The sequence below is a fragment of the Oncorhynchus mykiss genome, chromosome 14 (assembly GCF_013265735.2).
Source record: "Oncorhynchus mykiss isolate Arlee chromosome 14, USDA_OmykA_1.1, whole genome shotgun sequence".
Lineage (NCBI taxonomy): Eukaryota > Metazoa > Chordata > Actinopteri > Salmoniformes > Salmonidae > Oncorhynchus > Oncorhynchus mykiss.
In genome coordinates this window covers 41,717,792-41,861,970 of record NC_048578.1, presented here as the reverse complement: position 1 = coordinate 41,861,970, position 144,179 = coordinate 41,717,792, and the positions used below count along the sequence as shown (strand labels likewise).

The following is a 144,179-nucleotide window of genomic DNA, read 5'->3' as shown; positions in this document are numbered from 1 at the left end:
CCAGACTACAGTGAGGTTACACCACTAGACTACAGTGAGGTTAAACTACTAGACTACAGTGAGAATACACTACCAGGCTACAGTGAGGTTACACCACTAGACTACAGTGAGGTCACACTACAGTGAGCTTACATTACTAGACTACAGTGAGGTTACACTACCAGACTACAGTGAGGTTACACTACTAGACTACAGTAGGGTTACACTACCAGACTACAGTGAGGTTACACTACCAGACTACAGTGAGGTTACACTACTAGACTACAGTGAGGTTACACTACTAGACTACAGTGAAGTTACACTACTAGACTACAGTGAGGTTACACTACTAGACTACAGTGAGGTTACACTACCAGACTACAGTGAGGTTACACTACTAGACTACAGTGAGGTTACACTACCAGACTACAGTGAGGTTACACTACCAGACTACAGTGAGGTTACACTACCAGACTACAGTGAGAATACACTACCAGGCTACACCACTAGACTACAGTGAGGTTACACTACTAGACTACAGTGAGATTACACTACTAGACTACAGTGAGAATACACTACCAGGCTACAGTGAGGTTACACCACTAGACTACAGTGAGGATACACTACTAGACTACAGTGAGATTACACTACTAGACTACAGAGAGGTTACACTACTAGACTACAGTGAGGTTACACTACTAGACTACACTGAGGTTACACTACCAGACTACAGTGAGGTTACACTACTAGCCTACAGTGAGGTTACACTACCAGACTACAGTGAGGTTACACTACTAGACTACAGTGAGGTCACACTACAGTGAGGTTACATTACTAGACTACAGTGAGGATACAATACCAGACTACAGTGAGGTTACACTACTAGACTACAGTGAGTTCACACTACAGTGAGGTTACATTACTAGACTACATTAAGGTTACACTACCAGACTACAGTGAGGTTACACTACCAGACTACAGTGAGAATAAACTACCAGGCTACACCACTAGACTACAGTGAGGTTACACTACTAGACTATAGTGAGGTTACACTACTAGACTACAGTGAGGTTACATTACTAGACTACCGTGAGATTACACTACGAGACTACAGTGAGGTTACACTACGAGACTACAGTGAGGTTACACTACCAGACTACAGTGAGGTTACACTACTAGACTACAGTTAGCTTACACTACCAGACTACAGTTAGGTTATCCACTACTAGACTACAGTGAGGTCACACTACAGTAAGGTCACATCACTAGACTACAGTCAGGTTACACCACTAGACTACAGTTAGGTAACACTACTAGACACAGTGAGGTTACACTACCAGGCTACAGTGAGGTTACAACACTAGACTACAGTGAGGTTACACTGCCAGACTACAGTGAGGTTACACCACTAGACTACAGTGAGGTTACACCACTAGACTACAGTTAGGTAACACTACTAGACACAGTGAGGTTACACTACCAGGCTACAGTGAGGTTACAACACTAGACTACAGTGAGAATACACTACCAGGCTACACCACTAGACTACAGTGAGGTTACACTACTAGACTATAGTGAGGTTACACTACTAGACTACCGTGAGATTACACTACGAGACTACAGTGAGGTTACACTACGAGACTACAGTGAGGTTACACTACCAAACTACAGTGAGATTACACTACTAGACTACAGTTAGGTTACACTACCAGACTACATTGAGGTTATCCACTACTAGACTACAGTAAGGTCACACTACAGTAAGGTCACATCACTAGACTACAGTCAGGTTACACCACTAGACTACAGTTAGGTAACACTACTAGACACAGTGAGGTTACACTACCAGGCTACAGTGAGGTTACAACACTAGACTACAGTGAGGTTACACTGCCAGACAACAGTTAGTTTACACTACTTGACTACAGTGAGGTTACACTCCTAGACTACAGTGAGATTACATTACTAGACTACATTAAGGTTACACTACCAGACTACAGTGAGGTTACACTACCAGACTACAGTGAGAATACACTACCAGGCTACACCACTAGACTACAGTGAGGTTACACTACTAGACTATAGTGAGGTTATACTACTAGACTACCGTGAGATTACACTACGAGACTACAGTGAGGTTACACTACGAGACTACAGTGAGGTTACACTACCAAACTACAGTGAGATTACACTACTAGACTACAGTTGGGTTACACTACCAGACTACATTGAGGTTATCCACTACTAGACTACAGTAAGGTCACACTACAGTAAGGTCACATCACTAGACTACAGTCAGGTTACACCACTAGTCTACAGTTAGGTAACACTACTAGACTACAGTGAGGTTACACTACCATGCTACAGTGAGGTTACACCACTAGACTACAGTGAGGTTACACTACCAGACTACAGTGAGGTTACACCACTAGACTACAGTGAGGTTACACTATTAGACTACAGTGAGGGTACACTACAGTGAGTTTACACTACTAGACTACAGTGAGGTTACACTACTAGACTACAGTGAGGTTATACTACTAGACTACAGTGAGGTTACACTACCAGACTACAGTGAGGTTACACTACTAGACTACAGTGAGGTTACACTACTAGACTACAGTGAGGTCACACTACAGTGGGGTTACACTACTAGACTACAGTGAGATTACACTACCAGACTACAGTGAGGTTACACTACCAGACTACAGTGAGGTTACACTACTAGACTACAGTGAGAATACACTACCAGGCCAAACAACTAGACTACAATGAGGTTACACTACCAGACTACAGTGAGGTTACACTACTAGACTACAGTGAGGTTACACCACTAGACTACAGTGAGATTACATTATTAGACTACAGTGAGGTTACACTACTAGACTACAGTGAGGTTACACTACCAGACTACAGTGAGGTTACACTACCGGGCTACAGTGAAGTTACACTACCAGACTACAGTGAGGTTACACTACTAAACTACAGTGAGGTCACACTACAGTGAGGTTACATTACTAGACTACAGTGAGGTTACAATACCAGACTACAGTGACGTTACACCACTAGACTACAATGAGGTCACAGTACAGTGAGATTACACTACCAGACTACAGTGAGGTTACACTACTAGACTACAGTGAGGTCACACTACTGTGAGGTTACATTACTAGACTACATTAAGGTTACACTACCAGACTACAGTGAGGTTACACTACCAGACTACAGTGATAATACACTACCAGGCTACACCACTAGACTACAGTGAGGTTACACTACTAGACTATAGTGAGGTTACACTACTAGACTACAGTGAGGTTACATTACTAGACTGCCGTGAGATTACACTACGAGACTACATTGAGGTTACACTACGAGACTACAGTGAGGTTACACTACCAGACTACAGTGAGGTTACACCACTAGACTACAGTTAGGTTACACTACCAGACTACAGTGAGGTTATCCACTACTAGACTACAGTGAGGTCACACTACAGTAAGGTCACATCACTAGACTACAGTCAGGTTACACCACTAGACTACAGTTAGGTAACACTACTAGACTACAGTGAGGTTACACTACCAGGCTACAGTGAGGTTACACCACTAGACTACAGTGAGGTTACACTGCCAGACTACAGTGAGGTTACACCACTAGACTTCAGTGAGGTTACACTACTAGACTACAGTGAGGTCACACTACAGTGGGGTTACACTACTAGACTACAGTGCGATTACACTACCAGACTACAGTGAGGTTACACTACTAGACTACAGTGAGAATAAACTACCAGGATACACCACTAGACTACAGTGAGGTTACACTACTAGACTACAGTGAGGTTACACTACTAGACTAAAGTGAGGTGACATTACTAGACTACCGTGAGATTACACTACGAGACTACAGTGAGGTTACACTTCCAGACTACAGTGAGGTTACACTACTAGACTACAGTTAGGTTACACTACCAGACTACAGTGAGGTCACACTACAGTGAGGTTACATTACTAGACTACAGTGAGGATACAATACCAGACTACAGTGAGGTTACACTACTAGACTACAGTGAGTTCACACTACAGTGAGGTTACATTACTAGACTACATTAAGGTTACACTACCAGACTACAGTGAGGTTACACTACCAGACTACAGTGAGAATAAACTACCAGGCTACACCACTAGACTACAGTGAGGTTACACTACTAGACTATAGTGAGGTTACACTACTAGACTACAGTGAGGTTACATTACTAGACTACCGTGAGATTACACTACGAGACTACAGTGAGGTTACACTACGAGACTACAGTGAGGTTACACTACCAGACTACAGTGAGGTTACACTACTAGACTACAGTTAGCTTACACTACCAGACTACAGTTAGGTTATCCACTACTAGACTACAGTGAGATCACACTACAGTAAGGTCACATCACTAGACTACAGTCAGGTTACACCACTAGACTACAGTTAGGTAACACTACTAGACACAGTGAGGTTACACTACCAGGCTACAGTGAGGTTACAACACTAGACTACAGTGAGGTTACACTGCCAGACTACAGTGAGGTTACACCACTAGACTACAGTGAGGTTACACCACTAGACTACAGTTAGGTAACACTACTAGACACAGTGAGGTTACACTACCAGGCTACAGTGAGGTTACAACACTAGACTACAGTGAGAATACACTACCAGGCTACACCACTAGACTACAGTGAGGTTACACTACTAGACTATAGTGAGGTTACACTACTAGACTACCGTGAGATTACACTACGAGACTACAGTGAGGTTACACTACGAGACTACAGTGAGGTTACACTACCAAACTACAGTGAGATTACACTACTAGACTACAGTTAGGTTACACTACCAGACTACATTGAGGTTATCCACTACTAGACTACAGTAAGGTCACACTACAGTAAGGTCACATCACTAGACTACAGTCAGGTTACACCACTAGACTACAGTTAGGTAACACTACTAGACACAGTGAGGTTACACTACCAGGCTACAGTGAGGTTACAACACTAGACTACAGTGAGGTTACACTGCCAGACAACAGTTAGTTTACACTACTTGACTACAGTGAGGTTACACTCCTAGACTACAGTGAGATTACATTACTAGACTACATTAAGGTTACACTACCAGACTACAGTGAGGTTACACTACCAGACTACAGTGAGAATACACTACCAGGCTACACCACTAGACTACAGTGAGGTTACACTACTAGACTATAGTGAGGTTATACTACTAGACTACCGTGAGATTACACTACGAGACTACAGTGAGGTTACACTACGAGACTACAGTGAGGTTACACTACCAAACTACAGTGAGATTACACTACTAGACTACAGTTAGGTTACACTACCAGACTACATTGAGGTTATCCACTACTAGACTACAGTAAGGTCACACTACAGTAAGGTCACATCACTAGACTACAGTCAGGTTACACCACTAGTCTACAGTTAGGTAACACTACTAGACTACAGTGAGGTTACACTACCATGCTACAGTGAGGTTACACCACTAGACTACAGTGAGGTTACACTACTAGACTACAGTGAGGTTACACTACCATGCTACAGTGAGGTTACACCACTAGACTACAGTGAGGTTACACTACCAGACTACAGTGAGGTTACACCACTAGACTACAGTGAGGTTACACCATTAGACTACAGTGAGGGTACACTACAGTGAGTTTACACTACTAGACTACAGTGAGGTTACACTACTAGACTACAGTGAGGTTATACTACTAGACTACAGTGAGGTTACACTACCAGACTACAGTGAGGTTACACTACTAGACTACAGTGAGGTCACACTACAGTGGGGTTACCCTACTAGACTACAGTGAGGTTACACTACTAGACTACAGTGAGAATACACTACCAGGCCAAACATCTAGACTACAATGAGGTTACACTACCAGACTACAGTGAGGTTACACTACTAGACTACAGTGAGGTTACACCACTAGACTACAGTGAGATTACATTATTAGACTACAGTGAGGTTACACTACTAGACTACAGTGAGGTTACACTACCAGACTACAGTGAGGTTACACTACCGGGCTACAGTGAAGTTACACTACCAGACTACAGTGAGGTTACACTACTAAACTACAGTGAGGTCACACTACAGTGAGGTTACATTACTAGACTACAGTGAGGTTACAATACCAGACTACAGTGACGTTACACCACTAGACTACAATGACGTCACAGTACAGTGAGATTACACTACCAGACTACAGTGAGGTTACACTACTAGACTACAGTGAGGTCACACTACTGTGAGGTTACATTACTAGACTACATTAAGGTTACACTACCAGACTACAGTGAGGTTACACTACCAGACTACAGTGATAATACACTACCAGGCTACACCACTAGACTACAGTGAGGTTACACTACTAGACTATAGTGAGGTTACACTACTAGACTACAGTGAGGTTACATTACTAGACTACCGTGAGATTACACTACGAGACTACATTGAGGTTACACTACGAGACTACAGTGAGGTTACACTACCAGACTACAGTGAGGTTACACCACTAGACTACAGTTAGGTTACACTACCAGACTACAGTGAGGTTATCCACTACTAGACTACAGTGAGGTCACACTACAGTAAGGTCACATCACTAGACTACAGTCAGGTTACACCACTAGACTACAGTTAGGTAACACTACTAGACACAGTGAGGTTACACTACCAGGCTACAGTGAGGTTACAACACTAGACTACAGTGAGGTTACACTGCCAGACAACAGTTAGTTTACACTACTTGACTACAGTGAGGTTACACTCCTAGACTACAGTGAGATTACATTACTAGACTACATTAAGGTTACACTACCAGACTACAGTGAGGTTACACTACCAGACTACAGTGAGAATACACTACCAGGCTACACCACTAGACTACAGTGAGGTTACACTACTAGACTATAGTGAGGTTATACTACTAGACTACCGTGAGATTACACTACGAGACTACAGTGAGGTTACACTACGAGACTACAGTGAGGTTACACTACCAAACTACAGTGAGATTACACTACTAGACTACAGTTAGGTTACACTACCAGACTACATTGAGGTTATCCACTACTAGACTACAGTAAGGTCACACTACAGTAAGGTCACATCACTAGACTACAGTCAGGTTACACCACTAGTCTACAGTTAGGTAACACTACTAGACTACAGTGAGGTTACACTACCATGCTACAGTGAGGTTACACCACTAGACTACAGTGAGGTTACACTACTAGACTACAGTGAGGTTACACTACCATGCTACAGTGAGGTTACACCACTAGACTACAGTGAGGTTACACTACCAGACTACAGTGAGGTTACACCACTAGACTACAGTGAGGTTACACCATTAGACTACAGTGAGGGTACACTACAGTGAGTTTACACTACTAGACTACAGTGAGGTTACACTACTAGACTACAGTGAGGTTATACTACTAGACTACAGTGAGGTTACACTACCAGACTACAGTGAGGTTACACTACTAGACTACAGTGAGGTCACACTACAGTGGGGTTACCCTACTAGACTACAGTGAGGTTACACTACTAGACTACAGTGAGAATACACTACCAGGCCAAACATCTAGACTACAATGAGGTTACACTACCAGACTACAGTGAGGTTACACTACTAGACTACAGTGAGGTTACACCACTAGACTACAGTGAGATTACATTATTAGACTACAGTGAGGTTACACTACTAGACTACAGTGAGGTTACACTACCAGACTACAGTGAGGTTACACTACCGGGCTACAGTGAAGTTACACTACCAGACTACAGTGAGGTTACACTACTAAACTACAGTGAGGTCACACTACAGTGAGGTTACATTACTAGACTACAGTGAGGTTACAATACCAGACTACAGTGACGTTACACCACTAGACTACAATGACGTCACAGTACAGTGAGATTACACTACCAGACTACAGTGAGGTTACACTACTAGACTACAGTGAGGTCACACTACTGTGAGGTTACATTACTAGACTACATTAAGGTTACACTACCAGACTACAGTGAGGTTACACTACCAGACTACAGTGATAATACACTACCAGGCTACACCACTAGACTACAGTGAGGTTACACTACTAGACTATAGTGAGGTTACACTACTAGACTACAGTGAGGTTACATTACTAGACTACCGTGAGATTACACTACGAGACTACATTGAGGTTACACTACGAGACTACAGTGAGGTTACACTACCAGACTACAGTGAGGTTACACCACTAGACTACAGTTAGGTTACACTACCAGACTACAGTGAGGTTATCCACTACTAGACTACAGTGAGGTCACACTACAGTAAGGTCACATCACTAGACTACAGTCAGGTTACACCACTAGACTACAGTTAGGTAACACTACTAGACTACAGTGAGGTTACACTACTAGGGCTACAGTGAGGTTACACCACTAGACTACAGTGAGTTTACACTGCCAGACTACAGTGAGGTTACACCACTAGACTTCAGTGAGGTTACACTACTAGACTACAGTGAGGTCACACTACAGTGGGGTTACACTACTAGACTACAGTGCGATTACACTACCAGACTACAGTGAGGTTACACTACTAGACTACAGTGAGAATAAACTACCAGGATACACCACTAGACTACAGTGAGGTTACACTACTAGACTACAGTGAGGTTACACTACTAGACTAAAGTGAGGTGACATTACTAGACTACCGTGAGATTACACTACGAGACTACAGTGAGGTTACACTTCCAGACTACAGTGAGGTTACACTACTAGACTACAGTTAGGTTACACTACCAGACTACAGTGAGGTTACACTACTAGACTACAGTGAGGTCACACTACAGTAAGGTTACATCACTAGACTACAGTGAGGTTACACTACTAGACTACAGTGAGGTTACACCACTAGACTACAGTGAGGTTACACTACCAGACTACAATGAGGTTACACTACTAGACTACAGTGAGGTCACACTACAATGAGGTTACATTACCAGACTACAGTGAGGTTACACTACTAGACTACAGTGAGGTTACACTACCAGACTACAGTGAGGTTACACTACCACACTACAGTGAAGTTACATTACCAGACTACAGTGAGGTTACACTACTAGACTACAGTGAGGTCACACTACAGTGAGGTTACACTACTAGACTACAGTGAGGTTACACTACCAGACTACAGTGAGGTTACACTACCACACTACAGTGAAGTTACACTACCAGACTACAGTGAGAATAAACTACCAGACTACACCACTAGACTACAGTGAGGTTACACTACTAGACTACAGTGAGGTTACACTACTAGACTAAAGTGAGGTTACATTACTAGACTACCGTGAGATTACACTACGAGACTACAGTGAGGTTACACTTCCAGACTACAGTGAGGTTACATTACTAGACTACAGTGAGGTTACAATACCAGACTACAGTGACGTTACACCACTAGACTACAGTAAGGTTACACTACCAGACTACAATGAGGTCACACTACTAGACTACAGTGAGGTCACACTACAGTGAGGTTACATTACTAGACTACATTAAGGTTACACTACTAGACTACAGTGAGGTTACACTACCAGACTACAGTGAGAATACACTACCAGGCTACACCACTAGACTACAGTGAGGTTACACTACTAGACTATAGTGAGGTTACACTACTAGACTACAGTGAGGTTACATTACTAGACTACCGTGAGATTACACTACGAGACTACAGTGAGGTTAAACTACGAGAATACAGTGAGGTTACACTACCAGACTACAGTGAGGTTACACCACTAGACTACAGTGAGCTTACATTACTAGACTACAGTGAGGTTACACTACCAGACTACAGTGAGGTTACACCACTAGACTACAGTGAGGTTACACTACTAGACTACAGTGAGGTCACACTACAGTGAGGTTACACTACTAGACTACAGTGAGGTTACACTACCAGACTACAGTGAGGTTACACTACCACACTACAGTGAAGTTACACTACCAGACTACAGTGAGGTTACACTACTAGACTACAGTGAGGTCACACTACAGTGGGGTTACACTACTAGACTACAGTGCGATTACACTACCAGACTACAGTGAGGTTACACTACCAGACTACAGTGAGGTTACACTACTAGACTACAGTGAGAATAAACTACCAGGCTACACCACTAGACTACAGTGAGGTTACACTACTAGACTACAGTGAGGTTACACTACTAGACTAAAGTGAGGTTACATTACTAGACTACCGTGAGATTACACTACGAGACTACAGTGAGGTTACACTTCCAGACTACAGTGAGGTTACACTACTAGACTACAGTTATGTTACACTACCAGACTACAGTGAGGTTACACTACTAGACTACAGTGAGGTCACACTACAGTAAGGTTACATCACTAGACTACAGTGAGGTTACACTACTAGACTACAGTGAGGTTACACCACTAGACTACAGTGAGGTTACACTACCAGACTACAGTGAGGTTACACTACTAGACTACAGTGAGGTCACACTACAGTGAGGTTACACCACTAGACTACAGTGAGGTTACACTACCAGACTACAGTGAGGTTACACTACCAGACTACAGTGAGGTCACACTACAGTGAGGTTACATTACCAGACTACAGTGAGGTTACACTACTAGACTACAGTGAGATTACACTACCAGACTACAGTGAGGTTACACTACCACACTACAGTGAAGTTACACTACCAGACTACAGTGAGGTTACACTACTAGACTACAGTGAGGTCACACTACAGTGAGGTTACACTACTAGACTACAGTGAGGTTACACTACCAGACTACAGTGAGGTTACACTACCACACTACAGTGAAGTTACATTACCAGACTACAGTGAGGTTACACTACTAGACTACAGTGAGGTCACACTACAGTGAGGTTACATTACTAGACTACAGTGAGGTTACAATACCAGACTACAGTGACGTTACACCACTAGACTACAGTAAGGTTACACTACCAGACTACAATGAGGTCACACTACTAGACTACAGTGAGGTCACACTACAGTGAGGTTACATTACTAGACTACATTAAGGTTACACTACTAGACTACAGTGAGGTTACACTACCAGACTACAGTGAGAATACACTACCAGGCTACACCACTAGACTACAGTGAGGTTACACTACTAGACTATAGTGAGGTTACACTACTAGACTACAGTGAGGTTACATTACTAGACTACCGTGAGATTACACTACGAGACTACAGTGAGGTTAAACTACGAGAATACAGTGAGGTTACACTACCAGACTACAGTGAGGTTACACCACTAGACTACAGTGAGGTTACACCACTAGACTACAGTGAGGTTACACTACAGTGAGTTTACACTACTAGACTACAGTGAGGTTACACTACTAGACTACAGTGATGTTATACTACTAGACTACAGTGAGGTTATACTACCAGACTACAGTGAAGTTACACTACCAGACTACAGTGAGGTTACACTACAGTGGGGTTACACTACTAGACTACAGTGAGATTACACTACCAGACTACAGTGAGGTTTCACTACCAAACTACAGTGAGGTTACACTACTAGACTACAGTGAGAATACACTACCAGGCTACACCACTAGACTACAGTTAGGTTACACTACTAGACTACAGTGAGGTTACATTACTAGACTACCGTGAGATTACACTACTAGACTACAGTGAGGTTACACTACCAGACTACAGTGAGGTTCCACTACTAGACTGCAGTTAGGTTACACTACCAGACTACAGTGATGTTACACTACTAGACTACAGTGAGGTCACACTACAGTATGGTTACATCACTAGACTACAGTCAGGTTACACCACTAGACTACAGTGAGGTAACACTACTAGACTACAGTGAGGTTACACTACCAGGCTACAGTGAGGTTACACCACTAGACTACAGTGAGGTTACACTGCCAGACTACAGTGAGGTTACACCACTAGACTACAGTGAGGTTACACTACAGTGAGATTACACTACTAGACTACAGTGAGGTTACACTACCAGACTACAGTGAGGTTACACTACCACACTACAGTGAAGTTACACTACCAGACTACAGTGAGGTTACACTACTAGACTACAGTGAGGTCACACTACAGTGGGGTTACACTACTAGACTACAGTGCGATTACACTACCAGACTACAGTGAGGTTACACTACCAGACTACAGTGAGGTTACACTACTAGACTACAGTGAGAATAAACTACCAGGCTACACCACTAGACTACAGTGAGGTTACACTACTAGACTACAGTGAGGTTACACTACTAGACTAAAGTGAGGTTACATTACTAGACTACCGTGAGATTACACTACGAGACTACAGTGAGGTTACACTTCCAGACTACAGTGAGGTTACACTACTAGACTACAGTTAGGTTACACTACCAGACTACAGTGAGGTTACACTACTAGACTACAGTGAGGTCACACTACAGTAAGGTTACATCACTAGACTACAGTGAGGTTACACTACTAGACTACAGTGAGGTTACACCACTAGACTACAGTGAGGTTACACTACCAGACTACAGTGAGGTTACACTACTAGACTACAGTGAGGTCACACTACAGTGAGGTTACACCACTAGACTACAGTGAGGTTACACTACCAGACTACAGTGAGGTTACACTACTAGACTACAGTGAGGTCACACTACCGTGAGGTTACATTACCAGACTACAGTGAGGTTACACTACTAGACTACAGTGAGATTACACTACCAGACTACAGTGAGGTTACACTACCACACTACAGTGAAGTTACACTACCAGACTACAGTGAGGTTACACTACTAGACTACAGTGAGGTCACACTACAGTGAGGTTACACTACTAGACTACAGTGAGGTTACACTACCAGACTACAGTGAGGTTACACTACCACACTACAGTGAAGTTACATTACCAGACTACAGTGAGGTTACACTACTAGACTACAGTGAGGTCACACTACAGTGAGGTTACATTACTAGACTACAGTGAGGTTACAATACCAGACTACAGTGACGTTACACCACTAGACTACAGTAAGGTTACACTACCAGACTACAATGAGGTCACACTACTAGACTACAGTGAGGTCACACTACAGTGAGGTTACATTACTAGACTACATTAAGGTTACACTACTAGACTACAGTGAGGTTACACTACCAGACTACAGTGAGAATACACTACCAGGCTACACCACTAGACTACAGTGAGGTTACACTACTAGACTATAGTGAGGTTACACTACTAGACTACAGTGAGGTTACATTACTAGACTACCGTGAGATTACACTACGAGACTACAGTGAGGTTAAACTACGAGAATACAGTGAGGTTACACTACCAGACTACAGTGAGGTTACACCACTAGACTACAGTGAGGTTACACCACTAGACTACAGTGAGGTTACACTACAGTGAGTTTACACTACTAGACTACAGTGAGGTTACACTACTAGACTACAGTGATGTTATACTACTAGACTACAGTGAGGTTATACTACCAGACTACAGTGAAGTTACACTACCAGACTACAGTGAGGTTACACTACAGTGGGGTTACACTACTAGACTACAGTGAGATTACACTACCAGACTACAGTGAGGTTTCACTACCAAACTACAGTGAGGTTACACTACTAGACTACAGTGAGAATACACTACCAGGCTACACCACTAGACTACAGTTAGGTTACACTACTAGACTACAGTGAGGTTACATTACTAGACTACCGTGAGATTACACTACTAGACTACAGTGAGGTTACACTACCAGACTACAGTGAGGTTCCACTACTAGACTGCAGTTAGGTTACACTACCAGACTACAGTGATGTTACACTACTAGACTACAGTGAGGTCACACTACAGTATGGTTACATCACTAGACTACAGTCAGGTTACACCACTAGACTACAGTGAGGTAACACTACTAGACTACAGTGAGGTTACACTACCAGGCTACAGTGAGGTTACACCACTAGACTACAGTGAGGTTACACTGCCAGACTACAGTGAGGTTACACCACTAGACTACAGTGAGGTTACACTACAGTGAGATTACACTACCAGACTACAGTGAGGTTACACTACTAGAATACAGTGAGGTTACACTACCAGACTACAGTGAGGTTACACTACCAGACAACAGTGAGGTTACACTACTAGACTACAGTGAGGTCACACTACAGTGGGGTTACACTACTAGACTACAGTGAGATTACACTACCAGACTACAGTGAGGTTACACTACCAGACTACAGTGAGAATACACTACCAGGCTACACCACTAGACTACAGTGAGGTTACACTACTAGACTACCGTGAGGTTACACTACGAGACTACAGTGAGGTTACACTACCAGACTACAGTGAGGTTACACTACTAGACTACAGTGAGGTTACACTACCAGACTAAAGTGAGGTTACACTACTAGACTACAGTGAGGTCACACTACAGTGAGGTTACATCACTAGACTACAGTGAGGTTACACCACTAGACTACAGTGAGGTTACACTGCCAGACTACAGTGAGGTTACACCACTAGACTACAGTGAGGTTACACTACCAGACTACAGTGAGGTTACACCACTAGACTACAGTGAGGTTACACCACTAGACTACAGTGAGGTTACACTATTAGACTACAGTGAGGTTATACTACTAGACTACAGTGAGGTTACACTACCAGACTACAGTGAGGTTACACTACCAGACAACAGTGAGGTTACACTACTAGACTACAGTGAGGTCACACTACAGTGGGGTTACACTACTAGACTACAGTGAGATTACACTACCAGACTACAGTGAGGTTACACTACCAGACTACAGTGAGAATACACTACCAGGCTACACCACTAGACTACAGTGAGGTTACACTACTAGACTACCGTGAGGTTACACTACGAGACTACAGTGAGGTTACACTACCAGACTACAGTGAGGTTACACTACTAGACTACAGTGAGGTTACACTACCAGACTAAAGTGAGGTTACACTACTAGACTACAGTGAGGTCACACTACAGTGAGGTTACATTACTAGACTACATTAAGGTTACACTACTAGACTACAGTGAGGTTACACTACCAGACTACAGTGAGAATACACTACCAGGCTACACCACTAGACTACAGTGAGGTTACACTACTAGACTATAGTGAGGTTACACTACTAGACTACAGTGAGGTTACATTACTAGACTACCGTGAGATTACACTACGAGACTACAGTGAGGTTAAACTACGAGAATACAGTGAGGTTACACTACCAGACTACAGTGAGGTTACACCACTAGACTACAGTGAGCTTACAGTACTAGACTACAGTGAGGTTACACTACCAGACTACAGTGAGGTTACACCACTAGACTACAGTGAGGTTACACCACTAGACTACAGTGAGGTTACACTACAGTGAGTTTACACTACTAGACTACAGTGAGGTTACACTACTAGACTACAGTGAGGTTATACTACTAGACTACAGTGAGGTTATACTACCAGACTACAGTGAAGTTACACTACCAGACTACAGTGAGGTTACACTACTAGACTACAGTGAGGTCACACTACAGTGGGGTTACACTACTAGACTACAGTGAGATTACACTACCAGACTACAGTGAGGTTTCACTACCAAACTACAGTGAGGTTACACTACTAGACTACAGTGAGAATACACTACCAGGCTACACCACTAGACTACAGTGAGGTTACACTACTAGACTACAGTGAGGTTACATTACTAGACTACCGTGAGATTACACTACTAGACTACAGTGAGGTTACACTACCAGACTACAGTGAGGTTCCACTACTAGACTGCAGTTAGGTTACACTACCATACTACAGTGATGTTACACTACTAGACTGCAGTTAGGTTACACTACCATACTACAGTGAGGTTACACTACTAGACTACAGTGAGGTTACATTACTAGACTACCGTGAGATTACACTACTAGACTACAGTGAGGTTACACTACCAGACTACAGTGAGGTTCCACTACTAGACTGCAGTTAGGTTACACTACCATACTACAGTGATGTTACACCACTAGACTACAGTGAGGTAACACTACTAGACTACAGTGAGGTTACACCACTAGACTACAGTGAGGTTACACTGCCAGACTACAGTGAGGTTACACCACTAGACTACAGTGAGGTTACACTACCAGACTACAGTGAGGTTACACCACTAGACTACAGTGAGGTTACACCACTAGACTACAGTGAGGTTACACTATTAGACTACAGTGAGGTTATACTACTAGACTACAGTGAGGTTACACTACCAGACTACAGTGAGGTTACACTACTGTGGGGTTACACTACTAGACTACAGTGAGATTACACTACCAGACTACAGTGAGGTTACACTACCAGACTACAGTGAGGATACACTACCAGACTACAGTGAGGTTACACTACTAGACTACCGTGAGGTTACACTACGAGACTACAGTGAGGTAACACTACCAGACTACAGTGAGGTTACACTACTAGACTACAGTGAGGTTACACTACCAGACTAAAGTGAGGTTACACTACTAGACTACAGTGAGGTCACACTACAGTGAGGTTACATCACTAGACTACAGTGAGGTTACACCACTAGACTACAGTGAGGTTACACTACCAGGCTACAGTGAGGTTACACCACTAGACTACAGTGAGGTTACACTGCCAGACTACAGTGAGGTTACACCACTAGACTACAGTGAGGTTACACTCCTAGACTACAGTGAGGTTACACTACAGTGAGGTTACACTACTAGACTACAGTGAGGTTACACTACAGTGAGGTTACACTACCAGACTACAGTGAGGTTATACTACAGTGAGTTTACACTACTAGACTACAGTGAGTTTACACTACAGTGAGGTTACACTACCAGACTACAGTGAGGTTATACTACTAGACTACAGTGAGGTTACACTACCAGACTACAGTGAGGTTACACTACCAGACTACAGTGAGGTTACACTACTAGACTACAGTGAGGTTACACTACTAGACTACAGTGAGTTTACACTACTAGACTACAGTGAGGTTACACTACCAGACTACAGTGAGGTTACACTACTAGACTACAGTAAGGTTACACTACCAGACTACAGTGAGGATACACTACCAGACTACAGTGAGGTTACACTACTAGACTACAGTGAGGTTACACTACTAGACTACAGCGAGGTTACACTACCAGACTACAGTGGGGTTACACTACTAGACTACAGTGAGGTTACACTACCAGACTACAGTGAGGTTACACCACTAGTCTACAGTGAGGTTACACTACTAGACTACAGTGAGATTACACTACTAGACTACATCGAGGTTACACTACTAGGCTACAGTGAGGTTACAATACTAGGCCACAGTAACCTTGAAAATGAAAGCACTTCCCTGGCCAGAGTAAAGCTGTGGTGTGTGTCTGTAGGAGGGTTCTTTATGTGTCTGTGTTTTGACTTTTGAACAGAGGGAGAACTGTAGAACAGAGGGAGAACAGAGGGAGAACTGTAGAACAGAGGGAGAACAGAGGGAGAACTGTAGAACAGAGGGAGAACTGTAGAACAGAGGGAGAACAGAGGGAGAACTGTAAAACAGAGGGAGAACAGAGGGAGAACTGTAGAACAGAGGGAGAACTGTAGAACAGAGGGAGTACAGAGGGAGAACTGTAGAACAGAGGGAGAACTGTAGAACAGAGGGAGTACAGAGGGAGAACTGTAGAACAGAGGGAGAACAGAGGGAGAACTGTAAAACAGAGGGAGAACAGAGGGAGAACTGTAGAACAGAGGGAGAACTGTAGAACAGAGGGAGTACAGAGGGAGAACTGTAGAACAGAGGGAGAACTGTAGAACAGAGGGAGAACAGAGGGAGAACTGTAGAACAGAGGGAGAACAGAGGGAGAACTGTAGAACAGAGGGAGAACTGTAGAACAGAGGGAGAACAGAGGGAGAACTGTAGAACAGAGGGAGAACAGAGGGAGAACTGTAAAACAGAGGGAGAACAGAGGGAGAACTGTAGAACAGAGTGAGAACTGTAGAACAGAGGGAGAACAGAGGGAGAACTGTAGAACAGAGGGAGAACTGTAGAACAGAGGGAGAACAGAGGGAGAACTGTAGAACAGAGGGAGAATTGTAGAACAGAGGGAGAACAGAGGGAGAACTGTAGAACAGAGGTAGAACAGAGGGAGAACTGTAAAACAGAGGGAGAACAGAGGGAGAACTGTAGAACAGAGGGAGAACAGAGGGAGAACTGTAGAACAGAGGGAGAACTGTAGAACAGAGGGAGAACTGTAGAACAGAGGGAGAACAGAGGGAGAACTGTAGAACAGAGGGAGAACTGTAGAACAGAGGGAGAACAGAGGGAGAACTGTAGAACAGAGGGAGAACAGAGGGAGAACTGTAGAACAGAGGGAGAACTGTAGAACAGAGGGAGAACTGTAGAGCAGAGGGAGAACTGTAGAACAGAGTGAGAACAGAGGGAGAACTGTAGAACAGAGGGAGAACTGTAGAACAGAGGGAGAACTGTAGAACAGAGGGAGAACTGTAGAACAGAGGGAGAACTGTAGAACAGAGGGAGAACAGAGGGAGAACTGTAGAACAGAGGGATAACTGTAGAACAGAGGGAGAACAGAGGGAGAACTGTAGAACAGAGGGAGAACAGAGGGAGAACTGTAGAACAGAGGGAGAACTGTAGAACAGAGGGAGAACTGTAGAGCAGAGGGAGAACTGTAGAACAGAGTGAGAACAGAGGGAGAACTGTAGAACAGAGGGAGAACTGTAGAACAGAGGGAGAACAGAGGGAGAACTGTAGAACAGAGGGAGAACAGAGGGAGAGCTGTCGAACAGAGGGAGAACTGTAGAACAGAGGGAGAACAGAGGGAGAACTGTAGAACAGAGGGAGAACTGTAGAACAGAGGGAGAACAGAGGGAGAACTGTAGAACAGAGGGAGAACAGAGGGAGAGCTGTCGAACAGAGGGAGAGCTGTAGAACAGACAGACGGGAGAGAGAAAGGGACTTGTAATGTTCAGCCTGTACAGAGGAACATTATTAAAATACAACCAGCTGAGGTGTACATAGGAATGATCCTATTTATGAGATGTACTATATATTTATTTTATTACATATAAAGTATAAGTATAAATCTATATTATATTTATTTATTGCAAAGGCTCTATTTTGTAATGAACTTGAAGTTATCACAACTGTAAATTCTACTGAAATTATAGACAAAAATGCTGACACGTAAAATGAAATACCTGAAAATAAATAAATTTGGCAATAAAATTGTCTTGCTGTTGAGTGTTCACTGTGAGAACTTGGATTAGGATCTAGTGTACTGATTCAAATCAGATATGTATAATCCATTAGTGTCTGTATGTCTCAGAGTCTGTATGTATCAGTCTGTATGTCTGTATGTATCAGTCTGTATGTCTCAGTCTGTATGTCTCAGAGTCTGTATGTATCAGTCTGTATGTCTGTATGTATCAGTCTGTATGTCTCAGTCTGTATGCCTCAGAGTCTGTATGTATCAGTCTGTATGTCTGTATGTATCAGTCTGTATGTCTCAGTCTGTATGTCTCAGAGTCTGTATGTATCAGTCTGTATGTCTGTATGTATCAGTCTGTATGTCTCAGAGTCTGTATGTATCAGTCTGTATGTCTGTATGTATCAGTCTGTATGTCTCAGTCTGTATGTCTCAGAGTCTGTATGTATCTGTCTGTATGTCTGTATGTATCAGTCTGTATGTCTCAGTCTGTATGTCTCAGAGTCTGTATGTATCAGTCTGTATGTCTGTATGTATCAGTCTGTATGTCTCAGAGTCTGTATGTCTCAGTCTGTATGTCTCAGTCTGTATGTCTCAGAGCCTGCATGTCTCAGAGTCTGTATGTCTCAGAGTCTGTATGTCTCAGAGTCTGTATGTCTGTATGTATTAGAATCTATATGTATCAGTCTGTATGTCTCAGAGTCTGTATGTCTCAGAGTCTGTACGTCTCAGAGTCTGTATGTATCAGTCTGTATGTCTCAGAGTCTGTATGTCTCAGAGTCTGTATGTCTCAGAGTCTGTATGTCTCAGAGTCTGTAATGTATCAGTCTGTATGTCTCAGAGTCTGTATGTCTCAGAGTCTGTATGTCTCAGTCTGTATGTCTCAGTCTGTATGTCTCAGTCTGTATGTCTCAGAGCCTGTATGTATCAGAGTCTGCATGTCTCAGAGTCTGTATGTCTCAGTCTGAATGTCTCAGTCTGTATGTCTCAGTCTGTATGTCTCAGAGTCTGTATGTCTCAGAGTCTGTATGTCTCAGAGTCTGTAATGTATCAGTCTGTATGTCTCAGAGTCTGTATCTCTCAGAGTCTGTATGTCTCAGTCTATATGTCTCAGAGTCTGTATGTATCAGAGTCTGTATGTATCAGAGTCTGTATGTCTCAGTCTGAATGTCTCAGTCTGTATGTCTCAGTCTGTATGTATCAGAGTCTGTATCTCTCAGAGTCTGTATCTCTCAGAGTCTGTATGTCTCAGTCTATATGTCTCAGAGTCTGTATGTATCAGAGTCTGTATGTATCAGAGTCTGTATGTCTCAGTCTGTATGTCTCCGTCTGTATGTCTCAGAGTCTGTATGTCTCAGAGTCTGTATGTCTCAGTCTGTATGTCTCAGTCTGTATGTCTCAGTCTGTATGTATCAGAGTCTGTATCTCTTAGAGTCTGTATCTCTCAGAGTCTGTATGTCTCAGTCTGTATGTCTAAGTCTGTATGTCTCAGTCTGTATGTCTCAGAGTCTGTATGTATCAGAGTCTGTATGTATCAGAGTCTGTATGTCTCAGTCTGTATGTCTCAGTCTGTATGTCTCAGAGTCTGTATGTCTCAGTCTGTATGTCTCATAGTCTGTATGTATCAGTCTGTATGTCTGTATGAATCAGTCTGTATGTCTCAGAGTCTGTATGTCTGTATGTCTCAGTCTGTATGTCTCAGAGTCGGTATGTATCAGTCTGTATGTCTGTATGTATCAGTCTGTATGTCTCAGAGTCTGTATGTATCAGTCTGTATGTCTGTATGTATCAGTCTGTATGTCTCAGAGTCTGTATGTATTAGAGTCTGTATGTCTCAGAGTCTGTATGTCTCAGAGTCTGTATGTATCAGTCTGTATGTATCAGTCTGTATGTCTCAGAGTCTGTATGTATTAGTCTGTATGTCTGTATGTATCAGTCTGTATGTATCAGTCTGTATGTATTATAGTCTGTATGTCTCAGAGTCTGTATGTCTCAGAGTCTGTATGTATCAATCCGTATGTCTGTATGTATTAGTCCGTATGTCTGTATGTATCAGTCTGTATGTCTGTAGGTATCAGTCTGTATGTATCAGTCTGTATGTATTATAGTCTGTATGTCTCAGAGTCTGTATGTCTCAGAGTCTGTATGTATCAGTCTGTATGTCTCAGAGTCTGTATGTATCAATCTGTATGTATCAGTCTGTATGTATCAGTCTGTATGTATCAGTATGCATGTCTCAGAGTCTGTATGTCTCTACTCCTGTGGGTTGTGTCTCTACTCCTGTGAGGTGCGTCTCTTCTCCTGTGAGGTGTGTCTACTCCGATGTTTGATTTGAGATTCCAGAGGACCACAACAGCCCTTCCCAGTTCAGTCCCCTGGACGTTTGGTCTACTTCTCAAGGGACGTTTGGTCTACTTCTCAAAGAAGGTTTGGTCTACTTCTCAAGGGACGTTTGGTCTACTTCTCAAGGGACGTTTGGTCTACTTCTCAAAGAAGGATTGGTCTACTTCTCAAGGGATGTTTGGTCTACTTCTCAAAGAAGGATTGGTCTACTTCTCAAGGGATGTTTGGTCTACTTCTCAAGGGACCTTGGGTCTATTTCTCAAAGGCAACCATTAGAACCAGGGAAAACAACTCAGGGAGGGAATATTTTCTCACTAGAATCTCCTGGTACTTAGCCCTCCTAAACCCTATATAGTGGATGTAGGCCTTCCCTTTTGACCAAAATTAGTGCACTATAAAGGGGTGCCTCTTGGGACGCCTGCCTCCATAGGATCTAAGTCAGGCCTCCCTCCATTCTCCATAGGGTCTAAGTCAGGCCTCCCTCCATTCTCCATAGGGTCTAAGTCAGGCCTCCCACCATTCTCCATAGGGTCTAAGTCAGGCCTCCCACCATTCTCCATAGGGTCTAAATCAGGCCTCCCTCCATTCTCCATAGGGTCTAAGTCAGGCCTCCCTCCATTCTCCATAGGGTCTAATTCAGGCCTCCCTCCATTCTCCATAGGGTCTAAGTCAGGCCTCCCTCCATTCTCCATAGGATCTAAGTCAGGCCTCCCGCCATTCTCCATAGGGTCTAAGTCAGGCCTCCCTCCATTCTCCATAGGATCTAAGTCAGGCCTCCCTCCATTCTCCATAGGGTCTAAGTCAGGCCTCCCTCCATTCTCCATAGGGTCTAAGTCAGGCCTCCCTCCATTCTCCATAGGGTCTAAGTCAGGCCTCCCTCCATTCTCCATAGGGTCTAAGTCAGGCCTCCCTCCATTCTCCATAGGGTCTAAGTCAGGCCTCCCTCCATTCTCCATCGGGTCTAAGTCAGGCCTCTCTCCATTCTCCATAGGGTCTAAGTCAGGCCTCCCTCCATTCTCCATAGGATCTAAGTCAGGCCTCCCTCCCTTCAGTATTCTATCCCTTCTTCCCTCCCATCCGACGCAGTAAATCAGATTCTTACTGCAACTGGATCCCAACTCCTAATTGGCTTAAGACGTCAGCGAGAATTAAGTGTCTGTGATGGGCTGTTCTGTTGGCCTGGCAGCCTAATCATATACACAGCTGGGTTCAAACACTATTAGAAATCATTTGACATACGTTATCTGGGAATGATTGAGCTTTCTTCGCTTAATGAACCAACCGAAGAGTCACAAAACTGTAAACCCCACCCATCTGGCAGTCCAGCCTCTTTGTATTTACTCTGGATGAAGATCAGGGTCTCATTTCCAATGGTGCAAAAACTACACCATACAACATACAATAATAGCAAGATACAACAACAAAATACAATAAGATACAATAGCAAGATACAATAACAAGATACAATAAGATGATACAATAACAAAATACAATAAGATACACTAACAAAATACAATAACAAGATACAATAGCAAGATACAATAACAAAATACAATAAGATGATACAATAACAAAATACAATAACAAGATACGGCAGGCGGCGGGGTAAAATAGCAAAATACAATAACAAGATACGGCAGGCGGCGGGGTAAAATAGCAAAATACAATAACAAGATACGGCAGGCGGCGGGGTAAAATAGCAAAATACAATAACAAGATACGGCAGGCGGCGGGGTAAAATAGCAAAATACAATAACAAGATACAACAACAAGTACATTACATAGAACTTCACAGCCATAATCAACAAATTATTAAAGTTATTCAATCAAAACAATTTCACACCTCAGTTTGTCATCAGGGGTTCAAACTGATGTGAGCCATGACCAGCCTTTCAAAGCACTTCATGGCTACCGATGTGAGTGCTACGGGGCTGTCGTCATTTAGGCAGGTTACCTTCGCTTCCTTGGGCACAGGACCTATGGTGGTCTGCTTGAAACATGTAGATATTAAAGACTCAGTCAGGGAGAGGATGAAAATGTCAGTGACGACACTTGACAGTTGGTCAGAGCATGCTCAGAGTACACATCCTGGTAATTCGTCTGGCCCTGCGGCCTTGTGAATGTTGACTTGTTTAAAGGTCTTGCTCACATCGGCTACTCAGAGCGTTATCACACAGTCATCCAGAACAGCTGGTGCTCTCGTGCATGCTTCAGTGTTGCTTGCCTCGACACGTGCATAAAAGGCATTTACCTAGTCTGGTAGGCTCGCGTCACTGGGCAGCTCACGTCTGGGTTTCCCTTTGTAGTCCGTAATAGTTTTCAAGCCCTGCCACATCCGACGAGCGTCAGAGCCAATGTAGTAGGATCCAATCTTAATCCTGACGCTTTGCCTGTTTGATGGTTCGTCTGAGGGCAGTGCTGGATTTCTTATAAGCGTATGGTTTAGTGTCCCGCTCCTTGAAAGCGACATCTCTAGCCTTTAGCTCAGTGCGGATGTTGCCTGTAATCCATGGCTTCTGGTTGGGATATGTACGTACGGTCACTGTGGGGACGACGTCGTCGATGCACTTATTGATGAAGACGGTGACTGAGGAGGTGTACTCCTCAATGCCATTGGATGAATCCCGGAACATGTTCCAGTCTGTGCTAGTAAAACAGTCCTGTAGCCTAGCAACAATACACAGTCATCCACAAAAAAACAGGGTCTTTCATGCACAGTGTTATATTCCTCGAAGCATTTTACTAGTTTGTGAGTTCTGCATCACTGGGCATCTCACGGCTGGGGTTCCCTTAATGGCCCGTTATAGTCTGCGAGCCCGACGAGCATCAGACCAATAGGATTCCTCCTTCATCTGATATTTTGCATGTTTGATGTCTCGTCGGTGTCACGATCGTCGTAAGGAGAGGACCAAAATGCAGCGTGGTATGTGTTCATGATGATTTTTTAATTAAAGAAAGCACTGAACACTGAATACAAACTATACAAAGCAATAAACGAATAACGACCGTGAAGCTATAATGAGAACTGTGCTGACACAAGCAACTAACATAGACAATCTAATAGACAACTAATGACACCTGCCTCTGATTGAGAACCATACTAGGCCGAAACATAGAAATCCCAAAATCATAGAAAAACACACATAGACTGCCCACCCCAACTCACGCCCTGACCATACTAAATAAATACAAAACAAAGGAAATAAAGGTCAGAACGTGACAGCACCCCCCCCAAAGGTGTGGACCCCGGTCGGAGGTCGTAGCTTTCTTGCATGTGTCCATGTCCACGTCCCGTTCCTTGTAAGCGGTAGCTCTAGACTTTTTATCCCAGCACAGATATTGCCTGTAATCCATGATTTTTTGGTTTGGATACATTCTTATAGTCACTGTGGGGAAGACATTGTCTATACACTTATTGATGAAGCCCATGACTGTTGTGGTTAAACTCTTCACTGTTATCGGATGAATTCCAGAATCCCATCTGTACTAGCAGAACAGCTGTCTAGCTTCATGTCTGCTTCATCCGACCAATTCCGTATTGAGCACATCACTGGTACTTCCTGTTTGAGCTGTTGTTTGTAAACAGCCCATCTGCCTTCCTCATCACCATACTGTATTTATTTATTTATCTTGCTCCTTTGCACCCCAGTATCTCTACTTGCACATTCATCTTCTGCATATCTCCATTTCAGTGTTAATTGCTATATTGTAATTACTTCGCCACCATGGCCTATTTATTGCCTTAACTCCCTTATTTGACCTCATTTGCACTCACTGTATATAGATTTTTTTGTTTTGTTTAGTTCTACTGTGTTATTGACTGTATGTTTTGTTTATTCCATGTGTTGTTGTATGTGTGGAATTGCTATGCTTTATCTTGGCCAGGTCGCAGTTGTAAATGAGAACTTGTTGTCAATAAAGGTGAAATTTAAAAAATAAAAAATAGTGTAGTTTTTTAAACATCAAATTATTGTCAATCCAAAAGCCCAGATATTTATAGGTGGGAACCTGCTCAATAAAATAACCATCCAATGCATAAATGTGTAACAGCTTCCGTCCCTCTCCTCGCCCTCCCTGGACTCAAACCAGGGACCCTCTGCACACATTGACAACTGACACCCACGAAGCATCGTTACTCATCGAGCCATAAAAGCCGTGGCCTTTGCAAAGCAAGGGGAACTACTACTTCAAGGTCTCAGAGCAAGGGGAACAACTACTTCAAGGTCTCAGAGCAAGGGGAACTACTACTTCAAGGTCTCAGAGCAAGGGGAACTACTACTTCAAGGTCTCAGAGCAAGGGGAACTACTACTTCAAGGTCTCAGAGCAAGGGGAACAACTACTTCAAGGTCTCAGAGCAAGGGGAACTACTACTTCAAGGTCTCAGAGCAATTGACGTCCAAGATTGAAACACCATTAGCATTGGCTAGCCATTTCACACCGGTTACATAAACCATCTGAAATATTTACAGGAGAATTAGAAAACACCATTCATTTATTTTTTCCCGCATTAAGTACCAAATTTGAAATCAACAAGGGCTTTCCGCAAGGCAACAAAATCAGACTGAAGCTCTGGTATAGCCTGGTCAGCGATAGGGTCAAGAATGTACATAACAGGGGCCTCTGGATACAGATGACTGTTACAGGTTTTTACAGATAGACCAATATCATTTACATAAATAGCAGGGTTGTGGACTCGAGTCACCTGACTTAGACGAGTCTGTTTCCTGTCCCAAATTTGATGACTTGAGACTCGACTTGATAGAATATAAAATAACTTGAAGGAGGACATTTCCTGATTTGCTGTACAGCCAATCGGATCGAGTGCAGCGTAAACGGCAGTTTGTAGGGAGAGACGATTGCCATAATAAATAAATATGCAGCTCCAAAGTGTGTTGATCAAGACCATGAACTGTTTACTTTGCTCACCAGCATTGGGGCAAAACGTACTAGCTTACCGGTCTTTTGGTATGAAGCCTAACAATGGCTTCAAATTGATCATTTAGAATTTGTTGTTAAAATAAATGATCACTGTGTCGAAAGATGCACCATAACAGTGGAGAGTGCTTTCTTAAAAAAAAATCTTGTTGAAATGTTTGTTGTTGCTTTCACACGTTTGAAATGCATAGGCCCGGTGTGGTAAATCTGCAGTATATTCCATCTAATACAATAATACTTACGTTTCATCATATTGCAGCACGTAGACATTTCTGTTTCATGTGTGATCGGCCCATGCTGCAGTCCAACCATTTCTTACCCTGCTCTGAGGGGGGCGCGATGCTTATAGTGCACATTTCTGTTTCATGTGTGATCGGCCCATGCTGCAGTCCAACCATTTCTTACCCTGCTCTGAGGGGGGCGCGATGCTTATAGTGCACATTTCTGTTTCATGTGTGATCGGCCCATGCTGCAGTCCAACCATTTCCTACCCTGCTCTGAGGGGGGCGCGATGCTTATAGTGCACATTTCTGTTTCATGTGTGATCGGCCCATGCTGCAGTCCAACCATTTCCTACCCTGCTCTGAGGGGGGCGCGATGCTTATAGTGCACATTTCTGTTTCATGTGTGATCGGCCCATGCTGCAGTCCAACCATTTCCTACCCTGCTCTGAGGGGGGCGCGATGCTTATAGTGCACATTTCTGTTTCATGTGTGATCGGCCCATGCTGCAGTCCAACCATTTCTTACCCTGCTCTGAGGGGGGCGCGATGCTTATAGTGCACATTTCTGTTTCATGTGTGATCGGCCCATGCTGCAGTCCAACCATTTCCTACCCTGCTCTGAGGGGGGCGCGATGCTTATAGTGCACATTTCTGTTTCATGTGTGATCGGCCCATGCTGCAGTCCAACCATTTCTTACCCTGCTCTGAGGGGGGCGCGATGCTTATAGTGCACATTTCTGTTTCATGTGTGATCGGCCCATGCTGCAGTCCAACCATTTCTTACCCTGCTCTGAGGGGGGCGCGATGCTTATAGTGCACATTTCTGTTTCATGTGTGATCGGCCCATGCTGCAGTCCAACCATTTCCTACCCTGCTCTGAGGGGGGCGCGATGCTTATAGTGCACATGAACCTTCGCAAGACTCATGAGGTAGAAGTTCTGATCGTTTTAATTCAATTTATGGTTTCATTTGTTCATATTTCCCTTTCTTGGGTTATGTCGGCGTCCAGTGTGTCTGTTGCAGAACAACGGGGAACTCGGAAATAAAAGAGCTCCGCGACTGAGAAAAATGGATTTGAATGGTCATCCAACCTGGAAACTCTGGCCTTTTCCAAGAGCTCCGCGACTGAGAAAAATGGATTTGAATGGTCATCCAACCTGGAAACTCTGGCCTTTTCCAAGAGCTCCTCGACGGGGAAAAATGGATTTGAATGGTCATCCAACCTGGAAACTCTGGCCTTTTCCAAGAGCTCCTCGACTGGGAAAAATGGATTTGAATGGTCATCCAACCTGGAAACTCTGGCCTTTTCCAAGAGCTCCTCGACGGGGAAAAATGGATTTGAACGGTCATCCAACCTGGAAACTCTGGCCTTTTCCAAGAGCTCCTCGACGGGGAAAAATGGATTTGAACGGTCATCCAACCTGGAAACTCTGGCCTTTTCCAAGAGCTCCTCGACGGGGAAAAATGGATTTGAACGGTCATCCAACCTGGAAACTCTGGCCTTTTCCAAGAGCTCCGACTTTCCCACCTGATCAGAGTTTCCAGTTGTTTTGAACGTGGCAGAAATCCCATGTAATTTTTTATGCCCTGTGGTGTAGTCAGTATTCCCCGTGGTGTAGTCAGTATGCCCCGTGATGTAGTCAGCATGCCCCGTGGTGTAGTCAGTATGCCCCGTGGTGTAGTCAGTATTCCCCGTGATGTAGTCAGCATGCCCCGTGGTGTAGTCAGTATTCCCCGTGATGTAGTCAGCATGCCCCGTGGTGTAGTCAGCATGCCCCGTGGTGTAGTCAGTATTCCCCGTGATGTAGTCAGCATGCCCCGTGGTGTAGTCAGCATGCCCCGTGGTGTAGTCAGTATTCCCTGTGATGTAGTCAGTATTCCCCGTGGTGTAGTCAGTATGCCCTGTGGTGTAGTCAGTACGCCCTGTGGTGTAGTCAGTACTCCCTGTGGTGTAGTCAGTATGCCCCGTGGTGTAGTCAGTATGCCCCGTGGTGTAGTCAGTATGCCCTGTGGTGTAGTCAGTATTTCCCGTGGTGTAGTCAGTATTCCCCGTGATGTAGTCAGCATGCCCCGTGGTGTAGTCAGCATGCCCCGTGGTGTAGTCAGTATTCCCTGTGATGTAGTCAGTATTCCCCGTGGTGTAGTCAGTATGCCCTGTGGTGTAGTCAGTACGCCCTGTGGTGTAGTCAGTACTCCCTGTGGTGTAGTCAGTATGCCCTGTGGTGTAGTCAGTATGCCCCGTGGTGTAGTCAGTATGCCCCGTGGTGTAGTCAGTATGCCCTGTGGTGTAGTCAGTATTTCCCGTGGTGTAGTCAGTATTTCCCGTGGTGTAGTCAGTATGCCCCGTGGTGTAGTCAGTATGCCCCGTGGTGTAGTCAGTATGCCCTGTGGTGTAGTCAGTATTCCCTGTGGTGTAGTCAGTATGCCCCGTGGTGTAGTCAGTATTCCCTGTGGTGTAGTCAGTATGCCCCGTGGTGTAGTCAGTATTCCCTGTGGTGTAGTCAGTATGCCCTGTGGTGTAGTCAGTATTCCCTGTGGTGTAGTCAGTGAAAGAAACTCCACAAAAACTTAAAGGTGGTCACCCTTTTGGTCACTTTATTAAATGTTATATTAAATACTTATCAAGATAGTAGCAGTTCAGATCAATCAATGAATGGCAACAAAAAACCTAGTTGGTGTATTTGCTAAACATGAGAAGGACATTCTTGGGAGGGCGACAGGCAACATCTCAGAAATACACCTTATTGTGCAAACGGAGGAACCCTGCCTCCTGTCGACCAGGTCAGACAACCTCCTGTCGACCTGTCCACCCCGTCCTGTACCAGGGCGGGATTAGGATGCAACAAGTGGAACAGAAAGAGAAGGATGAACAGCACCCTGGGATATGGAGCTACGCTAGGCAACAACTTGACAACAAGAGCATGAGCTTTACAAAGAGAGAGAGTCCCGGGGAAGTGAGTGAGGGGCGAGGGAGGGGGACAGTTTGTTTAAAACGTCACGAGAGCATTCCATATTACCATTATAATAACCATGAGACAAATAGTGGAAATATTAAGGGCTACAAGCTAGAAAAATCATTCTCAAATGTAATTTACACAAAACTTTAGGAAATGGAATTAATGCCCTCATTTTGTTTTGTCATGGCTATGCATCAGAATCTCCCAAAGAGTTTTACAACACCAGCACATCTTTCTGCCTGCCTGCCTGCGTGTCTGTCTTTCTGCCTGCCTGCGTGTCGGTCTTTCTGCCTGCCTGCGTGTCTGTCTTTCTGCCTGCCTGCGTGTCTGTCTTTCTGCCTGCCTGCGTGTCTGTCTTTCTGCCTGCCTGCGTGTCTGTCTTTCTGCCTGCATGCGTGTCTGTCTTTCTGCGTGCCTGCGTGTCTGTCTTTCTGCCTGCCTGCGTGTCTGTCTTTCTGCCTGCCTGCGTGTCCGTCTTTCTGTCTTTCTGCCTGTCTGCGTGTCCGTCTTTGTCTTTCTGCCTGCGTGTCCGTCTTTCTGTCTGCCTGCGTGTCCGTCTTTCTGTCTTTCTGCCTGCCTGCGTGTCCGTCTTTCTGCCTGCCTGTGTGTCCGTCTTTCTGGATGCCTGCCTGGATGCCTGCCTGTGTCTTGGTCTGTCTGTCTGTCTGTCTGCGTGTGTCTTGGTCTGTCTGTCTGTCTGTCTGTCTGTCTGCCTGCGTGTGTCTTGGTCTGTCTGTCTGTCTGTCTGCGTGTGTCTTGTCTGTCTGTCTGTCTGTCTGCGTGTGTCTTGGTGTGTCTGCTTGCGTGTGTCTTGGTCTGTCTGTCTGTCTGCATGTGTCTTGGTCTGTCAGCGTGTCTGCGTGCGTGTGTGTCTTGGTCGGTCTGTCTGTCTGCGTGTGTCTTGGTCTGCGTGTGTCTTGGTCTGCGTGTGTCTTGGTCTGTCAGCGTGTCTGCGTGCGTGTGTGTCTTGGTCGGTCTGTCTGTCTGTCTGCGTGTGTCTTGGTCTGCGTGTGTCTTGGTCTGCGTGTGTCTTGGTCGGTCTGTCTGTCTGCGTGTGTCTTGGTCTGCGTGTGTCTTGGTCTGCGTGTGTCTTGGTCTGCGTGTGTCTTGGTCTGCGTGTGTCTTGGTCTGCGTGTGTCTTGGTCTGCGTGTGTCTTGGTCTGCGTGTGTCTTGGTCTGCGTGTGTCTTGGTCTGCGTGTGTCTTGGTCTGCGTGTGTCTTGGTCTGCGTGTGTCTTGGTCTGCGTGTGTCTTGGTCTGCGTGTGTCGGTCTGCGTGTGTCTTGGTCTGCGTGTGTCTTGGTCTGCGTGTGTCTTGGTCTGCGTGTGTCTTGGTCTGCGTGTGTCTGTCTGCGTGTGTCTGTCTGCGTGTGTCTGTCTGCGTGTGTCTGTCTGCGTGTGTCGGTCTGCGTGTGTCGGTCTGCGTGTGTCTGTCTGCGTGTGTCTTGGTCTGCGTGTGTCTTGGTCTGCGTGTGTCTCTGTCTGCGTGTGTCTGTCTGCGTGTGTCTGTCTGCGTGTGTCTGTCTGCGTGTGTCTGTCTGCGTGTGTCTGTCTGCGTGTGTCGGTCTGCGTGTGTCGGTCTGCGTGTGTCTTGGTCTGCGTGTGTCTTGGTCTGCGTGTGTCTCTGTCTGCGTGTGTCTGTCTGCGTGTGTCTGTCTGCGCGTGTCTGTCTGCGTGTGTCTGTCTGCGTGTGTCTGTCTGCGTGTGTCTGTCTGCGTGTGTCTGTCTGCGTGTGTCTTGGTCTGCGTGTGTCTTGGTCTGCGTGTGTCTGTCTGCGTGTGTCTGTCTGCGTGTGTCTGTCTGCGTGTGTCTGTCTGCGTGTGTCTGTCTGCGTGTGTCTGTCTGCGTGTGTCTGTCTGCGTGTGTCTGTCTGCGTGTGTCTGTCTGCGTGTGTCTGTCTGCGTGTGTCTGTCTGCGTGTGTCTGTCTGCGTGTGTCTTGGTCTGCGTGTGTCTTGGTCTGCGTGTGTCTTGGTCTGCGTGTGTCTGTCTGCGTGTGTCTTGGTCTGCGTGTGTCTTGGTCTGCGTGTGTCTTGGTCTGCGTGTGTCTGTCTGCGTGTGTCTGTCTGCGTGTGTCTGTCTGCGTGTGTCTGTCTGCGTGTGTCTGTCTTGGTGGAGGGAGGGTTCTACAGGGGATCTAATAATCTAGATGTTTAATATCCTAAAACAGTCCTGTCAGCACTATGGTCTCCCTCTGGGGGTTCTTTAGATAGACAGGCATTCATTAAAACTGTATCAAAACACAACTTACAGAATAATCAATTCATTAAACAACCCCTCCTTTCAGGGGAAAGAATAACGTAATGCTTAAAAGCATTGGGACAAAAACATTTCCCTTTCCTTACGTTATTTTAAATACATGAAAACTGCAGACAGAAGAGAAGTTGAATAACATTAAGGCGGTATATACAGAATTTCAAATGACATTTCTAAAACGCCTTCATATAGTCCCTATACAAGTCATGTCATTCCCTGCTTCAGGAGACGGGAGAGCTGGAGGGAGTGGTGAGGGGCTCCGAGACCCTTCTCTCTGTGTCATCTCACCTCCCCAGTGAAGGAGGGTTGTAAGACAGCGGGCAACGTCCCAGATCCCACCCCTATCCCCTACATAGTGCACTACTTCTAACCAAAACCCTAGGGATCTGCGCTCCATCTAGTGCACTACATAGGAGACGGGGCAGCATTAAGGAGCAACCTACTGAGTGAGACAGTGAGGGGGCAGTGAGTGGGTCTGAGTCCCAAATGATACCCTATTGCCTAAATAGTGCACTACTTTTGACCAGAGCCAATATGAAGTGGATAGTGCACTATGTAGAGAATAGATAGGGGACTATGTGGAGCAAGCCCTGGGTCCCCCTCCCCTTACAGGTTGCCCTTGGAGGGGCCGGGGTTCTTGCCGCCCATGGAGGGGTGGGTGGGATGACCCTGTAGCGCCCCCAGCTGTTGGTACAACCCCAAGAGTTCCATCTGGCTCATCCCTCCAGCTCCCAGCATGCCGTTCATCTGGCTCATCAGCTGGGCCTGGTTGGCCATGGCCATCTGCTGCTCTCTCACCTTCCTGTTGGTGATCACCTTCTGAACGTACATCATTAGCTGTGGAGGGGAGGCAGGGAGAGGTTAGGACTTCTCAGGTTCCATCAGAGAGAGACAGATGGAGAGAGAGGTTAGGACTTCTCAGGTTCCATCAGAGAGATAGAGGAAGAGGTTAGGACTTCTCAGGTTCCATCAGAGAGAGACAGATGGAGAGAGAGGTTAGGACTTCTCAGGTTCCATCAGAGAGAGACAGATGGAGAGAGAGGTTAGGACTTCTCAGGTTCCATCAGAGAGATGGAGGGAGAGGTTAGGACTTCTCAGGTTCCATCAGAGAGAGACAGATGGAGAGAGAGGTTAGGACTTCTCAGGTTCCATCAGAGAGAGACAGATGGAGAGAGAGGTTAGGACTTCTCAGGTTCCATCAGAGAGAGACAGATGGAGAGAGAGGTTAGGACTTCTCAGGTTCCATCAGAGAGAGACAGATGGAGAGAGAGGTTAGGACTTCTCAGGTTCCATCAGAGAGAGACAGATGGAGGTTAGAGAGACTAGGTGGTCATCAGCCTGAACACTAGAAAGAGAAACAGGAGAGGTTTAGATAGCAGGTGGAAAGGAAACGTTTAAGGTAGTGGTGTCGTGTCAGGTCTTGTCGTGCTAGCTTGTTTCATATCGTGTTAGGATGTGCTAGCGGATGTCGGGCTAGGTTCTGTTGTGCTAGCTTGTATCATGTGTTAGGTCGTGTCGTGCTAGCTTGTATTATGTCATGCTAGGTCGTGCTAGCTTGTATTATGTCATGCTAGGTCGTGCTAGCTTGTATTATGTCATGCTAGGTCGTGTCGTGCTAGCTTGTATCGTGTCGTGCTAGGTCGTGCTAGGTCGTGCTAGCTTGTATCATGTCATGTTAGGTCGTGCTAGGTTGTGTCATGTTAGGTTGTTCTAGGTCGTGCTAGCTTGTATCATGTCGTGCTAGGTTGTGTCGTGCTAGCTTGTATCATGTTGTGCTAGGTCGTGTCGTGCTAGCTTGTATTATGTCATGCTAGGTCGTGCTAGCTTGTGTCATGTTAGGTCGTGCTAGCTTGTATCATGTCATGTTAGGTCGTGCTAGGTTGTATCATGTCGTGCTAGATCGTGTCGTGCTAGCTTGTATCATGTCGTGCTAGGTCGGGTCATGCTAGCTTGTATCATGTCGTGTTAGGTCGTGCTAGGTTGTGCTAGCTTGTATCATGTTGTGCTAGCTTGTAACATGTCGTGCTAGGTTGTGTCGTGCTAGCTTGTATCATGTCGTGCTAGGTCGTGTCGTGCAAGCTTGTATCATGTCGTGCTAGGTCGGGTCATGCTAGCTTGTATCATGTTGTGCTAGGTTGGGTCATGCTAGCTTGTATCATGTCGTGCTAGCTTGTATCATGTCGTGCTAGGTTGTGTCGTGCTAGCTTGTATCATGTCGTGCTAGGTCGTGTCGTGCAAGCTTGTATCATGTCGTGCTAGGTCGGGTCATGCTAGCTTGTATCATGTTGTGTTAGGTCCTGCTAGCTTGTATCATGTCGTGTTAGGTCCTGCTAGGTCGTGCTAGCTTGTATCATGTCGTGTTAGGTCCTGCTAGGTCGTGCTAGCTTGTATCATGTCGTGTTAGGTCCTGCTAGCTTGTATCATGTCGTGTTAGGTCCTGCTAGCTTGTATCATGTCGTGTTAGGTCCTGCTAGGTCGTGCTAGCTTGTATCATGTTGTGTTAGGTCCTGCTAGGTCGTGCTAGCTTGTATCATGTCGTGTTAGGTCCTGCTAGGTCGTGCTAGCTTGTATCATGTCGTGTTAGGTCCTGCTAGGTCGTGCTAGCTTGTATCATGTCGTGTTAGGTCCTGCTAGGTCGTGCTAGCTTGTATCATGTCGTGTTAGGTCCTGCTAGGTCGTGCTAGCTTGTATCATGTTGTGTTAGGTCCTGCTAGGTCGTGCTAGCTTGTGTCGTGTTAGGTCCTGCTAGGTCGTGCTAGCTTGTATCATGTCGTGTTAGGTCGTGCTAGCTTGTATCATGTCGTGTTAGGTCCTGCTAGCTTGTATCATGTCGTGTTAGGTCCTGCTAGGTCGTGCTAGCTTGTATCATGTCGTGTTAGGTCCTGCTAGCTTGTATCATGTCGTGTTAGGTCCTGCTAGGTCGTGCTAGCTTGTATCATGTCGTGTTAGGTCCTGCTAGGTCGTGCTAGCTTGTATCATGTCGTGTTAGGTCCTGCTAGGTCGTGCTAGCTTGTATCATGTCGTGTTAGGTCCTGCTAGGTCGTGCTAGCTTGTATCATGTCGTGTTAGGTCGTGCTAGCTTGTATCATGTCGTGTTAGGTCCTGCTAGCTTGTATCATGTCGTGTTAGGTCCTGCTAGGTCGTGCTAGCTTGTATCATGTCGTGTTAGGTCCTGCTAGGTCGTGCTAGCTTGTATCATGTCGTGTTAGGTCCTGCTAGGTCGTGCTAGCTTTTATCATGTCGTGTTAGGTCCTGCTAGGTCGTGCTAGCTTGTATCATGTCGTGTTAGGTCCTGCTAGGTCGTGCTAGCTTGTATCATGTCGTGTTAGGTCCTGCTAGGTCGTGCTAGCTTGTATCATGTTGTGTTAGGTCGTGTCAGGCTAGAGGTTGTGATCTTACAGTCTGTTGCTTATTGAGGACGTCTCTGTAGACAGCTTCTCTTCGTTTGAGTTCCATCTCTACACTGGCCTGTCTCCCCAGAGCCATGGCCTGGACCTGGGACTCCGTTAGTGCTGGGTTCTCCTTCCACTGGGGGGGAGAGGAGGAGACTGGTCACACACTGTTCTGACAGACCATATAACCAAAACTTCCTCACACCTCAAGTCTTCAACACAGGTTCTTAGGAGGATAGACTCCAGCACCCATTCAGTCCATCCCTCCCCCTCCAGATGGGGTCTTCTAGAGATGATCTAGTTAGTTTTTTAGGTTGTCCCTCCACCCCTCCTGATGGTGTCTTCTAGAGATTATATTAGGTTGTCCCTCCACCCCTCCTGATGGTGTCTCCTAGAGATGATCTAGTTAGATTATATTAGGTTGTCCCTCCACCCCTCCACTCACCACTCTCCCGATGGTGTCCTCTAGAGATTCTCTGGGGAGGAACTTGAGAGCGTTGGTGGCCTCCATCACCTTCTGACGGCCCTGGTTGATCAACTCCTACAATCGTAGAAAAAAAGATGCAAAAGTAAAAAAATAAATCTAGAACCCAAATTTAGAGTACTGGGTTAAATCTAGAACCCCAACTTAACGTACTGGGTCATGGGAGGGCCACCAACCGGTGTGTGTGAGTAACATATAATTTGGTCAATTCGCAGCAGGGTCTGAAATGCAGGACACGGGGCTGGGCGAGTGCGTCTGTGACAGGGCAGTATGTGTGTGTGTGTGCGCGTGTGTGTGTGTGACAGGCAGTGTGTGTGACCGGTACCTCCAGCTGAGGGTTGGACATAGAGGCCAGTGCGGCAACGTTGAAGGGGAAGTAGCTGTTAGCTCCTCCCATGTCCATCTGTCCTCCGTACGCTCCATGGTTCACACGCAGAGACAGACCCTGGGACAGAGACAGAGAGGGTTACAGAGACAGACAGAGACAGACCCTGGGACAGAGACAGAGAGGGTTACAGAGACAGACCCTGGGACAGAGACAGAGAGGGTTATAGAGACAGACAGAGACAGACCCTGGGACAGAGAGGGTTATAGAGACACACAGAGACAGAGGGTTATAGAGACACACAGAAACAGACCCTGGGACAGAGACAGACCCTGGGACAGAGAGGGTTATAAAGACAGAGAGGGTTATAGAGACAGAGAGGGTTATAGAGACAGAGAGGGTTATAGAGACAAATAAATTCATTAAAAATCCTACAATGTGATTTTCTGGATGTTTTTTCTCGTTTTGTCTGTCATAGTTGAAGTCTACCTATGATAAAAATTACAGGCCTCTCTCATCTTTTTAAGTGGGAGAACTTGCACAATTGGTCCTGTATCGACATAACCTGAAAGGCCGCTCAGCAAAGATGAAGCTACTGCTCCAAACCCGCCATTAAAAAGCCAGACTACGGTTTGCAACTGCACATGGGGGACAAAGATCGTACTTTTTGGAGAAATGTCCTCTGGTCTGATGAAACAAAAATAAAAGAGTTTGGCCATAATGACCATCATTATTTTTGGAGGAAAAAGGGGGAGGCTTGCAAGCCGAAGAACACCATCCCAACTGTGAAGCACAGGGGTGGCAGCATCATGTTGTGGGGGTGCTTTGCTGCAGGAGGGACTGGTGCACTTCACAAAATAGATGGCATCATGAGGTAGGAAAATTATGTGGATATATTGAAGCAACATCTCAAGACATCAGTCAGGAAGTTAAAACTTGGTCGCAAATGGGTCTTCCAAATGGACAATGACCCCAAGTATACTTCCAAAGTTGTGGCAAAATGGCTTAAGGACAACAAAGTCGAGGTATTGGAGTGGCCATCACAAACCCTGACCTCAATCCGATATAAAGTTTGTTGGCAGAACTGAAAAAGCGTGTGCGAGCAAGGAGGCCTACAAACCTGACTCAGTTACACCAGCTCTGTCAGGAGGAATGGGCCAAAATTCACCCAATTTATTGTGGGAAGCTTGTGGAAGGCTACCCGAAACGTTTGACCCAAGTTAAACAAGTTAAAGGCAATGCTACCAAATACTAATTGATTGTATGTAAACTTCTGACCCACTGGGAATGTGATGAAAGAAATAAAAGCTGAAATAAATAATTCTCTCTACTATTATTCTGACATTTCACATTCTTAAAATAAAGTGGTGATACTAACTGACCTAAGACAGGGAGTTTTTACTAGGATTAAATGTCAGGAATTGTGAAAAACTGAGTTTAATGTATTTGGCTGAGGTGTATGTAAACTTCTGACTTCAACTGTATATACAATGAGATCATGTTTGAGAACTAACAATCACCAAAATAAAAGCTAGACTGTCAGGGAGAATTTAAATTCCAAAAACAAATAATTTAGCAGTATTGATTTTGTGTTTGAGCAAAATAAATTCGCTTTAAAAGGGCAACATTCTCTCAGCTCCATTTGTAGAATTGCAGGAAATTGCCTTAAATGTTAAACAATTCAAGATGGCAGCCTCTAAAATGGGCTCTACACGGCCACGGTGGGGGCCTCTAAAATGGCCTATACACGGCCAAGATGGCGGCCTCTAAAATGGCCTCTACACGGCCAAGATGGCGGCCTCTAAAATGGCCTCTACACGGCCAAGATGGCGGCCTCTAAAATGGGCTCTACACGGCCAAGATGGCAGGCTCTAAAATGGGCTCCACACGGCTAAGGTGGGGGCCTCTAAAATGGGCTCTACACGGCCAAGTTGGGGGGGCTCTACACAGCCAAGATGGGGGCCTCTAAAATGGGTTCTACACGGCCAAGTTGGGGGGCTCTACACGACCAAGATGGCAGCCTCTAAAATGGGCTCTACATGGCCAATATGGCAGCCTCTAAAATGGACTCTATACGGCCAAGATGGGGGCCTCTAAAATGGGCTCTACACGGCCAAGATGGCATTCTCTAAAATTGGCTCTACACGGCCAAGATGGCAGTCTCTAAAATCCAGCCGCGCCGAAGGGCCAAGCTTAAAGGGCCAATGCAGACAGTTACATAGTTAACCAAATCTCTACCCGGACTAACTGTTTAGCAGTTTCATGGCTTGGGGGTAGAAGCTTTTCAGAGTCTGTCTGACTGACTGTACCTTCTTCTCCGCCTCGTACTCGGCCCAGGCTGCTTTGCGGTCCTCCTCGCTGAGAGCCTCCTCTTCCTTGTGATCCAGCAGGGAGTCATGTTCATGATAGCCCACAATCTGCTCCTTATTGCTGTGGAGCAGCTCAGCTAGGAAGGGGTCCTACAGGAGAGAAGTTACAGCACGGTTAGGTTAAGGTCAGGTTTAGGTCAGGTTAAGGTTAGGTTAAGGTCAGGGAGTCAAGTTCATGATAGCCCACAATCTGTCCCTTATTGCTGTGGTCCTACAGGAGAGATGGAGCAGTCAGCTAGGACACACACCATGAAACCACAAACCGACAGCACCAGTTCTTTTTTAACTAATCAAAACCCTAAAAGTGGAAAAAAAATACATTCTGTTAATCTGATCAGAGATGACAAAGTCCAACAGCTGGTTTGAGTGTTCTACTACAGAGTGGAACACCAGGCAGCTGGAGGAGGGAGGAGAGAGAGACAGGAGGAGAGAGAAACGGGAGGAGAGAGAAACGGGAGGAGAGAGAAACAGGAGGAGAGGAGAGAGAAACGGGAGGAGAGGAGAGAGAAACGGGTGGAGAGGAGAGAGAGACGGGGGGGAGATTGAGGGACAGGGGGAGGAGAGAGAAACGGGGGGAGAGAGAAACAGGAGGAGAGGAGAGAGAGACAGGGGGGGGATTGAGGGACAGGGGGAGGAGAGAGAAACGGGAGGAGAGAGGGAGGGAGGGGGTGACAAGATGGCCTACAGAGAGGAGGTAGGTACTCTGAAGGCGTGGTGCTGGGTAAACCACCTCTCCCTGAACGTTAGCTAAACAAAGGAGCAGATTGTGGACTTCAGGAGGAACCAGGCGCCATTCCTCCGTGGAGATGGTCAACTTCACATTCCTCAGCGTACACATCTCGGAAAAGCTGAAATAGTGTAACCACACCGACACCGAAGTGAAGGCATGACAGCAACTATTCAACCTCAGGGTGCTGAAGAAATGTGGCCTGTCCACGATGGGCCCTCAGTGTTCTACAGGAGCACCATCGAGAGCATCCTGTCGGGCTGAATCACAGTGTTCTACAGGAGCACCATCGAGAGCATCCTGTCGGGTTGCATCACAGTGTTCTACAGGAGCACCATCGAGAGCATCCTGTCGGGCTGAATCACAGTGTTCTACAGGAGCACCATCGAGAGCATCCTGTCGGGTTGCATCACAGTGTTCTACAGGAGCACCATCGAGAGCATCCTGTCGGGCTGCATCACAGTGTTCTACAGGAGCACCATCGAGAGCATCCTGTTGGGCTGCATCCCAGTGTTCTACAGGAGCACCCTCGAGAGCATCCTGCGCGGACCGTGGGGCTCTTCAGAGGGTGATACGTGCAGCTGAACGCACCATTGAGTGCACATTGCCTGCCGTCCAGGACATCTACACCACCAGGTCTTGCAGGAAGGCCTAGAAGATCACCAGGGACCTCAACCACACATCATGGCAAAGTGGAACCCTGGCCAATAGTTTCCACTGAATAGTTATGATGTATATTGTATATTTACTCATCACTACTACAGTTATGATGTATATAGTATATTTATTCATCACTACTACAGTTATGATGTATATAGTATATTTATTCATCACTACTACAGTTATGATGTATATAGTATATTTATTCATCACTACTGAGTATGTGGACCTGTGGAAGCCCTGAGCTGAGGACGTGGATCTGTGGAAGCCCCACAGCTGAGGACGTGGATCTGTGGAAGCCCTGAGCTGAGGACGTGGATCTGTGGAAGCCCCACAGCTGAGGACGTGGACCTGTGGAAGCCCCACAGCTGAGGACGTGGACCTGTGGAAGCCCCACAGCTGAGGACGTGGACCTGTGGAAGCCCCACAGCTGAGTATGTGGACCTGTGGAAGCCCCACATCTGAGTACGTGGACTTGTGGAAGCCCCACAGCTGAGGACGTGGACCTGTGGAAGCCCCACAGCTGAGGACGTGGACCTGTGGAAGCCCCACAGCTGAGGACGTGGACTTGTGGAAGCCCCACAGCTGAGGACGTGGATCTGTGGAAGCCCCACAGCTGAGTAAGTGGACTTGTGGAAGCCCCACAGCTGAGTAAGTGGACATGTGGAAGCCCCACAGCTGAGGACGTGGACCTGTGGAAGCCCCACAGCTGAGGACGTGGACTTGTGGAAGCCCCACAGCTGAGGACGTGGATCTGTGGAAGCCCCACAGCTGAGTAAGTGGACTTGTGGAAGCCCCACAGCTGAGTAAGTGGACTTGTGGAAGCCCCACAGCTGAGGACGTGGACCTGTGGAAGCCCCACAGCTGAGGACGTGGACCTGTGGAAGCCCCACAGCTGAGGACGTGGACCTGTGGAAGCCCCACAGCTGAGGACGTGGACCTGTGGAAGCCGACAGAATACTACAGGCTTACGGAGAGTTCGGCAGAAACATCTGAAACAGTAGACTACTGGGAGCCATTTCACCACTACAGACAGTAGACTACTGGGAGCCATTTCACCACTACAGACAGTAGACTACTGGGAGCCATTTCACCACTACAGACAGACTACTGGGAGCCATTTCACCACTACAGACAGTAGACTACTGGGAGCCATTTCACCACTACAGACAGTAGACTACTGGGAGCCATTTCACCACTACAGACAGTAGACTACTGGGAGCCATTTCACCACTACAGACAGTAGACTACTGGGAGCCATTTCACCACTACAGACAGTAGACTACTGGGAGCCATTTCACCACTACAGACAGTAGACTACTGGGAGCCTGTCAGTCCTATACAGCAGCTAAATACTATTATATCACCTGCTGAGAGCTGGGAACACACCTGCAGGGCCCCTTATGTATCTGTGTGTGTGTGTGTGTGTGGACTTCTCCAGTGTCTGGGGTTAGTGGGGCCCCTGGTTGCTCCCTTCTCTGTCATTAGGAGGAAACAAGCTACTTCCTTGGTCTGCAATTAGTGTTCACTATTCTAGAGCAGGAAGACAGGAAGGCTGTGTCCCAAATGGCTCCCTATTTAATGCACTACTTTAACCCTTTAGGGCACTCTTTAGGGCATAGGGAGCCATTTGGAGTTGGGATGCACACAGGAAGTGTCTTAAAGAGAGGGATGGACTAATGACACACCATCAGGTAGACTGATGGAGAGAGAGAAGAAAAACTACCCGGGTGAGGAGAAGAGAGGGTGAGAGGTAGCTCAGTTGTAATCCAGGATCAAAGATACTGACAAAACCACAGAGATACTTAAAGGATCGCTGTGGACTGAAGGATCGCTCTCCTTCCAACTGATTCACCTACACTCTCCTTCCAACTGATTCACCTACCCTCTCCTTCCAACTGATTCACCTACCCTCTCCTTCCAACTGATTCATCCACCTCTTCTTCCAACTGATTCACCTACCCTCTCCTTCCAACTGATTCACCTACCCTCTCCTTCCAACTGATTCACCTACCCTCTCCTTCCAACTGATTCACCTACCCTCTCCTTCCAACTGATTCACCTACCCTCTTCTTCCAACTGATTCATCTACCTCTTCTTCCAACTGATTCATCCACCTCTTCTTCCAACTGATTCATCCACCTCTTCTTCCAACTGATTCATCCACCTCTTCTTCCAACTGATTCATCCACCTCTTCTTCCAACTGATTCATCCACCTCTTCTTCCAACTGATTCATCCACCTCTTATTCCAACTGATTCATCCACCTCTTATTCCAACTGATTCATCCACCTCTTCTTCCAACTGATTTATCCACCTCTTCTTCCAACTGATTCATCCACCTCTTCTTCCAACTGATTCATCCACCTCTTCTTCCACCTCTTCTTCCAACTGATTCATCCACCTCTTCTTCCAACTGATTCATCCACCTCTTCTTCCAACTGATTCATCCACCTCTTATTCCAACTGATTCATCCACCTCTTATTCCAACTGATTCATCCACCTCTTATTCCAACTGATTCATCCACCTCTTATTCCAACTGATTCATCCACCTCTTCTTCCAACTGATTTATCCACCTCTTCTTCCAACTGATTCATCCACCTCTTCTTCCAACTCTTCTTCCAACTGATTCATCCACCTCTTCTTCCAACTGATTCATCCATCTCTCCAACTGATTCATCCATCTCTCTTCTCTCCAACGGATTCATCCATCTCTCTTCTCTCCAACTGATTCATCCATCTCTCTTCTCTCCAACTGATTCATCCATCTCTCTTCTCTCCAACTGATTCATCCATCTCTCTTCTCTCCAACTGATTCATCCATCTCTCTTCTCTCCAACTGATTCATCCATCTCTCTTCTCTCCAACGGATTCATCCATCTCTCTTCTCTCCAACTGATTCATCCATCTCTCTTCTCTCCAACGGATTCATCCATCTCTCTTCTCTCCAACGGATTCATCCATCTCTCTTCTCTCCAACTGATTCATCCATCTCTCTTCTCTCCAACGGATTCATCCATGTATTTGGTAAAAGGCAGTAAACAGATTAATGTCGGAGCAGCTGTGTTGTGCTGTTAGACAGCCTCTCTAAAGGCTGTGCTGAGATCATTAAACGGCATGGTGGGGCCCTCGGGGGCCAAACCAGCCTGTCACACAGCACCTGCACCCATGAAGAGAGGAAACAATGGAACGAGACAGAGAGAGCTGGAGGGTGGACGCAGGCCGGACAGACCGAGGGAGGGATAAACAACAGGGTTTATGACATCTCTAAAGATCAAAGGCAGCTGGCTGCACACTAACCTGTTATACACACACACACACACATTCCAGGGTACATATGCACAGAGGGAGCAGGTTAACAGAGAGCATCTTGGCATTTAAAGGTTATTTGGTTCATCGTTGTTCCAGTGAAGGATATTGCGGTGTGTCTATAATGAGAGGGTTTAAACACAGTAACGAGGGTTGGACCTGTTCCTCAGCAGGGTCTCGGTGAGCAGGGGGCCAGATGGGCCGCAAGTTCCCTCCACTACACAGATTTATGAGAACGTGCACACACACACAAAACCGTGATTTCTCCAAACAACCAGTGACATAATTGTTCCTCGTTATTAGTCACATCCCATAGTCCTGGGACAGAAGTTACATAGATCTATGTTACCGACGCCTGTCCTAGAGAGATTATTAAACCCCCCCCTCCCTCCCCCCCAGCCATCCCATCCAGCCCCGGTACCTTTGGCAGCATAGGCGTGGTCCTCTTGCTCTTCTTGCCAGTGGGATCATCCAGAAGGTCAGGTTCAAAGGCGTAGAGCTCCGTCAGCTCATTCATGGTGAAATGTCTCTCTATCTGCTGTTGATCCACCACTCGGAAGGACAGAGACTGTTTAGCCACCTGGCGGTCATAGATCTTCTCTTCCATAGTACCCTGAGAGGAGAATAGGACAGGTCAGAGGACAGGTTTACATCCATAGTACCCTGAGAAGGGAAGAGGACAGGTTTACATCTATAGTACCCTGAGAGGGGAAGAGGACAGGTCAGAGGACAGGTTTACATCTATAGTACCCTGAGAGAGGAAGAGGACAGGTTTACAACCATAGTACCCTGAGAGGGGAAGAGGACAGGTTTACATCTATAGTACCCTGAGAGGGGAAGAGGACAGGTCAGAGGACAGGTTTACATCTATAGTACCCTGAGAGGGGAAGAGGACAGGTTTACATCCATAGTACCCTGAGAGGGGAAGAGGACAGGTTTACATCCATAGTACCCTGAGAGGGGAAGAGGACAGGTTTACATCCATAGTACCCTGAGAGGGGAAGAGGACAGGTTTACATCTATAGTACCCTGAGAGGGGAAGAGGACAGGTCAGAGGACAGGTTTACATCTATAGTACCCTGAGAGGGGAAGAGGACAGGTTTACATCCATAGTACCCTGAGAGGGGAAGAGGACAGGTTTACATCTATAGTACCCTGAGAGGGGAAGAGGACAGGTTTACATCTATAGTACCCTGAGAAGAGGACAGGAGGACAGGTTCTTCCCCTGAACAGGCAATTAACCCACCGTTCCTAGGCAGTCATTGTAAATAAGAATTTGTTCTTAACTGACTTGCCTAGTTAAATAAATTTGAAAAGAATACTGGGTAAACGAAAGTGTTTCCTGTGCCTCAAAACCAAACATTTTCCTGGTCCACCACTCCACCCTGGACTTGAACTTAACAACCAGGTCCACCTCTACAGGTAGCAGGACCCACGACCCCACCCCAACTAACCATGCCCACATATAGGACCCCTCAGATCAGACCTATGCCATTACTGCCCACCCCATGTCCCCCACCCCCGCAAAGAGGGTCTCAACATGAAATTCACACATCCGCCCAGGCCGTGAGCAGGCAAACGGGCCCAACCCCCACTCTTACACTAGCACAAGCCAATGGCAAGTACCAGATGCTCAGCAGGCTCTGCTCACACTTACTGGCCTGAGGCCAAACCACGACTAACAACATTGGACACTTTATGGAACAAAAAGCCTTCACTATATCATCCTGGAATATCCCAGGCCTGAGGTCATCTGCCTTTGGCCTGAAGAGCAGGAATCTGGACTTCACCAAATTAATCAGAAATCCAGACATTGTCATCCTACAAGAAACATGGTATAGAGGAGATGGCCCTCTAGGTTAAAGAGAGCTGGTAGTCCCATCCACCACACTACCAGGTGGGTGGTATAGAGGAGATGGACCCACTGGTTGTCCTCTAGGTTACAGAGAGCTGGTAGTCCCATCCACCACACTACCAGGTGGGTGGTATAGAGGAGATGGACCCACTGGTTGCCCTCTAGGTTACAGAGAGCTGGTAGTCCCATCCACCACACCACACGCTAATTTGGTATAGAACAGACCTAACACACTCTATTAAATTAATCTAAACAGGAACATTTTACATTTGGCTAGAAATTCAAAATGAAATTATCCTAACAGAGAAAAATGTCCTCCTGTGTGCTACCTATATCCCCCCCACTAGATTCCCCATACTTAAATAAAGACACCTCTCCGTCCTGGAGGGGGAAATCAATAATTTCCAGGCCCAGGGACATGTACTAGTCTGTGGCGACCTAAATGCCAGAACTGGACAAGAACCTGACACCCTCAGCACACAGGGGGACAAACACCTACCTGGAGGTGACAGCATTCCCTCCCCCATATGCCCCCCTAGACACAACTACGACAACATAACCAACAAAAATGGGTCACAACTCCTGCAGCTCTGTCGCACGCTGGGTATGTACATAGTCAATGATAGGCTTCGAGGGGACTCCTACGATGGATACACCTATAGCTCATCTCTTGGCAGTAGTACTGTAGACTACTTTATCACAGGCCTCAACCCAGAGTCTCAGTCTCTCAGAGTTCACAGTGAGCCCATTGCCTATCAGATCACAGCAAAATCACAGTCTACTTGAACAGAGCAATACTGAATCATGAGGCATCAACGCCAAAGGAACTGAATAATATTAAGAAATACTATAGATGGAAGGAAAGTAGTGCGGAAAACTACCCAAAAACTATTATACTATAACTATTATTATTGGAAACCTATAAAAAAACAATTAGGCAACAACACATTCAATCCCTTTTAACTTCCTGGACAAAACGTTCCACTGTAATTGTGAAGGTGTAAACTTGGCAATAACCTAACCTAACCTAAAACAGTATATTTGACCTCTAACCCTTTCAAATTTAAAAATGTCAACCAAAAAAGCGAAGAAAATTAACAATTACCAAATGGGTTGATGAAGAATGCAAAAACCTAAGAAAGAAATAGAGAAATCTATCCAGCCAAAAACAGAGCCTCAGAAAACCTGGGTTTTCTCAGAAAACCTTCACTAAAACACTACAGAAAAAGAGGGAACAGCACGTCAGATATCAGCTCAATGTTATTGAGGAATCCAAAGACTCGAACGACTTCTGGGAAAATTGGAAAACGCTTGGATGAATAAGGTGAGTAAACTGCCTGCTACTCATAAAAGCTAGAATATGAAAATTAGTATATTTGGATAGAAAACACTGAAGTTTCTAAAAATGTTTGAATAATGACTATAACAGAACTCATATGGCAGGCGAAAACCTGAGAAAAATCCAACCAGGAAGTGGGAAATCTGAGGTTTGTAGTTTTTCAACTCTTTGTCATTCCAATATACAGTGTCTATGGGGTCATATTGCACTTCCTAAGGCTTCCACTAGATGTCAACAGTCTTTAGAACCGTGTTTGATGCTTCTACTGTGATGTGTGACTGAATGAGAGGGGAATGAGCCAGGTATCTGGCAGAGTGCCACGAGCTCGTGACACGTGGTCACGTGAGAGTTAGTTTGCATTCCATTGCTTTTCTACAGACAAAGGAATTCTCCGGTTGGAACATTATTGAAGATTTATGATAAAAACATCCTAAAGATTGATTCCATACTTCGTTTGACATGCTTCTACGAACTGTAATATAATTTTTTGGACTTTTCGTCCGACCTTTCGGCTGGACTTGCATGTGCGTTTGGATTTGTTTACCAAACACCCTAACAAAAAGGAGGTATTTGGACATGAATGATGAACTTTATCAAACATTTATTGTGGATTCCTGGGAGTGCATTCTGAAGGTAAGTGAATATTTATAATGCTATTTCTGACTAATGTTGACTGCGCAACATGGCGGATATCTCTTTGGCTGGTTTGGTCTCAGAGCGCCATACTCAGATTATTGCATGGTGTGCTTTTTCCATATATATATGCTTCACGGTTGAGATGGTGTTCTTTGGCTTGCAAGCCTCCCCCTTTTTCCTCGAAACATAACGATGGTCATTATGGCCAAACAGTTCTATTTTTGTTTCATCAGACCAGAGGACATTTCTCCTAAAAGTACGATCTTTGTCCCCATGTTCAGTTGCAAACCATAGTCTGGCTTTTTTATGGCGGTTTTGGAGCAGTGGCTTCTTCCTTGCTGAAAGGCCTTTCAGGTTATGTTGATATAGGACTCGTTTTACTGTGGAAATAGATACTTTTGTACCTGTTTCCTCCAGCATCTTCACAGGGTCCTTTGCTGTTGTTCTGGGATTGATTTGCACTTTTCACACCATAGTACGTTCATCTCTAGGAGACAGAACCCGTCTCCTTCCTGAGCTGTATGCCGGCTGCGTGGTTCCATGGTGTTTATACTTGTTCATCTGTACAAACAATAGTACACGTGGTGCGTTTGGAAATTGCTCCCGAGGATGAACCAGACTTGGAGGTCTACAATTGGCTTGGCTGATTTCTTTTGGTTTTCCCATGATGTCAAGCAAAGAGGCACTGAGTTTGAAGGTATGCCTTGCAATACATCCACAGGTACACCTCCATTGACTCAGATGAGGTCAATTAGCTTATCAGAAGTTTTTAAAGCCATGAATTCATTTTCTGGAATTTTCCAAGCTGTTTAAAGGCACAGTCAACTTAGTGTATGTAAACATCTGACCCACTGGAATTGTGATAGTGAATTATAAGTGAAATAATATGTCTGTAAACATGACTTGTGTCATGCACAAAGTAGATGGCCTAACCGACTTGCCAAAACTATATAGTTTGTTAACAAGATATTTGTGGAGTGGTTGAAAAACGAGTTAATGACACCAAGTGTAAGTAAACTAAGTGTATGTAAACTTTCGACTAGACCCAACCAAATCATGAGAAAACAAAAAGATAATTACTTGACACATTGGAAAGTATTACAAAAAAACTGAGCAAACTAGAATGCTATTTGGCCCTACACAGAGAGTACACAGCGGCAGAATACCTGACCACGGTGACTGACCCAAACTTAAGGAAAGCTTCGACTCAGTGAGCATAGCCTTGCTATTGAGAAAGGCCGCCGTAGGCAGACATGGCTCTCAAGAGAAGACAGGCTATGTGCTCACTGTCCACAAAATGAGGTGGAAACTGAGCTGCACTTCCTAACCTGCTGTCCAATGTATGACCATATTAGACACACATTCCCCTCAGATCACTCAAACACGTCAGCTTCTGTTTTGCTAAATATGCCACTACAATACACCTTCGTTGTCCTGATTTTAGTCTGAACTCTGCTGAGTATTATGTGATCGACTGACTGGCTGGTTGGCTGGCTGACTTGACTGGCTGGTTGACTGGCTAACTGACTGGTTGGTTGGCTGGTTGGTTGGCTGACTGGTTGGTTGACTGGTTGGTTGACTGGCTGACTTGACTGGCTGATTGGCTGGCTGGCTGGTTGGCTGGCTGACTTGACTGGCTGGTTGACTGGCTAACTGACTGGTTGGTTGGCTGGCTGGCTGGTTGACTGGCTGGCTGACTGACTGACTGGTTGACTGGCTGGCTGGTTGACTGGCTAACTGACTGGTTGGTTGGCTGGCTGGCTGGCTGACTGACTGGCTGGCTGGCTGACTGGCTGGCTGGTTGACTGGCTAACTGACTGGTTGGCTGGCTGGCTGGCTGGTTGACTGGCTGGCTGGCTGGTTGACTGGCTGGCTGGCTGACTGACTGACTGACTGACTGGCTGACTGGTTGACTGACTGGCTAACTGACTGGCTGGCTGACTGACTGGCTAACTGACTGGCTGGCTGGCTGACTGACTGGCTGGCTGGCTGGCTGGCTGGCTGACTGGCTGGCTGGCTGGCTGACTGGCTGGCTGGTTGACTTGACTAGCTGGTTGACTGGCTGACTGGCTGGCTGGCTGACTGACTGACTGACTGGCTGGCTGACTGACTGACTGACTGGCTGGCTGGCTGGCTGGCTGACTGGCTGGTTACCTGAGCCAGGAATCGGTAAACGTAGCAGGTCTTGAGCTGTCCGAAGCGGTAGAGCCTGAAGATACTCTGGATGTCGTACGACGGGTTCCAGGACGCGTCGAAGATGATGACCCTGTTAGCTCCTATCAGGTTGATGCCCAGAGAACCAGCCCTGGTCGAGATCAGGAACAACCGACCTCTACAGAGGGAGAGATGGGGGAGAGGAGAGGTAGAGAGGAGAGATGGGGGAGAGGAGAGGTAGAGAGGAGAGATGGGGGAGAAAGTAAGAAGGGAGCAATGATAGAACCAACTTCCTCTTATTGAAGATGCCTACATTACAATATCAACTATGAAGGGACAGGACTATCAAAAACATGTTTGTACTAGAGGGGGTACCGGGTGTCGTTTGTAGAGAGTATAGAGATATTGGGGCGGCAGGGTATCCTAGTGGTTAGAGTGTTGGACTAGTAACCGAAGGTTGGGCTTCAGGTTTAGGCTTCAAACATAAAGATAATAATTAATTAATTAATAATAATAATAATAATAAATTAATAATAATAATTTTGCACGCCCAATTTTTCAGTTTTTGATTTGTTAAAAAAGTTTGAAATATCCAATAAATGTCGTTCCACTTCATGATTGTGTCCCACTTGTTGATTCTTCACAAAAAAATACAGTTTTATATCTTTATGTTTGAAACCTGAAATGTGGCAAAAGGTCGCAAAGTTCAAGGGGGCCGAATACTTTCGCAAGGCACTGTATGATATAATATGCATATGACTGGTCAATTTGGATAGAAAACACAAAAGTTTCCAAAACTGTTACAATAGTGTCTGAGTATAACAGAACTGATTTGGCAGGTGAAAACCTGAGAGAAATCCATTCAGGAAGTAGTTTATTTTTTGGTTTTGTAGTTTTCTATTCAATGCCATTACAGAATCCATTGACTTAGGACTCAAATTGCAGTTCCAATGCCTTCCACTAGATGTAGAAATTTTAGAAATGGTTTCAGGCTCGTATTCTGATAAGACCAGTCTGAGTGAGTGGACCCTTACGTGTCAGAGCTTTGTCATGCGCGCGACCGAGAGAGTGCCTTTGTTTACCCTTTATATTGACGACGTTATTGTCCGGTTGAAATATTATAGATAATTTAGGCTAAAAACAACCTGATGATTGAATATAAACATCATTTTTCGTCTGCCTACATTTGAGCCTGTGGATTACTGAAGAAAACACAAACAAAACTGAGGTTTTTGGCTAGAAAGAGACTAACTATCGAACAAAAGGAACAGTTATTGAGTAAATTAATGTCTTCTGAGTGCAACCATATGAAGATCATCAAAGGGATTCATTTTCTCTCTATTTCTGAGTTCTGTAACTCTTCTACTTGGCTGGTTACTGTTTGTAATGATTTGTCTGCTGGGCTGTGTTCTCAAATAATTGTAAGGTATGCTTTTGCCGTAAAGCATTTTTATAAATCTGACACCGTGGTTGGAGTCACAAGAAGTTCATCTTTAAACCTATGTTAAATATGTTTTGTTTTCTGAATTTTTATAATGAGTATTTCTGTATTTGAATTTGGTGTTCTGCAATCTGGATGTTGGCCAGGTGGGAGGGTAAGTATTCTCCCTGTCTCTGTCCCTCCCCTCTCGGAGGACCTGAGCCCTAGGACCATGCCTCAGGACTACCTGGCATGATGACTCCTTGCTGTCCCCAGTCCACCTGGACATGCTGCTGCTCCAGTTTCAACTGTTCTGCCTGCGGCTATGGAACCCTGACCTGTTCACCGGATGTGCTACCTGTCCCAGACCTGCTGTTTTCAACTCTCTAGAGACAGCAGGAGCGGTAGAGATACTCTGAATGCTCGGCTATGAAAAGCCAACAGACATTTACTCCTGAGGTGCTGACTTATATCTGACACCACTCTTATATAGTAGATGTGTTGGGAATACATCTGACATCACTCTGATATAGTAGATGTGTTGGGAATACATCTGACATCACTCTGATATAGTAGATGTGTTGGGAATACATCTGACATCACTCTGATATAGTAGATGTGTTGGGAATACATCTGACATCACTCTGATATAGTAGATGTGTTGGGAATACATCTGACATCACTCTGATATAGTAGATGTGTTGGGAATACATCTGACACCACTCTGATATAGTAGATGTGTTGGGAATACATCTGCTGACTTGCTGCACCCTCGACAACTACTGTGATAATTATTATTTGACCCTGCTGGTCACCTATGAACATTTGAACATCTTGGCCATGTTCTGTTATAATCACCACCCGGCACAGCCAGAAGAGGACTGGCCACCCCACATAGCCTGGTTCCTCCCTAGGTTTTGGCCTTTCTAGGGAGTTTTTCCTAGCCACCATGCTTCTACACCTGCATTGCTTGCTGTTTGGGGTTTTAGGCTGGGTTTCTGTACAGCACTTTGTGACATCAGCTGATGTACGAAGGGCTTTATAAATACATTTGATTTGATGTTTAGTTGCGAGCCGGGTGCCGTTTGGTGGCGAGCCGGGTGCCGTTTGGTGGCGAGCCGGGTGCCGTTTAGTGGCGAGCCGAGTGTAGTTTACCGGACGTTGCTGGTGTCATTGAACTCTTCTGCCCACTTCTTCCGGTTCAGGGCGTTGGTGGAGCCGTCCAAGCGGTAGTAGTCTATGTTCCGGAACCACTTCCCCTCACCTGCACAGGTAAACACAGTGTCATCAGACAACAGTTTTCAGAGACTACAGTCATCATACAGTTTGACCTTTCCTGTCAGCTTCAGTTTAGGTAGTCAATAGGCAAGCCTTCTCCCAAACCAATCCTTCAACAGGCCTAGTTTCAAAACACATCACTAGACTCTGGGCCAGGAGTGAAGCCCCTCGTTGAAGCCATTAAGTGTAAGGATGACCACAGTGCTGCAGGTACTACTGTTAGCAGAAAACAGGATCCTGCACTATAACGAAATGAATTTATATCAAACAATAAGTTACAAGCATAATTTAGTAGCTAATGGCAACCTGCAGTACCAAGTCAGTCTTCAATACTCAATGAGAAGGAGGCAGAACCAAGTCTGCAACATCACAATACAGAGAGAGAGGTAATAGAGGTTAGGGTGGTAGAGGTCAGAGGTCAGGCGGTAGAGGTCAGGGCAGTATAGTACCTTTGTAGGGAGACTGTTTCTCCTCCTCTTTGGCTCGGCCAGACAGCTCCAGGAAGTCTTCAATCAGGTCCAGAGAGATCAGAGACTGACTGAACACCAGACTGATGAGGGGACAGAAGACGCGTCAACATCACTGGACTGTCATGTTAACAGGACATTTAAAACAGGGAAACAGTCCCACCGAGCAATTTTCAAGCATTTCATTCAAGCACTTAGCATTGATCAATTCAGCACAATGTGTTCCATGTCTCCAGAGCTCGGCTCCTTACACTTTGTCCTCCACCTCCTCGGCCATACGGAGGATCTCAAACAGCAGCACCATCTTCCCAGAATGCTCCAGGATCTCAGAGTCGGCCTCCGTAACAAACTCCTTGTGCCAGTCAGGACTCCTGGTGCCAGGGCTGGAAGCTGGCCGCACTTGGGGAGAGCAGAGGGCGAGGGTTAGAGGTCAGAGCTGGAGCAGTGAGCTCAGATGGTTCATGTTATGTACAGTGCCTTTCAAAAGTATTCAGACCCCTTAGATTTATTCACATTGTATTGTGTTACAAAGTGGGATTAAAATGGATTTAATTGTCTGTTTTTTGTTGTTGTCAACAATCTACACAAAATACTTTGTCAAAGTGGAATAATAATTATTTCATACTCTTTGTTCTAACAGAGCAAACCTTACTTCAACACTCCCTTCCTGACACCATAACATCACATTTCTAGTGAGGTAACCATCTACAGGCTCTATATAATTGTATTTCTATACCTTCCTCCTCTGGCTCCGCCCGGTTGCGGCTGGAAGGGTCTCCCCCTCGGGAGCTGGTGTTCCACTCCTTTATCACCTCGAGAGCATCACTGTCTGAGTCACTGTCCTTCTTCCTGGCCTTCCCTCGCTTCTTCTTCCTACAGGGGGGAGAGCAGAGCAAGGTTGTATACTACAGTATGATAAGACAGTCAGGTTGTACATTACAGTATGATAAGACAGTCAGGTTGTACACTACAGTACGATAAGACAGTCAGGTTGTATATTACAGTATGATAAGACAGTCCGGTTGTATACTACAGTACGATAAGACAGTCAGGCTGTACATTACAGTATGATAAGACAGTCAGGTTGTACATTACAGTATGATAAGACAGTCAGGTTGTACATTACAGTATGATAAGACAGTCAGGTTGTACATTACAGTATGATAAGACAGTCAGCAGTACAAGGTTGTATATTACAGTATGATAAGACAGTCCGGTTGTATACTACAGTACGATAAGACAGTCAGGTTGTACATTACAGTATGATAAGACAGTCAGCAGTACAAGGTTGTATATTACAGTATGATAAGACAGTCAGGTTGTACATTACAGTACGATAAGACAGTCAGGTTGTACATTACAGTATGATAAGACAGTCAGCAGTACAAGGTTGTATATTACAGTATGATAAGACAGTCAGCAGTACAAGGTTGTATACTACAGTATGATAAGACAGTCAGGTTGTACATTACAGTATGATAAGACAGTCAGGTTGTACATTACAGTATGATAAGACAGTCAGCAGTACAAGGTTGTATACTACAGTATGATAAGACAGTCAGGTTGTACATTACAGTATAATAAGACAGTCAGGTTGTACATTACAGTATGATAAGACAGTCAGGTTGTATATTACAGTATGATAAGACAGTCAGGTTGTACATTACAGTATGATAAGACAGTCAGCAGTACAAGGTTGTATACTACAGTATGATAAGACAGTCAGGTTGTACATTACAGTATGATAAGACAGTCAGGTTGTACATTACAGTATGATAAGACAGTCAGGTTGTATATTACAGTATGATAAGACAGTCAGGTTGTACATTACAGTACGATAAGACAGTCAGGTTGTATATTACAGTACGATAAGACAGTCAGGTTGTACATTACAGTATGATAATACAGTCAGCAGTACAAGGTTGTATATTACAGTATGATAAGACAGTCAGGTTGTACATTACAGTACGATAAGACAGTCACCGGACCAATGACTGGTTAGAGGAAGCAGCCGACCGGACCAATGACTGGTTAGAGGAAGCAGCCGACCGGACCAATGACTGGTTAGAGGAAGCAGCCGACCGGACCAATGACTGGTTAGAGGAAGCAGCCGACCGGACCAATGACTGGTTAGAGGAAGCAGCCGACCGGACCAATGACTGGTTAGAGGAAGCAGCCGACCGGACCAATGACTGCAGTCAAACAGCTGTCACACCTGATACTGGATGAATATATCTGACACCACTCTTATATAGTAGATGTGTTGGGAATACATCTGACATCACTCTGATATAGTAGATGTGTTGGGAATACATCTGACATCACTCTGATATAGTAGATGTGTTGGGAATACATCTGACATCACTCTGATATAGTAGATGTGTTGGGAATACATCTGACATCACTCTGATATAGTAGATGTGTTGGGAATACATCTGACATCACTCTGATATAGTAGATGTGTTGGGAATACATCTGACACCACTCTGATATAGTAGATGTGTTGGGAATACATCTGACATCACTCTGATATAGTAGATGTGTTGGGATTATATCTGACATCACTCTGATATAGTAGATGTGTTGGGAATACATCTGACACCACTCTGATATAGTAGATGTGTTGGGAATACATCTGACATCTCTCTGATATAGTAGATGTGTTGGGATTATATCTGACACCACTCTGATATAGTACACGTGTTGGGAATACATCTGACATCACTCTGACATAGTAGATGTGTTGGGAATACATCTGACATCACTGATATAGTAGATGTGTTGGGATTATATCTGACACCACTCTGATATAGTACACGTGTTGGGATTATATCTGACACCACTCTGATATAGTACACGTGTTGGGAATACATCTGACATCACTCTGATATAGTAGATGTGTTGGGAATACATCTGACACCACTCTGATATAGTACACGTGTTGGGAATACATCTGACATCACTCTGATATAGTAGATGTGTTGGGATTATATCTGACACCACTCTGATATAGTAGATGTGTTGGGAATACATCTGACATCACTCTGATATAGTAGATGTGTTGGGAATACATCTGACATCTCTCTGATATAGTAGATGTGTTGGGATTATATCTGACACCACTCTGATATAGTAGATGTGTTGGGATTATATCTGACACCACTCTGATATAGTAGATGTGTTGGGATTATATCTGACACCACTCTGATATAGTACACGTGTTGGGAATACATCTGACATCACTCTGATATAGTAGATGTGTTGGGAATACATCTGACACCACTCTGATATAGTAGATGTGTTGGGAATACATCTGACATCACTGATATAGTAGATGTGTTGGGATTATATCTGACACCACTCTGATATAGTAGATGTGTTGGGAATATATCTGACATCACTCTGATATAGTAGATGTGTTGGGAATACATCTGACATCTCTCTGATATAGTAGATGTGTTGGGAATACATCTGACATCACTCTGATATAGTAGATGTGTTGGGAATATATCTGACATCTCTCTGATATAGTAGATGTGTTGGGAATACATCTGACATCACTCTTATATAGTAGATGTGTTGGGATTATATCTGACACCACTCTGATATAGTAGATGTGTTGGGAATACATTGACACCACTCTGATATAGTAGATGTGTTGGGATTATATCTGACACCACTCTGATATAGTAGATGTGTTGGGAATACATCTGACACCACTCTGATATAGTAGATGTGTTGGGAATATATCTGACATCACTCTGATATAGTAGATGTGTTGGGATTATATCTGACACCACTCTGATATAGTAGATGTGTTGGGAATACATCTGACACCACTCTTATATAGTAGATGTGTTGGGAATACATTGACACCACTCTGATATAGTAGATGTGTTGGGAATACATCTGACACCACTCTGATATAGTAGATGTGTTGGGAATACATCTGACACCACTCTGATATAGTAGATGTGTTGGGAATATATCTGACATCACTCTGATATAGTAGATGTGTTGGGATTATATCTGACACCACTCTGATATAGTAGATGTGTTGGGAATACATCTGACACCACTCTTATATAGTAGATGTGTTGGGAATACATCTGACACCACTCTGATATAGTAGATGTGTTGGGATTATATCTGACACCACTCTGATATAGTAGATGTGTTGGGAATACATCTGACACCACTCTGATATAGTAGATGTGTTGGGAATACATCTGACACCACTCTGATATAGTAGATGTGTTGGGAATACATCTGACATCACTCTGATATAGTAGATGTGTTGGGAATACATCTGACACCACTCTGATATAGTAGATGTGTTGGGAATACATCTGACATCTCTCTGATATAGTAGATGTGTTGGGAATACATCTGACACCACTCTGATATAGTAGATGTGTTGGGAATACATCTGACACCACTCTGATATAGTAGATGTGTTGGGAATATATCTGACATCACTCTGATATAGTAGATGTGTTGGGATTATATCTGACACCACTCTGATATAGTAGATGTGTTGGGAATACATCTGACACCACTCTTATATAGTAGATGTGTTGGGAATACATCTGACACCACTCTGATATAGTAGATGTGTTGGGATTATATCTGACACCACTCTGATATAGTAGATGTGTTGGGAATACATCTGACACCACTCTGATATAGTAGATGTGTTGGGAATACATCTGACACCACTCTGATATAGTAGATGTGTTGGGAATACATCTGACATCACTCTGATATAGTAGATGTGTTGGGAATACATCTGACACCACTCTGATATAGTAGATGTGTTGGGAATACATCTGACATCTCTCTGATATAGTAGATGTGTTGGGATGTTTTTTTTCTTTCGTGGATCTACAGGATGGTGAATTACAGGATGGTGAATTACAGGATGGTGAATTACAGGATGGTGAATTACAGGATGGTGAATTACAGGATGGTGAAATACAGGATGGTGAAATACAGGATGGTGAATTACAGGATGGTGAATTACAGGATGGTGAATTACAGGATGGTGAATTACGCAGAAAAGTGACGAGTTCACATCCCTGTAAATAATATGTGGTTACTTTTTCTGTTTCTCGTCTTCAGAGGTCATGCTCATGGAAGACTCCTCGGTCTCCGAGGCGATGAACTCGTCCATGCTGTCCTCGTCAAAGTACCCCTAAAACACAAGACACAGTCAGAAGCCCTGAGACACCGTCAGAACCCCTGAGACACCGTTAGAAGCCCTGAGACACCGTCAGATGCCCTGAGACACCGTCAGATGCCCTGAGACACAGTCAGAAGCCCTGAGACACCGTCAGAAGCCCTGATGTCAGACCCCTGAGACAGAGTCAACTAAGAGCGGGAACATGAGATAATAAAGAGTTTCTCTTAGATTATTTTCCAAGACAAGTACAAAGACCTCAAAGCTACAAGCAGGCCCAAAATGTTCAAACAGACAGCCGGGCAAGGAGAGAGAGAGACAGACAGACAGCCGGGCAAGGAGAGAGAGAGACAGACAGGCAGCCGGGCGAGGGGAGAGAGAGACAGACAGGCAGCCGGGCGAGGGGAGAGAGAGACAGACAGGCAGCCGGGCGAGGGGAGAGAGAGACAGACAGGCAGCCGGGCGAGGGGAGAGAGAGACAGACAGGCAGCCGGGCGAGGGGAGAGAGAGACAGACAGGCAGCCGGGCGAGGGGAGAGAGAGACAGACAGGCAGCCGGGCGAGGGGAGAGAGAGACAGACAGGCAGCCGGGCGAGGGGAGAGAGAGACAGACAGGCAGCCGGGCGAGGGGAGAGAGAGACAGACAGGCAGCCGGGCTAGGGGAGAGAGAGACAGACAGGCAGCCGGGCGAGGGGGGAGGGAGACAGGCAGGCAGCCGGGCGAGGGGGAAGAGACAGGCAGGCAGCAGGGCGAGGGGGGAGAGACAGGCAGGCAGCCGGGCGAGGGGGGAGAGAGACAGACAGGCAGCCGGGCGAGGGGGGAGAGAGACAGACAGGCAGCCGGGCGAGAGAGAGAGACAGACAGGCAGCCGGGCGAGGGGAGAGAGAGAGACAGACAGGCAGCCGGGCGAGGGGAGAGAGAGAGACAGACAGGCAGCCGGGCGAGGGGAGAGAGAGAGACAGACAGGCAGCCGGGCGAGGGGAGAGAGAGAGACAGACAGGCAGCCGGGCGAGGGGAGAGAGAGACAGACAGGCAGCCGGGCGAGGGGGGAGAGAGACAGACAGGCAGCCGGGCGAGGGGGGAGAGAGACAGGCAGGCAGCCGGGCGAGGGGGGATAGACAGGCAGGCAGCCGGGCGAGGGGAGAGAGACACAGACAGACAGCCGGGCGAGGGGGTAGAGACAGACAGACAGCCGGGCGAGGGGGGAGAGACAGACAGACAGCCGGGCGAGGGGGGAGAGACAGACAGCCGGGCGAGGGGGGGAGGCAGACAGACAGCCGGGCGAGGGGGGGAGGCAGACAGACAGCCGGGCGAGGGGGGAGACAGACAGACAGCCGGGCGAGGGGGGAGAGACAGACAGACAGCCGGGCGAGGGGGGAGAGACAGACAGACAGCCGGGCGAGGGGGGGAGGCAGACAGACAGCCGGGCGAGGGGGGAGACAGACAGACAGCCGGGCGAGGGGGGAGACAGACAGAGGGCCGGGCGAGGAGGGAGACAGACAGAGAGCCGGGCGAGGGGAGAGACAGACAGCCGGGCGAGGGGAGAGACAGACAGCCGGGCGAGGGGAAATACAGGAAAAGTGTGTGTACCTTGTTTTCCTTGCTGATGTAGTCCAGCTGCAGGCACCAGGGATGGGTCCAGATTCTGCTGAGCATCTGGAAGTCCTGGAACAGTTTGGTCCCGGCTCGGCCCCGACCCCCCTCCACCACGTTCCCCGCACCTGCCCACAGAGACAGAGCGAGACAGAGAGGTGCGTGAGAGAGGGAGAATTATGTCTTTCATACCCACCACAGATGTAGCTGAATAAGGTACCACTCCCTCACACTCATAACACCAGAACAATCAGAGAGACGGAACAAATATAGTGCTATAATCACGGTTGTTTTGAGATTTTCTGTTCCTTTTCTATTCGGTTTTTAGATTTTTACTTGAAATTCAGTTCAGTTGCTAGTTTTTATGAATAAATATTAATATTTATTTTGTATATAATTTAGGGACAGAAAGTAGCATTATGCATGAGAGGCTCAGAGCCATTTATGTAGTCCAGCCTCCCCCTCCTATAGCAGGGCTACCCCAGTCCCTCCCCCCCTATAGCAGGGCTACCCCTCCCCCCCTATAGCAGGGCTATCCCTCCCCCCTAATAGCAGGGCTATCCCACCCCCCCCTAATAGCAGGGCTACCCCAGGCCCCCACCCCCCTGATAGCAGGGCTACCCCGGGCCCCCACCCCCCCTAATAGCAGGGCTACCCCGGGCCCCCACCCCCAATAGCAGGGCTACCCCGGGCCCCCACCCCCAATAGCAGGGCTACCCCGGGCCCTAATGTGTACCTGTTAAGTGCTCCAGGTAGTGTCGGTATAGAGTACACTAGATGGGATAGGGGTTAGTGTGTACCTGTTAAGTGCTCCAGGTAGTGTCGGTATAGAGTACACTAGATGGGATAGGGGTTAGTGTGTACCTGTTAAGTGCTCCAGGTAGTGTCGGTATAGAGTACACTAGATGGGATAGGGGTTAGTGTGTATCTGTTAAGTGCTCCAGGTAGTGTCGGTATAGAGTACACTAGATGGGATAGGGGTTAGTGTGTACCTGTTAAGTGCTCCAGGTAGTGTCGGTATAGAGTACACTAGATGGGATAGGGGTTAGTGTGTACCTGTTAAGTGCTCCAGGTAGTGTCGGTATAGAGTACACTAGATGGGATAGGGGTTAGTGTGTACCTGTTAAGTGCTCCAGGTAGTGTCGGTATAGAGTACACTAGATGGGATAGGGGTTAGTGTGTACCTGTTAAGTGCTCCAGGTAGTGTCGGTATAGAGTACACTGGATGGGCGTGACTCTGACGGACACAACGTACTCATGTTTAGGAGGCAGGAACTTGGTCAGGGCAGAGTAGTCTCTTCTCTGGAGAGAGAGCAGAGAGACCAGTAAACACACAGTAGTCTCTTCTCTGGAGAGAGAGCAGAGACCAGTAAACACACAGTAGTCTCTTCTCTGGAGAGAGAGCAGAGACCAGTAAACACACGGTAGTCTCTTCTCTGAGAAGGGAGGGACACAGTCAAAGAGAGACAATAAAAAAACAGTCTGTCATTGGAAACAGTCTGTCATTGGAAACAGCCTGAGGTTGTCGATATCAGTCAGAAATACTTATTCTAGTGTCAAAACAGTCTACAAAGTGGAGGACAATTAAGTCATAAAGTCTGTCTCATCCAAAACGGAGATTTACGTGGTACTGTGGTATCCACAAGTTCATCTGACTCTGGGCAAGTAGATTAAGGGACTGATTTCCAAAATCCCAAGGTATCACTTTAAAGGACATTTCCTGCAATTCTCCACCTTTTGGCATCAGGGGGGAAAAATGGGCAGTTTTACAGCAAATTTCCTGTAATTCCATAAATGTTGTAATCTTAATAATATGATATCTGAGTGAGAGTGACTCACAAAATGAATGGGGGCCCCCCTCGAGGTCAGCAGGGCCCCCTGGGGGTCAGGGCCCCCTGGGCACATGTCCTGTGTGCCCAGTCTATATTCGGCAAATATTACTACAAGTTTAGACAACCGGCTGACTAATTTACCAATCTAAAACATTGCTAGCTGACATGACTAATTGAGTGATTGACAGTGACTGACATAAGACAGAAACTGCTGATGATCAACCGCAATTAGAAATGTCACCTTGTGAATTCCTCTATTCTGCCTAGCAACAGTAAATTGAAAACCTGACTGAGTTCCTCAACTGGGGGGGGGGGGGGGGGGGGGGGGGGGAGTTTTTGGAAATGGATCCGCGGGCCTACAAAAGGGAGGCTGTGGGCCACCCGTTACCCACAGTGTTACCTGAACACATCCATTGAGCATCTCGTAGAGGATGTGAGCCACCCGTTACCCACAGTGTTACCTGAACACATCCATTGAGCATCTCGTAGAGGATGTGAGCCGCCCGTTACCCACAGTGTTACCTGAACACATCCATTGAGCATCTCGTAGAGGATGTGAGCCGCCCGTTACCCACAGTGTTACCTGAACACATCCATTGAGCATCTCGTAGAGGATGTGAGCCGCCCGTTACCCACAGTGTTACCTGAACACATCCATTGAGCATCTCGTAGAGGATGTGAGCCGCCCGTTACCCACAGTGTTACCTGAACACATCCATTGAGCATCTCGTAGAGGATGTGAGCCGCCCGTTACCCACAGTGTTACCTGAACACATCCATTGAGCATCTCGTAGAGGATGTGAGCCGCCCGTTACCCACAGTGTTACCTGAACACATCCATTGAGCATCTCGTAGAGGATGTGAGCCGCCCGTTACCCACAGTGTTACCTGAACACATCCATTGAGCATCTCGTAGAGGATGTGAGCCCTCTTCTTCATGATCCGTACATCCTGGTCTGTGGAGTCTGCTGCCTGCCCGTTCTGGATGGGATTGACGAAGCGGTTCCTGAACTCCTTCACTGACCCCAGCAGGTTCTCCTTGATGAAGTTCACCATGCAGTGGTCTGGACAGGGCACACACACATTGGTACACTTTCAAATACACAGTGGTATCATAAATATTCAGCCCTCACGGATTTCGTCACATTTTGTGGTGTTATAACGCGAGATTTAAAAAGGATTTCATTGTCATTTTGTTGTCGTCCATCTAAACAAAATCCTGAAATGTAAAAAATTTAATCAAAAAAGAGAAATAAACTAATATAGCTTGATTAGGTAAGTATTCACCCCGTGTGTCAATACATGTTTGAAACACCTTTGGCAGTGATAACAGCTGTCAGTCTTCTGAGGTGAGTCTCATAAGAGCTTTGCACACCTGTATTGTGCAATATTTTCGCGTTAACTAGTTTCAAAATTATTCAAGCTCAGTCAAGATTTAAAGAAGCAATATGCAGAAATCGCTCTGCCATTTCCTGGTAGCTAAAATTCGAATAGTTCGCCTAATTTCATTTGCAGAATTTGCTTCTCTCTTTGAAATTATGAAGTATTGTGTAGATAGAAGACCCTCTGTGAATCCCTCTCTGAAAAGGAACAAAATGTGAAAAATATTCTCGGGTATGAATACTTAAGATACCCACTAAAAACCCTGAATATAGACAGGACGCTAGTATGTCATGGAGCGTCCTGAACATCAAGCTGTCTCACTACAGAAACAGGAGATGGACTCCTGCCCCACGGGCCTTTCTGGTTCACTCTACAGAAACAGGAGATGGACTCCTGCCCCACGGGCCGTTCTGGTTCACTCTACAGAAACAGGAGATGGACTCCTGCCCCACGGGCCGTTCTGGTTCACTCTACAGAAACAGGAGATGGACTCCTGCCCCACGGGCCGTTCTGGTTCACTCTACAGAAACAGGAGATGGACTCCTGCCCCACGGGCCGTTCTGGTTCACTCTACAGAAACAGGAGATGGACTCCTGCCCCACGGGCCGTTCTGGCTCACTCTACAGAAACAGGAGATGGACTCCTGCCCCACGGGCCGTTCTGGTTCACTCTACAGAAACAGGAGATGGACTCCTGCCCCACGGGCCGTTCTGGTTCACTCTACAGAAACAGGAGATGGACTCCTGCCCCACGGGCCGTTCTGGTTCACTCTACAGAAACAGGAGATGGACTCCTGCCCTACGGGCCGTTCTGGTTCACTCTACAGAAACAGGAGATGGACTCCTGCCCCACGGGCCGTTCTGGTTCACTCTACAGAAACAGGAGATGGACTCCTGCACTACGGGCCGTTCTGGTTCACTCTACAGAAACAGGAGATGGACTCCTGCCCCACGGGCCGTTCTGGTTCACTCTACAGAAACAGGAGATGGACTCCTGCCCTACGGGCCGTTCTGGCTCACTCTACAGAAACAGGAGATGGACTCCTGCCCTATGGGCCGTTCTGGTTCACTCTACAGAAACAGGAGATGGACTCCTGCCCTATGGGCCGTTCTGGCTCACTCTACAGAAACAGGAGATGGACTCCTGCCCTATGGGCCGTTCTGGCTCACTCTACAGAAACAGGAGATGGACTCCTGCCCCACGGGCCGTTCCACGGGCCGTTCTGGTTCACTCTACAGAAACAGGAGATGGACTCCTGCCCTACGGGCCGTTCTGGCTCACTCTACAGAAACAGGAGATGGACTCCTGCCCTACGGGCCGTTCTGGCTCACTCTACAGAAACAGGAGATGGACTCCTGCCCTACGGGCCGTTCTGGCTCACTCTACAGAAACAGGAGATGGACTCCTGCCCTATGGGCCGTTCTGGCTCACTCTACAGAAACAGGAGATGGACTCCTGCCCTACGGGCCGTTCTGGTTCACTCTACAGAAACAGGAGATGGACTCCTGCCCCACGGGCCTTTCTGGTTCACTCTACAGAAACAGGAGATGGACTCCTGCCCCACGGACCTTTCTGGTTCACTCTACAGAAACAGGAGATGGACTCCTGCCCTACGGGCCGTTCTGGTTCACTCTACAGAAACAGGAGATGGACTCCTGCCCCACGGGCCGTTCTGGCTCACTCTACAGAAACAGGAGATGGACTCCTGCCCCACGGGCCGTTCTGGCTCACTCTACAGAAACAGGAGATGGACTCCTGCCCCACGGGCCGTTCTGGTTCACTCTACAGAAACAGGAGATGGACTCCTGCCCCACGGGCCGTTCTGGTTCACTCTACAGAAACAGGAGATGGACTCCTGCCCCACGGGCCGTTCTGGTTCACTCTACAGAAACAGGAGATGGACTCCTGCCCTACGGGCCGTTCTGGCTCACTCTACAGAAACAGGAGATGGACTCCTGCCCTATGGGCCGTTCTGGCTCACTCTACAGAAACAGGAGATGGACTCCTGCCCTATGGGCCGTTCTGGCTCACTCTACAGAAACAGGAGATGGACTCCTGCCCCACGGGCATTTCTGGTTCACTCTACAGAAACAGGAGATGGACTCCTGCCCCACGGACCTTTCTGGTTCACTCTACAGAAACAGGAGATGGACTCCTGCCCTACGGGCCGTTCTGGTTCACTCTACAGAAACAGGAGATGGACTCCTGCCCCACGGGCCGTTCTGGTTCACTCTACAGAAACAGGAGATGGACTCCTGCACTACGGGCCGTTCTGGTTCACTCTACAGAAACAGGAGATGGACTCCTGCCCCACGGGCCGTTCTGGTTCACTCTACAGAAACAGGAGATGGACTCCTGCCCTACGGGCCGTTCTGGCTCACTCTACAGAAACAGGAGATGGACTCCTGCCCTATGGGCCGTTCTGGTTCACTCTACAGAAACAGGAGATGGACTCCTGCCCTATGGGACGTTCTGGCTCACTCTACAGAAACAGGAGATGGACTCCTGCCCTATGGGCCGTTCTGGCTCACTCTACAGAAACAGGAGATGGACTCCTGCCCCACGGGCCGTTCCACGGGCCGTTCTGGTTCACTCTACAGAAACAGGAGATGGACTCCTGCCCCACGGGCCGTTCTGGTTCACTCTACAGAAACAGGAGATGGACTCCTGCCCCACGGGCCGTTCTGGTTCACTCTACAGAAACAGGAGATGGACTCCTGCCCTATGGGCCGTTCTGGTTCACTCTACAGAAACAGGAGATGGACTCCTGCCCTATGGGCCGTTCTGGCTCACTCTACAGAAACAGGAGATGGACTCCTGCCCTATGGGCCGTTCTGGCTCACTCTACAGAAACAGGAGATGGACTCCTGCCCCACGGGCCGTTCCACGGGCCGTTCTGGTTCACTCTACAGAAACAGGAGATGGACTCCTGCCCTACGGGCCGTTCTGGCTCACTCTACAGAAACAGGAGATGGACTCCTGCCCTACGGGCCGTTCTGGCTCACTCTACAGAAACAGGAGATGGACTCCTGCCCTATGGGCCGTTCTGGCTCACTCTACAGAAACAGGAGATGGACTCCTGCCCTACGGGCCGTTCTGGTTCACTCTACAGAAACAGGAGATGGACTCCTGCCCCACGGGCCTTTCTGGTTCACTCTACAGAAACAGGAGATGGACTCCTGCCCCACGGACCTTTCTGGTTCACTCTACAGAAACAGGAGATGGACTCCTGCCCTACGGGCCGTTCTGGTTCACTCTACAGAAACAGGAGATGGACTCCTGCCCCACGGGCCGTTCTGGTTCACTCTACAGAAACAGGAGATGGACTCCTGCCCTACGGGCCGTTCTGGCTCACTCTACAGAAACAGGAGATGGACTCCTGCACTACGGGCCGTTCTGGTTCACTCTACAGAAACAGGAGATGGACTCCTGCCCCACGGGCCGTTCTGGTTCACTCTACAGAAACAGGAGATGGACTCCTGCCCTACGGGCCGTTCTGGCTCACTCTACAGAAACAGGAGATGGACTCCTGCCCTATGGGCCGTTCTGGTTCACTCTACAGAAACAGGAGATGGACTCCTGCCCTATGGGCCGTTCTGGCTCACTCTACAGAAACAGGAGATGGACTCCTGCCCTATGGGCCGTTCTGGCTCACTCTACAGAAACAGGAGATGGACTCCTGCCCCACGGGCCGTTCTGGCTCACTCTACAGAAACAGGAGATGGACTCCTGCCCCACGGGCCGTTCTGGTTCACTCTACAGAAACAGGAGATGGACTCCTGCCCCACGGGCCGTTCTGGTTCACTCTACAGAAACAGGAGATGGACTCCTGCCCTACGGGCCGTTCTGGCTCACTCTACAGAAACAGGAGATGGACTCCTGCCCCACGGGCCGTTCTGGTTCACTCTACAGAAACAGGAGATGGACTCCTGCCCCACGGGCCGTTCTGGTTCACTCTACAGAAACAGGAGATGGACTCCTGCCCCACGGGCCGTTCTGGTTCACTCTACAGAAACAGGAGATGGACTCCTGCCCTACGGGCCGTTCTGGCTCACTCTACAGAAACAGGAGATGGACTCCTGCCCTATGGGCCGTTCTGGCTCACTCTACAGAAACAGGAGATGGACTCCTGCCCTATGGGCCGTTCTGGCTCACTCTACAGAAACAGGAGATGGACTCCTGCCCTACGGGCCGTTCTGGTTCACTCTACAGAAACAGGAGATGGACTCCTGCCCCACGGGCCTTTCTGGTTCACTCTACAGAAACAGGAGATGGACTCCTGCCCCACGGACCTTTCTGGTTCACTCTACAGAAACAGGAGATGGACTCCTGCCCTACGGGCCGTTCTGGTTCACTCTACAGAAACAGGAGATGGACTCCTGCCCCACGGGCCGTTCTGGTTCACTCTACAGAAACAGGAGATGGACTCCTGCACTACGGGCCGTTCTGGTTCACTCTACAGAAACAGGAGATGGACTCCTGCCCCACGGGCCGTTCTGGTTCACTCTACAGAAACAGGAGATGGACTCCTGCCCTACGGGCCGTTCTGGCTCACTCTACAGAAACAGGAGATGGACTCCTGCCCCACGGGCCTTTCTGGTTCACTCTACAGAAACAGGAGATGGACTCCTGCCCCACGGACCTTTCTGGTTCACTCTACAGAAACAGGAGATGGACTCCTGCCCTACGGGCCGTTCTGGCTCACTCTACAGAAACAGGAGATGGACTCCTGCCCTACGGGCCGTTCTGGTTCACTCTACAGAAACAGGAGATGTACACCTGCCCTACGGGCTGTTCTGGTTCAATCTACAGAAACAGGAGATGGACTCCTGCCCCACGGGCCGTTCTGGTTCACTCTACAGAAACAGGAGATGGACTCCTGCCCTACGGGCCGTTCTGGTTCACTCTACAGAAACAGGAGATGGACTCCTGCCCCACGGGCCGTTCTGGTTCACTCTACAGAAACAGGAGATGGACTCCTGCCCCACGGGCCTTTCTGGTTCACTCTACAGAAACAGGAGAGGGACTCCTGCCCTATGGGCCGTTCTGGTTCACTCTACAGAAACAGGAGATGGACTCCTGCCCCACGGGCCGTTCTGGTTCACTCTACAGAAACAGGAGATGGACTCCTGCCCCACGGGCCGTTCTGGTTCACTCTACAGAAACAGGAGATGGACTCCTGCCCCACGGGCCGTTCTGGTTCACTCTACAGAAACAGGAGATGGACTCCTGCCCCACGGGGCGTTCTGGTTCACTCTACAGAAACAGGAGAGGGACTCCTGCCCCACGGGCCGTTCTGGTTCACTCTACAGAAACAGGAGAGGGACTCCTGCCCTATGGGAAGTTCTGTTTGATTTTGGCTAACTGTATATAACAGGAAGTAACGGACATACACTCTATGAGGTTGTTCTGCAGCGGTGTGGATATAACAGGAAGTAACGGACATACACTCTATGAGGTTGTTCTGCAGCGGTGTGGATATAACAGGAAGTAACGGACATACACTCTATGAGGTTGTTCTGCAGCAGTGTGGATATAACAGGAAGTAACGGACATACACTCTATGAGGTTGTTCTGCAGCGGTGTGGATATAACAGGAAGTAACGGACATACACTCTATGAGGTTGTTCTGCAGCGGTGTGGATATAACAGGAAGTAACGGACATACACTCTATGAGGTTGTTCTGCAGCGGTGTGGATATAACAGGAAGTAACGGACATACACTCTATGAGGTTGTTCTGCAGCAGTGTAGATATAACAGGAAGTAACGGACATACACTCTATGAGGTTGTTCTGCAGCGGTGTGCCAGTGAGCACCACTCTCCGTCGGGTCTTGATGGAGTTCATGGCTTTAGAGATGGCCGACGCCTCGTTCTTCAAGATGTGGCCCTCATCACAGATCACAAAGTCTGGGCCTGGGGAGGGAGACAACACAGAGCAGAGAGAGTTGAGAAGAAACTGGATACAAGAAATAACCATGTGTGTGTGTGTGTGTGTCCTCTACCTACCTGGGTCAACCAGGGTCTTCTGGAAGGTCTCTTTGAGTTTCTTGCTCTTGATGTTTCTACCCTGTGTGAGGTTACGGTACATCTCATAGCCAATGATCATGATTCCTCCATCCTCCTGCCACTGCTGCAGAGCAGAAGCTCTCTCCTGAGGACGCTTCACCGTGGCCAGCTCCGTCACCTAGTGACAGACACAGAGCGGCAACACCGACACACAGCGTAAACACACACACAGCTCTGGAAAAAACTAGAGACCACTGCATAATGATCTCTTTCTGTGGTTTTACTATTTATAGGTATGTGTTTGGGTCAAATTAAAATGTTTGTTTTTATTCTATAAACTACTGACAACATTTCTCCCAAATAAACACAGTGCCATTTAGAGCATTTCTTTACAGAAAACGACAACTGGAATTGTGATCCAATGAATTATAAGTGGAATAATCTGTCTGTAAACAATTGATGGTGAAATGACTTGTGTCATGCACAAAGTAGATGTCCTAACTGACTTGCCAAAACTATAGTTTGTTAACAAGACATTTGTGGAGTGGTTGAAAAACGAGTTTTAATGACTCCAACCTAAGTGTATGTAAACTTCTGACTTCAACTGTGTGAATATGTGTGTGTGTGTGTGTGTGTGTGTGTGTGTACCTCTAAACTCTCCTCGTCCTTGAAGCCGTACTGCCACTTCTCAAACTCATTGAGCCAGTTGAGAACCGTGTTGAGAGGACAGACGATCAGAGCCGTGGAGAAGTCTAACTTTTCACACAGCAGTAGTGTGTGGAGTAGGGTTACCACCTAGTGATATAAACAGGGTTAGATACAGTATAGATATATACACATAGAGAGAGTAGTCTAACTTGTCACACAGCAGTAGTGTTGAGTAGGGTTACCACCTAGTGATTTAAACAGGGTTAGATACAGTATAGATATATACACATAGAGAGAGTAGTCTAACTTGTCACACAGCAGTAGTGTGTGGAGTAGGGTTACCACCTAGTGATATAAACAGGGTTAGATACAGTATAGATATATACACATAGAGAGAGAAGTCTAACTTGTCACACAGCAGTAGTGTGGAGTAGGGTTACCACCTAGTGATATAAACAGGGTTAGATACAGTATAGATATATACACATAGAGAGAGTAGTCTAACTTGTCACACAGCAGTAGTGTTGAGTAGGGTTACCACCTAGTGATATAAACAGGGTTAGATACAGTATAGATATATACACATAGAGAGAGAAGTCTAACTTGTCACACAGCAGTAGTGTGGAGTAGGGTTACCACCTAGTGATATAAACAGGGTTAGATACAGTATAGATATATACACATAGAGAGAGAAGTCTAACTTGTCACACAGCAGTAGTGTTGAGTAGGGTTACCACCTAGTGATTTAAACAGGGTTAGATACAGTATAGATATATACACATAGAGAGAGTAGTCTAACTTGTCACACAGCAGTAGTGTGTGGAGTAGGGTTACCACCTAGTGATATAAACAGGGTTAGATACAGTATAGATATATACACATAGAGAGAGTAGTCTAACTTGTCACACAGCAGTAGTGTGGAGTAGGGTTACCACCTAGTGATATAAACAGGGTTAGATACAGTATAGATATATACACATAGAGAGAGTAGTCTAACTTGTCACACAGCAGTAGTGTGTGGAGTAGGGTTACCACCTAGTGATATAAACAGGGTTAGATACAGTATAGATATATACACATAGAGAGAGAAGTCTAACTTGTCACACAGCAGTAGTGTTGAGTAGGGTTACCACCTAGTGATTTAAACAGGGTTAGATACAGTATAGATATATACACATAGAGAGAGTAGTCTAACTTGTCACACAGCAGTAGTGTGTGGAGTAGGGTTACCACCTAGTGATATAAACAGGGTTAGATACAGTATAGATATATACACATAGAGAGAGAAGTCTAACTTGTCACACAGCAGTAGTGTGTGGAGTAGGGTTACCACCTAGTGATATAAACAGGGTTAGATACATTTTGTTCCGTTACAACCTTATTATACAATGGATACAATTATTTTTTCCCCCTCATAAATCTACGCACAATACCCACATAATGGCACACTACCCCATAATGGCACACTACCCAATAATGACACACTACCCCATAATGACACAATACCTCATGACTCAATACCCCAAGACGACACACTACCAGATAAAGACAATACCCCAAGACACAATACCCCCATAAATGACACACTACTGACAATACCCCATAACGACTCAATCCCCTCCCATAACGTCTCAAAACCTCATGACTCAATACCCCATAGACACACTGTCCCATAACGACACGACACACTGTCCCATAACGACGCGACACACTGTCCCATAACGACGCGACACACTGTCCCATAACGACGCGACACACTGTCCCATAACGATAAATCAATAGGGTCGTTGTCCTGTTGGAAGGTGAACCTTCGCCCCAGTCGGAGGTCCTGAGCGCTCTGGAGCAGGTTTTCATCAAGGATCTCTGTCCTTTGCTCCGTTCATCTATTCTGACAAGTTTTCCAAGTCCCTGCCGCTGGAAAATATCCCCACAGCATGATGCTGCCACCACCATGCTTCACCGTAGGGATGCTGCCACCACCATGCTTCACCGTAGGGGTGGATGCCACCACCATGCTTCACCGTAGGGGTGGTGCCACCACCATGCTTCACCGTAGGGGTGGTGCCACCACCATGCTTCACCGTAGGGGTGCTGCCACCACCATGCTTCACCGTAGGGGTGCTGCCACCACCATGCTTCACCGTAGGGGTGCTGCCACCACCATGCTTCACCGTAGGGGTGCTGCCACCACCACGCTTCACCGTAGGGATGCTGCCACCACCACGCTTCACCGTAGGGATGCTGCCACCACCACGCTTCACCGTAGGGATGCTGCCACCACCACGCTTCACCGTAGGGATGGTGCCAGGTTTTATCCAGATGTGAAGCTTGGCATTCAGGCCAACGAGTTCAATCTTGGTTTCATCAGACCAGAGAATCCTGTTTCTCACAGTCAGAATCCTCTAGGTGCCTTTTGGCAAACTCCAAGCGGGCTGTCATGTGCCTTTACTGAGGAGTGGCTTCTGTCTGGCCATTCTACCATAAAGACCTGATTGGTGGAGTGCTGCAGAGATGGTTGTCCTTCTGGAAGTTTCTCCCATCTACAAAGAGGAACTCTGGAGCTCTGTCAGAGAGACTATTGGATTCTTGGTCGCCTCCCTGACCAAGGCCCTTCTACCCTGATTGCTCAGTTTGGCCGGGCAGCCAGCTCTAGGAAGAGTCTTGGTGTTACCAAACTTCTTCTATTTAGGAATGGAGGCCAAACTGGGGACCTTCAATGCTGCAGAAACGTTTTGGTGCCCTTCCCCAGATCTGTTCCTCAACACAATCATGTCTCGGAGCCATACGGACAATTCCTTTGACCTCATGGTTTGGTTTTTGCTCTGACATACACTGTCAACTGTGGGACCTTATATAGACAGGTGTATTTCTTTCCAAATCATGTCCAATCAATTGAATTTACCACAGGTGGACTCCAATCAAGTTGTAGAAACATCTCAAGGATGATCAATGGAAACAGGATGCACCTGAGCTCAATTTCAAGTCACATAGCAAAGGGTCTGAATACAGAGATAAGATATGTTTTTCATTTAAGACATTTGAAAACAGATCTAAATAAACGTTTTTGCTTTGTCATTATGGGGTATTGTGATGTCATACTGGGGTAGTGTGATGTCATTGTGGGGTATTGTGATGTCATTGTGCGGTATTGTGATGTCATTGTGGGGTATTGTGATGTCATTGTGGGGTAGTGTGTGTAGATTGATGAGGGGGGGGGGGGGGGGGGTCTATTTAATCCATTTTAGAATAAGGCTGTAACGTAACAAAATGTGGAAAAAGTCAAGGGGTCTGAATACTTTCTGAATGCACTGTACAGAGACAAAGGGTGAAGTAGACCGTGTGCAGGGTTACCCCCTAGTGGTAAAAGCAGGGACTGCAACAGAGTACAGTGCAGGGTTACCCCTAGTGGTAAAAGCAGGTAATTACAGGGTCAGATGAGATAAATGGTGGAAGTAGATATTATGCTCCTCCCACAACCAGAGAAGCACCCCCCTTTCTATAGGAAGACAGAAATGAAAGTCTAACAAACAGAAACAACAGGTGGCTGGGTGGTACAGACCTGCAGTGTTTTTCCCAGACCCATACAGTGAGCCAGGATACATCCAGAACCAGAGTTCTTGTTGGTTTTCTTCACCGACTCACAACAGCAGTCCCACATGAACTGGACCCCTAGAGAGACAGACACAGAGACCTCACTCAACACCCAAAGCATTTCTGAAGACGTGTCTGTTCGGCGTTGACGCAGACTGCTGTGAAGCATGGTAATGACTTGATGAGGTAATGACTTGATGAGGTAATGACTTGATGAGTAAACAAGTAATAGCAGCGCTCCATTCACTATACCATCAACATTATGATGAAAGACGTTCTCTACCTGTTGGTTTGGTAGTTACAACTACTGCTGGTTCTACTACCGCTGGTTCTACTACCGCTGGTTCTACTACCGCTGCCACTGGTTCTACTACCGCTGGTTCTACTACCGCTGCCACTGGTTCTACTACCGGTACCGCTGGTTCTACTACCGCTGGTTCTACTACCGCTGGTTCTACTACCGCTGGTTCTACTACCACTGGTTCTACTACCACTGCCACTGGTTCTACTACCACTGGTTCTACTACCGCTGCCACTGGTTCTACTACCGCTACCGCTGGTTCTACTACCGCTACCGCTGGTTCTACTACCGCTGCCACTGGTTCTACTACCGCTGCCACTGGTTCTACTACCACTGGTTCTACTACCGGTACCACTGGTTCTACTAGAGCTGGTTCTACTACTGCTGGTTCTACTACCGCCGGTTCTACCACTACCGCTACTACTACTACTGCTGCTGCTACTGCTACTACACTACTGCTACTACTACTACTACTACTAATGCTGCTACTACTACTACTAATGCTGCTACTACTACTAATGCTGCTACTACTACTACTACTACTAATGCTGCTACTACTACTACTACTAATGCTGCTACTACTACTAATGCTGCTACTACTACTAATGCTGCTACTACTACTACTACTACTACTAATGCTGCTACTACTAATGCTGCTACTACTACTAATGCTGCTACTACTACTACTACTACTACTAATGCTGCTACTACTACTAATGCTGCTACTACTACTACTACTAATGCTGCTACTACTACTAATGCTGCTACTACTACTACTACTAATGCTGCTACTACTACTACTACTAATGCTGCTACTACTACTAATGCTGCTACTACTACTACTACTAATGCTGCTACTACTACTAATGCTGCTACTACTACTACTACTAATGCAGCTACTACTACTACTAATGCTGCTACTACTACTAATGCTGCTACTACTACTAATGCTGCTACTACTACTACTACTAATGCTGCTACTACTACTACTACTAATGCTGCTACTACTACTACTAATGCTGCTACTACTACTAATGCTACTACTACTACTAATGCTGCTACTACTACTAATGCTGCTACTACTACTAATGCTGCTACTACTACTACTAATGCTGCTACTAATGCTACTGCTACTACTAATGCTGCTACTACTACTAATGCTGCTACTACTACTACTACTACTACTACTAATGCTGCTACTAATGCTACTACTACTACTACTAATGCTGCTACTAATGCTGCTACTACTACTACTACTACTACTAATGCTGCTACTAATGCTAATGCTGCTACTACTACTAATGCTGCTACTACTACTAATGCTGCTACTACTACTAATGCTGCTACTACTACTACTACTACTACTACTACTACTACTACTACTACTACTACTACTACTACTACTACTAATGCTGCTACTACTACTACTAATGCTGCTACTACTACTACTACTAATGCTGCTACTAATGCTGCTACTACTACTACTACTACTACTACTACTGCTGCTACTACTACTAATGCTGCTACTACTACTACTGCTACTACTACTACTGCTACTACTACTACTAATGCTACTACTACTAATGCTGCTACTACTACTAATGCTGCTACTACTACTACTACTAATGCTGCTACTACTACTACTAATGCTGCTACTACTACTACTAATGCTGCTACTACTACTACTAATGCTGCTGCTACTACTACTACTACTAATGCTGCTGCTACTACTACTACTACTAATGCTGCTACTACTACTACTACTACTAATGCTGCTACTACTACTACTGCTACTACTACTACTAATGCTGCTACTACTACTACTACTACTACTGTTACTACTACTACTCCTACTATTCCACCTTCACCATGGGCTCCACTACTACTACATGTCTCTCACCGTCGACCTGGTGTGGTTTGAGCTTAGTGACCAGATTGCGGTGAACCTGCACCATGGGCTCCTTGGTCTCCTCGTCTTCATCCAGCACCAGCTTGGTTGTGATTGGACAAGCCACGGCGGACGCCTCCTCCACCACGAGTACCTGGTCGGGAGGGACATGTAGAGTCTAGTCTAAAAGCATTACAGTCTGCACATACAAATACATACATTTATTCTGCTGGTTGGGACAGGTTATGTTCCTAGGAGTATAGGTCAGCTGGTTGGGACAGGTTTTATGTTCCTAGGAGTATAGGTCAGCTGGTTGGGACAGGTTTTATGTTCCTAGGAGTATAGGTCAGCTGGTTGGGACAGGTTTTATGTTCCTAGGAGTATAGGTCAGCTGGTTGGGACAGGTTTTATGTTCCTAGGAGTATAGGTCAGCTGGTTGGGACAGGTTTTATGTTCCTAGGAGTATAGGTCAGCTGGTTGGGACAGGTTTTATGTTCCTAGGAGTATAGGTCAGCTGGTTGGGACAGGTTTTATGTTCCTAGGAGTATAGGTCAGCTGGTTGGGACAGGTTTTATGTTCCTAGGAGTATAGGTCAGCTGGTTGGGACAGGTTTTATGTTCCTAGGAGTATAGGTCAGCTGGTTGGGACAGGTTTTATGTTCCTAGGAGTATAGGGCAGCTGGTTGGGACAGGTTTTATGTTCCTAGGAGTATAGGTCAGCTGGTTGGGACAGGTTATGTTCCTAGGAGTATAGGTCAGCTGGTTGGGACAGGTTTTATGTTCCTAGGAGTATAGGTCAGCTGGTTGGGACAGGTTTTATGTTCCTAGGAGTATAGGTCAGCTGGTTGGGACAGGTTTTATGTTCCTAGGAGTATAGGGCAGCTGGTTGGGACAGGTTTTATGTTCCTAGGAGTATAGGTCAGCTGGTTGGGACAGGTTGTGTTCCTAGGAGTTTAGGGCAGCTGGGAGACTGTTCTGCTGGTTGGGACAGGTTATGTTCTTAGGAGTATAGGTCAGCTGGTTGGGACAGGTTGTGTTCCTAGGAGTATAGGGCAGCTGGGAGACTGTTCTGCCGGTTGGGACAGGTTGTGTTCCTAGGAGTATAGGGCAGCTGAGAGACTGTTCTGCTGTTTGGGACAGGTTATGTTCTTAGGCGTATAGGGCAGCTGAGAGACTGTTCTGCTGGTTGGGACAGGTTATGTTCCTAGGAATTTAGGGCAGCTGGGAGACTGTTCTGCTGGTTGGGACAGGTTATGTTCCTAGGAGTATAGGTCAGCTGGTTGGGACAGGTTATGTTCCTAGGAGTATAGGGCAGCTGGTTGGGACAGGTTTTATGTTCCTAGGAGTATAGGTCAGCTGGTTGGGACAGGTTATGTTCTTAGGAGTATAGGGCAGCTGGGAGACTGTTCTGCTGGTTGGGACAGGTTATGTTCCTAGGAGTATAGGGCAGCTGGTTGGGACAGGTTATGTTCCTAGGAGTATAGGGCAGCTGGTTGGGACAGGTTATGTTCCTAGGAGTATAGGGCAGCTGATCTTCTCGTCTACAAGCATTTAAACCTTTACAGACAGACAAATTCACACTAAGCGACTTCAACTCTATTCAAAAAGTGTTTAAAGTACATTTATACTCTGTGTGATCCCTGTGATAACTGATCATAGCCGGCACCATGCGCTTATCTGAGCCCAAGGCCCATACATCCATCTGACTCCTCCGTTTGGAGTCCACTCATTGATTGACTCAGTCAATCATTATCTTCATTTCCATCCCATTAGCAGATGCCATGACAACAGCTAGTCTTCCTGGGGTCCACACACACAGTTGACTTTTTACCTCTCTGAGTTTCTCCCTGAGCTGCTCCCTCTCAGCGATGCGTCTCCTCCTCTCCTCCTCTTCCTTCAGGGCATCCCTCGTTTCCGTCCTCAGCTTGTCGTCCTTGAGGATTTTTCTGATCTTCTTCCTCTGTCCTTTAGGAGTGTCTCCATCCTCCTTCCCCGAGCCGTCCTCTCCTGACCCGCTCTGGAGGAGAGGGAATGACGGTTAACCTCTGACCTTTCAACATCAACCCCCAGGGGTCAACTAACCAATCACACATCGTGAACGTGGTAACCAATCAATTTGAATTCCAGACCAAATTCTATATTTGTAAGGTGAATATCTTCTCCCTTCCTTTCCCCCCTCCCCCATACCTTCTCCATTTCTTTCCCCCATACCTTCTCCTTTCCCCCTCCCCCATACCTTCTCCATTCCTTTCCCCCATACCTTCTCCTTTCCCCCTCCCCCATACCTTCTCCATTCCTTTCCCCCATACCTTCTCCATTCCTTTCCCCCATACCTTCTCCTTTCCCCCTCCCCCATACCTTCTCCTTTCCCCCTCCCCCATACCTTCTCCTTTCCCCCTCCCCTATACCTTCTCCTTTCCCCCTCCCCTATACCTTCTCCTTTCCCCCTCCCTCATACCTTCTCCTTTCCCCCTCCCCTTCTCCTTTCCCCCTCCCCTATACCTTCTCCTTTCCCCCTCCCCCATACCTTCTCCCTTCCTTTCCCCCCTCCCTTCTCCATTCCTTTCCCCCCTCCCCCATACCTTCTCCATTCCTTTCCCCCCTCCCCCATACCTTCTCCATTCCTTTCCCCCCTCCCCCATACCTTCTCCATTCCTTTCCCCCATACCTTCTCCTTTCCCCCTCCCCCATACCTTCTCCCTTCCTTTCCCCCCTCCCCCATACCTTCTCCCTTCCTTTCCCCCCTCCCCCATACCTTCTCCATTCCTTTCCCCCCTCCCCCATACCTTCTCCATTCCTTTCCCCCATACCTTCTCCTTTCCCCCTCCCCCATACCTTCTCCCTTCCTTTCCCCCCTCCCCCATACCTTCTCCCTTCCTTTCCCCCCTCCCCCATACCTTCTCCATTCCTTTCCCCCATACCTTCTCCCTTCCTTTCCCCCCTCCCCCATACCTTCTCCATTCCTTTCCCCCATACCTTCTCCCTTCCCCCTCCCCCATACCTTCTCCCTTCCTTTCCCCCCTCCCCCATACCTTCTCCATTCCTTTCCCCCATACCTTCTCCTTTCCCCCTCCCCCATACCTTCTCCCTTCCTTTCCCCCCTCCCCAAACCTTCTCCCTTCCTTTCCCCCCTCCCCCATACCTTCTCCATTCCTTTCCCCCATACCTTCTCCTTTCCCCCTCCCCCATACCTTCTCCCTTCCTTTCCCCCCTCCCCCATACCTTCTCCATTCCTTTCCCCCATACCTTCTCCATTCCCCCTCCCCCATACCTTCTCCCTTCCTTTCCCCCCTCCCCCATACCTTCTCCATTCCTTTCCCCCATACCTTCTCCCTCCCTTTCCGCCCTCCCCCATACCTTCTCCATTCCTTTCCCCCATACCTTCTCCATTCCTTTCCCCCATACCTTCTCCATTCCTTTCCCCCATACCTTCTCCATTCCTTTCCCCCATACCTTCTCCCTTCCTTTCCCCCATACCTTCTCCCTTCCTTTCCCCCCTCCCCCATACCTTCTCCCTTCCTTTCCCCCCTCCCCCATACCTTCTCCTTTCCCCCCTCCCCCATACCTTCTCCCTTCCTTTCCCCCCTCCCCCATACCTTCTCCTTTCCCCCCTCCCCCATACCTTCTCCCTTCCTTTCCCCCCTCCCCCATACCTTCTCTCTTCCTTTCCCCCCTCCCCCATACCTTCTCCCTTCCTTTCCCCCCTCCCCCATACCTTTCCCCATACCTTCTCCATTCCCCCTCCCCCATACCTTCTCCATTCCTTCCCCCCTCCCCCCCTCCCCCATACCTTCTCCCTTCCTTTCCCCCCTCCCCCATACCTTCTCCCTTCCTTTCCCCCCTCCCCTCTCCATTCCTTTCCCCCATACCTTCTCCCTTCCTTTCCGCCCTCCCCCATACCTTCTCCATTCCTTTCCCCCATACCTTCTCCATTCCTTTCCCCCATACCTTCTCCATTCCTTTCCCCCATACCTTCTCCATTCCTTTCCCCCATACCTTCTCCATTCCTTTCCCCCATACCTTCTCCCTTCCTTTCCCCCATACCTTCTCCCTTCCTTTCCCCCCTCCCCCATACCTTCTCCTTTCCCCCCTCCCCCATACCTTCTCCCTTCCTTTCCCCCTCCCCCATACCTTCTCCCTTCCTTTCCCCCCTCCCCCATACCTTCTCCATTCCTTTCCCCCATACCTTCTCCATTCCTTTCCCCCATACCTTCTCCATTCCTTTCCCCCATACCTTCTCCATTCCTTTCCCCCATACCTTCTCCCTTCCTTTCCCCCATACCTTCTCCCTTCCTTTCCCCCCTCCCCCATACCTTCTCCTTTCCCCCCTCCCCCATACCTTCTCCCTTCCTTTCCCCCTCCCCCATACCTTCTCCCTTCCTTTCCCCCCTCCCCCATACCTTCTCCCTTCCTTTCCCCCCTCCCCCATACCTTCTCCATTCCTTTCCCCCATACCTTCTCCATTCCTTTCCCCCATACCTTCTCCATTCCTTTCCCCCATACCTTCTCCCTTCCTTTCCCCCCTCCCCCATACCTTCTCCATTCCTTTCCCCATACCTTCTCCTTTCCCCCCTCCCCCATACCTTCTCCCTTCCTTTCCCCCTCCCCCATACCTTCTCCCTTCCTTTCCCCCCTCCCCCATACCTTCTCCCTTCCTTTCCCCCCTCCCCCATACCTTCTCCATTCCTTTCCCCCATACCTTCTCCATTCCTTTCCCCCATACCTTCTCCATTCCTTTCCCCCATACCTTCTCCCTTCCTTTCCCCCCTCCCCCATACCTTCTCCATTCCTTTCCCCCCTCCCTTCTCCTTTCCTTTCCCCCCTCCCTTCTCCTTTCCCCCCTCCCTTCTCCTTTCCTTTCCCCCCTCCCTTCTCCTTTCCCCCCTCCCTTCTCCTTTCCTTTCCCCCCCTCCCCCATACCTTCTCCCTTCCTTTCCCCCCTCCCCCATACCTTCTCGTCAGATGAAGAGTCCTGAACCTTGATGCGACGGCGTTTCTTCTTCTGGGCGTAGCTCCTCTCCTCCTTCTTCTTCTTCTTCTTCTTGGAGGAGCGCGTGGTCCTCCTGCGACTGCTGCCCTCCTCTGACTCCTCCTCTGACTCCTCCTCCTCCTCCTCACTGATCTCCTCACTAACTCCTGACTCACTGCTGCTAGCCGACTCCTCAGAGTCTAAGTCTGCTGAGTCATCACTGCCCACTGGGGAGGGAGAGGGGCGAGAGAGAGAGAGAGGGGGGCGAGAGAGAGAGAGGGGGGCGAGAGAGAGAGAGAGAGAGAGAGAGAGGGGCGAGAGAGAGGGGCGAGCGAGAGAGAAAATGGCGAGAGAGACGGGGTGGGAGGGAGGTAAAGCTGAGTGAAAACAGTCATAGCAGTTTGCAGAGTACGACATTCATTCTGTTCCATAGGTGTTGACACAAGCTTAGACAGTCGGCCAGACAGAGCGCCAGACAGAGCGCCAGACAGCCACACTGCCAACCCCCATACCTTTCCGTCTGGTCCTCTTGGTCTCCTTCTTCCCCTTGCTGGCTGGTTTCTCTTTCTCCTCTCCTGACTCTCCCTCGCTCAGCGTCAGTTTGTGGCGGAGCAGCCGGTGGCGACGCCCCCCACTCTTCTTCACATCCATGTCAGAGCCAGAGTCCCCTTCCTCCTCCTCCTCCTCTTCCTCACCATCATCTGCTTATGGAACACAAGCAGTTATTTATGGTTTCTACATCTGGTGATGTAAAACACTAGTGGTGGAATGAAGCACTGCAGAATCACTAACGTATCAACAACTTGAACGTAACCCACCCTCCTCCTCCTCCTCCTCCTCCTCTCCTCCCTTCCTCTGTTCCTTCTCTTCTCCATCCTCGTCAGAGCTCTCCTCTGCTCCTGAAGAGTAGTTGGCCTTGATCTGGGCCAGCAGCATCTTCTTGGCAATCCTATTGAGGAAGGAAAGGACACAAGGAAAGGACACAAGGAAAGGAAATAAGAAAAGGAATGTCACAGTCAGCTGGTTGAGAGCATGCGGTTTGAGGACATATTCGGTTTGTGTTTATGAAAATATTTTTTAGACCTGTTTTCTGGATCATCATCGTCATCATCAACAGCCATCTGAGAAGCGTCATGGTTACCTTCCTCTCCTACAGACACAGAGAAAACCAGGGGTTAGAGGCTGTGTTTTCCACAGAGACCAGGGTTAGAGGCTGTGTTTTCCACAAAGCCCAGGGGTTAGAGGCTGTGTTTTCCACAAAGACCAGGGTTAGAGGCTGTGTTTTCCACAAAGACCAGGGTTAGAGGCTGTGTTTTCCACAGAGACCAGGGTTAGAGGCTGTGTTTTCCACAAAGACCAGGGTTAGAGGCTGTGTTTTCCACAGAGACCAGGGTTAGAGGCTGTGTTTTCCACAGAGACCAGGGTTAGAGGCTGTGTTTTCCACAGAGACCAGGGGTTAGAGGCTGTGTTTTCCACAAAGACCAGGGTTAGAGGCTGTGTTTTCCACAGAGACCAGGGTTAGAGGCTGTGTTTTCCACAGAGACCAGGGTTAGAGGCTGTGTTTTCCACAAAGACCAGGGTTAGAGGCTGTGTTTTCCACAGAGACCAGGGTTAGAGGCTGTGTTTTCCACAGAGACCAGGGTTAGAGGCTGTGTTTTCCACAGAGACCAGGGTTAGAGGCTGTGTTTTCCACAAAGACCAGGGTTAGAGGCTGTGTTTTCCACAGAGACCAGGGTTAGAGGCTGTGTTTTCCACAGAGACCAGGGTTAGAGGCTGTGTTTTCCACAGAGACCAGGGTTAGAGGCTGTGTTTTCCACAGAGACCAGGGTTAGAGGCTGTGTTTTCCACAAAGACCAGGGTTAGAGGCTGTGTTTTCCACAGAGACCAGGGTTAGAGGCTGTGTTTTCCACAGAGACCAGGGTTAGAGGCTGTGTTTTCCACAAGGCCGTCAGCTAATCAGCCCGTTAGACTCCATTTCTGCTGGATACTTTATTTAAACACTTCAGTTGGCTAGTCCCTCTCCCGCGAGAATGAACGATACGCATCTTCCAAGCCATCTGTTGATAGGAAAGGCTCCTGTCAGGCATAAAGCGAGCGGGAAACGCAGTCTGACATCTATCCTGCCTCCCGGTACAATTTATGTGGGCTGTGGTTGGTTGCAGTTGAATTTCTTGACACAGAGCAGGGAGAGAGCGTGCGGGAGCAAGCATGCTGGTGAATTCACACCCCATGCAATATAATGGTAACAATGTAATATAAATGGTAACAATGTGATATAAATATGTAATGTAAATATGTCATATAAATATAATGTAATATAAATATAATGTAATATAAATATAATGTAAATATAATGTAATATAAATATAATGTAAATATAATGTAAATATAATGTAATATAAATATAATGTAATATAAATATAATGTAATATAAATATAATGTAATATAAATATAATGTAAATATAATGTAATATAAATATAATGTAAATATAATGTAATATAAATATAATGTAAATATAATGTAATATAAATATAATGTAAATATAATGTAATATAAATATAATGTAATATAAATATAATGTAAATATAATGTAAATATAATGTAATATAAATATAATGTAAATATAATGTAATATAAATATAATGTAATATAAATATAATGTAATATAAATATAATGTAATATAAATATAATGTAAATATAATGTAATATAAATATAATGTAATATAAATATAATGTAAATATAATGTAATATAAATATAATGTAAATATAATGTAATATAAATATAATGTAATATAAATATAATGTAAATATAATGTAATATAAATATAATGTAATATAAATATAATGTAAATATAATGTAATATAAATATAATGTAAATATAATGTAATATAAATATAATGTAATATAAATATAATGTAATATAAATATAATGTAATATAAATATAATGTAATATAAATATAATGTAAATATAATGTAATATAAATATAATGTAAATATAATGTAATATAAATATAATGTAATATAAATATAATGTAATATAAATATAATGTAAATATAATGTAATATAAATATAATGTAATATAAATATAATGTAAATATAATGTAATATAAATATAATGTAATATAAATATAATGTAAATATAATGTAATGTAAATATAATGTAATATAAATATAATGTAATATAAATATAATGTAATATAAATATAATGTAATATAAATATAATGTAATATAAATATAATGTAAATATAATGTAATATAAATATAATGTAAATATAATGTAATATAAATATAATGTAAATATAATGTAATATAAATATAATGTAATATAAATATAATGTAAATATAATGTAATGTAAATATAATGTAATATAAATATAATGTAAATATAATGTAATATAAATATAATGTAATATAAATATAATGTAAATATAATGTAATATAAATATAATGTAAATATAATGTAATATAAATATAATGTAATATAAATATAATGTAAATATAATGTAATGTAAATATAATGTAATATAAATATAATGTAAATATAATGTAATGTAAATATAATGTAATATAAATATAATGTAATATAAATATAATGTAATATAAATATAATGTAATATAAATATAATGTAATGTAAATATAATGTAAATATAATGTAATATAAATATAATGTAATATAAATATAATGTAAATATAATGTAATGTAAATATAATGTAATATAAATATAATGTAATATAAATATAATGTAAATATAATGTAATATAAATATGTCATATAAATATAATGTAATATAAATGGTAACGTAATATATATGGTAATGTAATATAAATATAATGTAAATATAATGTAAAAAATAATGTAATATAAATATAATGTAATATAAAAGGTAACAATGTAATATAAATGGTAACGTAATATATATGGTAATGTAATATAAATATAATGAAATATAAATGGTAACAAATGAGTCCAAATCCTCTTAGCCCAACTGTTGTTCTGGCATACTCCTTTATGTATTATGTTTCCCATAGCCAACCATGGAGCCTGGTAGGCTATTAATTAACCATGGAGCCTGGTAGGCTATTAATTAACCATGGAGCCTGGTAGGCTATTAATGGAGCCTGGTAGGCTATTAATTAACCATGGAGCCTGGTAGGCTATTAATGGAGCCTGGTAGGCTATTAATTAACCATGGAGCCTGGTAGGCTATTAATTAACCATGGAGCCTGGTAGGCTATTAATTAACCATGGAGCCTGGTAGGCTATTAATTAACCATGGAGCCTGGGATATTAATTACCCATGGAGCCTGGTAGGCTATTAATTAACCATGGAGCCTGGTAGGCTATTAATTAGCCATGGAGCCTGGTAGGCTATTAATTAGCCATGGAGCCTGGTAGGCTATTAATTAGCCATGGAGCCTGGTAGGCTATTAATTAACCATGGAGCCTGGTAGGCTATTAATTAATGTATTATGTTTCCCATAGCCAACCATGGCGCCTGGTAGGCTATTAATTTACTGTGCTTTTACAACAAGTGTTGACTAGAACTAACTGAAGTTGATCTCCTAAAGCCCTTCGTAACTCATGTCCATGGTATCACATCAGGACGGACAACCAAAGGACTGTGACACTAAAGAGAGTGACTCTGGTCTCGTCAGTCAGCGTAGCCGGCCGCTAGACAGCAGCCTCTCGCCGGCCGCTAGACAGCAGCCTCTCGCCGGCCGCTAGACAGCAGCCTCTCGCCGGCCGCTAGACAGCAGCCTCTCGCCGGCCGCTAGACAGCAGCCTCTCGCCGGCCGCTAGACAGCAGCCTCTCGCCGGCCGCTAGACAGTAGCCTCTCGACGGCCACTAGACAGCAGCCTCTCGCCGGCCACTAGACAGCAGCCTCTCGCCGGCCGCTAGACGACAGCCTCTCAGCCTCTCGCCGGCCGCTAGACGACAGCCTCTCAGCCTCTCGCCGGCCGCTAGACGACAGCCTCTCAGCCTCTCGCCGGCCGCTAGACGACAGCCTCTCAGCCTCTCGCCGGCCGCTAGACGACAGCCTCTCAGCCTCTCGCCGGCCGCTAGACGACAGCCTCTCAGCCTCTCGCCGGCCGCTAGACGACAGCCTCTCAGCCTCTCGCCGGCCGCTAGACGACAGCCTCTCAGCCTCTCGCCGGCCGCTAGACGACAGCCTCTCAGCCTCTCGCCGGCCGCTAGACGACAGCCTCTCAGCCTCTCGCCGGCCGCTAGACGACAGCCTCTCAGCCTCTCGCCGGCCGCTAGACGACAGCCTCTCAGCCTCTCGCCGGCCGCTAGACGACAGCCTCTCAGCCTCTCGCCGGCCGCTAGACGACAGCCTCTCAGCCTCTCGCCGGCCGCTAGACGACAGCCTCTCAGCCTCTCGCCGGCCGCTAGACGGCAGCCTCTCAGCCTCTTGCTGGCCGCTAGACAGCAGCCTCTCAGCCTCTCGCTGGCCGCTAGACAACAGCCTCTCAGCTTCTCGCTGGCCGCTAGACAACAGCCTCTCAGCCTCTCGCTGGCCGCTAGACAACAGCCTCTCAGCCTCTCGCTGGCCGCTAGACAGCAGCCTCTCAGCCTCTCGCCGGCCGCTAGACGGCAGCATCTCAGCCTCTCGCCGGCCGCTAGACGGCAGCATCTCGCTAGGTGGAATTAAAAGGGTAACTACACTTAAACATCAGATGTTTCCCAGATCTCAACTGTGGTCTCCAGAAGTGGTGTAAAGCTGTGGACTTAAACACCTGTTCTATTAACAACGTGATTTTCAGAGCAAAAAACTGAAACCTGGAATAACTAAACATACGGAATTTGCGAAAGAACAAAACGGAATCAGACAAAATGACATTTCATAGGATCCTACCTAATGATAATTTCACATTAAAATGTAGGTTATGTCAAATCAGAACAATATAAACACTGAAGACTTTCTTCTTTTTATTTAACCGTTATTTTTCAAGATAGTGTGGGCTATTTACCAAATATTCCAGTTTTAAGAAAATAAACAATTTGAAGAACCACCAGCACTGCCTTGCAGTAAAACTGTAAATTAGACTTCCATTTCAGGAGAAAAGGCTTAATGTTCTCTTACTTTACAACAAAACTTTCTTCGTGTCCAACAAGCTCTCTTCCCTTAACCCTGTTCTGAACGCCTCCAAAACAAAGGTCATGTGGTTTGGTTAAGAAGAATGCCCCTCTCCCCACAGGTGTGATTACTACCTCTGAGGGTTTGGAGCCTCATACAAGTACTTGGGAGTATGGCTAGACGGTACATTGTCCTTCTCTCAGCACATATCAAAGCTGCAGGCTAAAGTTAAATCTAGACTTGGTTTCCTCTATCGTAATCGCTCCTCTTTCACCCCAGCTGCCAAACTAACCCTGATTCAGATGACCATCCTACCCATGCTAGATTACGGAGACATACTTTATAGATTGGCAGGTAAAGGTGCTCTCTAGAAACTAGATGTTCTCTACCATTCGACCATCAGATTTGCCACCAATGCTCCTTATAGGACACATCACTGCATTCTGTACTCCTCTGTAAACTGGTCATCTCTGTATACCCGTCACAAGACCCACTGGTTGATGCTTATTTATAAAACCCTCTTAGGCCTCACTGCCCCCTGAGATATCTACTGCAGCCCTCATCCTCCACATACAACACCCCTTCACTCCCCTCTATCTGAGATATCTACTGCAGCCCTCATCCTCCACATACAACACCCATTCACTCCTCCCTATCTGAGATATCTACTGCAGCCCTCTTCCTCCATATACAACACCCCTTCACTCCCCCCTATCTGAGATATATACTGCAGCCCTCATCCTCCATATACAACACCCATTCACTCCTCCCTATCTGAGATATCTACTGCAGCCCTCATCCTCCACATACAACACCCCTTCACTCCTCCCTATCTGAGATATCTACTGCAGCCCTCATCCTCCATATACAACACCCCTTCACTCCCCTCTATCTGAGATATCTACTGCAGCCCTCATCCTCCACATACAACACCCCTTCACTCCCCCCTATCTGAGATATCTACTGCAGCCCTCATCCTCCACATACAACACCCCTTCACTCCTCCCTATCTGAGATATCTACTGCAGCCCTCATCCTCCATATACAACACCCCTTCACTCCTCCCTATCTGAGATATCTACTGCAGCCCTCATCCTCCACATACAACACCCCTTCACTCCCCCCTATCTGAGATATCTACTGCAGCCCTCATCCTCCATATACAACACCCCTTCACTCGCCCCTATCTGAGATATCTACTGCAGCCCTCATCCTCCATATACAACACCCCTTCACTCCCCTCTATCTGAGATATCTACTGCAGCCCTCATCCTCCATATACAACACCCCTTCACTCCCCTCTATCTGAGATATCTACTGCAGCCCTCATCCTCCATATACAACACCCCTTCACTCCCCTCTATCTGAGATATCTACTGCAGCCCTCATCCTCCACATACAACACCCCTTCACTCCCCCCTGAGATATCTACTGCAGCCCTCATCCTCCACATACAACACCCATTCACTCCCCTCTATCTGAGATATCTACTGCAGCCCTCATCCTCCACATACAACACTCGTTCTACAAGCCACATTCTGTTAAAGGTCCACAAAGGTCTCTTCTACCTTCTTACCCTTTGTGCTGTTGTCTGTGCTCAATAATGTTTGTACCATGTTGTGCTGCTACCATGTTGTGTTGCTACCATGTGCTGCTGCCATGCTGTGTTGTCATGTGTTGCTGCCTTGGTATGTTGTTGTCTTAGGTCTCTCTTTATGTAGTGTTGTGTTGTCTTAGGTCTCTCTTTATGTAGTGTTGTGTGGTCTCTCTTTATGTAGTGTTGTGTGGTCTCTCTTTATGTAGTGTTGTGTGGTCTCTCTTTATGTAGTGTTGTGGTGTCTCTCTTTATGTAGTGTTGTGTGGTCTCTCTTTATGTAGTGTTGTGTGGTCTCTCTTTATGTAGTGTTGTGCTGTCTCTCTTTATGTAGTGTTGTGGTGTATCTCTTTATGTAGTGTTGTGGTGTCTCTCTTTATGTAGTGTTGTGGTGTCTCTCTTTATGTAGTGTTGTGGTGTATCTCTTTATGTAGTGTTGTGGTGTATCTCTTTATGTAGTGTTGTGGTGTCTCTCTTTATGTAGTGTTGTGGTGTCTCTCTTTATGTAGTGCTGTGTTGTCTCTCTTTATGTAGTGTTGTGTGGTCTCTCTTTATGTAGTGTTGTGTGGTCTCTCTTTATGTAGTGATGTGTTGTCTCTCTTTATGTAGTGTTGTGTGGTCTCTCTTTATGTAGTGTTGTGTGGTCTCTCTTTATGTAGTGTAGTGGTCTCTCTTTATGTAGTGTTGTGGTGTCTCTCTTTATGTAGTGTTGTGGTGTCTCTCTTTATGTAGTGTTGTGGTGTCTCTTTATGTAGTGTTGTGTTGTCTCTCTTTATGTAGTGTTGTGGTGTCTCTCTTCATGTAGTGTTGTGGTGTCTCTCTTTATGTAGTGTTGTGTGGTCTCTCTTTATGTAGTGTTGTGTGGTCTCTCTTTATGTAGTGTAGTGGTCTCTCTTTATGTAGTGTTGTGGTGTCTCTCTTTATGTAGTGTTGTGGTGTCTCTATGTAGTGTTGTGGTGTCTCTCTTTATGTAGTGTTGTGGTGTCTCTCTTTATGTAGTGTTGTGGTGTATCTCTTTATGTAGTGTTGTCTTAGGTCTCTCTAGTGTTGTGGTGTCTCTCTTTATGTAGTGTTGTGCTGTCTCTTTATGTAGTGTTGTAGTGTCTCTCTTTATGTAGTGTTGTGTGGTCTCTCTTTATGTAGTGTTGTGGTGTCTCTCTTTATGTAGTGTTGTGTGGTCTCTCTTTATGTAGTGTTGTAGTGTCTCTCTTTATGTAGTGTTGTGTGGTCTCTCTTTATGTAGTGTTGTGTGGTCTCTCTTTATGTAGTGTTGTAGTGTCTCTCTTTATGTAGTGTTGTGTGGTCTCTCTTTATGTAGTGTTGTGTGGTCTCTCTTTATGTAGTGTTGTGGTGTCTCTTTATGTAGTGTTGTGTGGTCTCTCTTTATGTAGTGTTATGTGGTCTCTCTTTATGTAGTGTTGTGGTGTCTCTCTTTATGTAGTGTTGTGTGGTCTCTCTTTATGTAGTGTTGTGTGGTCTCTCTTTATGTAGTGTTGTGTGGTCTCTCTTTATGTAGTGTTGTGTGGTCTCTCTTTATGTAGTGTTGTGGTGTCTCTATGTAGTGTTGTGTGGTCTCTCTTTATGTAGTGTTGTGTGGTCTCTCTTTATGTAGTGTTGTAGTGTCTCTCTTTATGTAGTGTTGTGTGGTCTCTCTTTATGTAGTGTTGTGTGGTCTCTCTTTATGTAGTGTTGTGGTGTCTCTTTATGTAGTGTTGTGTGGTCTCTCTTTATGTAGTGTTATGTGGTCTCTCTTTATGTAGTGTTGTGGTGTCTCTCTTTATGTAGTGTTGTGTGGTCTCTCTTTATGTAGTGTTGTGTGGTCTCTCTTTATGTAGTGTTGTGTGGTCTCTCTTTATGTAGTGTTGTGTGGTCTCTCTTTATGTAGTGTTGTGTGGTCTCTCTTTATGTAGTGTTGTGGTGTCTCTATGTAGTGTTGTGTGGTCTCTCTTTATGTAGTGTTGTGTGGTCTCTCTTTATGTAGTGTTGTGTGGTCTCTCTTTATGTAGTGTTGTGGTGTCTCTCTTTATGTAGTGTTGTGGTGTCTCTCTTTATGTAGTGTTGTGGTGTCTCTATGTAGTGTTGTGCTGTCTCTCTTTATGTAGTGTTGTGTTGTCTCTCTTTATGTAGTGTTGTGGTGTCTCTCTTTATGTAGTGTTGTGCTGTCTCTCTTTATGTAGTGTTGTGGTGTCTCTATGTAGTGTTGTGCTGTCTCTATGTAGTGTTGTGGTGTCTCTCTTTATGTAGTGTTGTGTGGTCTCTCTTTATGTAGTGCTGTGTTGTCTCTCTTGTTGTGATGTGTGTTTTGTCCTATATTTTTATTGTATTTATTTCAAACCCAGGCCCCCGTCCCCACAGGAGGCCTTTTGCCTTTTGGGAGGCCATCATTGTAAATAAGAATTTATTCTTAAGAGACTTGCCTAGTTCAATAAAGGTTAAATAACAAATAATTACTTTGAAAATAGTCCTTCTACACCTGCATTACTTGCTGTTTGGGGTTTTAGGCACTTTGATATGAGCTGATGTAAAAAGGGCTATATAAATACATTTGATTCATATAGTCCCAAAACCTATAAATTATCCAAAACAACTAACAATACCCTGAATTCAGACATTTTCAGTCATTTAAATTGTAAAGTCTTGTCTTTCTAAACCCTGTTCTAGAGAGTTACTATCCTGGAGAGGTACTGTCCTGTAGGTTTTAACTCCAACCCTGTTCCTGGAGAGATACCCTCCTGTAGGTTTTAACTCCAACCCTGTTCCTGGAGAGATACCCTCCTGTAGGTTTTATACTCCAACCCTGTTCCTGGAGAGATACCCTCCTGTAGGTTTTAACTCCAACCCTGTTCTTAGAGAGATACCCTCCTGTAGGTTTTATACTCCAACCCTGTTCTTAGAGAGATACCCTCCTGTATGTTTTAACTCCAACCCTGTTCCTGGAGAGATACCCTCCTGTAGGTTTTATACTCCAACCCTGTTCCTGGAGAGATACCCTCCTGTAGGTTTTATACTCCAACCCTGTTCCTGGAGAGATACCCTCCTGTAGGTTTTATACTCCAACCCTGTTCCTGGAGAGATACCCTCCTGTAGGTTTTAACTCCAACCCTGTTCCTGGAGAGATACCCTCCTGTAGGTTTTATACTCCAACCCTGTTCCTGGAGAGAGACCCTCCTGTAGGTTTTAACTCCAACCCTGTTCCTGGAGAGATACCCTCCTGTAGGTTTTAACTCCAACCCTGTTCCTGGAGAGATACCCTCCTGTAGGTTTTAACTCCAACCCTGTTCCTGGAGAGAGACCCTCCTGTAGGTTTTAACTCCAACCCTGTTCCTGGAGAGATACCCTCCTGTAGGTTTTATACTCCAAACCTGTTCCTGGAGAGATACCCTCCTGTAGGTTTTAACTCCAACCCTGTTCCTGGAGAGAGACCCTCCTGTAGGTTTTAACTCCAACCCTGTTCCTGGAGAGATACCCTCCTGTAGGTTTTAACTCCAACCCTGTTCCTGGAGAGATACCCTCCTGTAGGTTTACACTCTAGGAACAGGGTTGGAGTATAAACCCTACAGGAGGGTCTCTCCAGGAACAGGGTTGGAGTTAACCTACAGGAGGGCTTTTCTCTAGAATTATTCCATCATTTCGCTGTGTATTCAGATGGAACCAAGGCATTAGAAACTACCAGAGGACACCAACAGAGCTCCTTCTGCTAAAAAATAGCCTGGCTGGCTACTCTATATACTTGAGGAAGACAGAGTAGAGGTCAGGGGTTACATCAGTGGCGTTTATGTGAAGTTGTGTTTACAATAGAGTGAACCGTCTGCCTTGTAGAAACAGACAGCCCAGAATACCACTTTCAGGAACAGCATCTCTACTGACCCGACTAAGCCAAACAGCATCTCTACTGACCCGACTAAGCCAAACAGCATCTCTACTGACCCGACTAACCCAAACAGCATCTCTACTGACCCGACTAACCCAAACAGCATCTCTACTGACCCGACTAACCCAAACAGCATCTCTCCTGACCCGACTAACCCAAACAGCATCTCCTGACCTGACCTGACTAATCCTAACCCAAACAGCATCTCCTGACCTGACTAACCCAAACAGCATCTCTACTGACCCGACTAACCCAAACAGCATCTCTACTGACCCGACTAACCCAAACAGCATCTCTCCTGACCCGACTAACCCAAACAGCATCTCCTGACCTGACTAATCCTAACCCAAACAGCATCTCCTGACCTGACTAATCCTAACCCAAACAGCATCTACTGACCTGACTAATCCTAACCCAAACAACATCTACTGACCTGACTAATCCTAACCCAAACAACATCTACTGACCTGACTAATCCTAACCCAAACAACATCTACTGACCTGACTAATCCTAACCCAAACAGCATCTCCTGACCTGACTAATCCTAACCCAAACAGCATCTACTGACCTGACTAATCCTAACCCAAACAACATCTACTGACCTGACTAATCCTAACCCAAACAGCATCTCCTGACCTGACTAATCCTAACCCAAACAGCATCTACTGACCTGACTAATCCTAACCCAAACAACATCTACTGACCTGACTAATCCTAACCCAAACAGCATCTACTGACCTGACTAATCCTAACCCAAACAACATCTACTGACCTGACTAATCCTAACCCAAACAACATCTACTGACCTGACTAATCCTAACCCAAACAACATCTACTGACCTGACTAATCCTAACCCAAACAGCATCTCCTGACCTGACTAATCCTAACCCAAACAGCATCTACTGACCTGACTAATCCTAACCCAAACAACATCTACTGACCTGACTAATCCTAACCCAAACAACATCTACTGACCTGACTAATCCTAACCCAAACAGCATCTCCTGACCTGACTAATCCTAACCCAAACAGCATCTCCTGACCTGACTAATCCTAACCCAAACAGCATCTCCTGACCTGACTAATCCTAACCCAAACAGCATCTACTGACCTGACTAATCCTAACCCAAACAACATCTACTGACCTGACTAATCCTAACCCAAACAGCATCTCCTGACCTGACTAATACTAACCCAAACAGCATCTCCTGACCTGACTAATCCTAACCCAAACAGCATCTCCTGACCTGACTAATCCTAACCCAAACAGCATCTACTGACCTGACTAATCCTAACCCAAACAACATCTACTGACCTGACTAATCCTAACCCAAACAACATCTACTGACCTGACTAATCCTAACCCAAACAGCATCTCCTGACCTGACTAATCCTAACCCAAACAACATCTACTGACCTGACTAATCCTGACCAAAACAGCATCTACTGACCTGACTAATCCTAACCCAAACAGCATCTACTGACCTGAGGACTGGTGGAAGGTTTCCCTCCCTGCTACCACCGTCTCCTCCACGATGGGTTTAATCTTCTGCTGGTCTCCACTCTCCTCTCCAGACCCTCCTCCCTCCTCCTCCTCGTCGTCATCATCAGACGATGAATCTTGCTGCTTGGCTCCTCTACTTCTGGCTTTGCGTTTCAGTTCGTACGACCGCCTCCGATCTCCGCTCTTGTTCTCCTTCTCCTCTCTTTCCTTCTTCACACGGCTGCTCCTCCGTTTCCCCGTCGTCAGTTTGCTGAGTCCCTTCATCTCCTTCTCCAGGTCCGAGTTGGAGGAGCCGTCCGAGACCTTCTGCTTCTTCTTGGATGTCTTCTTGTCAGAAGCCGTGGAGGACTTCTTTTTCTTCTTTGCGTCTTCATCGGAGTCAGACTCTGAGTTGTCGGAGTCGTCGGCTTTCAGTTTGCGTTTGGCCGCCGGCTTCTTGTCCGTCTTCTCCTTGTCATTCTCTCCCTCCTCCTCTCCCACCTGCTCCTCCTCCTCTCCCACCTGCTGCTCCTCCTCCTCTCCCACCTGCTGCTCCTCCTCCTCTCCCACCTGCTGCTCCTCCCCCTCCTCCTCCTCTCCCACCTGCTCCTCCTCCTCCTCCTCTCCCACCTGCTCCTCCTCCTCCTCTCCCACCTGCTCTTTCTTGCTCAGTTTGAACAGGCACTTCCTGGCGCGCTTGTTGCCCTGGTTACTGTCGGCGTCCTGCTGCACATCCTCGTCCGAGCTGTGTTCCGCCGCTGCAGTCTGGACCAGGATGTCTGGAACCTCGTCAGAATCTGAGTCCACGTCCTGTTTCGAAGGGTCAGAGGTTACCATGGAGGAGGCCTTGCTCTCTTTCCTCTCCTCCGTGTTCCCCCGTTCTTTCTCGGAGCTGCCCTTGGTTCTCCTCTTCAGCTTGCTTGGGCTCTTCTCCTCGCCTTCTGAGTCGATGTTCTCCTGAGAGGTGGACATCTTGTTTTTCCCCTCCGGTGACTTCCTGAGGGGTGTGGTCTTTGTGCGACTGGAGCATCGGCTGTCCTCCTCGGAGGCCCCATCTCCCTCCACCTCCTTCCCTCCATCCTTACTCCTCTCTTTCTCCTTCCCAACACCCTTACTCCTCTCCTTCCCTCCATCCTTACTCCTCTCCTTCCCTCCATCCTTACTCCTCTCCTTCCCTCCATCCTTACTCCTCTCCTTCCCCTCCTTCCCTCCATCCTTACTCCTCTCCTTCCCTCCATCCTTACTCCTCTCCTTCCCTCCATCCTTACTCCTCTCCTTCCCTCCATCCTTACTCCTCTCCTTCCCTCCATCCTTACTCCTCTCCTTCCCTCCATCCTTACTCCTCTCCTTCCCTCCATCCTTACTCCTCTCCTTCCCTCCATCCTTACTCCTCTCCTTCTCCTTCCCTCCATCCTTACTCCTTTCCTTCTCCTTCCCTCCATCCTTACTCCTTTCCTTCCCTTCATCCTTACTCCTCTCCTTCCCTCCATCCTTACTCCTCTCCTTCTCTCCATCCTTACTCTTAGACCTGGAGGCGCGTGTGGTAACCACAGGAACAGGCGTCAGCTTCAAGATGAGGTTCTTAACCTTGGGCATGGCCTTCTCCTTCTGGGTGTCATGCGACTTCCTGGTTGAGCCAGCAGCGGGGTTCTCCGATTGGCTAGCCGCTGTGAGTTCCGTGGCGTCGTTACCGGGCGTTAACCCGGTGGAGTCCGCTAAACTCTTGACCATCTGGAAGAGCTCGTCAGGGACGGACGGCCCGACGGACACGATGTCTTTATCCCGGTCAGCTTCCTCCTCTGTTCCATCCTCCTCCTCCATTTTCACCACTGTCTGGTCTTTAGCCTGGCTGCCTGTCTCTGAGTGGTCCTGAGGCGTGGGGGTGGGGCTCCCCTCCATCTCTGTGTCCTCTGACACACCCCCATCCTCCTCCCCATCCTCAGTGTCGGCCATTTTGTCCTCTTCTGCCTCTTGCCCATTGTCTATCTGATCGTGGCCGTCATGGCCGTCGGTGTTTGAAACAGCATCCCCATTCTGCATCCCCTGGTCCTGGGAAGTGAACTGTGACTCCAAGTCTTTCTCTAGAGCAGCATGGGCCTTCTTCAGATCAGCCAGAACAGACCTAAAGAGAGAGAGAGAGCGAGATAGCAATTAAGCAAAAGATGAGAATTGGACTGTCTCAGATCCTTTGTAGCAGTCATAATACCAACATGTGTTATGATACCTGAAGGCCTTGAGGTGTCTGTGTCTGGTCCCGCTGCCACCTTCTCCTGCTCCCTGCTCCTCCTCAGCCTGCTGGATGAAATGGATGAACGTGCTGTTGAGCCCTGTGGTCGTCTCAATCAGCTTCTTGGTCCTCTTCACCAGCTCCTTGGGGACCTTCAGGGTCTTATAGGAGAAGGTGAGGGTCCCTGACCCGTCTGAATGTTCCTTACCGTTCACCACAGCTTTACCATGGTGGTGGTGACCTTTACCCTTACTGTGCCCTTTCACCTCCTTCCTCTCTTTCTCTTCCCTCTCTTTCTTGCGCCCAGTGCGCCAGAAGCTCTCCAGCTTGGTCAAGATGTTGGAGCAGTTGGAGGCGATGTCTGAGAGAGGCTGAGGGCTGCAGATATAGCAAGACCATTTACTGTCCTCGTCGGTGATCATGGACAGCTCCTTGCGCCCCAGGTTACGCAGGATGCACTTCTTACAGAAGGCGTTGTGGCAGTAGTCACAGCAGATCAGGTTGCCACCTTCAGCACACCACCTTGGGGCGTAGTTAAGATAGCAAGACAAAGTCAACTTCAAAATCTCATGTAGCTTAATTGGGATTATCCTCCATTTCAATTTCTACCACAATATACGCTTGTCCTCATTTCACAAAGCCCACCAGAAATACCCTGACATTATGTGGCTGGGGAGACAGACCACCAGATATACCCTGGTATTATGTAGTCATGAGGAGACAGACCACCAGATATACCCTAGTATTATGGAGACAGACCACCAGATATACCCTGGTATTATGTGGCTGAGTGATGAGGCAACAGACCAGATATACCCTGGTATTATGTGGCTGGGTGATGAGGAGACAGACCAGATATACCCTGGTATTATGTGGCTAAGTGATGAGGAGACAGACCAGATATACCCTGGTATTATGTGGCTGAGTGATGAGGAGACAGACCACCAGATATACCCTGGTATTATGTGGCTGAGTGATGAGGAGACAGACCACCAGATATACCCTGGTATTATGTGGCTGAGTGATGAGGAGACAGACCACCAGATATACCCTGGTATTATGTGGCTGAGTGATGAGGAGACAGACCACCAGATATACCCTGGTATTATGTGGCTGAGTGATGAGGCGACAGACCACCAGATATACCCTGGTATTATGTGGCTGAGTGATGAGGAGACAGACCACCAGATATACCCTGGTATTATGTGGCTGAGTGATGAGGAGAGACCAGATATACCCTGGTATTATGTGGCTGAGTGATGAGGAGAGACCAGATATACCCTGGTATTATGTGGCTGAGTGATGAGGAGAGACCAGATATACCCTGGTATTATGTGGCTGAGTGATAAGGAAAGACCAGATATACCCTGGTATTATGTGGCTGAGTGATGAGGAGAGACCAGATATACCCTGGTATTATGTGGCTGAGTGATGAGGAGAGACCAGATATACCCTGGTATTATGTGGCTGAGTGATGAGGAGAGACCAGATATACCCTGGTATTATGTGGCTGAGTGATGAGGAGAGACCAGATATACCCTGGTATTATGTGGCTGAGTGATGAGGAGAGACCAGATATACCCTGGTATTATGTGGCTGAGTGATGAGGAGAGACCAAATATACCCTGATATTATGTGGCTGAGTGATGAGGAGACAGACCAGATATACCCTGGTATTATGTGGCTGAGTGATGAGGAGAGACCAGATATACCCTAGTATTATGTGGCTGAGTGATGAGGAGAGACCAGATATACCCTGGTATTATGTGGCTGAGTGATGAGGAGAGACCAGATATACCCTGGTATTATGTGGCTGAGTGATGAGGAGAGACCAGATATACCCTGGTATTATGTGGCTGAGTGATGAGGAGAGACCAGATATACCCTGGTATTATGTGGCTGAGTGATGAGGAGAGACCAGATATACCCTGGTATTATGTGGCTGAGTGATGAGGAGAGACCAGATATACCCTGGTATTATGTGGCTGAGTGATGAGGAGAGACCAGATATACCCTGGTATTATGTGGCTGAGTGATGAGGAGAGACCAGATATACCCTGGTATTATGTGGCTGAGTGATGAGGAGAGACCAGATATCCCCTGGTATTATGTGGCTGAGTGATGAGGAGAGACCAGATATCCCCTGGTATTATGTGGCTGAGTGATGAGGAGAGACCAGATATACCCTGGTATTATGGAGACAGACCACCAGATATACCCTGGTATTATGTGGCTGAGTGATGAGGAGAGACCAGATATACCCTGGTATTATGTGGCTGAGTGATGAGGAGAGACCAGATATACCCTGGTATTATGTGGCTGAGTGATGAGGAGAGACCAGATATACCCTGGTATTATGTGGCTGAGTGATGAGGAGAGACCAGATATACCCTGGTATTATGTGGCTGAGTGATGAGGAGAGACCAGATATACCCTGGTATTATGTGGCTGAGTGATGAGGAGACAGACCACCAGATATACCCTGGTATTATGTGGCTGAGTGATGAGGAGACAGACCACCAGATATACCCTGGTATTATGTGGCTGAGTGATGAGGAGACAGACCAGATATACCCTGGTATTATGTGGCTGAGTGATGAGGAGAGACCAGATATACCCTGGTATTATGTGGCTGAGTGATGAGGAGACAGACCAGATATACCCTGGTATTATGTGGCTGAGTGATGAGGAGACAGACCAGATATACCCTGGTATTATGTGGCTGAGTGATGAGGAGAGACCAGATATACCCTAGTATTATGTGGCTGAGTGATGAGGAGAGACCAGATATACCCTGGTATTATGTGGCTGAGTGATGAGGAGAGACCAGATATACCCTGGTATTATGTGGCTGAGTGATGAGGAGAGACCAGATATACCCTGGTATTATGTGGCTGAGTGATGAGGAGAGACCAGATATACCCTGGTATTATGTGGCTGAGTGATGAGGAGAGACCAGATATACCCTGGTATTATGTGGCTGAGTGATGAGGAGAGACCAGATATACCCTGGTATTATGGAGACAGACCACCAGATATACCCTGGTATTATGTGGCTGAGTGGTGAGGAGAGACCAGATATACCCTGGTATTATGTGGCTGAGTGATGAGGAGACAGACCAGATATACCCTGGTATTATGTGGCTGAGTGATGAGGAGAGACCAGATATACCCTGGTATTATGTGGCTGAGTGATGAGGAGAGACCAGATATACCCTGGTATTATGTGGCTGAGTGATGAGGAGAGACCAGATATACCCTGGTATTATGTGGCTGAGTGATGAGGAGAGACCAGATATACCCTGGTATTATGTGGCTGAGTGATGAGGAGAGACCAGATATACCCTAGTATTATGTGGCTGAGTGATGAGGAGAGACCAGATATCCCCTGGTATTATGTGGCTGAGTGATGAGGCGAAATGTAAACGTTTTTTTGTTCATTGTGTATTTCCGTTTGCGGAATATTTACTAAAAAGGCTACCTATAATTAAATTCCAAAAACATTTATCTTATATGTGTTAAATGGAATGTGTAGAGGCTCGTCTCCCATATCAATCTTCTCTTTGTGACAGACTGGGTTCAAGTGACTTCCTCTTTGTGTTGGTATATGGTTATGTACACTACCGTTTAAAAGTGTGGGGTCACTTAGAAATGTCCTTGGTTTTGAAAGAAAAGCACAATTTTTTGTCCATTAAAATAACATCAAATTGATCAGAAATACAGCGTAGACATTGTTAATGTTGTAAATGACTATTGTAGCTGGAAACACCTGATATTTTTATGGAATATCTACATAGGAGTACAGAGGCCCATAATCAGCAACAATCACTCCTGTGTTCTAATGGCACGTTGTGTTAGCTAATCCAAGTTGATCATTTTAAAAGGCTAATTGATCATTAGAAAACCCTTTTGTAATTATGTTAGCACAGCTGAAAACTGTTGTCCTGATTAAAGAAGAATCTGGAGCATCAGCATTTGTGGGTTTGATTACAGGCTCAAACTGGCCAGAAACTAATAACTTTCTTCTGAAACTCAGTCTATTCTTGTTCTGAGAAATTAAGGCTGTTCCATGCAAGAAATTCACAAGAAACTGAAGATCTCGTACAACGCTGTGTACTACTCTCTTCACAGAACAGCACAAACTGGCCCTAACCAGAATAGAAAGAGGAGTCGTTGTGTTGCATCTTTGCCAATATTCTACGAGAGGTGTCGATACTCAACAACAGGATGACCTGCCTACACCATTCGTCCATGTTTCTGTGTTCTGTGAGGTGACCTGCCTAGACCATTCATCCATGTTTCTCTCCTTCTCTCTTTCTTTCTCTTTGAGGACCTGAGCCCTAGGACCATGCCCCAGGACTACCTGACATGATGACTCCTTGCTGTCCCCAGTCCACCTGACTGTGCTGCTGCTCCAGTTTCAACTGTTCTGCCTTATTATTATTCGACCCTGCTGGTCATTTATGAACATTTGAACATCTTGGCCATGTTCTGTTATAATCTCCACCCGGCACAGCCAGAAGAGGACTGGCCACCCCACATAGCCTGGTTCCTCTCTAGGTTTCTTCCTAGGTTTTGGCCTTTCTAGGGAGTTTTTCCTAGCCACCGTGCTTCTACACCTGCATTGCTTGCTGTTTGGGGTTTTAGGCTGGGTTTCTGTACAGCACTTTGAGATATCAGCTGATGTACAAAGGGATATATAAATAAATTTGATTTGATGTTTCTGTGTTCTGTGAGGGGACCTACCTGCACTGTTCGTCCATGCCGTCCTCGTCTTTATTGATGTCATCGCTGGTGTAATACTTATAACACGACTAGAGGAAGAGAAAACAACAAGGGAGGAACCTTAGAAAATAGAAAACTTTCCATATGTCGCATTTCTGTTCAGAAGACAAACAGCTCAAAACCTGCCACACATACAACTACTACAGGTCTGCCTCTATTAGACAGTGTTGCAGGTAGATCTAAACTAAAGAGAGGGGGCAGACAGAGACAGGGGGGGGAGCAGACAGACGGGGGGGAGGGGCAGACAGAGACGGGGGGGAGGGGCAGACAGAGACTGGGGGGGAGGGGCAGACAGAGACTGGGGGGGAGGGGCAGACAGAGACGGGGGGGAGGGGCAGACAGAGAAAGGGGGGGCGGGGCAGACAGAGACAGGGGGGGGCAGACAGAGAAGGGGGGGCAGACAGAGAAGAGGGGGGGCAGACAGAGACGGGGGGGCAGACAGAGACTGGGGGGAGGGGCAGACAGAGACTGGGGGGAGGGGCAGACAGAGACAGGGGGGGGCAGACAGAGAAGGGGGGGGGCAGACAGAGAAGGGGGGGGCAGACAGAGAAGGGGGGGGGCAGACAGAGAAGGGGGGGCAGACAGAGAAGGGGGGGGCAGACAGAGAAGGGGGGGCAGACAGAGAAGGGGGGGGCAGACAGAGAAGGGGGGGGCAGACAGAGAAGGGGGGGGCAGACAGAGAAGGGGGGGCAGACAGAGACAGGGGAGGACAGACAGGGAGGGCAGACAGACAGGGGGGGCAGACAGACAGGGGGGGGCAGACAGACAGGGGGGGCAGACAGACAGGGGGGGCAGACAGACAGGGGGGGCAGACAGACAGGGGGGGCAGACAGACAGGGGGGGCAGACAGACAGGGGGGGGGCAGACAGACAGGGGGGGCAGACAGACAGGGGGGGGCAGACAGACAGGGGGGGGCAGACAGACAGGGGGGGGCAGACAGACAGGGGGGGCAGACAGACAGGGGGGGCAGACAGAGACAGAGGGGGGGCAGACAGAGACAGGGGGGGGGCAGACAGAGACAGGGGGGGGCAGACAGAGACAGGGGGGGGCAGACAGAGACAGGGGGGGGCAGACAGAGACAGGGGGGGGCAGACAGACAGGGGGGGCAGACAGACAGGGGGGGCAGACAGACAGGGGGGGCAGACAGACAGGGGGGGGCAGACAGACAGGGGGGGGCAGACAGACAGGGGGGGGCAGACAGACAGGGGGGGGCAGACAGACGGGGGCAGACAGACAGGGGGGGGGCAGACAGACAGGGGGGGCAGACAGACAGGGGGGGGCAGACAGAGACAGGGGGGGGCAGACAGAGACGGGGGGGCAGACAGAGACAGGGGGGGGGGCAGACAGAAGGGACAAATGAACGTGTTGCAGGTCTATCTACCTTGCAGAGGAGCACATGGAGCATCGGGTGCTCAAACACTGAGTGGCGCTGGAAGTGGTTGACCTGCTGTCCACAGGCGGTGCAGTCTATCCTCTCCTGCAAAGTGGTATCTGGATAAACACAGCGGAAGACCGAGAGACAAACATGTTTTGTTTACATCCACGGTGATTGGTTGAGAGAGAAGTATGATCAAAAGAGTGGGGGGGGGGCTGTTTTGTTAGACTTCAGTGTGGCTTTTGACATTATTGATCATAGTCTGCTGCTGGAAAGACTTCCTGCTATATTGTGGATGGACGCCTCTCCAACTATAAGGACATACATGTCAATCTCTCCTGGCTCAAAGTGGAGGAGAGATTGACTTCATCACTGCTTTGATATATACGAGGTATTGACATGTTGAATGCACCGAGCTGTTTGTTTGAGCTGCTGGCGTACAGCTCGGACACCCATGCATACCCCACAAGACATGTCACCAGAGGTCTCTTAACAGTCCCCAAGTCCAGAACAGACTATGGGAGGTGCACAGTACCACATAGAGCCATGACTACACGGAACTCTATTCCACAGTACCACATAGAGCCATGACTACATGGAACTCTATTCCACAGTACCACATAGAGCCATGACTACATGGAACTCTATTCCACAGTACTACATAGAGCCATGACTACATGGAACTCTATTCCACAGTACCACATAGAGCCATGATTACATGGAACTCTATTCCACAGTACTACATAGAGCCATGACTACACGGAACTCTATTCCACAGTACCACGTAGAGCCATGATTACACGGAACTCTATTCCACAGTACTACATAGAGCCATGACTACATGGAACTCTATTCCACAGTACCACGTAGAGCCATGATTACATGGAACTCTATTCCACAGTACTACATAGAGCCATGACTACATGGAACTCTATTCCACAGTACTACATAGAGCCATGACTACACGGAACTCTATTCCACAGTACTACATAGAGCCATGACTACATGGAACTCTATTCCACAGTACTACATAGAGCCATGACTACATGGAACTCTATTCCACAGTACTACATAGAGCCATGACTACACGGAACTCTATTCCACAGTACTACATAGAGCCATGACTACACGGAACTCTATTCCACAGTACTACATAGAGCCATGACTACATGGAACTCTATTCCACAGTACTACATAGAGCCATGACTACATGGAACTCTATTCCACAGTACCACATAGAGCCATGACTACATGGAACTCTATACCACAGTACTACATAGAGCCATGACTACATGGAACTCTATTCCACAGTACTACATAGAGCCACGACTACATGGAACTCTATTCCACAGTACTACATAGAGCCATAACTACATGGAACTCTATTCCACAGTACTACATAGAGCCATAACTACATGGAACTCTATTCCACAGTACTACATAGAGCCATGACTACATGGAACTCTATTCCACAGTACTACATAGAGCCATGACTACATGGAACTCTATTCCACAGTACTACATAGAGACATGACTACATGGAACTCTATTCCACAGTACTACATAGAGCCATGACTACATGGAACTCTATTCCACAGTACTACATAGAGCCATGACTACATGGAACTCTATTCCACAGTACTACATAGAGCCATGACTACATGGAACTCTATTCCACAGTACTACATAGAGCCATGACTACATGGAACTCTATTCCACAGTACTACATAGAGCCATGACTACATGGAACTCTATTCCACAGTACTACATAGAGCCATGACTACATGGAACTCTATTCCACAGTACTACATAGAGCCATGACTACATGGAACTCTATTCCACAGTACTACATAGAGCCATGACTACATGGAACTCTATTCCACAGTACTACATAGAGCCATGACTACATGGAACTCTATTCCACAGTACTACATAGAGTCATGACTACACGGAACTCTATTCCACAGTACTACATAGAGCCATGACTACATGGAACTCTATTCCACAGTACTACATAGAGCCATGACTACATGGAACTCTATTCCACAGTACTACATAGAGCCATGACTACATGGAACTCTATTCCACAGTACTACATAGAGCCATGACTACATGGAACTCTATTCCACAGTACTACATAGAGCCATGACTACATGGAACTCTATTCCACAGTACTACATAGAGCCATGACTACATGGAACTCTATTCCACAGTACTACATAGAGCCATGACTACATGGAACTCTATTCCACAGTACTACATAGAGCCATGACTACATGGAACTCTATTCCACAGTACTACATAGAGCCATGACTACATGGAACTCTATTCCACAGTACTACATAGAGCCATGACTACACGGAACTCTATTCCACAGTACTACATAGATCCATGACTACACGGAACTCTATTCCACAGTACCACGTAGAGCCATGATTACATGGAACTCTATTCCACAGTACTACATAGAGCCATGACTACATGGAACTCTATTCCACAGTACTACATAGAGCCATGACTACATGGAACTCTATTCCACAGTACTACATAGAGCCATGACTACATGGTACTCTATTCCACAGTACTACAGTACATAGAGCCATGACTACATGGAACTCTATTCCACAGTACTACATAGAGCCATGACTACATGGAACTCTATTCCACAGTACTACATAGAGCCATGACTACATGGTACTCTATTCCACAGTACTACAGTACATAGAGCCATGACTACATGGAACTCTATTCCACAGTACTACATAGAGCCATGACTACATGGAACTCTATTCCACAGTACTACATAGAGCCATGACTACATGGAACTCTATTCCACAGTACTACATAGAGCCATGACTACATGGAACTCTATTCCACAGTACTACATAGAGCCATGACTACATGGAACTCTATTCCACAGTACTACACAGAGCCATGACTACATGGAACTCTATTCCACAGTACTACATAGAGACATGACTACATGGAACTCTATTCCACAGTACTACACAGAGCCATGACTACACGGAACTCTATTCCACAGTACTACATAGAGTCATGACTACACGGAACTCTATTCCACAGTACTACATAGAGCCATGACTACATGGAACTCTATTCCACAGTACTACATAGAGCCATGACTACATGGAACTCTATTCCACAGTACTACATAGAGCCATGACTACATGGAACTCTATTCCACATCAGGTAACTGAAGTGGAAAAATATTTAATGTACAGTGCCTTGCGAAAGTATTCGGCCCCCTTGAACTTTGCGACCTTTTGCCACATTTCAGACTTCAAACATAAAGATATAAAACTGTATTTTTTTGTGAAGAATCAACAACAAGTGGGACAAAATCATGAAGTGGAACGACATTTATTGGATATTTCAAACTTTTTTAACAAATCAAAAACTGAAAAATTGGGCGTGCAAAATTATTCAGCCCCTTTACTTTCAGTGCAGCAAACTCTCTCCAGAAGTTCAGTGAGGATCTCTGAATGATCCAATGTTGACCTAAATGACTAATGATGATAAATACAATCCACCTGTGTGTAATCAAGTCTCCGTATAAATGCACCTGCACTGTGATAGTCTCAGAGGTCCGTTAAAAGCGCAGAGAGCATCATGAAGAACAAGGAACACACCAGGCAGGTTCTTCACTGTTGTGAAGAAGTTTAAAGCCGGATTTGGATACAAAAAGATTTCCCAAGCTTTAAACATCCCAAGGAGCACTGTGCAAGCGATAATATTGAAATGGAAGGAGGATCAGACCACTGCAAATCTACCAAGACCTGGCCGTCCCTCTAAACTTTCAGCTCATACAAGGAGAAGACTGATCAGAGATGCAGCCAAGAGGCCCATGATCACTCTGGATGAACTGCAGAGATCTACAGCTGAGGTGGGAGACTCTGTCCATAGGACAACAATCCTATGGTATATTGCACAAATCTGGCCTTTATGGAAGAGTGGCAAGAAGAAAGCCATTTCTTAAAGATATCTATAAAAAGTGTCGTTTAAAGTTTGCCACAAGCCACCTGGGAGACGCACCAAACATGTGGAAGAAGGTGCTCTGGTCAGATGAAACCAAAATTGAACTTTTTGGCAACAATGCAAGACGTTATGTTTGGCGTAAAAGCAACACAGCTCATCACCCTGAACACACCATCCCCACTGTCAAACATGGGGGTGGCTGCATCATGGTTTGGGCCTGCTTTTCTTCAGCAGGGACAGGGAAGATGGTTAAAATTGATGGGAAGATGGATGGAGCCAAATACAGGACCATTCTGGAAGAAAACCTGATGGAGTCTGCAAAAGACCTGAGACTGGGACGGAGATTTGTCTTCCAACAAGACAATGATCCAAAACATAAAGCAAAATCTACAATGGAATGGTTCAAAAATAAACATATCCAGGTGTTAGAATGGCCAAGTCAAAGTCCAGACCTGAATCCAATCGAGAATCTGTGGAAAGAACTGAAAACTGCTGTTCACAAATGCTCTCCATCCAACCTCACTGAGCTCGAGCTGTTTTGCAAGGAGGAATTTCAGTCTCTCGATGTGCAAAACTGATAGAGACATACCCCAAGCGACTTACAGCTGTAATCGTAGCAAAAGGTGGCGCTACAAAGTATTAACTTAAGGGGGCTGAATAATTTTGCACGCCCAATTTTTCAGTTTTTGATTTGTTAAAAAGTTTGAAATATCCAATAAATGTCATTCCACTTCATGATTGTGTCCCACTTGTTGTTGATTCTTCACAAAAAAATACAGTTTTATATCTTTATGTTTGAAGCCTGAAATGTGGCAAAAGGTCGCAAAGTTCAAGGGGGCCGAATACTTTCGCAAGGCACTGTACATGTGTCACCGTGACACTTGGCATTCAGGACAAAGAGTTCAATCGTGGTTTCATCAGACCAGAGAATCTTGTTTTTTGCTCTGTCAACTGTCAGACCTTATATATATATATACAGGTGTGTTTCTTTCAAAATCATGTCCAATCAAATTAATGTACCACAGGTGGACTCCAATCAAGTTGTAGCAACATCAAGGATGACGCGAGTATTCCGACTTGAAATTGAGCTCAGGTGCATCTTGTTTCACTGGTCAAGTAGGGAATACGCACGTCAAGTAGGGGAATACGCACGTCAAGTAGGGGAATACGCACGTCAAGTAGGGGAATACGCACGTCAAGTAGGGGAATACGCACGTCAAGTAGGGGAATACGCACGTCAAGTAGGGGAATACGCACGTCAAGTAGGGAATACGCACGTCAAGTAGGGGAATACGCACGTCAAGTAGGGGAATACGCACGTCAAGTAGGGGAATACGCACGTCAAGTAGGGGAATACGCACGACAAGTAGGGGAATACGCACGTCAAGTAGGGAATACGCACGTCAAGTAGGGGAATACGCACGTCAAGTAGGGGAATACGCACGTCAAGTAGGGGAATACGCACGTCAAGTAGGGGAATACGCACGTCAAGTAGGGGAATACGCACGTCAAGTAGGGGAATACGCACGTCAAGTAGGGAATACGCACGTCAAGTAGGGAATACGCACGTCAAGTAGGGGAATACGCACGTCAAGTAGGGGAATACGCACGTCAAGTAGGGGAATACGCACGACAAGTAGGGGAATACGCACGTCAAGTAGGGAATACGCACGTCAAGTAGGGAATACGCACGTCAAGTAGGGGAATACGCACGTCAAGTAGGGGAATACGCACGTCAAGTAGGGGAATACGCACGTCAAGTAGGGGAATACGCACGTCAAGTAGGGGAATACGCACGTCAAGTAGGGGAATACGCACGTCAAGTACGGGAATACGCACGTCAAGTAGGGGAATACGCACGTCAAGTAGGGGAATACGCACGACAAGTAGGGGAATACGCACGACAAGTAGGGGAATACGCACGTCAAGTAGGGGAATACGCACGTCAAGTAGGGAATACGCACGTCAAGTAGGGAATACGCACGTCAAGTAGGGAATACGCACGTCAAGTAGGGAATACGCACGTCAAGTAGGGAATACGGGATACTCACTGAATACTCACGTCAGGTTTCAGTTTTTACATTTGTAATAAAAACCTGTTTTTGCTAATTATGGGGTAGTGTGTAAATCGATGGGAAAAAAAACATTTTAACCAATTTAGAATAAGGCTGTAAAGTAACAGAATGTGGAAAAAGTCAAGGGGTATGAATACTTTCCTAAGGTACTGTAAGTAGATATGGGGCGGCAGGTAGCCTAGTGGTTAGAGTGTTGGACGAGTAACTGAAAGGTTGCTGGATCGAATCCCCGAGCTGATAAGGTACAAATCTGTCGTTCTGCTCCTGAACAAGACAGTTAACAGACTGTTTTAGGTGACGCGTGAGTCTGCTGTTTTAGGTGACGCGTGAGTCCGCTGTTTTAGGTGACGCGTGAGTCCGTTGTTTTAGGTGACGCGTGAGTCCGTTGTTTTAGGTGACGCGTGAGTCCGTTGTTTTAGGTGACGCGTGAGTCCGCTGTTTTAGGTGACGCGTGAGTCCGCTGTTTTAGGTGACGCGTGAGTCCGTTGTTTTAGGTGACGCGTGAGTCCGTTGTTTTAGGTGACGCGTGAGTCCGTTGTTTTAGGTGACGCGTGAGTCCGCTGTTTTAGGTGACGCGTGAGTCTGTTGTTTTAGGTGACGCGTGAGTCCGTTGTTTTAGGTGACGCGTGAGTCCGCTGTTTTAGGTGACGCGTGAGTCTGTTGTTTTAGGTGACGCGTGAGTCTGTTGTTTTAGGTGACGCGTGATTCCGCTGTTTTAGGTGACGCGCGAGTCCGCTGTTTGAGGTGACGCGCGAGTCCGCTGTTTGAGGTGATCTAACTGCCTTAATGTGTTTGGACCCCAGGAAGAGCAGTTAATGGGGATCCTTAATAAACACAAATATCAATCCCAAAAGGTTTGATTTCATTAAACTGGCAGTAGTTGTGATTATTAGGCTGTAGGAACACCCTCTGGTCAAAACCTTGGGGGCTTCTCCGACTATCCCCTGGTTGGTAGCAGTGTGGTATATAGTGAGGAGACTAACCTGTCTTTCTCCGTGAGAGGTCCACTCGGAGCTTCATGGCTCCTCTGCTCTTGTCCTCCTTGTTGTCAGTCCCAGCAGGAGGCCGCACAACCAACATCCCTGAAGGAGAGGACAGGAAAGTAGGGTGTCAGCATGCTTTAGTTCGGCTGGAGAACAGTAATGTGGTCTAGGGGAACCTAACGAGGGAGCTTCATACTCCCAGAAAAAACCTTCCTTGGAAAAACAGAAAAAACTGCAAAGGTACCGTTTGTCCATTTTGTGATGCCGTAGCCAGTATACACTTCCTCAAAATAGATTCATTCTGACTAAGACAACAAGAAATCTGTAACTGACGTTTTTGCCAAAGAGATCTTGACCACACACACTTTTCCATCTGAGATATGGAGCAGTATTTTCAGAAGAAAAAATGTACATGAAAACGAGTCGCCTCTTGTTGAATGACAACAAAGAATTTACTGAAGAATTCCTACTCTTGACAGATCAAGGGCATAGACTTAAACCTTACTAAATGTCCTCATAATATACAGTGCATTCAGAAAGTATTCAGACCCTGTGACTTTTTCCACATTCTGTTACGTTACAGCCTTATTCTAAAATGGATTACATTGTTTTTTCCTCCTCAATCTACACACACTACCCCATAATTACAAAGCAAAATAAGATTATACAGTTTAGCAAATTTAAAAAAAACTGAAATATCATTTCCATAATTATTCAGACTCTTTACTCAGTACTTTTGTTAAAGCACTTTTGGCAGCGATTACAGCCTCAAGTCTTCTTGGGTATGACGCTACAAGATTGGCACACCTGTATTTGGGGAGTTTCTCCCATTCTTCTCTGCAGATCCTCTCAAGCTCTGTCAAGTTGGATGGGGAGCGTCGCTGCACAGCTATTCTCAGCTCTCCAGAGATGTTAGATCGGGTTCAAGCCTCCCGGGTGGCGCAGTGGTTAAGGGCGCTGTACTGCAGCGCCAGCTGTGCCATCAGAGTCCTGGGTTCGCGCCCAGGCTCTGTCGTAACCGGCCGCGACCGGGAGGTCCGTGGGGCGACGCACAATTGGCCTAGCGTCGCCCGGGTTAGGGAGGGCTTGGTCGGTAGGGGTGTCTCATCGCGCACCAGCGACTCCTGTGGCGGGCTGGGCGCAGTGTACGCTAGCCAAGGTGGCCAGGTGCACGTTGTTTCCTCCGGCGCATTGGTGCGGCTGGCTTCCGGGTTGGATGTGCGCTGTGTTAAAGAAGCAGCGGCTTGGTTGGTTGTGTATCGGAGGACGCATGACTTTCAACCTTCGTCTCTCCCGAGCCCGTACGGGAGTTGTAGCGATGAGACAAGATAGTAGCTACTACACAATTGGATACCACGAAATTGGGGGATCGTTCTTTACTCTCTGGTCATCATTTCCTTGGTCCTGACTAGTCTCCCAGTCCCTGCTACTGAAAAACATCCCAAGAGTATGATGCTGCCACCACCACCATGCTTCATCATAGGTGTCAGGTTTCCTCCAGACGCCATGCTTGAAATTCAGTTCAAAGAGTACAATCTTGGTTTCGTCACACCAGATAATATTGTTTCTCATGGTCAGAGTCTTCGGGTGTCTTTTGGTAAACTCTGAAGTCTCTTACTGAGGAGTGGCTTCTTTCTGGCCACTCTACCATAAAGTCCTGATTGGTGGAGTGCTGCAGAGATGGTGGTCCTTCTGGGAGGTTCCCCCATGTTCACAGAGGAACTCTGGAGCTCGGTCAGAGTGACCATCGGGTTCTTGGTCACCTCCCTGACCAAGGCCCTTCTCCCCCGTTTGGCCAGGCGGCCATCTTTAGGAAGAGTCTTGGTGGTTCCAAACTTCTTCCATTTAAGAATGATGGAGGCCACTGTGTTCTTGGGGACCTTCAATGATACAGAAATGTTTTGGTACCCTTCCCCAGATCTGTACCTTGACAAAATCCCGTCTCGGAGCTCTACGGACAATTCCTTTGACCTCATGGCTTGGTTTTTGCTCTGACATGCACTGTCAACTGTGGGATCTTATATAGACAGGTGTGTTGCCTTTCCAAATCATGTCCAATCAATTGAATTCACCAAAAGGTGGACTCTAATCAAGTTGTAGAAACATCTCAAGGATGATCAATGGAAACAGGATGCACCTGAGCTCAATTTCGAGTCACATAGCAAAGGATTTGAATACAGAGGTAGATAAGATATGTTTTTCATTTTTTATACATTTGAAAACAGATCTAAAAACCAGTTTTTTGCTTTGACATCATGGGGTAGTGTGTGTAGATTGATAAGGGGGGAGACAATTTAATCATTTTTTTTAAAAAGGCTGTAAGGTAACAAAATGTGGAAAAAGTAAAGGGGTCTGAATACTTTCCAAATGCACTGTACAGAGAGATGGTGAAGAAGAACGTGTCACACTGCAACTACTCAGGACCAGTTGCCTATTATTAGTAGATTTGGATAGAAAACACTCTGAAGTTTATAAAACAGTTTGAATGATGTCTGACTATAACAGAACTCATGTCAGGTGAAAACCAGAGAAAAATCCAACCAGGAAGTGGGAAATCTGAGGTTTGTAGTTTTTCAACTCTTTGTCATTCCAATATACAGTGTCTGTGGGGTCATACTGCACTTCCTAAGACTTCCACTAGATGTCAACCGTCTTTAGAACCGTGTTTGATGCTTCTACTGTGAATGAGGGGGGAATGAGGGCTCTTCGAGTCAGGGGTCTGGCAGAGTGCCATGAGCTAACCACGTGCGTTCACGTGAGAGTTAGTTTGCGTTCCATCACATTTCTACAGACAAAGGAATTCTCCGGTTGGAACATTATTGAAGATTTATAATAAAAACATCCTAAAGATTGATTCTATACTTCGTATGACATGCTTCTACGAACTATAATATGACTGTCTGAACTTTCGCATGGACTCGCCCACGCGTCGTGAGTTTGGATTGTGTACTAAACGCGAACAAAAAGGAGGTATTTGGACATAAATTATGGACTTCATCGAACAAATCAAACATTTGTGTAACTGGGATTCCTGGGAGTGCATTCTGATGAAGATCAAAGGTAAGTGAATATTTATAATGCTATTTCTGACATCTGTTGACTCCACAACATGGCGGATATCCTTATGGCTTGTTTGGGCTCTGAGTGCTGTACTCCGATTATTGCATGGTGTGCTTTCTCCGTAAAGTTGTTTTGAAATCTGACACAGCGGTTGCATTAAGGGGAGGTTTATCTAAAGTTCCATGTATAATACTTGTATCTCTTATCAATGTTTATTATGAGTATTTCTGTAAATTGATGTGGCTCTCGGTAAAATCACTGGATGTTTTGGAGGCAAAACATAACGTGCCAATTGTAAACAGATTTTTGGATATAAATATGAACATCGAACAAAACATACATAGTAACATGAAGTCCTATGAGTGCCATCTGATGAAGATCATCAATGGTTAGTGATTAATTTGATCTCTATTTCTGCTTTTTGTGACTCCTCTCTTTGGCTGGAAAATGGCAGTCTTTTTCTGTGAATAGGTGCTGACCTAACAATGATATGCCGTGCTTTCGTCGTAAAGCCTTTTTGAAATCGGACACTGTGGTGGGACTAACAAGTTTATCTTTAAAATGGTGTAAAATACTTGTATGTTCGAGGAATTTTAATTATGAGATTCCTGTTTTGAATTTGGCGCCCTGCAATTTCACTGGCTGTTGTCATATCGATCCCGTTAACCTCTAGGGTATGTGGGGCGTTAGCGTCCCACCTGGCCAACATCCAGTGAGATTGCAGAGCGTCAAACGCAATTACAGAAATACTCATTATAAAAATTCAGAAAACAAAACATATTTTACATAGGTTTAAAGATGAACTTCTTGTGACTCCAACCAGGGTGTCAGATTTAAAAAATGCTTTACGGCAAAAGCATACCTTACAATTATTTGAGAACACAGCCCAGCAGACAAATCATTACAAACAGTAACCAGCCAAGTAGAAGAGTTACAGAACTCAGAAATAGAGATACAATTAAATCACTTACCTTTGATGATCTTCATATGGTGGCACTCAAAAGATATTCATTTACTCAATAAATGTTCCTTTTGTTCATTAAAGTCCCTCTTTATATCCAAAAACCTCCATTTTGTTTGCGCGTTTTCTTCAGTAATCCACAGGCTCAAATCCAGTCAAAACAGGCAGACAAAAAATCCAAATTGTATCCGTAAAGTTCATAAAAACATGTCAAACGATGTTTATATTCAATCATCAGGTTGTTTTTAGCCTAAATTATCTATAATATTTCAACCGGACAATAACGTCGTCAATATAAAGGGTAAACAAGAAAGGCACTCTCTCGGTCGCGCGCATGACAAAGCTCTGACACGTAAGGGTCCACTCATTCAGACTGGTCTTACTCCCTCATTTATCAGAATACGAGCCTGAAACAATTTCTAAAATTTCTACATCTAGTGGAAGGCATTGGAACTGCAATTTGAGTCCTAAGTCAATGGATTCTGTAATGGCATTGAATAGAAAACTACAAAACCAAAAAATAAACTACTTCCTGAATGGATTTCTCTCAGGTTTTCACCTGCCAAATCAGTTCTGTTATACTCAGACACTATTGTAACAGTTTTGGAAACTTTAGTGTTTTCTATCCAAATCTACCAGGTATATGCATATCATATCTTCTGGGCCCGAGTAGCAGGTGGTTTAATTTGGGCTTTTCATCCAAAATTCCAAATGCTGCCCTCTACCCTAGAGAAGTTAACGGGATCCCAGCCAAAAGATTTAAGAAGCACTAAAACCCGTGCTGGCCCCAGATCTAGTGGTAGACCTTACCATCTGAGGCGCCATCGTCCTGTCCACTCTCGTCCGAGGTGTCTGACTCATTCCCTCCAACTTGCTTGGCTGCAACAGAAGGCTTCCTCTTGGTGTGAGAAGAGGAGGGTCTCACAGTCTCTGTTGAGCTCCCAGCCTGAGGAATAAACAGTCATGACAGTCTATTAAAAAACATCCAAGAGGAAAAAGCATGAGAATAGCCCCAGAGTGATCGTAGTGTCCTGTTGTCTGCCACAGAAGCTACAGTCCGGCTGTTCACCAAATGGCACCCAATTCCCCATCTAGTGTACTACTGTTTTTGGTAAAACAATGTTTGTGCCCAGGTGGATACATTTGAAAAAGTAAGCAGGGGACATAGAAAGATCATCTGATGTTGACCTACCTCCTCCTCCTCGTCCTCCGCCTCCTCCATCTGGTCTGTAATCGGAAGCTGACCTACTTCCTCCTCCATCACTTGGTCTGTAGATTCAGCTGAGGCCTTACTCATTTTACCTGCCAACAACAAGAAATCCCATTATTAGGTCTGAAATTATACATATTAGCTCCCAGTCAAATCATCAACCGGAGGACAATCCAGACAGAATTTTTTTCCCAGCTCACCCTGGATTACTATGGCTGTCAATGGGAATATAAAAGGAATACCTCCCAGATAGCAGTTCATAGGGCTTCCACTAGATGTCAACAGTCATTAGAAAGAGTTTCAGGCTTGTCTTTTGAAAGATGACTTAGAATTTGTAGTTTTAGCAAGTGGCTCCCATTTTGGCTGTAATGTTTGTTGCGCTCTGGTATTCTCCGTCTTAAATTTCGTTTATTTACATATTAGGGTACCTGAGGATTGATTAGGAATGTTGTTTGATTTGTTTGGAAGAAGTTTATTGGTAACTTACGGGATTCATTTGTATGCATTTTGAACGAGGGAAAATATTGGATTAATGAGTCAAGCACGCTAATGAACAGAATATAGAGTTGCTTTAGGTGATGCGTGAGCCCGCTGTTTTAGGTGATGCGTGAGCCCGCTGTTTTAGGTGGTGCGTGAGCCCGCTGTTTTAGGTGGTGCGTGAGCCCGCTGTTTTAGGTGGTGCGTGAGCCCGCTGTTTTAGGTGGTGCGTGAGCCCGCTGTTTTAGGTGGTGCGTGAGCCCGCTGTTTTAGGTGGTGCGTGAGCCCGCTGTTTTAGGTGGTGCGTGAGCCCGCTGTTTTAGGTGGTGCGTGAGCCCGCTGTTTTAGGTGGTGCGTGAGCCCGCTGTTTTAGGTGGTGCGTGAGCCCGCTGTTTTAAGTGGTGCGTGAGCCCGCTGTTTTAGGTGATGCGTGAGCCCGCTGTTTTAGGTGATGCGTGAGCCCGCTGTTTTAGGTGACGCGTGAGCCCGCTGTTTTAGGTGACGCGTGAGCCCGCTGTTTTAGGTGACGCGTGAGCCCGCTGTTTTAGGTGATGCGTGAGCCCGCTGTTTTAGGTGATGCGTGAGCCCGCTGTTTTAGGTGACGCGTGAGCCCGCTGTTTTAGGTGATCTAACTGCCTTAATGTGTTTGGACCCCAGGAAGAGCAGTTAATGGGGATCCTTAATAAACACAAATATCAATCCCAAAAGGTTTGATTTCATTAAACTGGCAGTAGTTGTGATTATTAGGCTGTAGGAACACCCTCTGGTCAAAACCTTGGGGGCTTCTCCGACTATCCCCTGGTTGGTAGCAGTGTGGTATATAGTGAGGAGACTAACCTGTCTTTCTCCGTGAGAGGTCCACTCGGAGCTTCATGGCTCCTCTGCTCTTGTCCTCCTTGTTGTCAGTCCCAGCAGGAGGCCGCACAACCAACATCCCTGAAGGAGAGGACAGGAAAGTAGGGTGTCAGCATGCTTTAGTTCGGCTGGAGAACAGTAATGTGGTCTAGGGGAACCTAACGAGGGAGCTTCATACTCCCAGAAAAAACCTTCCTTGGAAAAACAGAAAAAACTGCAAAGGTACCGTTTGTCCATTTTGTGATGCCGTAGCCAGTATACACTTCCTCAAAATAGATTCATTCTGACTAAGACAACAAGAAATCTGTAACTGACGTTTTTGCCAAAGAGATCTTGACCACACACACTTTTCCATCTGAGATATGGTGCAGTATTTTCAGAAGAAAAAATGTACATGAAAACGAGTCGCCTCTTGTTGAATGACAACAAAGAATTTACTGAAGAATTCCTACTCTTGACAGATCAAGGGCATAGACTTAAACCTTACTAAATGTCCTCATAATATACAGTGCATTCAGAAAGTATTCAGACCCTGTGACTTTTTCCACATTTTGTTACGTTACAGCCTTATTCTAAAATGGATTACATTGTTTTTTCCTCCTCAATCTACACACACTACCCCATAATGACATCACAATACCCTATGACATCACAATACCCCATAATTACAACGCAAAAGAAGATTATACAGTTGTGCAAATTTAAAACTGAATCATTACATAAGTATTCAGACTCTTTACTCAGTACTTTGTTGAAGCACCTTCGGCAGCGATTACAGCCTCAAGTCTTCTTGGGAATGATTCTACAAGCTTGGCACACCTGTATTTGGGGAGTTTCTCCCATTCTTCCCTGCAGATCCTCTCAAGCTCTGTCAAGTTGGATGGGGAGCATCGCTGCACAGCTATTCTCAGGTAACTCCAGAGACGTGAGATCGGGTTCAAGCTCCGGCTGGGCAACTCAAGGACATTCAGATACTTGTCCCAAAGCCACTCCTACGTTGTCTTGGCTGTGGTCATTGTCCTGTTGGAAGGTGAAACTTCACCCCAGTCTGAGGTACTGAGTGCTCTGGAGCAGGTTTTCATCAAGGATCGCTCTTTACTCTCTGGTCATCATTTCCTTGGTCCTGACTAGTCTCCCAGTCCCTGCTACTGAAAAACATCCCCACAGTATGATGCTGCCACCACCATCATGCTTCATCATAGGAATGGTGTCAGGTTTCCTCCAGACGCCATGCTTGAAATTCAGTTCAAAGAGTACAATCTTGGTTTCGTCACACCAGATAATATTGTTTCTCATGGTCAGAGTCTTCGGGTGTCTTTTGGTAAACTCTGAAGTCTCTTACTGAGGAGTGGCTTCTTTCTGGCCACTCTACCATAAAGTCCTGATTGGTGGAGTGCTGCAGAGATGGTGGTCCTTCTGGGAGGTTCTCCCATGTTCACAGAGGAACTCTGGAGCTCGGTCAGAGTGACCATCGGGTTCTTGGTCACCTCCCTGACCAAGGCCCTTCTCCCCCGTTTGCTCTGTTTGGCCAGGCGGCCATCTTTAGGAAGAGTCTTGGTGGTTCCAAACTTCTTCCATTTAAGAATGACGGAGGTCACTGTGTTCTTGGGGACCTTCAATGCTGCAGAAATGTTTTGGTGCCCTTCCCCAGATCTGTACCTTGACAAAATCCCGTCTCGGAGCTCCACGGACAATTCCTTTGACCTCATGGCTTGGTTTTTGCTCTGACATGCACTGTCAACTGTGGGATCTTATATAGACAGGTGTGTTGCCTTTCCAAATCATGTCCAATCAATTGAATTTACCAAAAGGTGGACTCCAATCAAGTTGTAGAAACATCTCAAGGATGATCAATGGAAACAGGATGCACCGGAGCTCAATTTTGAGTCACATAGCAAAGGATTTGAATACAGAGGTAGATAAGATATGTTTTTCATTTTTAATACAATTGAAAACAGATCTAAAAACCTGTTTTTGCATTGTCATTATGGGGTAGTGTGTGTAGATTATGGGTTAGTGTGTGTAGATTATGGGGTAGTGTGTGTAGATTATGGGGTATTGGGTGTAGATTGATGAGGGGGGGAGACAATATAATACATTTTTTGAAAAGGCTGTAAGGTAACAAAATGTGGAATAAGTCAAGGGGTCTGAATACTTTCCAAATGCACTGTACAGAGACAAAGGGTGAAGTAGAACATGGCACACTGCAACAGAGAACTGTGGAAGGTTACCCCCTAGTGGTAAAGGCAGGGACTGCAACAGAGTACAGTGCAGGGCTACCCCCTAGTGGTAAAAGCAGGTACTGCAACATATCACGGTGCAGGGCTACCCCCTAGTGGTAAAAGCAGGTACTGCAACACAGTACGGTGCAGGGTTACCCCCTAGTGGTAAAAGCAGGTACTGCAACAGAGTAGGGTGCAGGGTTACCCCCTAGTGGTAAAAGCAGATAATGGCAGGGTCAGATTAGATAAATGGTTACGAGTGAGGTAGATTTGATTTCATAAGAAAAAACAATAATATTCAACCTTTATTTGACATGTTCTGTATGCACAAACTCAACCAAACTGTTTTGGCTTGGAAGCATATGGAAGCTTTAACAGTGTCCCAAATGACACCATATATATTGCACTACTTTAGACCAGATCCCTATATAGTGCACTACTTTAGACCAGATCCTTATATAGTGCACTACTTTAGACCAGATCCCTATATAGTGCACTACTTTAGACCAGATCCTTATATAGTGCACTACTTTAGACCAGATCCCTATATAGTGCACTACTTTAGACCAGAGCCCTATTCCCTATATAGTGCACTACTTTAGACCAGAGCCCAGAACCCTCAACAACTGCTTCATCAACACCACATGAACCTTGAATTTCAACTCAGAACAGACCAGCAAACACATAAATATCCACAAAGTGTGGAAATGCACCAGTTGGCTCCACAATGATATTAATTAACTTGTTATGGCTGGGGCAGTATTGAGTAGCTTGGATGAATAAGGTGCCCAAAGTAAACTGCCTGCTGCTCAGGCCCAGTTGATTATTATTACTAGTAGTAGTAGATTTGGATAGAAAACACCCTGAAGTTTCTAAAACAGTTTGAATGATGTCTGAGTATAAAATAACTCATATGGCAGGCAAAAACCTGAGAAAAAAATCCAACCAGGAAGTGGGAAATCTGAGGTTTGAAGGTTTTCAACTCATCGCCTATTGAATATCCAGTGGGATATTGGTCATATTGCACTTCCTAAGTCTTCCACTAGATGTCAACCGTCTTTAGAACCGTGTTTGATGCTTCTACTGTGAATGAGGGCTCTTCGAGTCAGGGGTCTGGCAGAGTGCCATGAGCTAACCACGTGCGTTCACGTGAGAGTTAGTTTGCGTTCCATCGCATTTCTACAGACAAAGGAATTCTCCGGTTGGAACATTATTGAAGATTTATAATAAAAACATCCTAAAGATTGATTCTATACTTCGTATGACATGCTTCTACGAACTATAATATGACTGTCTGAACTTTCGCATGGACTCGCCCACGCGTCGTGAGTTTGGATTGTGTACTAAACGCGAACAAAAAGGAGGTATTTGGACATAAATTATGGACTTCATCGAACAAATCAAACATTTGTGTAACTGGGATTCCTGGGAGTGCATTCTGATGAAGATCAAAGGTAAGTGAATATTTATAATGCTATTTCTGACATCTGTTGATTCCACAACATGGCGGATATCTTTATGGCTTGTTTGGGCTCTGAGCGCTGTACTCAGATTGCATGGTTTGCTTTCGCTGTAAAGTTTTATTTTTATCTGACACAGCGGTTGCATTAAGGGGAGGTTTATCTAAAGTTCCATGTATAATACTTGTATCTCTTATCAATGTTTATTATGAGTATTTCTGTAAATTGATGTGGCTCTCGGTAAAATCACCGGATGTTTAGGAGGCAAAACATAACACGCCAATGTAAACAGATTTTTGGATATAAATATTAACTTCATCGAACAAAACATACATGTATTGTGTAACATGAAGTCCAATGAGTGCCATCTGATGAAGACCATCAATGGTTAGTGATTAATTTGATCTCTATTTCTGCTTTTTGTGACTCCTCTCTTTGGCTGGAAAATGGCAGTCTTTTTCTGTGAATAGGTGCTGACCTAACAATGATATGTCGTGCATTCGTCGTAAAGCCTTTTTAAAATTGGACACTGTGGTGGGACTAACAAGTTTATCTTTAAAATGCAATTTCACTGGCTGTTGTCATATCGATCCCGTTAACTTCTTAGGGATGGGGGGCAGCATTTTCACTTTTGGATAAATAGCGTGCACAATTTCAACTTCCTGCTACTCATGCCAGGAATATATTATTTGCATTTGATTAGTAGGTGTGGATAGAAAACACACTGAAGTTTCTAAAACCTTTTCAATCATTTCTGTGACTATAACAGAACTTATGTAGCAGGCAAAACCCCGAGGAATAACTGTTCAGATTATTTATTTTGCCTCTGACCGTTCCCTCAGTTGTCTTTTCCAAGGGATATTTGATAGCGACCATTTTACAGTTCCCTACGACTTCCACAGGATGTCACCAGTCTTTGGAATTGGGTTGAAGTTAATCATTGGTGCAGTGAGATTGCAGAGCGCCAAACTCAAATACAGAAACTCATTATAAAAATTCAGAAAACAAAACATATATTCTACATAGGTTTAAAGATTAACTTCTTGTGACTCCAACCACGGTGTCAGATTTTAAAAAATGCTTTACGGCAAACGAAGAAGAAGCACATCCTGGAACAACGTTACACTGAGAGTTACGCAAGATGAAAAAAGGTGCACGGTTTGTTTACTTGCACTGTTGAATAGATTGCCCCGTCTACAATTTGATCGATTGTTAACGTTTAAAAATACCTAAAGTTGTATTACAAAAGTAGTTTGAAATATTTTGGCAAAGTTTATAGGCAACTTTTGAAATGTTTTGTAGTGACGTTGTGTTTTGGAAAGCTGTTTTTTTCCAGATCAAACCTGCTTTATAAATGGACATTTTGGGTATATATGGACGGAATTAATCGGAAAAAAAGGACCAATTGTGATGTTTATGGGACATATTGGAGTGCCAACAAAGAAGCTCGTCAAAGGTAATGCATGTTTTGTATTTTATTTCAGCGTTTTGTGTAGCGCCTGCTACACTAGTTATTTTGTTTACAGCTGGTTCAGCTGGGTGCATGCTATCAGATAATAGCTTCTCATGCTTTCGCCAAAAAGCATTTTTAAAATCTGACATGTTGGCTGGATTCACAACGAGTGTAGCTTTAATTGAGTATCTTACATGTGTGATTTAATGAAAGTTTGAATTTTATAGAATTTAATTTGAATCTGGCGCTCTGAATTTCCCTAGGCAATTGGCCAGTTGAGACGCTAGCATCTCCATATCCTCAAGAGGTTTTAACCTCTAGGGTATGTGGGGCGTTAGCGTCCCACCTGGCCAACATCCAGTGAGATTGCAGAGCGCCAAATTCAAATACAGAAATACTCATAAAAATTCAGAAAACAAAACATTTTACATAGGTTTAAAGATTAACTTCTTGTGACTCCAACCACGGTGTCAGATTTAAAAAATGCTTTACGGCAAAAGCATACCTTACAATTATTTGAGAACACAGCCCAGCATACAAATCATTACAAACAGTAACCAGCCAAGTAGAAGAGTTACAGAACTCAGAAATAGAGATACAATTAAATCACTTACCTTTGATGATCGTCATATGGTGGCACTCAGAAGATATTCATTTACTCAATAAATGTTCCTTTTGTTCAATAAAGTCCCTCTTTATATCCAAAAACCTCCGTTTTGTTTGCACGTTTTCTTCAGTAATCCACAGGCTCAAATGCAGTCGAAACAGGCAGACAAATTGTATCCGTAGAAGTTAATAAAAACATGTCAAACGATGTTTATATTCAATCCTCAGGTTGTTTTTAGCCTAAATTATCTATAATATTTCAACCGGACAATAACGTCATCAATATAAAAGGTAAACAAGAAGGAACTGCAAATTGAGTCCTTAGTCAATGGATACTGTAATGGCATTGAATAGAAAACTACAAAAAAAACTACTTCCTGAATGGATTTCTCTCAGGTTTTCACCTGCCAAATCCATTCTGTTATACTCAGACACAATTGTAACTGTTTTGGAAACTTTAGAGTGTTTTCTATCCAAATCTACCAGTTATATGCATATCATATCTTCTGGGCCCGAGTAGCAGGTCGTTTAATTTGGGCATGCTTTTCATCCAAAATTCCAAATGCTGCCCCCTACCCTAGAGAAGTTAACGGGATCCCAGCCAAAAGATTTAAGAAGCACTAAAACCCGTGCTGGCCCCAGATCTAGTGGTAGACCTTACCATCTGAGGCGCCATCGTCCTGTCCACTCTCGTCAGAGGTGTCTGACTCATTCCCTCCAACTTGCTTGGCTGCAACAGAAGGCTTCCTCTTGGTGTGAGAAGAGGAGGGTCTCTCAGTCTCTGTTGAGCTCCCAGCCTGAGGAATAAACAGTCATGACAGTCTATTAAAAAACATCCAAGAGGAAAAAGCATGAGAATAGCCCCAGAGTGATCGTAGTGTCCTGTTGTCTGCCACAGAAGCTACAGTCTGGCTGTTCACCAAATGGCACCCAATTCCCCATCTAGTGCACTACTGTTTTTGGTAAAACAATGTTTGTGCCCAGGTGGATACATTTGAAAAAGTAAGCAGGGGACATAGAAAGATCATCTGATGTTGACCTACCTCCTCCTCCTCGTCCTCCATCTGGTCTGTAATCGGAAGCTGACCTACTTCCTCCTCCATCACTTGGTCTGTAGATTCAGCTGAGGCCTTACTCATTTTACCTGCCAACAACAAGCCATTATTAGGTCTGAAATTATACATATTAGCTCCCAGTCAAATCATCAACCGGAGGACAATCCAGACAGAATTTTTTTCCAGCTCACCCTGGATTACTATGGCTGTCAATGGGAATATAAAAGGAATACCTCCCAGATAGCAGTTCATAGGGCTTCCACTAGATGTCAACAGTCATTAGAAAGAGTTTCAGGCTTGTCTTTTGAAAGATGACTTAGAATTTGTAGTTCTAGCAAGTGGCTCCCATTTTGGCTGTAATGTTTGTTGCGGTGAGAGTGCGTACTTCGTTAATTATCTCCGGTAAGCGTCTCCGGTATTCTCCATCTTAAATTGTATTGTGCATTTACATAATAGGGTACCTGAGGATTGATTAGGAACGTTGTTTGATATGTTTGGAAGAAGTTTATTGGTAATTTACGGGATTCATTTGTTTGCATATTGAACGAGGGAAACCGGTGGATTACTGAGTCTGCTTGGTTGGAAAATGTATGTAATGCTTGTGTGTGCGAGGCGCTGTCCTCGGATAATGTGCCTTCGCCAGAAAGCCTTTGAAACCTGACAAAGCGTTTAAGAAGTTACGCTTTTAAAATGATGACACTTGTATTTTCATGAATGTTCAATGTTAAGATTTCAATTTCTGTAATTTGAATATCGTGCTTTGCAATTTCACCGGATGTTGTCGAGGCGCTAGTGGCACGGCTATCCCAAAGAGGAAGGCACTTTTAAAAGAATAACCAGGCATCCTCTACTGACAGAATGAGGTCAATATCCTTCCAGGATACCCGGGTCAGGTTGATTAGAAAGGCCTGCTCGCTTTAGTGTTTTAGGGAGCGTTTGACAGTGGTGAGGGGTGGTAATTTGATTGCAGACCAATTACGGACACAGGAAATGAGGCAGTGATCGCTGAGATCCTGGTTGAAGTCAGCAGAGGTGTATTTAGAGTGCAGGTTGGTCAGGATGATATCTATGAGGGTGCCTGTGTTTACAGATTTGGGGTTGTACTTGGTAGGTTCATTGATAGTTTGTGTGAGATTGAGGGCATCAAGCTAGGATTGCAGGATGGCCTGGGATTTAAGCATGTCCCAGTTTAGGTCACCTGACAGCGCAAGTTCTGAGGACAGATCGGGGGCAATCAATTCACATATGTTGTCCAGGGCACAGCTGGGGTCAGAAGGTTGTCTATAGCAAGCAGCAACAGTGAGAGACTTGTTTTTGGAAAGGTGGGTTTTTACAAGTAGAAGCTCAAATTGTTTGGGCACAGACCTGGAGAGTAAGACAAAACTCTGCAGGCTAACTCTGTCCCCTTTGGCAGTGCTATCTTATTGGAAAATGTTGTAGTTAGGGATGGAAATTTGAGGGTTTTTGGTGGTCTTCCTTAAACCAGGATTCAGACACAGCTAGGACATCCGGGTTGGCAGAGTGTGCTAGAGCAGAGAATAAATCAAACTTAGGGAGGAGGCTTCTAATGTTAAAATGCATGAAACCAAGGCTTTTACAGTTACAGAAGTCAACAAATAAGAGCACCTGAGGAATAGAAGTGGAGCTAGGGGCTGCAGGATCTGGATTAACCTCTACAGCGCCAGAGGAACAGGAGGAGGAGTAGGATAAGGGTACGGCTAAAGGCTAAAAGAACTGGATGTCTAGTGCGTTCGGAACAGAGAGTAAAAGGAGCAGGTTTCTGGGCACGGTAGAATAGATTTGAGGCATAATGTACAGACAAGGGTATGGTAGGATGTGAATACAGTGGAGGTAAACCTAGGCATTGAGTGACGATGAGAGAGGTTGTGTCTCTAGAAACATCATTTAGACCAAGTGAGGTCACCGCACGTGTGGGAGGTGGAACTAAAGGGTTAGCTAATGCATGTTGAGCAGGGACGGAGGCTCTACAGTGAAATAAGACAATAATCACTAACCAAAACAGCAATGGATAAGGCATATTGACAATAGGGAGAGACATGGGTAGCCGAGTGATCATAGGGGTCCAGTGAGTGGCTTGGCGGGCTGGAGACACGGCAATTCCGGCAGCTAGCGGGCCGGGGCTAGCATGCTAGCAGAAGGGCCTTAGAGGGATGTCGCGACGGAAGAAATCTGTTGTAGCCCCCTCGTGCCGTTACGCCGGCAGACCAGTCATCGTGGATCAGCAGAGCTCTGTGTGGTAAAAGGGTCCAGGCCAATTGGCAAAATAGGTATAGTTGCCAAAGAATTTGTCCGATGGGCCTCTTCAGCTAACAGTCCGATATGCTCTAGACAGCAAGCAGGCCATGGCGAGCATTCAGGGGTCGCCGCGACGGAGGAGTCCGTTGGGAAAAAAACCCTCGGGCAGATTACGTCGGTAGTCCAGTCGTGATGGACCTGCGAGGCTCCGTGTCGGCAGTAAAAGGGGTCCAGGCCAATTGGCAAAATAGGTATTGTAGCCCAAGGAGTGGCTGATGGACTTTTTCGGCTAGCCGGGAGATGGGCCTAGCAAAGGCTAGTTCCATGCTAATTGGTTCTTGCGTCGGGACAGAGACGTACGTTAGCCAGGAGTGGCCACTCAGATAGCAGCTAGCTAGCTACGATGATCCAGGTGAAAAGGTTCAGAGCTTGGGGTAGGAATCCGGATATGGAGAAAAATGAGTCCGATTTGCATCGTGTAGACAGGCAAGGATTGTCTGGGCTAAAGGTTAGCTGATGGCCTCTAGCTGACTACTAGCTAGGTATAGTGTCTAAAGAATTTGTCCGATGGGCCTCTTCAGCTAACAGTCCGATATGTTCTAGACAGCTAGCGGGCCACGGCTAGCAGGTGGGCATTCACTGATGACCGCTAGCAGTGTCTAACTGGTTACTAGCTAGCAGCTAGTTAGCGGGCTAGTTTCTGTTGGGGGTTCCGGGTCTAAAGTATAGAAAATGCCAGATCCATACCACATTGGGTGAGGCGGGTTGCAGGAGAGTATGTTGAAACAGAGGTTAAAAATGAAATTGTTTAAATAAATACAAAGAAAGAAGATATACACGGGACACGACAAGACGAAGACAGAGGTCTGACTGCTACGCCATCTTGTAATCAACCGGAGCTTTTAGAATATCTGACTGCTACGCCATCTTGACTAATCTAACAATAGAGCTTTAAGTATATCAAAAATGACTTGATATACCTCTACAGGTATGCCATCAAGCCCTGGGGTTTTTCCAGACTGAAAGGATTTAAGACCCTCAAAAAGTTATTCCTCTGTAATTTGGCCTTCACACTGATCTTTCTGTACATTTGTTCATATTCCATTTTTATATTATTTGGAAAGAATTTCTTAACGTAATCTTCAGTCAGTGGGAAAGGATGAAACGGAAGAGAGAACATCTGCCTAAAATAATTAGCTTCCTCTTAAAATATCAGAGAATCATAGATGACTCCCTATTCAGTAACGAGTTTCTGCAAATCATTTTTGTTAGCGTTCCTGTATTGTAGAATTGGAGATTCAGGAAGAATTTTGCATTTTTCTCCATATTCCATCCAGTTTGCTTTATTTTTGTAAGAGATTACATTAGATCGTTCTTGAATAAGTTCCTCAAGTTCTTTGTGTTTTTCCTCTAACTTATTTTGTATCTCTATAGTATTGTTTTTATTACTATCTACCTGTACTATTAGTTCATGGATTTCCCTTGTTAGTCTTGTCTCTTTAGCCAGAAACTGCTGAAACTGATGAATTTTGAATTGAATGACCCCTGAAGGTACATTTAAAAGGTATCCCAAACAATAAGGGGATTTGCTGAACCTATATTATACTGGAAGAATTCAGTTATAAATGATTTTGTCTTATTTTTAACTAAGTTGTCCTCCAGCAAACTTTGATTAAATGTATAAATATTTTCGAAGAAGTGTGGATCATCCTGATTTGGACCATATAGATTAATGAGCCACATCTCTTTTTCATCCACTTTCATCTTCAAAAGGATCCACCTTCCTGGTGAATCATTCTACACTATTATACTATATAATTCTACACTATTATACTATATAATTCTACACTATTATATTATATCATTCTACACTATTATACTATATAATTCTACACTATTATACTATATAATTCTACACTATTATACTATATAATTCTACACTATTATATTATATCATTCTACACTATTATATTATATCATTCTACACTATTATATTATATCATTCTACACTATTATACTATATAATTCTACACTATTATATTATATCATTCTACACTATTATATTATATCATTCTACACTATTATATTATATCATTCTACACTATAATATTATATCATTCTACACTATAATATTATATCATTCTACACTATTATATTATATCATTCTACACTATTATATTATATCATTCTACACTATTATATTATATCATTCTACACTATTATATTATATCATTCTACACTATTATATTATATCATTCTACACTATTATATTATATCATTCTACACTATTATATTATATCATTCTACACTATATCATTCTACACTATTATATTCTATAATTCTACACTATTATATTATATCATTCTACACTATTATATTATATCATTCTACACTATTATATTATATCATTCTACACTATTATATTATATCATTCTACACTATTATATTATATCATTCTACACTATTATATTATATCATTCTAGACTATTATATTATATCATTCTACACTATTATATTATATCATTCTACACTATTATATTATATCATTCTACACTATAATATTATATCATTCTACACTATTATATTATATAATTCCTGACTATTTGCATTTTCAGATCAACATTTCTGTTAATTAATATCATCACACCCTTTGAGTTCCCTTGTCCATGACAGAAAATTATTTCACCACCCAATTCCTTTTTCCACGCAACTTCATCTACGGATGTAGAGTGAGTTTCCTGTAAACAACTTCATCTAAGGATGTAGAGTGAGTTTCCTTCGTATTTCATTAACCTTTGACTATGGTTCTTATACGCACTTCAGTATTGCCAGTGTAACAGTGTAGCTTCCGTCCCTCTCCTCGCTCCTACCTGGGCTCGAACCAGCAACACAACGACAACAGCCACCCTCGAAGCAGCGTTACCCATGCAGAGCAAGGGGAACAACTACCCCAAAGCTCAGAGCGAGTGACGTTTGAAAGGCTATTAGCACGCACCCCGCTAACTAGCTAGCCGTTACACCAGCCTAATCTCGGGAGTTGATAGGCTTGAAGTCCTAAACAGCGCAATGCTTGAAGCAAAGTGGTGTTTGAATGAATGCTTATGGGCCTGCTGGTGCCTACCATCGCTCAGTCAGACTGATCTATCAAATAATAGACTTAATTATAACATAATAACACACAGAAATACGAGCCTTAGGTCATTAATATGGTCGAATCCTGAAACTATCATCTCGAAAACAAGACGTTTATTCTTTCAGTGAAATACTTTCAGTCTAAATATTCCTGTGTTGCACAACCTTCAATGTTATGTCATAATTACGTAAAATTCTGGCAAATTAGGCATTTTAACTGCATTCGCGTAACAGGCAGTCTCCTTGTGGAGTGCAACAAGAGGCAGGTGGTTAGAGTTAACTGTAAGGTTGCAAGATGGAATCCCTGAGCTGACAAGGTAAAAAATCTGTCGTTCTGCCCCTGAACAAGGCAGTTAACCCACCGTTCCTAGGAAGTAATTGAAAATAAGAATGTGTTCTTAACTGACTTGCCTAGTTAAATAAAATATATATTTTTAATTATTCGGCCAAATCGGTGTGCAAAAATACCGATTTCCGATTTGTTATGAGAACTTGAAATCAGCCCTGATTAATTCGGCCATTTCGATGAATCGGTCGACCTCTAGTTGCATCATAATTACCTTTAACATACGTGTGTTTCATTCACGTTGTACAGGATGACATCATGTAAGAACATTACAGATTAACATGAGGAGTCCGTTTCATTCTGAAGATCTGTACCAAATGCCACCCTATTCTGCATGTATTATTTTTTAACCTTTAATTAAGGAGTCAAATGTAGTGCACTGTAAAGGGAAAATGGTGCCATTTGGGATCGAAATCTAGATAAAAACCCTCACTGTTAGAAACGAAACTCACTAACAGCCAGGCTAGAATATAAATTAACTGTATTCAGTAGTGTACTCCCCAATAAGGAGACTGGCAACGTTACTCAGCAATGACACAGCCCATCAGTTTGAGTGGAACTTAAAAAATTACATTTGGACAAGGGACCTAAAATTAGCCGGATTAGGTAGGCCAACGGTTTAACAAAAATGGGGCTTCCAACTGTTTTTTTTTTTTTTTACTTTAAAAATAAATTTAACTTGGGAAACTAGTAACCCTGGACACTAGCTAGAAACTTCAAATAAAATAGTATTTGTCACATGCGTCATAAAAAGGTTTAGACAAACAATGAAATGCTAATGAGCCCTTACCAACAAGGCACTGCAAGTAGTCTGGGGAGCTAGTGTAGCTCTGTAGTGCTCTGTGGTTGGAAGCCGAGCAGTTGCCATACCAGGCAGTGATGCAACCATGTACTGTTATTTCTGTCGCTTTAGGTGACATATGCTGTTTTAGGTGACGCGCGAGTCTGCTGTTTTAGGTGACGCGCGAGTCTGCTGTTTTAGGTGACGCGCGAGTCTGCTGTTTTAGGTGACGCGCGAGTCTGCTGTTTTAGGTGACGCGCGAGTCTGCTGTTTTAGGTGATCTAACTGCCTTAATGTGTTTGGACCCCAGGAAGAGCAGTTAATGGGGATCCCTAATAGACACAAATATCAATCCCAAAAGGTTTGATTTCATTAAACTGGCAGTAGTTGTGATTATTAGGCTGTAGGAACACCCTCTGGTCAAAACCTTGGGGGCTTCTCCGACTATCCCCTGGTTGGTAGCAGTGTGGTATATAGTGAGGAGACTAACCTGTCTTTCTCCGTGAGAGGTCCACTCGGAGCTTCATGGCTCCTCTGCTCTTGTCCTCCTTGTCAGTCCCAGCAGGAGGCCGCACAACCAACATCCCTGAAGGAGAGGACAGGAAAGTAGGGTGTCAGCATGCTTTCGGCTGGAGAACAGTAATGTGGTCTAGGGGAACCTAACGAGGGAGCTTCATACTCCCAGAAAAAAAAAAAACTTACTAAATGTCCTCATAATATACAGTGCATTTCGGGAGGTATTCAGACCCCGTGACTTTTTCCACATTGTTACGTTACAGCCTTATTCTAAAATGGATTACATTGTTTTTCCCTCCTCAATCTACACACACTACCCCATAATTACAAAGCAGATTAGACATTATTGCAAACGTATTTAAGATTAAAACCTGAAATGTCACATTTCCATAAGTATTCAGACTCGTTACGCAGCACTATGTTGAAGCACCTTTGGCAGCGATTACAGCCTCCAGTCTTCTTGGGTATGACGCTACAAGCTAATCACACCTGTATTTGGGGAGTTTCTCCCATTCTTCTCTGCAGATCCTCTCAAGCTCTGTCAGGTTGGATGGGGAGTGTTGCTGCACAGCTATTTTCAGGTCTCTCCAGAGATCAGGTTCAAGCCCGGGCTCTGACTGGGCCACTCAAGGACATTCAGAGACTTGTCCTGAAGCCACTCCTGCGTTGTCTTGGCTGTGTGCTTAGGGTCATTGTCCTGTTGAAAGGTCAACCTTCGCACCACTCGGGGGTCCTGAGCGCTCTGGAGCAGATTTTTATTAAGGATCGCTCTGTACCTTGCTCTATTCATCTTTCCCTCGATCCTGACTAGTTTCCCAGTCCCAGAGCATGATGCTGCCACCAACATGCTTCACCATAGGAATGAGGTCAGGTTTCCTCCAGACATGAAGATTGAACTCTTTGACCTGAATGCCAATCTTGGTTTCATTAGACAAGAGATTCTTATTTCTCATGGTCTGAGTCCTTTAGGTGCCTTTTGGCAAACTCCAAGCGGGCTGTCATGTACCTTTACTGAGGAGTGGCTTCCGTCTGGCCACTCTACCATAAAGGCCTGATTGGTGGAGTGCTGCAGAGATGGTTGTCCTTCTGGAAGGTTCTCCCATCTCCACAGAGGAACTCTGGAACTCGGAGCCATACGGACAATTCCTTTGACCTCGTGGTTTCGTTTTTGCTCTGACATACACTGTCAACTGTGGGACCATATAGACAGGTGTGTTGCCTTTCCATATCATGTCCAATCAATTGAATTTACCAAAAGGTGGACTCCAATCAAGTTGTAGAAACATCTCAAGGATGATCAATGGAAACAGGATCCACCTGAACTCAATTTCGAGTCTCATAGCAAAGGATTTGAATACAGAGATAAGATAAATAAAAAACATAAGACATTTGAAAACAGATCTAAATAAACGTTTTTGCTTTGTCATTATGGGGTATTGTGATGTCATACTGGGGTAGTGTGATGTCATTGTGATGTCATTGTGGGGTATTGTGATGTCATTGTGGGGTATTGTGATGTCATTGTGGGGTATTGTGTGTAGATTGATGAGGGGGAAAACAATTTAATCAGTTTTAGAATAAGGCTGTAACGTAAAAATGTGGAAAAAGGGAAGGGCACTGAATGAGGGTCAGATGAGATAAATGGTGGAAGTAGACATTATGCTCCTCCCACAACCAGAGAAACACCCCCCCCTTTCTATAGGAAGACAGAAATGAAAGTCTAACAAACAGAAACAACAGGTGGCTGGGTGGTACAGACCTATATAGTGCACTACTTTAGACCAGAGCCAGAGCCCTATGGTGCCCTATTCCCTATACTAAACTACTTACCCTTGAACATCAACTCAGAACAGACCAACAAACACATAATTATCCACAAAGTGTGGAAATGCACCTTTTGGCTCCACAATGATATTAAGAAGCACTAAAAACCCGTGCTGGCCCCAGATCTAGTGGTAGACCTTACCATCTGAGGCGCCATCGTCCTGTCCACTCTCGTCCGAGGTGTCTGACTCATTCCCTCCAACTTGCTTGGCTGCAACAGAAGGCTTCCTCTTGGTGTGAGAAGAGGAGGGTCTCTCAGTCTCTGTTGAGCTCCCAGCCTGAGGAATAAACAGTCATGACAGTCTATTAAAAAACATCCAAGAGGAAAAAGCATGAGAATAGCCCCAGAGTGATCGTAGTGTCCTGTTGTCTGCCACAGAAGCTACAGTCCGGCTGTTCACCAAATGGCACCCAATTCCCCATCTAGTGCACTACTGTTTTTGGTACAACAATGTTTGTGCCCAGGTGGATACATTTGAAAAAGTAAGCAGGGTACATAAAGACCATCTGATGTTGACCTACCTCCTCCTCCTCGTCCTCCTCCATCTGGTCTGTAATCGGAAGCTGACCTACTTCCTCCTCCATCACTTGGTCTGTAGATTCAGCTGAGGCCTTACTCATTTTACCTGCCAACAACAAGCCATTATTAGGTCTGAAATTATACATATTAGCTCCCAGTCATTTATTGGGTAAATCACCACCGTTTCGGCATCACTGTGCCTTCTTCAGGGTGATAACCTGGTTCAAGTATTCATGACATGTCGACAAACAGTCCAATTAGTGCAACCAATGACAATAGCGAGGGGTGTGTCATAATGATTAAGTTAATTAGAATGGATTGAAAAATAAGTTTATGGCATATTAAATATATTAGACTATTGTTGTCATATGGAAACATCATTTAATAATTTTACATAATATTAGCATCAACATACATTCTTTGACTTTCACTGTTTCCCATTTCATTACATCCTTTGGTTAAACCATAAGAAGCATCATCAACAGGGGAAACATATTTGCTGTACGCTGATAAACTGTAGAAAGAATATCCATTTATATTTATTTATTTACTTGTTCATAAGAAGGGCCTGAGATCAGTCAATATTCAGACCACTAGGGGTCAATGTTTTTTTAGACAGGATATCCAGTAAGACTCCCTTTGTAGTTGTAGGATCTCGATGTCACCTCCTCTACTTGGTGGAGCAACATGCTCCATGCCGGTGTGTTTGAGGGAGGTGATAGGATGGTTAGATTCAACGAAGTGAGCTGCTATTGGATGGTCAATGTTCTTACACCTGATTGAGCTGCGGTGTTCCGCTATGCGTTGTTTTAGTTGTCTTTTCGTTTGTCCTACGTTGGCTTTTCCACATGAACAGGTGATGAGATAGAGTTATCACAAAGACCAAGGTAGTAATCTAACAGGGACTTTTCAACCTGTATGTGGGCATCTGAAGGCTGTTTAATAGTGCTATTGCCCTGTGCGCATGAGCCACATTTGTAGTTCCCATTTGGAATGGGTGTCTAGAATAGAGGTCGACCGATTATGATTGTTCAGCGCCGATACCAATTATTGAAGGACCAAAGAAGCCGATTTAAAAAGAAATGTATTTGTAATAATGACAATTACAACAATAATGAATAAACACTTAATATAATACATCAATAAAATAAATTTAGCCTCAAGTAAATAATGAAAAATGTTCAGTTTGATTTAAATAATGCAAAAACAGTGTTGGAGAAGAAAGTAAAAGTGCTGTATTCGCGTAACTCCTTGTGGAGTGCACAAGGACTAGTTAACTGTAAGGTTGCAAGATTGGATTCCCCGAGCTGACACGGTGAAAATCTGTTGCTCTGCTCCTGAACAAGTCAGTTAACCCACCGTTCCTAGCCCTCACCCTCCGATCCAACAGGTCCCAGACGTGCTCAATGGGATTGAGACCAAGGCTCTTCACTGGCCATGGCAGAACACTGACATTCCTGTCTTGCAGGAAATCACACACAGAACGAGCAGTATGGCTGGTGGAGGGTCATGTCAGGATGGGCCTGCAGGAAGGGTACCACATGAGGGAGGAGGATGTCTTCCCTGTAACACACCTTATTGAGATTACCTGCAATGACAACAAGCTCAGTCCGATGATGCCGTGACACACCGCCCCAGACCATGACAGACCCTCCACCTCCAAATCAATCCCGCTCCATAGTACAGGCCTCGGTGTAACGCTCATTCCTTCGACGATAAATGCGAATCCCACCATCACCCCTGGTGAGACACAACCGCGACTCGTCAGTGAAGAGCACTTTTCGCCAGTCCTGTCTGCTCCAGCGACGGTGGGTTTGTGCCCATAGGCGATGTAGTTGCCGGTGATGTCTGGTGAGGACCTGCCTTACAACAGGCCTACAAGCCCTTAGTCCAGCCTCTCTCAGCATATTGAGGACAGTCTGAGCACTGATGGAGGGATTTGTGCGTTCCTGGTGTAACTCGGGCAGTTGTTGTTGCCATTCTGTACCGGTCCCACAGGTGTGATGTTCTGATGTGACAACACCTGCACAGGAGCGGTACACGTGGTCTGTCACTGCGAGGACAATCAGCTGTCCATCCTGTCTCCCTTTAGCACTGTCTTAGGCGTCTCACAGTACGGACATTGCAAGTTATTGCCCTGGCCACATCTGCAGTCTTCATGCCTCCTTGCAGCATGCCTAAGGCAGGTTCACACAGATGAGCAGGGACCCTGGGCATCTTTCTTTTGGTGTTTTTCAGAGTCAGTAGAAAGGCCTCTTCAGTGTCCTAAGTTTTCATAACTGTGACCTTAATTGCCTACCGTAACGACCATTCCACGTGTGCACGTTCATTAATTGTTTATGGTTCATTGAACAAGCATGCTTTCCCCCCCTCATCTACACAGAATACCCCATAATGACAAAGCAAAAACAGGTTCAGATATTAAAAAAACTGAAATACCTTTGCTTAATTATTCAGTCCCTTTGCTATGAGACTTGAAATTGAGCTCAGGTGCATCCTGTTTCCATTGATCATCCTTGAGATGTTTCTACAACTTGGAGTCCACCTGTGATAAATTCCATTGATTGGACATGATTTGGAAAAGGCACACACACACCTGTCTAAATCCAAGCCAAAAGGTCAAAGCTCAGAGACAGGATTGCGTTGAGGTACAAATCTGGGGAAGGGTACCAAAACATTTCTGTAGCATTTAAGGTCCCAAGAACACAGTGGCCTCCGTCAATAAATGGAATCACCAAGACTCTTCCTAGAGCTGGACACCCGGCCAAACTGATCAATCGGAGGAGATGTGCCTTGGTCAGGGAGGCGACCTAGAACCCAATGGTAACTGACAGAGCTCCAGAGATTCTCTGTGGAGATGGGAGAATCTGCCCGAAGGACAACCATCTCTGCAGCACCACCACCAATCAAGCCTTTATGGTAGAATGGCCAGAAGGAACCAACTCCTCAGACAAAGGCACATGACAGCCCTCTTCGAGTTTGCCAAAAAGGCACCTAAAGGACTCTCAGACCATGAGAAACATGACGCTCTGGTCTGATGAAATCAAGATTGAACCCTTTGGCCTGAATGCCAAGTGTCACTTCTGGAGGAAACCTGGCACCATCACCACGGTGAAGCATGGTGGTAGCAGCATCATGTCGTGGGGATGTTTTTCAGCAGCAGGGACTGGGAGACTAGTCAGGACCGAGGAAATTATGAACAGAACAAAGTAAAGAGCGATCCTTGATGAAAACCTGCTCCAGAGCACTCAGGACCTCAGACTGGGGCGAAGGTTCACCTTCCAATAGGACAATGACCCTAAACACACAGCCAAGACAACGCAGGAGTGGCTTTGGGACAAGTCTCCGAATGTCCTTGAGTGGCCCAGTCAGAGCCCGGGCTTGAACCTGGTCTAACATCTCTGGAGACCTGAAAATAGCTGTGCAGTGACGCTCCCCATCCATCCTGACAGAGCTTGAGAGGAACGGGAGAAACTCCGCAAATACAGATGAGCCAAGCTTGTAGTGTCATACCCAAGAAGACTTGAGGTCTGTAATCGCTGCCAAAGGTGCTATTACAAAGTACTGAGTAAAGGGTCTGAATAATTATGTAAATGTCAGTTGTTTTTTTTAATACATTTGCTAACATCTCTGAAAACCTGTTTTTCCTTTATCATTATGGGGTATTGTGATGTCATAGGGTATTGTGATGTCATTATGGGGTATTGTGATGTCATAGGGTATTGTGATGTCATTATGGGGTATTGTGATGTCATAGGGTATTGTGATGTCATTGGGTATTGTGATGTCATTATGGGGTATTGTGTGTAGATTGATGAAGAAAAAAACAATTGAATCCATTTTAGAATAAGGCTGTAACGTAACAATGTGGAAACAGTGGAGGGGTCTGAATGCTTTCGGAAAGCGCTGCATGTACAAATAACTAGGATTAAAGTGACAAACAGTAAAAGTAGCATTTGTGATGAGTAAAACGTTAGTACAAAAAGGGTCAATGCAGATAGTCTGGGTAGCTATTTGTTTAACTATTTAGCAGTTTTATGGCTTTTGGGGGTTGAAGCTGTTCAGGTTCCTGTTGGTTCCAGACTTGGTGCATCGGTAACGGTTTGCCGTGCGGTAGCAGAGAGGACAGTCTATTACTAGGGTGGCCGGAGTCTGGCCCTTTTTAGGGCCTTCCTCTGACACTGCCTGGTATACAGGTCTTAGATGGCAGGGAGCACAGCCCCAGTGAAGCACCACACTCTGTAGCGTCTTCCCAAACAGTTTCCATACCAAGCAGTGATGCAGCCAGTCAAGATGGTGCAGCTGTATAACTTGAGGATCTGAGGGCCCATGCCAAATCATTTCAGCCTCCCGCGGAAGGAAGAGGCTAGTTACATGGTTAGCTAGCAACCAAACATTACGGTCCGTTTTTTTACTATTCATATTATATATAACCTAACAAACGTTAGCTTGCTAGATCGCTACTTAACTTAGTAAAATTCATTTACAACAGCTCGTTGTAAAGAGAAAAAAAGACCAGAGCGCTAGCTCTAGTTAGCATTTAGCTAACTCGGATAATTCATTGCCATTTTGCGTCGTTATAGGCGTGAAGCGGTTCTGTTGCTCATCTCTCTAATGTATCGGTTTCCTGTCTGCCGTGTGCGCTTCCAGGGAGGCTCTCTGGCATGTACATGAAGGCCAACTGGGAGAGAAACGGTCTACAAAAACGCGGGCCTCATCCCATCAAAGGCTAACTAACTAGAAAACGGGTTAGTGCACATACAAGATGGCTAAATAGCTAAGTCAACCAGACAAAGTTATGAGATCAAACAAAACAGACATCACTGCAGCATGTCAAGATTTCAGAGAATATGTTCCCCGGGCAACCCTGCAATCCCAGTGCAGGCATGGTCCAGTGCATTCAGAGGCATGCACCGAAATGCATGCATCCGTTTATCCCCCTCCCCCCTAGAATGAAATGTAACATTTCACATTAGTTAGCATGCTAGTTAGCAAGTCAACTGCGACTAGCTGATGCATTTCAAGACAACACAGGTGGAATTGTACGCGCACAATTGTTTTGTGATGCAACATTTACCATTTCGAAAATACTCACTAATAGTGGATAGTTCGATATATAGATAGATAGCTTATAAAATACCTCAGTTTTTCATACTGTAAGCTAACTACATTGCTGCGTTGGAGAAAACGTACCGGCTCCGCTGCGTAACACCGTTACATAGCTAGACAGCTAACTAGCCTAGCACAGTGTTTCAATGCAAAGCCGCCAACATCAGGAACTGCTTTTTAGGAAAAAAAGCCGAATATTACGCATACCTTCTGTACTCTGTAGTCATTTCTTGAACGACTGAGACACGTGTAGTTCTTGGCACGTCGTCCCGGAGATAAAAACACTGTTAATTTTAGAGAGAAGAAAAATATATTTCGACTATTGATGCAACCCTGTTCACTGGAGACAAAGCAAAGTCGCCATCATACCGGATGGCTGGAGACGCGCTAAAATGGCGCATCAAGCGCAAATCGTATCTGCTATCCTATTGGTTGATGAGTCAGGAAATTCTGGCTTTCCGATTGGCCAAAACCTTTTGAGCGTTCCCATAAGCTTAGAATATAGTGCGTACAGAAATCTCTTAATATCTACTGGCGATTTTTTGTGTGTGTCCCACCTCTTTGATCTGGTTTTATTTGTTATTCATTCATGAATAATACACACAGAGGCAGGCACCACACTGTACACATTCTACAATGGAAATGCCACATGCATACCCGGTACACACTATTTTGCTCTGATATTCTGAGCCTCCCGTAGATGCAGGCTGCATTCTGGTCTCAGTCTTGAATTCTACACTATATTGTACTAGATTCTAAACTATATGTACTAGATTCTAAACTATATAGTACTGAATTATAAACTATATTGTACTAGATTCTAAACTCTCTTGTACTAGATTCTAAACTATATTGCTTTCTAAACTATATTGTACTAGATTCTAAACTATAGTGTACTAGATTCTAAACTATATTGCTTTCTAAACTATATTGTACTAGATTCTAAACTATTGTACTAGATTCTAAACTATATTGCTTTCTACTCTATATTGTACTTGATTCTAAACTCCATTGCTTTCTAAACTATATTGTACTAGATTCTAAACTATTGTACTAGATTCTAAACTATATTGCTTTCTACTCTATATTGTACTTGATTCTAAACTCCATTGCTTTCTAAACTATATTGTGCTAGATTCTAAACTCTATTGCTTTCTACACTATATTGTACTAGATTCTAAACTCCATTGCTTTCTAAACTCTATTGTACTAGATTCTAAACTCCATTGCTTTCTACACTATATTGTACTAGATTCTAAACTCTATTGTACTAGATTCTAAACTCCATTGCTTTCTACACTATATTGTACTAGATTCTAAACTCGATTGTACTAGATTCTAAACTCCATTGCTTTCTAAACTATATTGTGCTAGATTCTAAACTCTATTGCTTTCTAAAGTTGACTCTAGTCTATTGTGCTGCCAAACTTATTCCACACTCAGAGCCTGGCCTGTCCCCTCGGGTAGGCCTACGTCTTCCCCACTCAGAGCCTACCCGACAGGTAGGCCTACGTCTTTGTCACGCCCTGGCCATAGAGAAGCTTTTATTCTCTATTTTGGTTAGGCCAGGGTGTGACTAGGGTGGGCATTCTATGTTCATTTTCTATGTTTTGTATTTCTTTGTTGTTTGGCGGGTGTGGTTCTCAATCAGAGGCAGCTGTCTATCGTTGTCTCTGATTGAGAACCATACTTAGGTAGCTTTTTCCCACATGGGTTTTGTGGGTAGTTGATTTCGGTTTAGTGTTTTTCACCTTTCAGGACTGTTTTGGTTATGACCGTTGTTATTTTCGTCTTTAGTGGTCAGTGTCAATAAACAAACATGAACACATACACGCTGTGCTTTGGTCCTCACCTTCTTCCACTAACAGCCGGTACAGAACTAGCCACCACCAAAGGACCAAGCAGCGTGGTGAAAGGGACTCCTGGACAGGTGAGCAGCGCTATTTGGACTATGAGACAACCTGGGAGGAGGTAGAAAGGTGGTTGGTCGACCCAGGGAGAGTGCCGGAGCCCGCCTGGGAGTCTCTGGAACAGTGTGAGGAGGGATACCGGCGACTGGAATTTGCAACACGAACACGGCTGGGAAGGAAGCCCGAGAGGCAGCCCCAAAAGATTTGGGGGTGGCAGTCAGGTTGGAGACCTGAGCCCAATCCCCGTGCTTACCGTGGCGAGCATGGGATTGGTCAGGCCTCGTGCTATGGGGTGATGCGCACTGTGTCTCGGCCGAGCATTCATAGGTTGGTGTGCTCGGTGCCAGCGTCCCGCATTTGACGGGTGGAAGCTGGCATCCAGCCAGAACAGGTGGGGCCAGCTCTGCGCTCGAGACCGCCAGTACGCCTCCACGGCCCAGTGTGTCCGGCACTGCCAGAGTGTCCCCCGCCTGTCCGGCACTGCCAGAGTGTCCCCCGCCTGTCCGGCACTGCCAGAGTGTCCCCCGCCTGTCCGGCACTGCCAGAGTGTCCCCCGCCTGTCCGGCACTGCCAGAGTGTCCCCCGCCTGTCCGGCACTGCCAGAGTGTCCCCCGCCTGTCCGGCACTGCCAGAGTGTCCCCCGCCTGTCCGGCACTGCCAGAGTGTCCCCCGCCTGTCCGGCACTGCCAGAGTGTCCCCCGCCTGTCCGGCACTGCCAGAGTGTCCCCCGCCTGTCCGGCACTGCCAGAGTCTCCCCCGCCTGTCCGGCACTGCCAGAGTCTGTCCGGCGCTTGTTTTTGTAAATAGTGTCAATAAACAAACATGACCACGTACCACGCTGTGCTTTTGTCATCACCTTCTTCATGCAACGATGACAGTTAGTCTTCCCCACTCAGAGCCTGGCCTGTCCCCTCAGGTAGGCCTACGTCTTCCCCACTCAGAGCCTGGCCCCTCAGGTAGGCCTACATATTCTCCACTCAGAGCCTGGCCCCTCAGGTAGGCCTACATATTCCCCACTCAGAGCCTGTCCCCTCAGGTAGGCCTACGTCTTCCCCACTCAGAGCCTGTCCCCTCAGGTAGGCCTACGTCTTCCCCACTCAGAGCCTGTCCCCTCAGGTAGGCCTACGTCTTCCCCACTCAGAGCCTGGCCCCTCAGGTAGGCCTACATATTCCCCCCTCAGAGCCTGTCCCCTCAGGTAGGCCTACATATTCCCCCCTCAGAGCCTGTCCCCTCAGGTAGGCCTACATATTCCCCACTCAGAGCCTGGCCTGTCCCCTCAGGTAGGCCTACATATTCCCCCCTCAGAGCCTGTCCCCTCAGGTAGGCCTACGTCTTCCCCACTCAGAGCCTGTCCCCTCAGGTAGGCCTACGTCTTCCCCCCTCAGAGCCTGGCCTGTCCCCTCAGGTAGGCCTACATATTCCCCCCTCAGAGCCTGGCCCCTCAGGTAGGCCTACATATTCCCCCCTCAGAGCCTGGCCCCTCAGGTAGGCCTACATATTCCCCCCTCAGAGCCTGTCCCCTCAGGTAGGCCTACGTCTTCCCCACTCAGAGCCTGGCCCCTCAGGTAGGCCTACGTCTTCCCCACTCAGAGCCTGGCCTGTTCCCTCAGGTAGGCCTACATATGCCCCACTCAGAGCCTGTCCCCTCAGGTAGGCCTACGTCTTCCCCACTCAGAGCCTGGCCCCTCAGGTAGGCCTACATATTCCCCACTCAGAGCCTGTCCCCTCAGGTAGGCCTACGTCTTCCCCCCTCAGAGCCTGTCCCCTCAGGTAGGCCTACGTATTCCCCCCTCAGAGCCTGTCCCCTCAGGTAGGCCTACATATTCCCCACTCAGAGCCTGTCCCCTCAGGTAGGCCTACATATTCCCCACTCAGAGCCTGGCCCCTCGGGTAGGCCTACGTCTTCCCCACTCAGAGCCTGTCCCCTCAGGTAGGCCTACGTCTTCCCCACTCAGAGCCTGTCCCCTCAGGTAGGCCTACATATTCCCCCCTCAGAGCCTGTCCCCTCAGGTAGGCCTACATATTCCCCCCTCAGAGCCTGTCCCCTCAGGTAGGCCTACATATTCCCCCCTCAGAGCCTGTCCCCTCAGGTAGGCCTACATATTCCCCACTCAGAGCCTGGCCTGTCCCCTCAGGTAGGCCTACATACTCCCCCCTCAGAGCCTGTCCCCTCAGGTAGGCCTACGTCTTCCCCACTCAGAGCCTGTCCCCTCAGGTAGGCCTACATATTCCCCACTCAGAGCCTGTCCCCTCAGGTAGGCCTACATATTCCCCACTCAGAGCCTGGCCCCTCAGGTAGGCCTACATATTCCCCACTCAGAGCCTGTCCCCTCAGGTACGCCTACGTCTTCCCCACTCAGAGCCTGGCCTGTCCCCTCAGGTAGGCCTACGTCTTCCCCACTCAGAGCCTGTCCCCTCAGGTAGGCCTACGTCTTCCCCACTCAGAGCCTGGCCTGTCCCCTCAGGTAGGCCTACATATTCCCCCCTCAGAGCCTGTCCCCTCAGGTAGGCCTACATATTCCCCCCTCAGAGCCTGTCCCCTCAGGTAGGCCTACGTCTTCCCCACTCAGAGCCTGTCCCCTCAGGTAGGCCTACATATTCCCCCCTCAGAGCCTGTCCCCTCAGGTAGGCCTACGTCTTCCCCACTCAGAGCCTGGCCCCTCAGGTAGGCCTACATATTCCCCACTCAGAGCCTGGCCCCTCAGGTAGGCCTACATATTCCCCACTCAGAGCCTGTCCCCTCAGGTAGGCCTACGTCTTCCCCACTCAGAGCCTGGCCCCTCAGGTAGGTCTACATATTCCCCCCTCAGAGCCTGTCCCCTCAGGTAGGCCTACATATTCCCCCCTCAGAGCCTGTCCCCTCAGGTAGGCCTACGTATTCCCCCTCAGAGCCTGGCCCCTCAGGTAGGCCTACGTCTTCCCCACTCAGAGCCTGGCCTGTCCCCTCAGGTACGCCTACGTCTTCTCCACTCAGAGCCTGGCCTGTCCCCTCAAGTAGGCCTACGTCTTCCCCACTCAGAGCCTGTCCCCTCAGGTAGGCCTACATATTCCCCCCTCAGAGCCTGGCCCCTCAGGTAGGCCTACGTCTTCCCCACTCAGAGCCTGGCCCCTCAGGTAGGCCTACGTCTTCCCCACTCAGAGCCTGGCCCCTCAGGTAGGCCTACGTCTTCCCCACTCAGAGCCTGGCCCCTCAGGTACGCCTACGTCTTCTCCACTCAGAGCCTGGCCTGTCCCCTCAAGTAGGCCAACGTCTTCCCCACTCAGAGCCTGTCCCCTCAGGTAGGCCTACGTCTTCCCCACTCAGAGCCTGTCCTGTCCCCTCAGGTAGGCCTACATATTCCCCACTCAGAGCCTGTCCCCTCGGGTAGGCCTACAAAAAGTATGTTATAAACCAGGACACACTATTCTGAGGGATGCCTGGAAGAGCCTGAAAACCCTCTCTGGACTCAACAGTCACCACTAGCCTGCCTCATCCCAGGACCCTGCTACCAGCCAGCTACCACCCGGTACTCAACCCTGCACCTCAGAGACTCGGGATGCTTTGCCCTATGTATATAATCAAATCAAATTGCATTAGTCACATGTGCTGAATACAACAGGTGTAGTAGACCTTACAGTGAAATGCTTACTTAAAGAGCCCCTAACCAACAATGCAGGTTAAAAAAATATGCATAACAATCAGAAATAAAAGTAACAAGTGATTAAAGAGCAGCAGTAAAGTAACAATAGCTAGACTATATACAGGAGGTACCGGTACAGAGTCAATGTGCGGGGGCACCTGTTGAGGTAATATGTACATGTAGGTAGAGTTATTAAAGTGACTATTGTCATGGAAATTTCCTCTATTTACCAAATCATGAGAGCAAACCACACACACAAGTCAGAGTTGGTTATCACAAAGTCCATCTTTAATTATATGAGCTCTATCACAACCCTGTGACTCTCAGATCAATTCAGTGTCTATCAATGAATTCTCTGAGAGTCCCTCACACATTGTTACTGAGATTCTTTATAGCAAAGACACACATATCCAGACAGCATAGGCATAATTTATCGTTCAGCTTTGTCTCCTAAACTATGTTCTTTTCTCAAACTCAGAACCATAAACCAATCCTCCATATCAACAGGCATATATCAAATCCATCCTATCTTGACAAGATCACAGAGACACACTGACTGGCACACAGACATTGTGGAGCCAAGAGATAAACACTTGACCTCTCCCCTCTCTCCGGCCCAAGCAACTTAGTCTTGACATAGAACAGATACTGCAACCCCGCCACAGTATTATACAAAAATAACATTCTGATGAGAAGTAACTTACAAACATATGATGAATATAAAACATCTTACCTACGTTACCAACCAATTCTGATTATTCCCCAACACTATGCATAGATGATAACAACAGAGAGTAGCCGCGGCGTAAAAGGGAGGGAGATGGAGGTGCAATGCAAATAGTTTGGGCGCGCCGGTACCGCTTGCCGTGCGGTAGCAGAGAGAACAGTCTATGACTGGGGTGGCTGGAGTCTGACAATTTTATGGGTCTTTGTCTGACACCGCCTGGTATAGAGGTCCTGGATAGCAGGAAGCTTGGCCCCAGTGATATACTGGCCCATTTGCAATACCCTCTGTAGTGCCTTGCGTTCGGAGGCCGAGCAGTTGCCATACCAGGCAGTGATGCAACCGGTCAGGAAACTCTCGATGGGGCAGATGTAAAACCTTTTGAGGATCTGAGGACCCATGCCAAATCTTTTCAGTCTCCTGAGGGGGAATAGGTTTTGTCGTACCCTCTTCACGACTGTCTTGTGGTGCTTGGACCATGTTAGTTTGTTGGTGATGTGGACACCAAGGAACTTGAAGATCTCAACCCGCTCCACTACAGCCTGTCGAGAATGGGGGCGTGCTCGGTCATCTTTTTCCTGTAGTCCACAATCATATCCTTTGTCTTGATTACGTTGAGGGAGAGGTTGTTGTCCTGGCACCACACAGCCAGGTCTTTGACCTCCTCCATATAGGCTGTCTTGTCGTTGTCGGTGATCAGGCCTACCACTGTTGTGTTATTGGCAAACTTAATGATGGTGTTGGAGTCGTGCCTGGCCATGCAGTCATGAGTGAACAGGGAGTACAGGAGGGGACTGAGCATGCACCCCTAAGGGGCCCCTGTGTTGAGGATCAGCGTGGTTGATGTGTTGTCACCTACCCTTACCACCTGGGGGTGACCCGTCAGGAAGTCCAGGATCCAGTTGCAGAGGGATGTGTTAAGTCCCAGCTTATTGATGAGCTTTGAGGGTACTATGGTGTTGAACGCTGAGCTGTAGTCAATTAATAATATTCTCACATAGGTGTTCCTTTTGTCCAGGTGTGAAAGGGCAGTGTGGAATGCAAAATAGATTCCATCATCTGTGGATCTGTTGGGGCGGTATGCAAATTGGAGTGGGCCTAGGGTTTCTGGGATAATGGTGTTGATGTGAGCCATGACCATGCTTTCAAAGCACTTCATGGCAACAGATGTGAATGATACGGGTCAGTAGTCAATTAGGCAGGTTACCTTAGTGTTCTTGGGCACAGGCATGGCACTATGCCGGTTTGCTTTAAACATGTTGGTATTACAGACTCGGACAGGGAGAGGTTGAAAATGTCAGTGAAGACACTTGGTAGTTGGTCAGCACATGCTCACAGTACACGTCCTGGTAATTTGTCTGGCCCTGTGTACTTGTGAATGTTGACCTGTTTAAAGGTCTTACTCACATCGGCTGCGGAGAGCTTGATCACAATGTCTTCCGGGACAGCTTGTGCTGTCATGCATGTTTCAGTGTTATTTGCCACAAAGCAAGCATAGAAGTCATTTAGCTCGTCTGGTAGGCTCGTGTCACTGGGCTGCTCTTGGCTCTGCTTCCCTTTGTAGTCTGTAATGGTTTGCAAGCCCTGCCACATCTGACGAGTGTCAGTGTCGGTGTAGTACGATTCGATCTTAGCCCTGTGTTGGTGCTTTGCCTGTTTGATGGTTTGTCGGAGGGCAT

At 45.9% G+C, this 144,179-nt stretch overlaps 1 protein-coding gene and 1 long non-coding RNA gene across 2 annotated transcripts; one reads left to right on the top strand and one right to left on the bottom strand.

Moving 5' to 3' along the window:
- Positions 1-31,892: 31,892 nt before the first annotated feature.
- LOC110487800 (transcriptional regulator ATRX) lies at positions 31,893-136,641 on the bottom strand. Its single transcript, XM_036943650.1, has 40 exons — positions 136,453-136,641; positions 131,138-131,242; positions 130,759-130,896; positions 128,767-128,862; positions 121,750-121,850; positions 121,368-121,503; positions 114,948-115,046; positions 113,616-113,725; positions 113,234-113,369; positions 108,403-108,501; positions 101,355-101,464; positions 99,935-100,002; positions 95,186-95,710; positions 94,342-95,083; positions 92,964-93,918; positions 81,005-81,071; positions 80,740-80,870; positions 80,434-80,625; positions 79,904-80,148; positions 76,784-76,969; positions 74,966-75,107; positions 72,733-72,842; positions 69,174-69,320; positions 68,526-68,703; positions 68,295-68,432; positions 62,022-62,197; positions 60,486-60,603; positions 59,299-59,429; positions 57,630-57,724; positions 53,267-53,403; positions 52,782-52,929; positions 52,513-52,613; positions 51,941-52,049; positions 49,366-49,543; positions 43,803-43,994; positions 38,623-38,772; positions 36,314-36,433; positions 35,950-36,045; positions 35,512-35,640; positions 31,893-32,949 (listed from the first exon to the last, which is right to left on the bottom strand). Exons 2-40 carry the CDS (start codon positions 131,235-131,237, stop codon positions 32,719-32,721), a joined length of 7,062 nt encoding a protein of 2,353 aa, XP_036799545.1. The 5' UTR covers positions 131,238-131,242; positions 136,453-136,641; the 3' UTR covers positions 31,893-32,718.
- LOC118938737 lies at positions 34,885-35,336 on the top strand. The gene is made up of 3 exons (XR_005036006.1): positions 34,885-34,991; positions 35,022-35,181; positions 35,242-35,336. It is a non-coding gene; the product is annotated as an uncharacterized LOC118938737 (long non-coding RNA).
- Positions 136,642-144,179: the final 7,538 nt, after the last annotated feature.

Bases quoted from the DNA above. Each gene is read 5' to 3' on its own strand.
- LOC110487800 (XM_036943650.1), bottom strand. From the start codon at position 131,237: ATGAGTAAGGCCTCAGCTGAATCTACAGACCAAGTGATGGAGGAGGAA. The intron at 113,726-114,947 runs GTTAGTCTCCTC...TGTTGTTGGCAG, and splicing joins CCTCTCACGGAGAAAGACAG to GTAAAATGAGTAAGGCCTCA. The intron at 43,995-49,365 runs GTAACCAGCCAG...TTCTCCTCTCAG, and splicing joins TTTACCGATTCCTGGCTCAG to GGTACTATGGAAGAGAAGAT.